Genomic DNA, 144,179 nt, shown 5'->3' on the forward strand with positions numbered 1-144,179 from the left:
GGAACATTCCCAGTTAACCGAGGTTTAACTGGAAGGTGGTGGTGCTGCACTGCGGACGGTATGGTTGTCTCCGAGCTGGTTGGTTGCGGCTGGAGGCCTAGTGGAATATGGTTGTCCGCAGGTGCATTTCGGATCGTTTTGGGGGCCTTCAAAGGCCAACGACAACTCTTTATGTTTTCTGTTATAAGGAATGGTTGATGTGTTTAAACTTGATTGGTTAATAAAAGGCCGTGTTGGCCATTGTACTCCACAATTGGTGTTGTGTTTTCTGTAAGTATAGTAAGTAAAGGGGATTGGTATGGAAGGGTAACGGTGGTGTAGTGGGGTCTGGATGAACCTATCTCGGGTGCACTAGTCATGTGCTGAATCCTGACAGCAGCGGATGTCTTTCTGAACCTACAATTGTACCTAATAGTAAGGAAACCGTTATATTCTCTGGCATTGGCACATAATATGCTCTTCAGTTTTCTTTTTTATATTTCTTACTCTTCCAGAGGCTCCAACATTCATTTTGAACAACATCCAGGGCCCAAAGACATGGTTCAGCGGAGAGAAGGTCGCTCTATACTGCACTGCCTCATACTATACGGAAGGCCCTCAAGTCCTTTGGATGGTGAAAGCAGCCGGTGTAACTATTTGTGAAATAGGCGAGGAAGGAGCAGACGTGAAAAGGGGCTCTCGGTCCTCTCATCGGTCCTCTCATCGGTCCTCTCATCGGTCCTCTCATCGGTCCTCTCATCGGTCCTCTGGCTATGAGGCTCACAGAGAAAGAACTGAAGTATCTGATAAAGAGGGTCTTCAGGATGTCACCTCCTCTCTAACGTTCACACCTTCCATCTCTGAACACCAAAACATATCCATCTCCTGTAGGATTCTCTGCGATGGAAACGTAAAGGAAAAGACTTTCCAACGCCGATGTCTTTACGGTGAGATTTCACTTTTCAAATTATTTTTTGTGTATTTACTTAACCACTTCCAGTCCAGACACTTCCCCCCCCCCTTCCGGTCCGGAAACTGTCCCCCCCCCCTTCCAGTCCGGACGCTTTCACCCCCTTCCAGTCCGGACGCTTTCCCCCCCTTCCAGTCCGGACGCTGTCCCCCCCCTTCTAGTCCGGACGCTTTCCCCCCCTTCCAGTCCGGACACTTTCACCCCCTTCCAGTCCGGACACTTTCACCCCCTTCCAGTCCGGACACTTTCACCCCCTTCCAGTCCGGACGCTTTCCCCCCCTTCCAGTCCGGACACTTTCACCCCCTTCCAGTCCGGACACTTTCCCCCCCTTCCGGTCCGGACACTTTCCCCCCCTTCCGGTCCAGACACTTCCCCTCCCCTTCCGGTCCGGACACTTCCCCCCCCCCCTTCCAGTCCGGACGCTTTCACCCCCTTCCAGTCCGGACGCTGTCCCCCCCCCTTCCAGTCCGGACGCTTTCCCCCCCTCCCAGTCCGGACGCTTTCCCCCCCTTCCAGTCCGGACGCTTTCCCCCCCTTCCAGTCCGGACGCTTTCCCCCCCTTCCAGTCCGGACACTTCCCCCCCTTCCAGTCCGGACACTTTCACCCCTTCCAGTCCGGACACTTTCCCCCCCCCCTTCCAGTCCGGACACTTTCTCCCCCCTTCCAGTCCGGACACTTTCCCCCCTTCCAGTCCGGACACTTTCCCCCCTTCCAGTCCGGACACTTTCCCCCCCTTCCAGTCCGGACGCTTTCCCCCCCTTCCAGTCCGGACGCTTTCCCCCCCTTCCAGTCCGGACACTTTCCCCCCCTTCCAGTCCGGACACTTTCCCCCCCTTCCAGTCCGGACACTTTCCCCCCCTTCCAGTCCAGACACTTTCCCCCCCTTCCAGTCCAGACACTTTCCCCCCCTTCCAGTCCAGACACTTTCCCCCCCTTCCAGTCCAGACACTTTCCCCCCCTTCCAGTCCAGACACTTTCCCCCCCTTCCAGTCCAGACACTTCCCCCCCCCTTCCAGTCCGGACGCTTTCACCCCCTTCCAGTCCGGACGCTGTCCCCCCCCTTCCAGTCCGGACACTTTCCCCCCCTTCCAGTCCGGACGCTTTCCCCCCCCTTCCAGTCCGGATGCTTTCCCCCCCTTCCAGTCCGGACACTTCCCCCCCCTTCCAGTCCGGACACTTTCACCCCTTCCAGTCCGGACACTTTCCCCCCCCCTTCCAGTCCGGACACTTTCTCCCCCCTTCCAGTCCGGACACTTTCCCCCCCCCTTCCAGTCCGGACACTTTCACCCCCTTCCGGTCCGGACACTTTCCCCCCCTTCCGGTCCGGACACTTTCCCCCCCTTCCGGTCCAGACACTTCCCCTCCCCTTCCGGTCCGGACACTTCCCCCCCCCCTTCCAGTCCGGACGCTTTCACCCCCTTCCAGTCCGGACGCTGTCCCCCCCCCCTTCCAGTCCGGACGCTTTCCCCCCCTCCCAGTCCGGACGCTTTCCCCCCCCTTCCAGTCCGGACGCTTTCCCCCCCTTCCAGTCCGGACGCTTTCCCCCCCTTCCAGTCCGGACACTTCCCCCCCTTCCAGTCCGGACACTTTCCCCCCCTTCCAGTCCGGACACTTTCCCCCCCTTCCAGTCCAGACACTTTCCCCCCCTTCCAGTCCAGACACTTTCCCCCCCTTCCAGTCCAGACACTTTCCCCCCCTTCCAGTCCAGACACTTTCCCCCCCTTCCAGTCCAGACACTTTCCCCCCCTTCCAGTCCAGACACTTTCCCCCCCTTCCAGTCCAGACACTTCCCCTCCCCTTCCGGTCCGGACGCTTTCACCCCCTTCCAGTCCGGACGCTGTCCCCCCCCTTCCAGTCCGGACGCTTTCCCCCCCTTCCAGTCCGGACGCTCTCCCCCCCTTCCAGTCCGGACACTTCCCCCCCCTTCCAGTCCGGACACTTTCACCCCTTCCAGTCCGGACACTTTCCCCCCCCCTTCCAGTCCGGACACTTTCTCCCCCCTTCCAGTCCGGACACTTTCCCCCCTTCCAGTCCGGACACTTTCCCCCCCCCTTCCAGTCCGGACACTTTCCCCCCTTCCAGTCCGGACACTTTCCCCCCCTTCCAGTCCGGACACTTCCCCCCCCCCTTCCGGTCCGGACGCTTCCCCCCCTTCCAGTCCGGACGCTGTCCCCCCCCCCTTCCAGTCCGGACGCTTTCCCCCCCCTTCCAGTCCGGACGCTTTCCCCCCCTTCCAGTCCGGACACTTCCCCCCCTTCCAGTCCGGACACTTTCACCCCTTCCACTCCGGACACTTTCCCCCCCCCTTCCAGTCCGGACACTTTCCCCCCCCCTTCCAGTCCGGACACTTTCCCTCTCTTCCAGTCCGGACAATTCCCCCCCCTTCCAGTCCGGACACTTTCACCCCTTCCAGTCCGGACACTTTCTCCCCCCTTCCAGTCCGGACACTTTCCCCCCTTCCAGTCCGGACACTTTCCCCCCCCCTTCCAGTCCGGACACTTTCCCCCCTTCCAGTCCGGACACTTTCCCCCCCTTCCAGTCCGGACACTTCCCCCCCTTCCAGTCCGGACACTTTCCCCCCTTCCAGTCCGGACACTTTCCCCCCCCCCCCCTTCCAGTCCGGACACTTTCCCCCCCCCCCCTTCCAGTCCGGACACTTTCCCCCCCTTCCAGTCCGGACACTTTCCCCCCCTTCCAGTCCGGACACTTCCCCCCCTTCCAGTCCGGACACTTTCACCCCTTCCAGTCCGGACACTTTCCCCCCCCCTTCCAGTCCGGATGCTTTCCCCCCCTTCCAGTCCGGACACTTTTCCCCCCTTCCAGTCCGGACACTTTCACCCCCCCCTTCCAGTCTGGACACTTTCCCCCCCTTCCAGTCCGGACACTTTTCCCCCCTTCCAGTCCGGACACTTTCCCCCCCTTCCAGTCCGGACACTTTCACCCCCCCCTTCCAGTCCGGACACTTTCCCCCCCTTCCGGTCCGGACACTTTTCCCCCCTTCCGGTCCGGACACTTTTCCCCCCTTCCGGTCCGGACACTTTCACCCCCTTCCGGTCCGGACACTTTCACCCCCTTCCGGTCCGGACACTTTCACCCCCTTCCGGTCCGGACACTTTCACCCCTTCCAGTCCGGACACTTTCCCCCCCCCTTCCAGTCCGGACACTTTCCCCCCCCTTCCAGTCCGGACACTTTCCCTCTCTTCCAGTCCGGACACTTCCCCCCCTTCCAGTCCGGACACTTTCACCCCTTCCAGTCCGGACACTTTTCCCCCTTTCCAGTCCGGACACTTTTCCCCCCTCCAGTCCGGACACTTTCACCCCCCCTTCCAGTCCGGACACTTTCACCCCCTTCCAGTCCGGACACTTTCCCCCCCTTCCAGTCCGGACACTTTCCCCCCCTTCCAGTCCGGACACTTTCCCCGCTTCCAGTCCGGACACTTTCACCCCCTTCCAGTCCGGACACTTTCCCCCCCTTCCAGTCCGGACACTTTCCCCCCTTCCAGTCCGGACACTTTCCCCCCCTTCCAGTCCGGACACTTTCCCCCCCTTCCAGTCCGGACACTTTCCCCCCCTTCCAGTCCGGACACTTTCCCCGCTTCCAGTCCGGACACTTTCACCCCCTTCCAGTCCGGACACTTTCCCCCCCTTCCAGTCCGGACACTTTCCCCCCTTCCAGTCCGGACACTTTCCCCCCCTTCCAGTCCGGACACTTTCCCCCCCTTCCAGTCCGGACACTTTCCCCCCTTCCAGTCCGGACACTTTCCCCCCCTTCCAGTCTGGACACCTTCCCCCCCCTTCCAGTCCGGACACTTTCCCCCCCCTTCCAGTCTGGACACCTTCCCCCCCCCCTTCCAGTCCGGACACTTTTCCCCCCCTTCCAGTCCGGACACTTTCCCCCCCTTCCCCCCCAGGCCAATTTTCAGCTTTCAGCACTATCACACTTTGAATGACAATTGCACAGTCATGCAACACTGTACACAGGTGAATTTTTTACCATTTTTTTTGAGACAGATAAAGCTTTATTTTGGTGGTATTTATTCACCGCTGGGATTTAAAATTTTTTTGCTATATAAATGAAAAAGTCCAAAAATTTTGAAAAAAAGTGTTTTTCTTAAAAAGTTTTGCAAAAAATAATATTTCTCCATAAATCTTGGCCAAAATTTATTCACTTATCTCTTTAGTAAAAAAAAAAATAACCCAAATTAGTTTATAACCAAAAATTATAATTTTTAAACTTTTTTTTACATTTTTATATTATTATGTTTTTTTTTTTTTTACATACTGTCACCCTAGCAGTGCAGTGTTACCATGGTGACACTGTACTACTTGTGGGGGGCGATGAAGATTTTTTTTTTTTTTTAACACCCATATAGGATGTAAAAGCAATCATTTCTCTTTCTCTGGCTGCATTCCTGCAGCCATTGAGAAATACTGTGTGATCTGTGATTGGTCACAGCTTGTCACATGGTACAAGGCTGTTGTGAATGGCCCTGTACCATGTGACCTCTGTGATCATTCACAGATTTCACACGTAGTAAGCAATGATGTCACACTACATGATCGGGACCTCACACAGAGGTGCTGTACGATGATCGGTGTTCCACTGTGTCTGGAGGACACAGTGGGCACCGGATCGCGGTGCTCTGTGGTCCCAGGGAGTGCGCACAAGCAGGGGGCGGGGAGGCCATTTAGAAACGTCCACCCGCCCCTGCACTGCCACCGTCTGGCCGTTTATATACAACAGCCAGACGGGAGGTGGTTAAGAAGGGCTAAAAGTATTTGATTGTTTCTTTATCCAAAAGACATACCTTCTGAGACTCAGTCTGTATCAAGAATAAGGCAACCTGCTGACTGGACAAAATCAACAGGCAGTTTAACTCGCCAAGAAGGCATAGAAGTTAGATTCAATGTGGTTTTATTGCTCCTTGGCACACACAGTACAGAAGATCTTAACCTGGCTGCATGGTGAGGCTGGGAACGGAATACAGTATATTGCACTACCGTAGCCCAAAACCAAGAAAGGAAATAGAATATACCACCAAAATGGCAGGTAATAAACAGGCTGCTTGTGGCGGCACACTGTATTGTCATGTTTGAGTTCAAGCTTTGTGCGAAGGATGCAGGAACTTTACAAATGGAGGTTTCCATGGTGTAGATACGCCAACAATGCACAAGAAGAATGAATACAGTCAGGTCCATAAATATTGGGACGTGGACACAATTCTAACATTTTTGGCTCTATACACCACAATGGATTTGAAATGAAACAAACAAGATGTGCTTTACCTGCAGACTGTCAGCTTTAATTTGAGGGTATTTACATCCAAATCAGGTGAACGGTGTAGGAATTACAACAGTTTGCATATGTGCCTCCCACTTGTTAAGGGACCAAAAGTAATGGGACAGAATAATAATCATAAATCAAACTTTCACTTTTTAATACTTGGTTGCAAATCCTTTGCAGTCAATGACAGCCTGAAGTGTGGAACGCATAGACATCACCAGACGCTGGGTGTCATCCCTGGTGATGCTCTGCCAGGCCTTTACTGCAACTGTCTTCAGTTCCTGCTTGTTCTTGGGGCATTTTCCCTTCAGTTTTGTCTTCAGCAAGTGAAATGCTCCATCGGATTCAGGTCAGGTGATTGGCCATTGCAGAACATTCCACTTCTTTGGTTGCTTTTGCAGTCTGCTTTGGGTCATTGTCCATCTGCACTGTGAAGCGTCCAATGAGTTGTGAAGCATTTGGCTGAATATGAGCCGATAATATTCCCGAAACACTTCACAATTCATCCGGCTGCTTCTGTCAGCAGTCACATCATCAATAAATACAAGAGAAGCAGTTCCATTGGCAGCCATACATGCCCCCGCCATGACACTACCACCACCATGATCACTGATGAGGTGGTATGCTGAGGATCATGAGCAGTTCCTTCTCCATACTCTTCTCTTCCCATCACTCTGGTACAAGTTGATGTCGGTCTCATCTGTCCATAGGATGTTGTTCCAGAACTGTGAAGGCTTTTTTACATGTCGTTTGGCAAACTCTAATCTGGCCTTCCTGTGTTTGAGGCTCACCAATGGTTTCCATCTTGTGGTGAACCCTCTGTATTCACTCTGGTGAAGTCTTCTCTTGATTGGTGACTTTGACACACATACACCTACCTCCTGGAGAGTGTTCTTGATCCGGCCAACTGTTGTGAAGGGTGTTTTCTTCACCAGGGAAAGAATTCTTCGCTCATCCACCACAGTTGTTTTCCGTGGTCTTCCGGGTCTTTTGGTGTTGCTGAGCTCACCGGTGCGTTCCTTCTTTTTAAGAATGTTCCAAACAGTTGTTTTGGCCACGCCTCATGTTTTTGCTATCTCTCTGATGGGTTTGTTTTGTTTTTTCAGCCTAATGATGGCTTCACTGATAGTGACAGCTCTTTGCATCTCATCTTGAGAGTTGACAGCAACAGATTCCAAATGCAAATAGCACACTTGAAATGAACTCTGGACCTTTTATCTGCTCATTGTAATTGGGATAATGAGGGAATAACACACACCTGGCCATGGAACAGCTGAGAAGCCAATTGTCCCATTACTTTTGGTCCCTTAACAAGTGGGAGGCACATATGCAAACTGTTGTCATTCCTACACCGTTCACCTGATTTGTATGTAAATACCCTCAAATTAAAGCTGACAGTCTGCAGTTAAAGCACATCTTGTTCCTTTCATTTCAAATCCATTGTGGTGTATAGAGCCAAAAATGTTAGAATTGTGTCCATGTCCCAATATTTATGGACCTGACTGTACATCTATTGTTGTGCACAAACCAATGGAGACCTCTGTTTGGATACACCGATTTCTGGGGGTTTGTTCTAGTGACCATTTCTCACTTTATTCCAGCAAAACCCAGAGCACCCGGTCCTATAAAACTGTCTGTGACTGACTGTGGAGAGGTGTTGTGCTCACTAGATATTGAGAGATTTTATCCCAGCGATATCCAGATGAAATGGAATGACAAGAAGACTTCACAACCAAACAGAACATCTCAGAACGCTGATGGCACCTATAGTGTCCATAGTGAATATAAATGTCCTGGGAGCTTCTTCCATCATCCAGGATCTGCTGTGAGGGTGTCCTGGAAACACGGCTGCATGGAGGACTGGGAGAGCAGAGAGACGTCTGTGCGTGATGCAGGTAAATGATCGCATCCAGAAGTTACCGAATAAACTTGTTGGTTTTTATTGCGTGAATCGCAATGCGACTATTTGACCGTTTTACAATAAAGGAATCTGCCGAAACAAAATCAGAATACAATGTAACAAATATTTTTAGTGCAATGAAGTAACAATTATTTTAGTGCAATGAAGTAACAATTATTTTAGTGTATATAATCATTGATTAGAGAAGCCTCTCATTCTGCTCACCCCAGAGGAACCCGTTCAGAGAACTATCGGGTGTCAGGGAATCCCTGCTACAATGAATTCATCTGAGGTCAGTGCGAAGGATTATTATTATTATTATACAGGACGTATATAACGCCGACAGTTTGCTCAGCGCTGTACATGATAATGGGAGACAGTACAGCACCAATACAAGAGGGATTAGAGGGCCTGATCCTGGGAGCTTACAATCTAGGAGGGAGGGGATGGTGGTACAGGAGGAGATAGCTGTGGGGGATGGAGTGGTGGGGGGAGTGGGGGATTTCAGTAGTTAGCCAGGGTCGGGGTAGGCTTCCCTGAAGAGATGAGTTTTCAGAGTGCGCCTAAAAGTGAGCAGGGTAGGCGATAGCCTGATAGCTTGAGGTAGGGAGTTCCAGAGGATTGGGGAAGCCCAGGAGAAATCCTGGAGACGAGCATGGGAGGAGGAGAAAAGGGAGCTAGAGAGTAGAAGGTCTTGCGAGGAGTGGAGAGGACAGTTTGGGTGGTATTTAGAGACAAGATTGGTGATGTAGTTTGGGGCTGTATTATGAATGGCTTTGTACGTCAGTGTTAGTGTTTTGAATTTTATCTGTTGGGCAATTGGAAGCCAGTGGAGGGATTGGCAGAGGGATGGAGGACACTGAATGGAGGCCAGTGAAGGGATTGGCAGAGGGGGGTGCAGGACACTGAATGGAGGCCAGTGGAGGGATTAGCAGAGAGGGGTGGAGGACACTGAGTGGAGGCCAGTGGAGGGATTGGCAGAGAGGGGTGAAGGACACTTGGAGGCCAGTGGAGGGATTGGCAGAGAGGGGTGGAGGACACTGAATGGAGGCCAGTGGAGGGATTAGCAGAGAGGAGTGGAGGACACTGAGTGGATGCCAGTGGAGGGTTTGGCAGAGAGGGGTGGAGGACACTGAGTTTAGGCCAGTGGAGGGATTGGCAGAGGGGGGTGGAGGACACTGAATGGAAGCCAGTGGATGGATTGGCAGAGAGGGGTGGAGGACACTGAGTGGAGGCCAGTGGAGGGATTGGCAGATGGGGGTGGAGGACACTGAGTGGAGGCCAGTGGAGGGATTGGCAGATGGGGGTGGAGGACACTGAGTGGAGGCCAGTGGAGGGATTGGCAGATGGGGGTGGAAGACACTGAGTGGAGGCCAGTGGAGGGATTGGCAGAGAGGGGTGGAGGACACTGAGTGGAGGCCAGTGGAGGGATTGGCAGAGAGGGGTGGAGGACACTGAGTGGAGGTCAGTGGAGGGATTGGCAGAGAGGGGTGGCGGATACAGAACGGTTAGTAAGGTGGATGAGTCTGGCAGCAGCATTCATGATAGACTGATGAGGGGATAGCCTGCGATGAGGGAGGCCGGTGAGGAGGGAGTTACAATAGTCCAGGCGTGATATAATGAGGGAGGGAATAAGTTGCTCAGTGGTTAGGAACGGTCGAATCTTGGCGATGTTGCGAAGGTGAAGTCTACAGGATGTTCTTTTCTTTGGTAGTCAATGGAAAGAATGACTGCCTTGCCCCCACCTCCCCACCTCCCCGTTTCTTTGGTCAGACAGCTGAACAGATTATTGCTGCCATGACACTTTCTGTGCGAAGTATCTTTGGACCTGGAACTCTGCAGGCTCTATCAGATGGGAGGTCAATGAACCCACTGCTTGATGAACCCCCAGCAACCTCTGAAAGAAGTCAACAGTTTCATAGAACCCGGAAATGAAGCCCAATCAGGGTGAAATGCGTCAGTGGGTGTGGCTATGATGCAAGGACTGTAGATGAAGCCTGTGTGTTTACCAGCGGATGGCGTTGATTCATGTGGAGTGCGGCCCGAGCTTACCGAGGAATAGAGAGTCTGCCTAAAATGACGTTGGGTAAGACAGAGAAGCACATTTTGTTTTTTTTCTGTCACGGTCTGGGTCAGGTTCAGGTTCAGAGACCAGTTGCTATAGCAGTGTAAGGTTTACCTGAAACCAGCAGGATAGGTACACCAGCGGGTCACCCTGGGAATGACGCAGGCTCACCTGAGGTGTGGGGTCTAAGCACCAACCATTCTTCACCAGACCTCCTAATGGTGGAGATGGATTTGGCTGCGTGTTGTTACCAGGTCACAGATCTCAGGATCACCCCACCAGGGAATGAGCAATCTGGAAACCAGTAGCAGATCGAACAGGTTAAGGATCAAGCAGAAGCGGAGTCAGTCAACAAGCCAAGGGTCAGTCAACAAGCCAAGGGTCAGTCACAAGCGTTAGTAGATGAGGCAGAATCGTAGTCCAGGAACAAGCCAAGGGTCAGTCAACAAGCGTTAGTAGATGAGGCAGAATCGTAGTCCAGGAACAAGCCAAGGGTCAGTCAACAAGCCAAGGGTCGGTCACAAGCGTTAGTAGATGAGGCAGAATCATAGCCCAGGAACAAGCCAAGGGTCGGTCACAAGCGTTAGTAGATGAGACAGAATCGTAGTCCAGGAACAAGCCAAGGGTCAGTCACAAGCAGTAGTAGATGAGACAGAATCGTAGTCCAGGAACAAGCCAAGGGTCAGTCACAAGCGGTAGTAGATGAGGCAGAATCATAGTCCAGGAACAAGCCAAAGGTCGGTAGTGAAGGTGTAGACGGCAGCAGGAGAGACAAGCAGGATATTGGCTGGGAAGGCACAATAATCTGGCAAAGAGGAAATGTAGAGACATGGCTTTTATCAGGAAGGTCATGGGAGGAGCAAGGGGTTCAAGGTTCAAGACACACAGGGCCAAGGTAGGATCATCCAAAGAATTGTCAAGGGAGCTGTCCAGCATTCCAGGTGGCTCAGCAAGAAGAAACATTACCTCTCACCGCAGAAGGCCCAGGTTCAAACCCAGGCTCTGACACTAACAGAATAAAAAGAACCGACACTATCAAAGTTGTCCACAGCAATCAGATTCCAGATTTAATAAAGTAGTCATTTTAAATGAATGTATCCTGCCTTATCTCCAGTGCATCCCCAGTTTACCATGAAGGGCCCACCAGTGCCCTTACTTTGTCCTCCCCGTACATCTGTAAAAGTACCATTGGACAATTCTATACTGCAGTCAATGCTGGTACCCTCCCCCTTCCTCTTCCCCCCCCCCCCCCTTTTAGGCTGGCCATACATTATACAATTTTCTGTCCAATTTCTTTTAGATTTACCTTCAACTATGTAGTGCAAGAACTTGCCTCATTGGATACAATTGAAAGTGTTGTTAGGTTTGACCTCCTATTATATGGTTTTTGGTCAATCTAAACCAAAAAACTCAATAAAATTGTATAATGTATGGGCAGCCTTAAGCCCTCTGCTGTATTCCTTTGGCTTTGTCTTTCTTTTATGCCCCCTTTGTACATTTGTAGGATGTATAGATGTTGATGTGAACCCCGATCTCCTCACTCCACCACACATTGGAAAGCAGAACATAGCAATGCTCTATGTACATCATCTGCAATGTCTATCTATCATTAATGTCATCTTGTCTCCCTGTTCACAACACCATGAAAATGACTTAACTGTTTTCTTTTTTTTTATTGACATAAAACCCAATAAATATTTCTTTAAAAAAAAAAAAATGCTGGTCGGTATTTTGCTCTTCCGGGAGCCAGCAAGTAATGCCGTCCTGCACGCATCAGACTACAAGGCCATGTAGATGCAGAGCGAGGAAGGCGGCCATTTACATTGTGGTAATGAGCTGCAGCATGAAAAGTAATAAAGTGTAAAACAAGTCCTTAGGTTCCTTTACATCAACCAGTGACACCATCAGCAGCTAATAGACAAACAATCTCCCCAAATGAATATTAAAACTGGCCTTGTATACAGTATATACCTTAGTGCTACAACCCAAAATGTGCAAATAAGTACAAATGTCTGTAGAAATGCCTGAATGGCGTGTCTGGAGGTTTAATTCCACAGTTTATAGGAAAACCACAAATTCATCAGGTGTGTAGAATATTTGGTATAATGAGTCTATGGTGTTCAAACTTCTTGCTGGTGATTGTAACTCAATATACTGCATATCCTTCTGCATACATTACACAGACATATAGTTAGTGGATAAAAAATATATATATTAAAAATGATAGAACCGATCCTATTATCCTCGGCAGAATCAGTGGAGGCAGCTGACTGGATAGTGTCAACTCTCTCACAATGTAAACCTATCCAGGTAGCCATCTATATCTATGACACCATCTCTGCTGTCTTCCCAAAGTGAGTCAAAGTGCTGAGAAATGAGATAACGTTGAAAATGTAATTCTTAACACTGTGTATAAGTCCGGCATTTATCCCAGCGCTCCTTCAGCGTTACCTAGAATGATACCACCTCCCCCTCACTCCCCCTCTCTGTTGGGGTCCCTCAAGGCTCCGTCCTCGGGCCCCTTCTCTTCTCCATCTACACCTCCTCCCTTGGCCAACTCATACACTCTCACGGCTTCAACTACCACCTCTATGCCGACGACACACAAATCTATCTCTCAACCCCCCACCTCACCCCCTCGGTCTCCGCCCGAATCACACACCTACTGAGCGACATATCAGACTGGATGTCACTCCACTTCCTTAAACTGAACCTCTCCAAAACCGAGCTCCTAGTTTTCCCCCCAGACCGCCCCCCCCCCACCCTCTCCATCACGACCAACAACGCCACCATCAGTCCCACCCCGCAAGCCAAAGTCCTAGGTGTCACCCTGGACTCAAACCTGTCCTTCCAACCCCATGTCCAATCGTTGGCAAACACATGCAGGCTCCACCTCCGCAACATCTCCAAAATACGTTCGTTCCTCACCCCAGACACCACTAAACAACTTGTTCACTCCCTTATTATCTCACGTCTGGACTACTGCAACTCCCTCCTCACCGGCCTCCCTCATCGCAGACTATCCCCGCTTCAGTCTATCCTGAACTCAGCGGCCAGACTCATCCACCTCACCAACCGCTCCGCTTCTGCCACCCCCCTCTGTCATTCCCTCCACTGGCCTCCACTCAGTGTCCTCCACCCCCCTCTGTCATTCCCTCCACTGGCCTCTATTCAGTGTCCTCCACCCCCCTCTGTCATTCCCTCAACTGGCTCCACCCCCCTCTGTCATTCCCTCTACTGGCCTCCACTTTTGCCACCCCCCTCTGTCATTCCCTCCACTGGCCTCCACTCAGTGTCCTCCACCCCCCTCTGTCATTCCCTCCACTGGCCTCCACTTAGTGTCCTCCACCCCTCTCTGCCAATCCCTCCACTGGTCTCCACTCAGTGTCGTCCACCCCCCTCTGTCATTCCCTCCACTGGCCTCCACTCAATGTCCTCCACCTCCCTCTGCCAATCCCTCCACTGGCCTCCGCTCAGTGTCCTCCACCCCCCTCTGTCATTCCCTCCACTGGCCTCCACTCAGTGTCCTCCACCCCCCTCTGCCAATCCCTCCACTGGCCTCCATTCAGTGTCCTCCACCCCTCTCTGCCAATCCCTCCACTGGCCCCCATTCAGTGTCCTCCACCCCTCTCTGCCAATCCCTCCACTGGCCTCCACTCAGTGTCCTCCACCCCCCTCTGCCAATCCCTCCACTGGCCTCCACTCAGTGTCCTCCACCCCCTCTGTCATTCCCTCCAGTGGCTTCCGATTGCCCAACGCATAAAATTCAAACTACTAACATTGACATACAAAGCCATTCATAACTCCGCCCCAAACTACATTACCGATATCCATCTACCACCCAAAACGCACTCTCCGCTCCTCACAAGACCTCCTTCTCTCTAGTTCCCTGGTCTCCTCCTCCCATGCCTGCCTCCAGGACTTCTCCAGGGTGTCACCCATCCTCTGGAACTCCCTGCCCCAACCCATCAGATTATCACCTACTCTCCTCTCCTTTAGGTGCACTCTGAAAACCCATCTCTTCAGGGAAGCCTACCCCACCCCCTGCTAACCTGCCGACCTCCTCCACTCTTCCTACCACTCCATCCCCCACAGCTATCTCCTCCTGTACCACCATCCCCTCCCTCCTAGATTGTAAGCTCCCAGGATCAGGGCCCTCGATCCCCTCATGTATCACATTGTATTGGTATTGTTCTGTCACATGTTCTGTCCCCCTTTGTAATGTACAGCGCTGAGCCAACTATTGGCGCTTTATAAATACTGTATAATAATAATAATAATAATAAATAATAATAAATAATAATAAATAATAAATAATAATAATAATTAATAATAATAATTAATAATAATAATAATAATAATAATAAAAATAATAATAATAATAATAATAATAATAATAAATAATAATAATTAATAAATAATAATAAATAATAATAATAATTAATAATAATAATTAATAATAATAATTAAAAATAATAATAATAATAATAATAAAAAATAATAATAATAATAATTAATAAATAATAATAAATAATAATAATAATAATAAACCATTTTTACGTAATTGCACCCCTTGGGTTATAGCGCTGTAGTGTATGCAGAGCAGTATTAGGGAGGCATGATGGCTCCCAGGACAGAGGATGGATCCTAGACAGTGGCACATACAGCACCAAGTCTGGGTTTGAGTACATTTATATGGCAGTTATTATAGGAGAAAAGGTAGGTGGATGAACAATTTCTCAGTTGAATCGGCACTAATCATTTTTTACAATATTACTTTATTTTTGTCGCTGACATTGATATGATTATCTTCTTCTGTATATCTCTGACATGTAGAGTTTCCCTGGAAGCCGGACATACAGGATATTGCAGTTCCCAATCTTCTGATTGGCAGAATGGCTACACTGAAGTGTAAGGTCTCCAATGTATTTCCTGATGCCCTGAGTGTGAAGTGGCTGAAGAAAGAGAAGGGTGGCCAGGACTTCTTCCCTGTGATCAGCAGCCAAACATACAAAACCTCAGATCTCCGACTGGAGAAGCAGAAGGATAACACATTCATCTACACAAACTCTTTAATGTTTGAACCATCCATCGACAGAGAAGAGGGGGTGGAGTTTATCTGCTGGGTGGAACATCCCACTCTAGCGGAACCGGCGGAGAAGAGCACAGGACCTCTTACTATAAAAGGTGACCATCCATTGCCTCGTCCTCCATTACCTCGTCCTCCATTACCTCGTCCTCCATTACCTCGTCCTCCATTACCTCGTCCTGTATAGCAAAGCAGACTAGATTCCCGAATATGTTGTCATTCCTCTCTGGAAGAACACAGGTTTTGGGTCTCCATACTGCTAGTCAAATCCTTTAAACCAGAGGTGACTTCAGCATTTCCCACAAACCGTGGAGAACCTTTGAATGGGTATGAAGACTTTTGATTAGGACCCGATGGCGTATTACAAAACATTGCGCTTCACCTCTAATCTAAGTTGTTGTAAGTTAACCCCTCCCTCTCCTGAGGATTTACCCCCCTTACTGACCACGCCTCTTTTTGCTACTCGGCGCTGCACTAATTCAACTGATAATTGCGCGGTCATGCAACGCTGCACCCAAACGAAATTTACGTCCTTTTTTTCACACAAATAGAGCTTTCTTTTGGTGTAATTTGATCACCTGTGCGCTTTTTATTTTTCACGCTATAAACAAAAAAAGGCCAAAAATTTTGAAGAAAAACAATATTTTTTACTTTCAGCTATAAAAAATATATAGTAAACTCAAAGTTGGTTATAAATTTAGGCCAAAATGTATTCTGCTCCATGTTTTTGGTAAAAAAATCCCAATAAGTGTATATTGATTGCTTTGTGTGAAGTTATAGCGTCTACAAACTATGGGATAGATACTGCAATTTACACCATTTTTCTGCTATACAGCACTGCACTAGTTTAACGGACAATTGCGCGGTCATGCAATACGGTACATAAATGACATTTACATCCTTTTTTTCCCACAAATTGAGCTTTCTTTCGGTGGTATTTGATCGCCTGTGCGGTTTTTATTTTTTGCGCTATAAAAAAAAAAGGCTGACAATTTTGAGGAAAAAAAAACAATATTTTGGACTTTTTGCTATAAAACATGTCCAGTAAAAAAAAATGTAAAAATCAAATTTAGTCATAAATTTCTGTCAAAATGTATTCTGCGACATGTCTTTGCTAAAAAAAACCCAATATGTGTAAATTAATTGGTTTATGTGAAAGTTATAGTGTTTACAAATGGCGGGAAAGATGCTGGGATTTTTAATTTTTATTTATACTAATAATGGCGGCGATCAGAGACTTATAGCGGGACTGCGGTGGGCATTCTGACACTGTGGGGAGGGGAACTGACTTGGGGTCACTGACATCCCCAGTGACACCAATACAGTGATCAGTGCAGAAAACCACTGAAACTGTACTAATGTCACTGGGGAGGAAGGGGTTAACATTTTTAGAATTTGCTGTGTAAGGGGAGTGTTTTACTAGGGGGCGGGGGGGGGGTGTGCTGGACGGGCGGGGGGGGGGGGGGTGTGCTGGACGGGGGGGGGGGGGGGGGGGGAGCTGATTGAGGGAGAGAAACTCTGCAGCTTCTCACAAGCTGTCAGAGAGCTGACACAGAACAGGGCTGTGTGTAAACAATGCAGCCCTGCTCTGTGTCAGCGATCACCGGCAATCGCGGGAAAACGGCCGGTAAAAACCGGCCGTGACCCGTCGGCTGACACCCGCTGCTGACACCCGCGGGACAGGTAAAGTGGGCGCGCGCCTCGCGCGTGCCCCCTACCTGTTTTAAAGGCAGCCGTTTTAAAACGTGCTTTTGCCTACGAGTGCCGCCCTGCCACCGTTTATATGCGGTGGCTGGGCGGCAAGTGGTTAACAACTCACAATAAAAAGACTTACAGGATATCTATTGTCATGTTTCACATGACTGTCATATTCACTGTCATATGCCTTTAAGTGTTTCTATATTTTGTTTCTGCTCTTCCCTTTCCTTTGGTTTAGTTAATGCTTTATAGATAGCCCCTCCCCCTTTTCCCAGTAATGCATTGCAGCAAGCCTCATGTCATGGAGCAGGAAACATTATGATCTTTTGACCTATCGAATGTTCATTGTTGTAAGATTCTCTCAGTTTATGGAATAAACTTCACAAGATCTACAAGATGTCTTATTGATGGAGTCACTGACTGTGGTATCCAACTGAGGTTGAAGTGATCGCTATCTCATCACAACTGTAAGTTACAGAGATCACACTATCAATGCTGAGATTGGAGACACAGAACAGTCAACAGATCTGTGGAATGCTTCATAGGAGCCTGGCTAGTCAAAAGATCAGTGAAATGCTTCACAGGAGCCTGGCTAGTCAAAAGATCAGTGAAATGCTTCACAGGAGCCTGGCTAGTCAAAAGATCAGTGAAATGCTTCACAGGAGCCTGGCTAGTCAAAAGATCAGTGGAATGTTTCACAGGAGCCTGGCTAGTCAAAAGATCAGTGGAATGTTTCACAGGAGCCTGGCTAGTCAAAAGATCAGTGGAATGCTTCACAAGAGCCTGGCTAGTCAAAAGATCAGTGAAATGCTTCACAGGAGCCTGGCTAGTCTAAAGATCAGTGGAATGCTTCACAGGAGCCTGGCTAGTCAAAAGATCAGTGAAATGCTTCACAGGAGCCTGGCTAGTCAAAAGATCAGTGGAATGCTTCACAGGAGCCTGGCTAGTCAAAAGATCAGTGGAATGCTTCACAGGAGCCTGGCTAGTCAAAAGATCAGTGGAATGCTTCACAGGAGCCTGGCTAGTCAAAAGATCAGTGGAATGCTTCACAGGAGCCTGGCTAGTCAAAAGATCAATGGAATGCTTCACAGGAGCCTGGCTAGTCAAAAGATCAGTGGAATGCTTCACAGGAGCCTGGCTAGTCAAAAGATCAGTGAAATGCTTCACAGGAGCCTGGCTAGTCAAAAGATCAGTGGAATGCTTCACAGGAGCCTGGCTAGTCAAAAGATCAGTGGAATGCTTCACAGGAGCCTGGCTAGTCAAAAGATCAGTGGAATGCTTCACAGGAGCCTGGCTAGTCAAAAGATCAGTGAAATGCTTCATAGGAGCCTGGCTAGTCTAAAGATCAGTGAAATGTCTTCATAGAATCCTTGCTAGCTAGAATACTCAGTGAGATGTTACATGGATACTGGATATAACAGCTATAGAGAGTGCAGCCACCTCTACACAAGTCTGTACATGTCCCCAAGTATATCCCAGCATAACACTCAGCAGTGTCAGGACAAATTATTGATGTGAATGTTTTACAACTGCAAGTTTATTCACTGCATCTGTCTGCATTACCACATGGCTTGTCTGTGAACTTATAAGAAAGAAAAAGAAAAGCTTCTGCAATCATTGCCTAAGAAACCTGAATTCAGCCACAGAAAAAGTGATACATTTCTCTGTAAACGTTCTATCAACCCCTCTCCTTGCTAACATGATGTTTCAGGAAAGTGATATACAGTCTGGGGAAACTAATACACAACCACAATCAGAGCTTCATCCAGAGCAGGACTTAGATAAAAGAGAAAAACGCTTAAGAAATCCAACCTGGAAAGTGCAAGAAAATCTTCATGCTGACAAGGAAGAATTGCTGTCGAATATTAATGACTTCTGGTCTAATACTGTTAAATGCCTGTCTGCCCTCCCCCAACAATCTCATGAGCCAATACAACTAGGGGGCGCTATCCAGCAATTGAATGTTGCTTCTGAGAATGATCCAAGACTGTGTGTTAAATATATTGCTCTGTTAAAGCCGTACAACACTCAAAGGTCATTGGAAGATTAATGAGGAGCTCAATCGTGAAAGAAACAATTTAGTGGTGTGAACAAAGACAAAGGCAGAAGTGAGAATAACATCTCCATGAATCCAGATCTTATCGCTCAGCATCTACTAGACGCTCCTCAAGCGCTCCAGCGCCTCAGGATATGCACAGCCAAAAGGGAAGCCAAGGGTACCAGGACAGCGAATACCAAAGGAAATGCTTCAGGGGTGCAGCCCTCCTCAGATGGGGAAATCAGCCACTGGATAAAGAAAAAACAGGTGGCGCACACACCTAGTGTATTATCCAAGGTTTATTGTAAGGAGTGAAAGAACAATAAAAACATACTCACAGATGAAGCATGTATCTAAAAAGCATAGAAAAATGACAATGGCCACAATGGCAGGCAAGGTGTTCTCACTGTCAGTGCGGTCAAATGGCTGACGCGTTTCGGGGACGAATCCCTTTCCTCAGAGCTGATGACCAGCCTCTGATGCAGATGTGTAATGAATGGAAAGTAGGAGCCTTGCTGTTGATGCCTCATCAGCTCTGAGGAAAAGGATTCATCCCCGAAACGCGTCAGACATTTGACCGCACTGACAGTGAGAACACCTTGCCTGCCATTGTGGCCATTGTCATTTTTCTATGCTTTTTAGATACATGCTTCGTCTGTGAGTATGTTTTTATTATTCTTTCACTCCTACAATAAACCTTGGATAATGCACTAGGTGTGTGCGCCGCCTGTTTTCTCTCTAACAACTAATAAAAGCCTGTGCTGATGCTGAAACTTCTAAAATTCAGGCAGCTTTCGCCTAAAAGAAAGCAGAAATGGAGGCTTAGGCCGCACATAAGAAAGCAGAAATAGAGGCTCAGCACGCATATATGAAAGCAGAAATGGAGGCTCAGGCCGCAGAAATGGAGGCACAGGCCGCACATAAGAAAGTAGAAGGAGGCTCAGGCTGCACAAATGGAGGTTCAGGCCGCATATAAAACAGAAATGGAGGCTCAGGCCACACATCAGAAAGCAGAGAAAGAAGCTGAAGCCACACGGCAAAGGGCAGAAATTGAAGTTTTGGAAAAACGATGTGAGCATGCCACAGCCATGGCAAGGTTAAGGGTCTTAGAACAAGCCGCTAGTGACAACGAAAGAGACAACAGTTCCAGACACTCAGTTGTATCTTATGTCTCAGATTCTTCACACATCTCTCCAGAAAGCCAACTCCCTGTCACAGCAGCCAAACTACTCCATCAAAGTCTCTTCTCTGCACCTACTGTACCTCAGGATGATTTGCCCTTATATCCTCCAATACATCAGACTGAAACATCTCAGCTAGCCGCAGACACTGGTGTGTATTTAACAGACCGTCCATCTTTGGCACCAACAGAGTACCTCCTAGCAAACGCACCACTCTACAAACCAACATGCCAATGGACTCTAAGCCAGTTCCGGCATTGAATGCCTTAGCAGCAACATATGTTCCCAAGTCACTCCACGAAAGTCCACCAACCGTCACAACCAACTCTGTTCCACCTGCAGTCATGCAAAGTCTGAAAACACGGACATGTCACAGTTTGCTAAATACATGCTCCACAGAGAGTTTGTTAAGACAGGCCTCACCAAGTTTGATGACAAGCCTGAAAATTACAGAGGCTGGAAATCCAACTTTAAGGCCACAATGAGTGACCTAGACATCAATGCCACAGAGGAATTAGATCTACTCATCAGATGACTAGGTCCCCAGTCTACTGAACGCATCAAGAGGCTCAAAGCAGTTCATATTGACAACCCTGCTGCAGGCCTTAATGCTGCTTGGGGCAGACTTGAACATACCTTTGGCAGCCCAGAGGCCATTGAAGATGCTTTATTCAAAAGGTTGCAAAGCTTCCCAAGGATTTCTGCTAGCGGCAATCTAAAGTTTCAAGAAATCAGCAATGTTCTATTAGAGCTTCAACCCGTTAAGGCTGACATCAACTTACCTGGTCTCAGTTACCTTGACACCTCTCATGGCATCAAATCTATTGTTCTCAACCATACCATATGGAATACAAGAAAGATGGGCAGCGCTTGGATCAAAGTATAAGGAAGAACATAGAGTCGCCTTTCCTCCTTTTTCTTACTTCTGTGAGTTCATCAAAAGAATTGCAGACACTGAGAATGACCCAAGTTTCCCATATGGGGGCTGTAACCTTCTTAGTACACTCTGTCCAAGACCTACGAAAACACGTATGTCACCCAGAGACCGTAGAGGTCCAGCGTTAGTGAAAAGGACTAATGTTCTACCTGCACCTGCTACAGTCCTTCAAAAGACTGATCAAAACACGAGAATTGAGGACCCAAATCGCCAATGTCCAATACATAACAAACCGCATCCACTTAAGAAATGTATCGGCTTCAGAAAGAAAACCCTCCAAGAACGTAAGGAACTTTTGAAGAAATTTGGGGTTTGCTACAAATGCTGTGCCTCCACGGAACACTTTGCAAAGGACTGTAAAGCGATCATCAAATGTATAGAGTGTGTATGACAGTGATGACCATGTGCAAGATCTTCATCAATATTCGCACAACTCTACTATGCTCACAATCTTCCTGAGGCAAGGCAAGGCGGCGAGCGCCCAGATCAAGCAGCACCTACCACCCCAGTGTTCTCTACATGTACAGAGGTCTGTGGTGAAGGATTCTGTGACAAATCCTGTGCAAAGATATGCTTGGTCCGTGTATACCCCAAAGGTCAACCTGAAAAGGCCATAAGACTGTATAGTATTCTGGATGATCAGAGTAACAGATCTCTTGCAAGAACACAGAACATAACTGGAGATGCTCTGCCTTATACTCTAAGCACTTGTTCCGGCACTACAGAAGTCTTAGATAGGAGAGCCAGTGGTCTTGCAGTTGCTCCTCTAAATGACAATGTGGAAATATCTTTGCCCACTATCACTGAGTGCAACCAGATTCCAAACACCAAAGAAGAGATCCCTACTCCTGAAGCTGCTTTTTACCATTCTCACTTAAAGCACATAGCCAACCGAATACCAGCCCTCGATGAAAGTGCCGATATCCGGCTGTTAGTTGGTCGAGACATCCTAAGGGTGCACAAAGTTCATCATCAAATCAACGGTCCACACAATGCACCATATGCTCAGCCTCTGGATCTAGGATGGGTCATCATAGGCAATGTCTGCCTAGACAAGGACAGGAGGTCTCTTCTTTTAAAACACATTTCCTATCAAATGGACGAACAACTTGTTCTGCACAACGACCACATAAATATATTGTGAAAGAAAGACTGTTCGAAAAAGGTGCACAACAGCCTATCATACAAGACAATAAGAAAGGTCTCAATCTCTGGGATGACAACATCGGCAACACAGTGTTTGAGGTAACCACTAAAGACAATGAGTTGGCAGCTACCATAGAAGACTAAGAATTCTTGAAAACCATGAGTAAAGAGTTCTACCAAGATGATTCCAACAGCTGGGTAGCACCTCTACCATTTCGTACCCAAAGAAAGAGACTACCAAACAACAGGTACATGCAGAATATCGGTTTGTTTCTTTAAATTGCAGTTTGAACCAGAAGCCTGAGATGAAAAAGCACTTTGTGGACTTTATGCAGAAGGTGTTTGAGAGAAATCATGCTGAGCCTGCACCTCCTCTTACGGAAGGAGAAGAATGTTGGTATCTACCATGCTTTGGCGTCTACCATCCTCGCAAGCCTGATCAGATTAGGGTGATCTTTGACTCAAGTGCTCATCATGAAGGTGTCTCCCTCAATGACAATCTTCTCACTGGGCCTAATCTGAACAACAATCTCATAGGAGTTTTACTTCGCTTCAGACAAGAGCCAATTGCTGTTATGGCTGACATTCAGCAGATGTTCCACTGTTTCATCGTCTGTGAAGACTACAGAAACTTCCTCAGGTTCCGATGGTACCGCAATAATGATGTCAACGATGAAGTCATAGACTATCGAATGAAGGTACATGTTTTCGGTAACAGTTCTTTTCCTGCAGTAGCAGGACTGAGGAAAACAGCTCAAGAGGGAGAGAAAGAATTTGGATCTGATGCAAGACAGTTCGTCGAAAGGAATTTCTATGTAGACGACGGACTCAAATCTATGCCCAATGAAGAAGAAGCTATTGACCTTCTTACTAGAACCCAGAACATGCTTGCCACTGCAAACCTCAGACTTCACAAAATCATCTCTAACAGCGACAAGGTCATGATAGCCTTTCCTTCTGATGACCATGCTGCCAGTGTAAAGAAATTCCAACTCAGATCTGACCTTTCTGTTACACAACACAGTCTTGTTGGATTGCTTTGGAATGGTAAACAAGACACATTCACATTTCAAGCAGCAGTCTGTGATAAGCCCTTCACAAAGTGAGGAGTATTGTCTACAGTGAACAGCATTTACGATCCCTTAGGTTTCATTACACTTCTCATCATTCAGGGTAAGATACTGCTGAGAGAATTTACTTCTGAAAGTTCAGACTGGGATACCCCCTTACCCAAGGAGAAACAACAAAGGTGGGAATCCTGGGAACAGTCTCTAAAAGCATTAGAACAGCTCCAGATACCACGCTCTTACACCCAAGCATCCTTAAAGATGGGCACCAGAAGAGAGATTCATGTCTTCTCTACCCCTGAAGAATGGCACTATGTTCCCACAAGCCTCAACCCTGCTGACTGTGGCGGTCTTGAAGTACCTACTACTGCAACTATAAGTTACAGAGATCACACTATCAATGCTTAGATTGGAGAGACAGAACATGTATCCTAATTATAGGAAGGATCCAGGTGGAATGTATTAGTACTTTGACATTTCATTGTCTGGTAGGAAAAGGACTGTAAGGGAAATGGCTGATTCAAAAGTATTTAAAGTTAATGCTTATTGAAGATCTAAGCATAGATACTATCCTTTTCAATTAGCATAGCTATCAAAAGATTTATAGTACTGTTTAATTAATACTTGCTGAAAACATAACATAGCTAATGAGGAAAGAAGGATCAGTATGAAAAGAGTGACCCTGTGATCTTTAATGTTACATACACTCGCCTGCCAATTTACTAGGTACACCTATCTAGTGCCACACCATGACACCACCACCAGCCTGAACCATTGATACAAGGCAGGATGGATCCCCCACACCATGACACCACCACCAGCCTGAACCATTGATACAAGGCTGGATGGATCCCCCACACCATGACACCACCACCAGCCTGAACCATTGATACAAGGCAGGATGGATCCCCCACACCATGACACCTCCACCAGCCTGAACCATTGATACAAGGCAGGATGGATCCCCCACACCATGACACCACCACCAGCCTGAACCATTGATACAAGGCAGGATGGATCCCCCACACCATGACACCACCACCAGCCTGAACCATTGATACAAGGCTGGATGGATCCCCCACACCATGACACCACCACCAGCCTGAACCATTGATACAAGGCAGGATGGATCCACCACACCATGACACCACCACCAGCATGAACCATTGATACAAGGCAGGATGGATCCACCACACCATGACACCACCACCACCAGCCTGAACCATTGATACAAGGCAGGATGGATCCACCACACCATGACACCACCCCAAGCCTGAACCATTGATACAAGGCTGGATGGATCCACCACACCATGACACCACCACCAGCAGCCTGAACCATTGATACAAGGCTGGATGGATCCACCACACCATGACACCACCACCACCAGCCTGAACCATTGACACAAGGCAGGATGGATCCACCACACCATGACACCACCACCAGCATGAACCATTGATACAAGGCAGGATGGATCCCCCACACCATGACACCACCACCACCAGCCTGAACCATTGATACAAGGCAGGATGGGTCCCCCACACCATGACACCACCACCACCAGCCTGAACCGTTGATACAAGGCAGGATGGATCCCCCACACCATGACACCACCACCACCAGCCTGAACCGTTGATACAAGGCAGGATGGATCCCCCACACCATGACACCACCACCACCAGCCTGAACCGTTGATACAAGGCAGGATGGATCCCCCACACCATGACACCACCACCACCAGCCTGAACCATTGATACAAGGCACAATGGATCCCCCACACCATGACACCACCACCACCAGCCTGAACCATTGATACAAGGCAGGATGGATCGCCCACACCATGACACCACCACCACCAGCCTGAACCATTGATACAAGGCAGGATGGATCCTCCACACCATGACACCACCCCAAGCCTGAACCATTGATACAAGGCAGGATGGATCCCCCACACCATGACACCACCAGCCTGAACCATGGATACAAGATAGGATGGATCCCCCACACCGTGACACCACCACCACTAGCCTGAACCGTTGATACAAGGCAGGATGGATCCCCCACACCATGACACCACCACCAGCCTGAACCATTGATACAAGGCAGGATGGATCCACCACACCATGACATCACCACCACCAGCCTGAACCATTGATACAAGGCAGAATGGATCCCCCACCACCAGCCTGAACCATTGATACAAGGCAGGATGGATCCACCACACCATGACATCACCACCACCAGCCTGAACCATTGATACAAGGCAGGATGGATCCACCACACCATGACACCACCACCACCAGCCTGAACCACTGATACAAGGCAGGATGGATCCACCACACCATGACACCACCACCACCAGCCTGAACCATTGATACAAGGCAGGATGAATCCCCCACACCATGACACCACCACCAGCCTGAACCATGGATACAAGGCAGGATGGATCCATGACACCATGACATCACCACCACCAGCCTGAGCCGTTGATACAAGGCGGGATGGATCCACCACACCATGACACCACCACCACCAGCCTGAGCCGTTGATACAAAGCAGGATGGATCCACCACACCATGACACCACCACCATCAGCCTGAACCATTGATACAAGGCAGGATGGATCCCCCACACCATGACACCACCACCACCAGCCTGAACCATTGATACAAGGCAGAATGGATCCCCCACACCATGACACCACCACCACCAGCCTGAACCGTTGATACAAAGCAGGATGGATCCCCCACACCATGACACCACCACCACCAGCCTGAACCGTTGATACAAGGCAGGATGGATCCACCACACCATGACACCACCACCATCAGCCTGAACCATTGATACAAGGCAGGATGGATTCCCACACCATGACACCACCACCAGCAGCCTGAACCATTGATACAAGGCAGGATGGATCCCCCACACCATGACACCACCACCACCAGCCTGAACCATGGATACAAGGCAGGATGGATCCACCACACCATGACACCACCAGCCTGAACCATTGATACAAGGCAGGATGGATCCACCACACTATGACACCACCACCAGCCTGAACCATTGATACAAGGCAGGATGGATCCACCACACCATGACACCATCACCAGCCTGAACTGTTGATACAAAGGAAGGATGGATCCATCACACCATGACACCACCACCACCAGCCTGACCCATTGATACAAGGCAGGATGGATCCATGCTTTCATGTTGTTTATGCCAAATTCTGACCCTACCATCAAAATGTTGCAGCTGAAACTGAGACGCATCAGACCAGGCAACATTTTTCAAATCTTCTATTATCCAATTTTGGCGAGCCTGTACGAATTGTAGCCTTCGTTTCCTCTTCTTAGCTGACAGGAGTGGCACCTGGTGTGGTCTTCTGCTGCTGTAGCCCATCTACTTCAAGGTTTGATGTGTTGCGTGTTCAAAGATGGTATTCTGCATAATGAGTGGTTGTAATGAGGGGTTATTGGAGTTACTGTTGCCTTTCTACCATCTTCAACCAGTCTGCCCATTCTTCTCTGTCCTCTAACATAGGCATTTTCCTCCACATAACTGTCGCTCACTGGGTATTCTCTTTTTTGGACCATTCTCTGTAAACCCTAGAGATGATTGTGTGTGAAAGTCTCAGTAGATCGGCAGTTATTTAAATACTCAGCACGAACAACCATGTCACGTTCAAAGTCACTTAAATCCTCTTTCTTCCCCATTCTGATGCTCGGTTCGACCTTCAGCAAATCTTCTTCACCACGTCTAAATGCCTAAATGCGTTGAGTTGCTGCCATGTGATTGGCTGATTAGCAATTTGTGTTACCGAGCAATTGAACAGGTGGAACCAATAAAGTGGCCGGTGAGGGTATCAATCAATGAAGATGTTGGTTACAAAGCTACAAGCACCTGTGACCTGAGGGAAACCAACAATAATCTGGATAAATGGACTGACCATAGTGGAGCACGAAAGGCTGGATAACCCATCTTTAGAGAAAAGGGTAATAATTTAAGTTAGGTTAGGAAATGTAGGTTCATCTGTAGGGCTCCGGAGCCAGGACTCAGGTTAGGATTTGCATTTTTCAGTGGTAGTTAGGAACATTTTAATTTTGTAATTTGATGAATGTAGATACTAGTTCTTACAAACACACTTTTTACAGTTTTTGTTAGAACTTCCCTCTTTTACTGACCCCATCGGATGTTCATAGTGTGGCGATATATTAAATATCTCTTATGTATACTCTGTATATGGTCTGTTTTACAGGCAAGAAGGTGGCAGCTTCAATATCTCAAGACAAACACCAAGATTCTTCCCCCCAGATCGCTGCAGAATTGTCTGTTGATGGCCCCTTTCCTCCAATTCCTCCAACAGGTCAGTGCGATGACATTTTACTATAGATTATCCATCTAGTTCTGTCCCTTCTACTGATATAGATACAGTCAGGTCCATAAATATTGGGACATGGACACAACTCTAACATTTTTGGCTCTATACACCACAATGGATTTGAAATGAAACAAACAAGATGTGCTTTAACTGCAGACTGTCAGCTTTAATTTGAGGGCATTTACATCCAAATCAGGTGAACGGTGTAGGAATGACAACAGTTTGCATAGGTGCCTCCCACTTGTTAAGGGACCAAAAGTAATGGGACAGAATAATAATCATAAATCAAACTTTCACTTTTTAATACTTGGTTACAAATCCTTTGCAGTCAATGACAGCCTGAAGTGTGGAACGCATAGACATCCCCAGACGCTGGGTGTCATCCCTGGTGAGGCTCTGCCAGGCCTCTACTGCAACTGTCTTCAGTTCCTGCTTGTTCTTGGGGCATTTTCCCTTCAGTTTTGTCTTCAGCAAGTGAAATGCTCCATCGGATTCAGGTCAGGTGATTGGCCATTGCAGAACAATTTACTTCTTTGGTTGCTTTTGCAGTCTGCTTTGGGTCATTGTCCATCTGCACTGTGAAGCGTCCAATGAGTTGTGAAGCATTTGGCTGAATATGAGCCGATAATATTCCTGAAACACTTCACAATTCATCCGGCTGCTTCTGTCAGCAGTCACATCATCAATAAATACAAGAGAAGCAGTTCCATTGGCAGCCATACATGCCCACGCCATGACACTACCACCACCATGATCACTGATGAGGTGGTATGCTGAGGACCATGAGCAGTTCCTTCTCCATCCTCTTCTCTTCCCATCACTCTGGTACAAGTTGATGTCGGTCTCATCTGTCCATAGGATGTTGTTCCAGAACTGTGAAGGCTTTTTTACATGTCGTTTGGCAAACTCTAATCTGGCCTTCCTGTGTTTGAGGCTCACCAATGGTTTCCATCTTGTGGTGAACCCTCTGTATTCACTCTGGTGAAGTCTTCTCTTGATTGGTGACTTTGACACACATACACCTACCTCCTGGAGGGTGTTCTTGATCTGGCCAACTGTTGTGAAGGGTGTTTTCTTCACCAGGGAAGGAATTCTTCACTCATCCACCACAGTTGTTTTCCGTGGTCTTCCGGGTCTTTTGGTGTTGCTGGGCTCACCGGTGCGTTCCTTCTTTTTAAGAATGTTCCAAACAGTTGTTTTGGCCACGCCTCATGTTTTTGCTATCTCTCTGATGGGTTTGTTTTGTTTTTTCAGCCTAATGATGGCTTCACTGATAGTGACAGCTCTTTGGGTCTCATCTTGAGAGTTGACAGCAACAGATTCCAAATGCAAATAGCACACTTGAAATGAACTCTGGACCTTTTATCTGCTCATTGTAATTGGGATAATGAGGGAATAACACACACCTGGCCATGGAACAGCTGAGAAGCCAATTGTCCCATTACTTTTGGTCCCTTAACAAGTGGGAGGCACATATGCAAACTGTTGTCATTCCTACACCGTTCACCTGATTTGGATGTAAATACCCTCAAATTAAAGCTGACCGTCTGCAGTTAAAGCACATCTTGTTCATTTCATTTCAAATCCATTGTGGTGTATAGAGCCAAAAATGTTAGAATTGTGTCCATGTCCCAATATTTATGGACCTGACTGTAAGTAATAGGAAACCGTCAGGACTTTTTTGGAACAGTTTTTGACATGCTACTTCACTACTTACAAGTAGGTATCTTTAAGTTTATGTAAAGTTTTTGGTTTCATACAATAAGATTTTAGTTTTGTAGAAAATCATTCCCAATAATGATAGTAGGCGCAGGTCAAGTGAGAACAATGCTGATTCACCAATGTACTCACTTGATATCAGAGCGCCATGAATGGATTTGTGTACAAAATTCTTTCATGAAACATTAAAAAGTTGATATAAAAAAGTAATATATCAACACAGAAATATAAAATAGAGTTTTCCATTTTTTTTAAATATGTTGGTGTATTTTACTAATATTTGAAGAATTTTATACAATAGGAAATAAATAAGGAGTCTAAACAGCAATTTTAGAAATTCAAAAAGACACCAACACAAGCAAGCATCTAGTATTACAAGTTCAAGCATTGCTATTTCCAACCCCTTTGTTTCTAATACAGTGAGGAACAGAAGTATTTGAACCCCCTGCGATTCTGCAAGTTCTCCCACTTCTCCATCATGGAGGGTCTGACATTCACATTGCAGGGGATTCCCACTCTGAGGACAGAATTCAGGAGATCACATTGCAGGGGATTCCCACTCTGAGGACAGAATTCAGGAGATCACATTGCAGGGGATTCCCACTCTGAGGACAGAATTCAGGAGATCACATTGCAGGGGATTCCCACTCTGAGGACAGAATTCAGGAGATCACATTGCAGGGGATTCCCACTCTGAGGACACAATTCAGGAGATCACATTGCAGGGGATTCCCACTCTGAGGACAGAATTCAGGAGATCACATTGCAGGGGATTCCCACTCTGAGGACAGAATTCAGGAGATCACATTGTATGATTTGTAAAGAATGTATTTGTCTCGCACGGCTGAACAGAAGTATTTGAACCCCTCAGAAACAGCAAGAATTCTGGCTCTCAAAGACCTGTTACTGCGCCTTTATAAAGTCCCCCTCTACTCCACTCATTCATCTCACTTAGTAGCACCTGTCTGAGCTCTTTACAGACACCTGTCCACCCCACAGTCAGTCACACGCCAACTACTACCATGGGCAAGACCAAAGAGCTGTCAAAAGACACCAGAGACAAAATGGTGGACCTCCACAAGGCTGGAAAGGGCTACGGGGCAATTGCCAAGCAGCTTGGTGAAAATAGATCAACTGTTGGAGCAATTGTTAGAGAATGGAAGAGGCTAAAGACGAGTGTCAGTCTCCCTCGGACTGGGGCTCCATGCAAGATGTCCCCTCGTGGGGGATCACTGATGAGAAGGTGAGGAATCAGCCCAGAACTACAAGGGAGGAGCTGCTCAATGACATGAAGAGAGCTGGGACCACAGTTTCACAGGTCACTGTCGGTAGAACACTACGCCGTCATGGATTCCAATCATGCATTGCACGGAAGGTTCCCCGGCTCCAGTCATCACATGTCCAGGCCCGTCTGAAGGTTCCCCTGCTCCAGTCATCACATGTCCAGGCCCGTCTGAAGGTTCCCCTGCTCCAGTCATCACATGTCCAGGCCCGTCTGAAGGTTCCCTGGCTCAAGTCATCACATGTCCAGGCCCGTCTGAAGGTTCCCCTGCTCAAATCATCACATGTCCAGGCCCGTCTGAAGGTTCCCCTGCTCAAGTCATCACATGTCCAGGCCCGTCTGAAGGTTCCCAATGACCATCTGGATGATGCAGAGGAGGCATGGGGGAAAGTCATGTGGTCAGAGGAGACCAAAGGAGAACGTTTTGGTCTAAACTTCACTCGTCGTGTTTGGAGGAAAAAGAAGGATGAGTTGCATCCCAAGAAAACCATCCCTACTGTGAAGCATGGGGGTGGTAACATCATGCTTTGGGGGGGGACAGGACGACTGCACTGTATTAAGGAGAGGATGAATGGGGCCATTTATTGTGAGATTTTCAGCAACAACCTCCTTCCCTCAGTCAGAGCATTGAAGACGGGTCGTGGCTGGGTCTTCCAACATGACGACGACATGAAGCACACAGCCAGGAGAACCAAGGAGTGGCCCCGTAAGAAGCATATCAAGGTTCTGGAGTGGCCTAGCCAGTCTCCACACCTAAATCCAATAGAACATCTTTGGAGGAGCTGAAACTCCGTGTTGCTCAGCGACAGCCCCGAAACCTGACAGATCTAGAGGAGATCGGTGTGGAGGAGTCGGCCAAAATCCCTGTTGCAGTGCAAACCTGGCCAAGGACTACAGGAACCGTCTGACCTCTGGAATTGCAGACAAAGGCTTCTGTACCAAATATTAACACGGATCTTCTCAGGGGTTCAAATACTTCTGTTCAGCCGTGCGAGACAAATACATTCTTTACAAATCATACAATGTGATCTCCTGAATTCTGTCCTCAGAGTGGGAATCCCCTGCAATGTGATCTCCTGAATTCTGTCCTCAGAGTGGGAATCCCCTGCAATGTGATCTCCTGAATTCTGTCCTCAGAGTGGGAATCCCCTGCAATATGATCTCCTGAATTCTGTCCTCAGAGTGGGAATCCCCTGCAATGTGATCTCCTGAATTCTGTCCTCAGAGTGGGAATCCCCTGCAATGTGATCTCCTGAATTCTGTCCTCAGAGTGGGAATCCCCTGCAATGTGATCTCCTGAATTCTGTCCTCAGAGTGGGAATCCCCTGCAATGTGATCTCCTGAATTCTGTCCTCAGAGTGGGAATCCCCTGCAATGTGATCTCCTGAATTCTGTCCTCAGAGTGGGAATCCCCTGCAATGTGATCTCCTGAATTCTGTCCTCAGAGTGGGAATCCCCTGCAATGTGAATGTCAGACCCTCCATGATGGAGAAGTGGGAGAACGTGCAGAATCGCAGGGGGTTCAAATCCTTCTGTTCCTCACTGTATACAGACATGAAGAGCTTTCAGCATGACAGTATCAGACTAGTCTACACAACTACAGAGTCTTCCATCACACAGGTGATAACATTACTTTTCTTGCAGGATTTGTAAAGAGAGGTCCTCATTCCGAATAACGAATGTCCCAAAGGTAACAAGCCTTTACTGAGTTAAAAATCTTCAAGACAAACAGGGATGTGCATCCTTACACAAACAAATAGTGCTCCAGCGCAGAATTCCTCAAACAATAAGCTATGCTTCCATAGAGAAAACTGGTGGAAGATAATTGTTGTCTTCAGAAAGGAATTCCATACTTGGGGAAACTCTGCGCTCTCAGCCAGACTCACCCCAGTCAGGGCAGTGCTGCTCATCCAGGGGAGGAGCAAAATTCCCAAAAGAACCAACATGGTTGCTGTCTTTTCTTCTCCCAGAGTGAAAAAGTGTTCCTCCTCACGAATCCCCTCACACACACTACCCCCTTTCTGTTCTGCCCAAATCTCATTGGAGTTCACTGTCCAAATGTGACACAAAACTCTTCAAGATGGCACCCGGAACCCACAGCAACAGATGCTAAAAAACAGTTCTACACTAAGGACAAATGGAGATATCTAGTGGCAGAAGTAAGGCCTACTCCAAAATCTCACAGTGGGATACAGGGGCGGACTGACAACTCATGGGCCCCCCGGATAATAGGGGATCGTGGGGCCCCTGTGTCCTTGCCCACACTCAAACCACACCCAAAAAAGCCTATGAAAGGTACCAGGGGCATCTCATGGGGCCCCCTACTGACCCCGGGCCCAACGGGCAGTGTCCGAGTGTTTGAATGGTCAGTCCGCCCCTGGAGGGATACTAATACCATGTTACACGCTGCTCAATTCAGGGGGCAGATGTCTGACTGCTTAGGCATTGTGATCACTGTGGATTGTAGCGCCGGCCATCGGGGTGTCAGATATCTAGAGACTTGGATCACCGGTGGTCCAGCTGTCTAGCCTGACACTAGCATAGGTTATGTTAGTCCTTGCTGCAACAAATGGTTTTTAAAAAAAGGAAACCCACAATTAAAATTGTATATTCAGTCTGACTGCTGCTCTCCGTTCTCCAAAAGACTCCACCCACCCTACTACATAACTCAGCCGTGTGCCTGTCTGTTTGATGGGCGCCATGGCAGGGAAGGGAAGGTGTGCGCTGAGGAAGGAGTGCGTAATATGTACACTAGTCTGACCGCAGTGCCAGCCTCCAACAGATTTGTGTGCTTGTTTCTGACAGGTACATCAATCTAGAGCAAACACCAGCCATTTCGGTGTGGAGACCCAACGAAATTCTAAAGAGTCCCTAAGATACAGTGGGGCGAAAAAGTATTTAGTCCCCACCAATGGTGCAAGTTCTCCCACTTACAGAGATGAGAGAGGCCTGTAATTGGCATCATAGGGAGACCTCAACTATGAGAGACAAACTGAGAAAACAAATCCAGACAATCTCATTGGCTGATCTGGAAAGAATTTATTTGCAAATTATGGTGGAAAATAAGTATTTGGTCCCCTACAAACAAGCAAGATTTCTGGCTCTCACAGACCTGGACCTTCTTCTTTAAGAGGCTCCTCTGTCCTGCACTCATTACCTGTATCAATGGCACCTGTTTGAACTTGTTATCAGTATAAAAGACACCTGTCCACAACCTCAAACAGTCACACTCCAAACTCCACTATGGTGAAGACTAAAGAGCTGTCGAAGGACACCAGAAACAGAATTGTAGACCTGCACCAGGCTGGGAAGACTGAATCTGCAATAGGCAAGCAGCTTGGTGTGAACAAATCAACTGTGGGAGCAATAATTAGAAAATGGAAGACATACAAGACCACTGATAATCTCCCTCCATCTGGGGCTCCACGCAAGATCTCACCCCGTGGGGTCAAAATGATCACAAGAACGGTGAGCAAGAATCCCAGGACCACACGGGGGGACCTAGTGAATGACCTGCAGAGAGCTGGGACCAACGTAACAAAGGCTACCATCAGTAACACACTACGCCGCCAGGGACTCAGATCCTGCAGTGCCAGACGTGTCCCCCTGCTTAAGCCAGTACATGTCGGGGCCCATCTGAAGTTTGCTAGAGAGCATTTGGATGATCCAGAAGAGGATTGGGAGAACGTCATATGGTCAGATGAAACCAAAATAGAACTGTTTGGTAGAAACAGAACTCGTCGTGTTTGGAGGAGAGAGAATGCTGAGTTGCATCCAAAGAACACCATACCTACTGTGAAGCATGGGGGTGGCAACATCATGCTTTGGGGCTGTTTCTCCGCAAAGGGACCAGGACGACTGATCCATGTACAGGACAGAATGAATGGGGCCATGTATCGGGAGATTTTGTGCGCAAACCTCCTTCCATCAGCAAGGGGATTGAGGATGAAACGTGGCTGGGTCTTCCAACATGACAATGATCCCAAACATACCGCCCGGGCAACGAAGGAGGGGCTTCGTAAGAAGCATTTCAAGGTCCTGGAGTGGCCTAGCCAGTCTCCAGATCTCAACCCCATAGAAAACCTTTGGAGGGAGTTGAAAGTCCGTGTTGCCCAGCGACAGCCCCAAAACATCACGGCTCCAGAGGAGATCTGCATGGAGGAGGAGATCTGCATGGAGGATGGGCCAACATACCAGCAACAGTGTGTGCCAACCTTGTGAAGACTTCCAGGAAACGTCTGACCTCTGTCATTGCCAACAAAGGATATATAACAAAGTATTGACATGAACTATTCATATTCACCAAATACTTATTTTCCACCATAATTTGCAAATAAATTCTTTCCAGATCAGCCAATGAGATTGTCTGGATTTGTTTTCTCATTTTGTCTCTCATAGTTGAGGTCTCCCTATGATGCCAATTACAGGCCTCTCTCATCTCTGTAAGTGGGAGAACTTGTACAATTGGTGGTGACTGAATACTTTTTTGCCCCACTGTACCCTTTATAGATTCCCTTTATGGATTCCACTTCAAATGTCTGTGCTTAGAATATACATGACTAATGCACCATAGATGCTTGTCCACTCCTACTTCCACCATTGCCTATCCATACCACTCCCCACCCCCTTTAACCAAATAAACTTTACAAAAACATGACACCATTTTTGGAGTAAATGGCCAACACGGCCTTTTATTAACAACTTCACATTTTAACATACATCAACCGTTCCTTAACGAAACCAAAGAATTGTTGTTGGTCTTCAAAGGCACCCACAAACGATCCAAAATGCACCTGCGGACAACCATATACACTAGGCCTCCAGCCGCAACCAACCAGCTCGGAGACAACCATACCGTCCGCAGTGCAGCACCACCACCTTCCAGTTAAACCTTGGTTAACTGGGAATATCCACTGGGCCCCCCATACCACGGATGGGGTCCCACACCATTGTTTTCCTTCCAAGATGAGAACCGCCTCCAAAGACCAACAACCGCCCACGAACCAACATAAAACCTACCTCACCAACCAGTGTTTGTTTTTTTTTTTTCTTCCTTTTCTTCGAGTTTCCTGCGCACCTGCCCCCGGACAAGACCCTATACCCAACCTAACAGGGAGGGCGGGAGGGAAGCTCTGGTCCTTGCCACATCCAGCTCCACTGACGCCCCTTCCGCAGCAACCCCCACCCTACGGTGCCACAGACACCTCCTACACTCCACATCTGCCAATCCCGTAATTCCCAATCCACTCCCCACCCCTTGGAGCTAAATTTTTAACCCTTTCCGTTCCCTACACCACTCTGGGCCTAGTCATGTATGCCCTGCGCTATTTCCATTCTTCCCTATTCGCTACGGGCATTTCTGCTTTGCCAGTATTCCCCTATTCAGCTCACAGCCGAGGACTGACCGTACAGGACTGTCATACCTTTTTGCTTATCTCTTTTTTATCTTCTAAAGTGTAAATGATGGATTAGTGTCCAGATTTATGTAATATAGTCAATTGTAGCTCAAATATTGGTTTGTACTTTTTTAATTGGCATTCTGTGATTTCTGTTTTTGTCTATCAGATGAGGAGACATTCTTGGTTGGGGAAATTCAGGGACCTTGTCAGTGGATTCATGGGGAGAAGCTCATGCTGCATTGTGCAGTGTCTGATTGTTCTAAGGACACCCGGGTGATATGGATGGTGGAACAGATAGATGGAAGAGTAGAGGAAATATCCAACACTGGAGGCAATCCTCTGATAGACTCCGGATACATGGTATCTAAGGAGACAGAAAAGTCTGATAGAGATGGACTGTTTGATTTAATGTCATCACTGACATTAGTACCATCGGCATCCAAACACGTGGGAATAATTATTGCCTGCAATATTTCCTCTGATGGACAATCCAAGACCAAGAAATTCCAACCTAAGTCAATATACGGTAAAATAACTGCCTGTATTTGTGTACATGTCTCTGTCAATATTGTTTGTTGGAATGCCTCATTTATTTAAGTGAATTTGTGGTCGGGCTATAGCCATAGTTTTACATATTCTTAATCATCAGTGAGTGAGCTTTAAAACACACCTTTACTTCTGTAGCCTCGGGCACTGTGGAATAATTAATCCTCAAAGCTCATAATAGAGATACTGAAGTTGGTTTTAGTGATTTACTTGCAGTTCAGCTTTCTCTGCTTTTACATTGACTAAAGTTAGAAGATTATCAATATCATGGCCATGGTTGTCCATATAGGAGTTTTTTTGAGTCTTCTTTGAAAAATTCAAATTGCCTGGCTATGTACAGTGAGGAACAGAAGTATTTGAACCCCCTGCAATTCTGCAAGTTCACATTGCAGAGGATTCCCACTCTGAGGACAGAATTAAGGACATTCACATTGCAGGGGATTCCCACTCTGAGGAAAGAATTCAGGAGATCACATTGCAGGGGATTCCCACTCTGAGGACAGAATTCAGGAGATCACATTGCAGGGGATTCCCACTCTGAGGACAGAATTCAGGAGATCACATTGTATGATTTGTAAAGAATGTATTTGTCTCGCACGGCTGAACAGAAGTATTTGAACCCCTGAGAAGATCCGTGTTAATATTTGGTACAGAAGTCTTTGTCTGCAATTACAGAGGTCAGACGTTTCCTGTAGTCCTTGGCCAGGTTTGCACTGCAACAGGGATTTTGGCCGACTCCTCCACACCGATCTCCTCTAGATCTGTCAGGTTTCGGGGCTGTCGCTGAGCAACACGGAGTTTCAGCTCCCTCCAAAGATGTTCTATTGGATTTAGGTGTGGAGACTGGCTAGGCCACTCCAGAACCTTGATATGCTTCTTACGGGGCCACTCCTTGGTTCTCCTGGCTGTGTGCTTCGGGTCGTTGTCATGTTGGAAGACCCAGCCACGACCCGTCTTCAATGCTCTGACTGAGGGAAGGAGGTTGTTGCTGAAAATCTCACAATAAATGGCCCCATTCATCCTCTCCTTAATACAGTGCAGTCGTCCTGTCCCCTTCGCAGAAAAGCACCCCCAAAGCATGATGTTACCACCCCCATGCTTCACAGTAGGGATGGTGTTCTTGGGATGCAACTCATCCTTCTTTTTCCTCCAAACATGACAAGTGAAGTTTAGACCAAAAAGTTCTCCTTTGGTCTCCTCTGACCACATGACTTTCTCCCGTCTCCTCTGGATCATCCAGATGGTCATTGGCAACCTTCAGATGTGCCTGGACATGTGATGACTTGAGCAGGAAAAACCTTCAGACGGGCCTGGACATGTGATGACTTGAGCAGGGGAACCTTCAGACGGGCCTGGACATGTGATGACTTGAGCAGGGGCACCTTCAGACGGGCCTGGACATGTGATGACTGGAGCAGGAGAACCTTCAGACGGGCCTGGACATGTGATGACTGGAGCAGGGGAACCTTCAGACGGGCCTGGACATGTGATGACTGGAGCAGTGGAACCTTCAGACGGGCCTGGACATGTGATGACTGGAGCAGGGGAACCTTCAGACGGGCCTGGACATGTGATGACTTGAGCAGGGGAACCTTCCGTGCAATGCATGATTGGAAACCATGACAGCGTAGTGTTCTACCGACAGTGACCTGTGAAACTGTGGTCCCAGCTCTCTTCATGTCATTGACCAGCTCCTCCCTTGTAGTTCTGGGCTGATTCCTCACCTTTCTTCTCATCAGTGATACCCCACGAGGTGACATCTTGCATGGAGCCCCAGTCCGAGGGAGACTGACACTCGTCTTTAGCCTCTTCCATTTTCTAACAATTGCTCCAACAGTTGAGCTACTTTCACCAAGCTGCTTGGCAATTGCCCCGTAGCCCTTTCCAACCTTGTGGAGGTCAACCATTTTGTCTCTGGTGTCTTTTGACAGCTCTTTGGTCTTGCCCATGGTAGTAGTTGGCGTCTGACTGACTGTGGGGTGGACAGGTGTCTTTAAAGAGCTCAGACAGGTGCTACTAAGTGAGATGAATGAGTGGAGTAGAGGGGGACTTTATAAAGGTGCAGTAACAGGTCTTTGAGAGCCAGAATTCTTGCTGTTTATTAGGGGTTCAAATCCTTCTGTTCAGCCGTGCGAGATAAATACATTCTTTACAAATCATACAATGTGATTTCCTGAATTGTCAGAACGGTACAGATACCCCCCCCCCTCAAATGTCAGGACAGTACAGATACCCCCCCAAATGTCAGGACAGTACAGATACCCCCCCAAATGTCAGGACAGTACAGATATCCCCCCAAATGTCAGGACGGTACAGATATCCCCCCAAATGTCAGGACGGTACAGATATCCCCCAAATGTCAGGACAGTACAGATATCCCCCCAAATGTCAGGACAGTACAGATATCCCCCAAATGTCAGGACGGTACAGATATCCCCCAAATGTCAGGACGGTACAGATATCCCCAAATGTCAGGACAGTACAGATATCCCCAAATGTCAGGACGGTACAGATATCCCCAAATGTCAGGACGGTACAGATATCCCCCCAATTGTCAGGACAGTACAGATATCCCCCAAATGTCAGGACAGTACAGATATCCCCCAAATGTCAGGACAGTATAGATATCCCCCCAAATGTCAGGACGGTACAGATATCCCCCAAATGTCAGGACAGTACAGATATCCCCCCAAATGTCAGGACAGTACAGATATCCCCCAAATGTCAGGACAGTACAGATATCCCCCAAATGTCAGGACGGTACAGATATCCCCCAAATGTCAGGACAGTACAGATATCCCCCAAATGTCAGGACGGTACAGATATCCCCCCAATGTCAGGACGGTACAGATATCCCCCAAATGTCAGGACGGTACAGATATCCCCCAAATGTCAGGACAGGACAGATATCCCCCCAAATGTCAGGACGGTACAGATATCCCCCAAATGTCAGGACGGTACAGATATCCCCCAAATGTCAGGAAGGTACAGATATCCCCCAAATGTCAGGACGGTACAGATATCCCCCAAATGTCAGGACAGGACAGATATCCCCCAAATGTCAGGACAGTACAGATATCCCCCAAATGTCAGGACGGTACAGATATCCCCCAAATGTCAGGACGGTACAGATATCCCCCCAAATGTCAGGACAGTACAGATATCCCCCCAAATGTCAGGACGGTACAGATATCCCCAAATGACCCCTTTTTGCAGAGTAGACAGTCCGACGTACTTCATAAGAGGAATGGCGAGTTTTTTGAAGTTGTATTCTACAGGAAGGGGGTAGAAATGCCCTGTAGGCAAGAAGGGGGTAGAAGTGCCCGGTGGGCAGGAAGGGGGTAGAAGTGTCCTGTAGGCAGGAAGGGGGTAGAAGTGCCCGGTAGGCAGGAAGGGGGTAGAAGTGCCCTGTAGGCAGGAAGGGGGTAGAAGTGCCCGGTGGGCAGGAAGGGGGTAGAAGTGCCCGGTGGGCAGGAAGGGGGTAGAAGTGTCCTGTAGGCAGGAAGGGGGTAGAAGTGCCCGGCAGGCAGGAAGGGGGTAGAAGTGCCCTGTAGGCAGGAAGGGGGTAGAAGTGTCCGGTGGGCAGGAAGGGGGTAGAAGTGCCCTGTAGGCAGGAAGGGGGTAGAAGTGTCCGGTGGGCAGGAAGGGGGTAGAAGTGCCCGGTAGGCAGGAAGGGGGTAGAAGCGCCCTGTAGGCAGGAAGGGGGTAGAAGCGCCCGGTAGGCAGGAAGGGGTCAGAAGTGCCCTGTAGGCAGGAAGGGGGTAGAAGTGTCTGGTGGGCAGGAAGGGGGTAGAAGTGCCCGGTAGGCAGGAAGGGGGTAGAAGCGCCCGGTAGGCAGGAAGGGGGTAGAAGTGTCCGGTAGGCAGGAAGGGGGTAGAAGTGTCTGGTAGGCAGGAAGGGGGTAGAAGTGCCCTGTAGGCAGGAAGGGGGTAGAAGTGCCTGGTAGGCAGGAAGGGGGTAGAAGTGCCGGTAGGCAGGAAGGGGGTAGAAGTGCCCGGTAGGCAGGAAGGGGGTAGAAGTGCCCGGGAGGCAGGATGGGGGTAGAAGTGCCTGGTAGGCAGGAAGGGGGTAGAAGCACCCGGTAGGCAGGAAGGGGGTAGAAGTGTCCTGTAGGCAGGAAGGGGGTAGAAGTGCCCTGTAGGCAGGAAGGGGGTAGAAGTGTCCTGTAGGCAGGAAGGGGGTAGAAGTGTCCTGTAGGCAGGAAGGGGGTAGAAGTGTCCTGTAGGCAGGAAGGGGGTAGAAGTGCCCGGTAGGCAGGAAGGGGGTAGAAGTGCCCTGTAGGCAGGAAGGGGGTAGAAGCGCCCTGTAGGCAGGAAGGGGGTAGAAGCGCCCGGTAGGCAGGAAGGGGGTAGAAGTGCCGGTAGGCAGGAAGGGGGTAGAAGTGCCCGGGAGGCAGGATGGGGGTAGAAGTGCCCGGTAGGCAGGAAGGGGGTAGAAGTGCCCTGTAGGCAGGAAGGGGGTAGAAGTGTCCGGTAGGCAGGAAGGGGGTAGAAGTGCCCAGTAGGTAGGAAGGGGGTAGAAGTGTCCTGTAGGCAGGAAGGGGGTAGAAGTGTCCTGTAGGCCGGAAGGGGGTAGAAGTGTCCTGTAGGCGGGAAGGGGGTAGAAGTGTCTGGTAGGCAGGAAGGGGGTAGAAGTGCCCGGTAGGCAGGAAGGGGGTAGAAGTGCCCGGTAGGCAGGAAGGGGGTAGAAGTGCCCTGTAGGCAGGATGGGGGTAGAAGTGCCTGGTAGGCAGGAAGGGGGTAGAAGCACCCGGTAAGCAGGAAGGGGGTAGAAGTGTCCTGTAGGCAGGAAGGGGGTAGAAGTGCCCTGTAGGCAGGAAGGGGGTAGAAGTGTCCGGTAGGCAGGAAGGGGGTAGAAGTGTCCTGTAGGCAGGAAGGGGGTAGAAGTGTCCTGTAGGCAGGAAGGGGGTAGAAGTGTCCTGTAGGCAGGAAGGGGGTAGAAGTGCCCTGTAGGCAGGAAGGGGGTAGAAGTGTCCTGTAGGCAGGAAGGGGGTAGAAGTGCCCGGTAGGCAGGAAGGGGGTAGAAGTGTCCTGTAGGCAGGAAGGGGGTAGAAGTGCCCTGTAGGCAGGAAGGGGGTAGAAGTGCCCTGTAGGCAGGAAGGGGGTAGAAGTGCCCGGTAGGCAGGAAGGGGGTAGAAGTGTCCTGTAGGCAGGAAGGGGGTAGAAGTGTCCTGTAGGCAGGAAGGGGGTAGAAGTGCCCTGTAGGCAGGAAGGGGGTAGAAGTGTCCTGTAGGCAGGAAGGGGGTAGAAGTGTCCTGTAGGCAGGAAGGGGGTAGAAGTGCCCTGTAGGCAGGAAGGGGGTAGAAGTGTCCTGTAGGCAGGAAGGGGGTAGAAGTGCCCGGTAGGCAGGAAGGGGGTAGAAGTGTCCTGTAGGCAGGAAGGGGGTAGAAGTGTCCTGTAGGCAGGAAGGGGGTAGAAGTGTCCTGTAGGCAGGAAGGGGGTAGAAGTGCCCTGTAGGCAGGAAGTGGGTAGAAGTGCCCTGTAGGCAGGAAGGGGGTAGAAGTGCCCTGTAGGCAGGAAGGGGGTAGAAGTGTCCTGTAGGCAGGAAGGGGGTAGAAGTGTCCTGTAGGCAGGAAGGGGGTAGAAGTGCCCTGTAGGCAGGAAGGGGGTAGAAGTGTCCTGTAGGCAGGAAGGGGGTAGAAGTGCCCTGTAGGCAGGAAGGGGGTAGAAGTGTCCTGTAGGCAGGAAGGGGGTAGAAGTGCCCTGTAGGCAGGAAGGGGGTAGAAGTGTCCTGTAGGCAGGAAGGGGGTAGAAGTGCCCTGTAGGCAGGAAGGGGGTAGAAGTGTCCTGTAGGCAGGAAGGGGGTAGAAGTGCCCGGTAGGCAGGATGGGGGTAGAAGTGTCCTGTAGGCAGGAAGGGGGTAGAAGTGTCCTGTAGGCAGGAAGGGGGTAGAAGTGCCCGGTAGGCAGGAAGGGGGTAGAAGTGTCCTGTAGGCAGGAAGGGGGTAGAAGTGCCCTGTAGGCAGGAAGGGGGTAGAAGTGTCCTGTAGGCAGGAAGGGGGTAGAAGTGTCCTGTAGGCAGGAAGGGGGTAGAAGTGCCCGGTAGGCAGGAAGGGGGTAGAAGTGCCCTGTAGGCAGGAAGGGGGTAGAAGCGCCCTGTAGGCAGGAAGGGGGTAGAAGCGCCCGGTAGGCAGGAAGGGGGTAGAAGTGCCGGTAGGCAGGAAGGGGGTAGAAGTGCCCGGGAGGCAGGATGGGGGTAGAAGTGCCCGGTAGGCAGGAAGGGGGTAGAAGTGCCCTGTAGGCAGGAAGGGGGTAGAAGTGTCCGGTAGGCAGGAAGGGGGTAGAAGTGCCCAGTAGGTAGGAAGGGGGTAGAAGTGTCCTGTAGGCAGGAAGGGGGTAGAAGTGTCCTGTAGGCCGGAAGGGGGTAGAAGTGTCCTGTAGGCGGGAAGGGGGTAGAAGTGTCTGGTAGGCAGGAAGGGGGTAGAAGTGCCCGGTAGGCAGGAAGGGGGTAGAAGTGCCCGGTAGGCAGGAAGGGGGTAGAAGTGCCCTGTAGGCAGGATGGGGGTAGAAGTGCCTGGTAGGCAGGAAGGGGGTAGAAGCACCCGGTAAGCAGGAAGGGGGTAGAAGTGTCCTGTAGGCAGGAAGGGGGTAGAAGTGCCCTGTAGGCAGGAAGGGGGTAGAAGTGTCCGGTAGGCAGGAAGGGGGTAGAAGTGTCCTGTAGGCAGGAAGGGGGTAGAAGTGTCCTGTAGGCAGGAAGGGGGTAGAAGTGTCCTGTAGGCAGGAAGGGGGTAGAAGTGCCCTGTAGGCAGGAAGGGGGTAGAAGTGTCCTGTAGGCAGGAAGGGGGTAGAAGTGCCCGGTAGGCAGGAAGGGGGTAGAAGTGTCCTGTAGGCAGGAAGGGGGTAGAAGTGCCCTGTAGGCAGGAAGGGGGTAGAAGTGCCCTGTAGGCAGGAAGGGGGTAGAAGTGCCCGGTAGGCAGGAAGGGGGTAGAAGTGTCCTGTAGGCAGGAAGGGGGTAGAAGTGTCCTGTAGGCAGGAAGGGGGTAGAAGTGCCCTGTAGGCAGGAAGGGGGTAGAAGTGTCCTGTAGGCAGGAAGGGGGTAGAAGTGTCCTGTAGGCAGGAAGGGGGTAGAAGTGCCCTGTAGGCAGGAAGGGGGTAGAAGTGTCCTGTAGGCAGGAAGGGGGTAGAAGTGCCCGGTAGGCAGGAAGGGGGTAGAAGTGTCCTGTAGGCAGGAAGGGGGTAGAAGTGTCCTGTAGGCAGGAAGGGGGTAGAAGTGTCCTGTAGGCAGGAAGGGGGTAGAAGTGCCCTGTAGGCAGGAAGTGGGTAGAAGTGCCCTGTAGGCAGGAAGGGGGTAGAAGTGCCCTGTAGGCAGGAAGGGGGTAGAAGTGTCCTGTAGGCAGGAAGGGGGTAGAAGTGTCCTGTAGGCAGGAAGGGGGTAGAAGTGCCCTGTAGGCAGGAAGGGGGTAGAAGTGTCCTGTAGGCAGGAAGGGGGTAGAAGTGCCCTGTAGGCAGGAAGGGGGTAGAAGTGTCCTGTAGGCAGGAAGGGGGTAGAAGTGCCCTGTAGGCAGGAAGGGGGTAGAAGTGTCCTGTAGGCAGGAAGGGGGTAGAAGTGCCCTGTAGGCAGGAAGGGGGTAGAAGTGTCCTGTAGGCAGGAAGGGGGTAGAAGTGCCCGGTAGGCAGGATGGGGGTAGAAGTGTCCTGTAGGCAGGAAGGGGGTAGAAGTGTCCTGTAGGCAGGAAGGGGGTAGAAGTGCCCGGTAGGCAGGAAGGGGGTAGAAGTGCCCTGTAGGCAGGAAGGGGGTAGAAGTGTCCTGTAGGCAGGAAGGGGGTAGAAGTGCCCTGTAGGCGGGAAGGGGGTAGAAGTGCCTTGTAGGCAGGAAGGGGTTAGAAGTGCCCGGTAGGCAGGAAGGGGGTAGAAGTGTCCGGTGGGCAGGAAGGGGGTAGAAGTGCCCTGTAGGCAGGAAGGGGTAGAAGTGTCCGGTAGGCAAGTGGTTAAAAAAGAGCCTTTTATTACTGCACTTAGTTGGTTTTTTATTGACCCTTATAGAAAGGTAAAATCAATTTACAAAGAGACTGTCACCCCTAAAAGTGCAGCAGCTTCCGGATGGTGATAACTGGAACCGTTAATAAGGAGGGGGAGTAAAAGGAGCCATTTGATGTGAGATAAACTAATGAGAAAATGGGGCTTTCAGCCGATCATTTCACTGGAGAAGTAAAGATTACAGATCGGGGTGTCTCTATGTTATGTGGATGGAACATTTTTAGGGAAAGATTATTATGAGGACAAAGTATTGGTGTTCTGGAACCTCATCCAAGTTAATGATTCGAGTTTTGAATGTTTTTATTGTCTACTATTAGCAAAGCCGCAAATCATGGAACCTGTGAAGACAAGTCTATGTGACGGTGGGGACCTCCTCTGCTCTCTGAACCTCCAGAATTTTTACCCCAAACATATAGAGCTGAGCTGGAGATCGGGGGAAGAAAAACTGAAGTCTGAAGAGAAGTCTGAAGAGAATAACGATCATACATGTAATGTGAACAGTCATTGTACTGTCCCAGGAAATCTCTTATTAAATCCCAACTTCAGCCTCCATGTGACCTGGGAGCACAAATCCCTGGAGGGACAACAATCCCGAGTCCTGTCCTGGAGAGATCCGGGTAAGAGTCGTCTTCTGCCTCAGAGCTTGATGTTCATTCTTGTCTAATGTGCATCCAATGAAAATGAATCATTTAACGTGATAACCCGAGATGTGCGCTTCTCCAGCCGCTGAATAATCACTAAGTATGCAGCTTCCTGATCTTTAATCACGGCTTCAACTACCATCTCTACCCCTCACCTCACCCCCTCAGTCTCCAATCACCTCACCCCCTCAGTCTCCAATCGCCTCACCCCCTCAGTCTTCAATCACCTCACCCCCTCAGTCTCCAATCGCATCACCCCTTCAGTCTCCAATCGCCTCACCCCTTCAGTCTCCAATCGCCTCACCCCTTCAGTCTCCAATCGCCTCACCCCTTCAGTCTCCAATCGCCTCACCCCTTCAGTCTCCAATCGCCTCACCCCCTCAGTCTCCAATCGCATCACCCCTTCAGTCTCCAATCGCCTCACCCCCTCAGTCTCCAATCGCATCACCCCTTCAGTCTCCAATCGCCTCACCCCCTCAGTCTCCAATCGCCTCACCCCTTCAGTCTCCAATCGCATCACCCCTTCAGTCTCCAATCGCCTCACCCCTTCAGTCTCCAATCGCATCACCCCTTCAGTCTCCAATCGCCTCACCCCTTCAGTCTCCAATCGCATCACCCCTTCAGTCTCCAATCGCCTCACCCCTTCAGTCTCCAATCGCCTCACCCCCTCAGTCTCCAATCGCCTCACCCCTTCAGTCTCCAATCGCCTCACCCCCTCAGTCTCCAATCGCCTCACCCCTTCAGTCTCCAATCGCCTCACCCCTTCAGTCTCCAATCGCCTCACCCCTTCAGTCTCCAATCGCATCACCCCTTCAGTCTCCAATCGCCTCACCCCTTCAGTCTCCAATCGCCTCACCCCTTCAGTCTCCAATCGCATCACCCCCTCAGTCTCCAATCGCATCACCCCCTCAGTCTCCAATCACCTCACCACTTCAGTCTCCAATCGCATCACCCCCTCAGTCTCCAATCGCATCACCCCTTCAGTCTCCAATCACCTCACCCCTTCAGTCTCCAATCGCATCACCCTTTCAGTCTCCAATCGCCTCACCCCCTCAGTCTCCAATCGCCTCACCCCTTCAGTCTCCAATCGCATCACTAGCCTACTAAGCGACATATCAGATTGGATGTCACTCCACTTCCTCAAACTGAACCTCTCCAAAATTGAGCTTCTAGTTTTCCCCCCCACCCCGTGCCCCCCCTGACTTCTCCATCATGACCAACAATGCCACCATCAGTCCCACCCCACAAGCCAAAGTCCTAGGTGTCACTCTAGACTCAAACCTGTCTTTCCAACCTCATGTCCAATCACTGACAAAATCATGCAGACTCCGCCTCTGCAACATCTCCAACCTCCGCAACACCACCAACCTCCACAACACCACCAACCTCCGCAACATCTCCAACCTCCGCAACATCTCCAACCTCCGCAACACCACCAACCTCCACAACATCTCCAACCTCCACAACATCTCCAACCTCCACAACATCTCCAACCTCCGCAACATCTCCAACCTCCACAACACCACCAACCTCCGCAACATCTCCAACCTCCGCAACACTACCAACCTCCACAACATCTCCAACCTCCACAACATCTCCAACCTCCACAACACCACCAACCTCCGCAACATCTCCAACCTCTGCAACACTACCAACCTCCACAACATCTCCAACCTCCACAACATCTCCAACCTCCACAACACCACCAACCTCCGCAACATCTCCAACCTCCGCAACATCTCCAACCTCCGCAACACCACCAACCTCCACAACATCTCCAACCTCCACAACATCTCCAACCTCCGCAACACCACCAACCTCCACAACATCTCCAACCTCTGCAACATCTCCAACCTCCGCAACACCACCAACCTCCGCAACACCACCAACCTCCACAACATCTCCAACCTCCGCAACATCTCCAACCTCCGCAACACCACCAACCTCCACAACATCTCCAACCTCTGCAACATCTCCAACCTCCGCAACACCACCAACCTCCACAACATCTCCAACCTCCGCAACATCTCCAACCGCTGCAACATTTCCAACCTCCGCAACATCTCCAAGATACGTCCGTTCCTAACCCCGGAAACCACTAAACAACTCATCCACTCCCTCATCATATCACGACTCGACTACTGCAACTCCCTCCTCACTGGCCTGCCTCGCCGCTGGCTATCCCCTCTTCAGTCCATCCTGAATATGGCTGCCAGACTCATTCACCTTTCCAACCGCTCCATCTCCACCACCCCCCTCTGCCAATCCCTCCACTGGCCTCCACTCAGTGTCCTCCACCCCCCTTTGCCAATCCCTCCACTGGCCTCCACTCAGTGTCCTCCACCCCCCTCTGCCAATCCCTCCACTGGCCTCCATTCAGTGTCCTCCACCCCCCTCTGCCAATCCCTCCACTGACCTCCACCCCCCCTCTGCCAATCCCTCCACTGGCCTCCACTCAGTGTCCTCCACCCCCCTCTGCCAATCCCTCCACTGGCCTCCATTCAGTGTCCTCCACCCCCCTCTGCCAATCCCTCCACTGGCCTCCACTCAGTGTCCTCCACCCCCCTCTGTCAATCTCTCCACTGGCTTCCGATTGCCCAACACATTAAATTCAAACTACTAACACTGACATACAAAGCCATTCATAACTCCACCCCAAACTACCTCACCGACCTGATACCCAAATACCATCCAAAATGTACTCTCCGCTCCTCACAAGACCTCCTTCTCTCTAGTTCCCTGGTCTTCTCCTCCCATGCCCACCTCCAGGACTTCTCCAGGGCTTCCTCCATCCTCTGGAACTCACTACCCCAATCCATCAGATTATCACCTACTCTACTCTTCTTTAGGCGCACCCTGAAAACCCATCTCTTCAGGGAAGCCTACCCCACCCCCTGCTAACTTGCCGACCTCCTCCACTCTTCCTACCACTCCATCCCCCACAGCTATCTCCTCCTGTGCTCCCATCCCCTCCCTCCTAGATTGTAAGCTCCCAGGATCAGGGCCCTCCCCCCCCCTCGTGTATTGTATTGTTCCTGTATTGTCTCATGTTCTGTCCCCCCTATAATGTACAGCGCTGAGAAAACCTTCTGCCGCCATATAAATCCTGTATAATAATAATAATCCTTGCCTATGTTCCTGTTTAATCTGGTGCCATGACTGCTGCCCCAGGTTTTCTATTTCAGGGTGGCTCCTTTCTCTTGCAGCATCCTATGGAGATCCTTATAGGCAGGGACTAGACTTGTTGTGAGCATCAATAGAAACACACAGCCCTGTAGCTTAGGAAGGCAAGGCATTCCCCGGCTCTTCCCTCATCCTCCCTTCTCCAAGCTGACTGGAAACTGCACTGTCCACTGCTGTCTCTCCCTTGAAGACTAGAAGTTCAGGGAAGCAGCCCTGAAGGAGCAGGAGCCAACAATATTGAACGATATAAACTGAAAATGTTAGGATGAGAATCTTAAACAGTTTATTGGGGGATGTTTATGTTATTGAACTCAATGTGTTACGCTTACAAATGCTGGGGGTTGTTTAATAAACTCTGTATAACGGTTATCACTTCTTGTAGCGGGGGGGGGGGGGGCATCCTGCTCACCAATTTACCCATTTCTCATTATACTAACCCTAAGCTGAAATAACGCGTGTTCATGTCATGACAGGGAGGGGGAGGGGCACCGTCATACAGTCAGAGAATACAACATACGTGTTTATGTTTTGCCGATTGTGTGGTTTTACAAACTAGGCAATAGCATTGGTGCCGCGTATTGTACATGGACTGCTGGAGAATATTTGGGGTCTATTATTATTATTATACAGGATTTATGGCGCCGACAGTTTGCTCAGCACCTTACATTATGGAGGAAGACAATACAGATCAATACATGAGGGATAGGAGGGCCCTGATCCTTGGAGCTTACAATCTAGGAGGGAGGGGCTAGTGGTACAAGAGGTAATTAACTGTGGGGGATGGAGTGGTAGGAAGAGTAGAGGATTCCAGTATTAGCTGGGGGTGGGGTAGGCTTCCCTGAAGAGATTGGTTTTCAGAGTGCACCTAAAAGTGAGGAGGGTAGGCGATAGCCTGATAGATTGGGGCAGGGAGTTCCAGAGGATGGGGGAAGCCCTTGAGAAATTCTGGAGACGGGCGTGGGAGGAGGAGACAAGAGAGCTAGAGAGAAGGAGGTCCTGCGAGGAGCGGAGAGTATGGGATTGGCAGAGGGGGGTGGGGGATACTGAGTGGAGGTCAGTGGAGGGATTGGCAGAGAGGGGTGGAGGACACTGAGTGGAGGCCAGTGGAGGGATTGGCAGAGAGGGGTGGAGGACACTGAATGGAGGCCAGTGGAGGGATTGGCAGAGGGGGGTGGGGGATACTGAGTAGAGGCCAGTGGAGAGATTGGCAGAGGGGGGTGGAGGACACTGAATGGAGGCCAGTGGAGGGATTGGCAGAGAGGGGTGGAGGACACTGAATGGAGGCCAGTGGAGGGATTGGCAGAGGGGGGTGGGGGATACTGAGTAGAGGCCAGTGTAGGGATTGGCAGAGAGGGGTGGCAGATACAGAATGGTTAGTAAGGTGGATGAGTCTGGCAGCAGCAATCATGAGACTGAAGAGGGGATAGCCTGCAATGAGGTCGGCCAATGAGGAGGGAGTTACAATAGTCAAGGCGATATATAAGAAGGGAGTGAATGAGTTGCTTAGTGGTTTCTGGGGTTAGGAACGGGCCTATCTTGGAGATGTTGTGGAGGTTGGAGATGTTGTGGAGGTTGGAGATGTTTCGGAGGTTGGAGGTGTTGTGGGGGTTGGAGATGTTGCGGAGGTCGGAGATGTTGCGGAGGTCGGAGATGTTGCGGAGGTCGGAGATGTTGCGGAGGTCGGAGGTGTTGCGGAGGTTGGAGATGTTGCGGAGGTCGGAGATGTTGGAGATGTTGCGGAGGTTGGAGGTGTTGCGGAGGTTGGAGATGTTGCGGAGGTTGGAGATGTTGGAGGTTGGAGATGTTGCGGAGGTTGGAGGTGTTGCGGAGGTTGTAGATGTTGCGGAGGTTGGAGGTGTTGCGGAGGTTGGAGATGTTGCGGGGGTTGGAGATGTTGCGGAGGTTGGAGGTGTTGCGGAGGTTGGAGATGTTGCGAAGGTTGGAGATGTTGCGGAGGTTGGAGATGTTGTGGAGGTTGGAGATGTTGCGGAGGTTGGAGATGTTGCGGAGATTGGAGATGTTGCGGAGGTTGGAGATGTGGCGGAGGTGAAGTCTACACGAGTTTGTCAGCGATTGGACTTGAGCCTGAAAGGACAGATGGCAGTCTAGGATTACACCGAGTACTCTGGCATGAGGGGAGGTTCTGATGGTGGCGTTGTTGATCTTGATGGAGAAGTCGGGGGAGGGGGGCACGGGCTGGAGGGAATACAAGAGCTCAGTTTTGGAAAGGTTGAGTTTGAGGAAGTGGAGTGACATCCAGTCTGGTCTATGAGGTTTCTAATCCACATGTTGTTCTATGAAGGTCTGTCCTGGTGCCCAGTGATTGAGGAGGTCCCCATACCCCATGTATTAATAGAGCGACAGAACACTCTGCAGTACAACATCTCCGGATACTTCCCCGATGCTCTGACGGTGAGCTGGTACAGGAAGGAGAAAGGATCCCAGGAATATGTTCCTCTATCACACAATGAGAAGTCCCGGATCCCAGACATCCAGTCCCAGAGACAGTCCGATCACACCTATTCCTGTACAGCCAGACTGCTCTTCACACCGTCCGTGACAGATGGAGAATCGGAGATCACGTGTAGAGTGTCCCATCCCAGCCTGGAGAGACCACTAGAGAGAAGATCAGGACCTCTACAGGTGCAGGGTGAGTGATCCACGGTCTGTGGCAATCAATATCCATACACACTCAGCACATGAAAATATAGACAGCGGTCTATGGATACGAAATGTGCTGTGAAGGTGTCTTCAGAGAGTACGGGGATGTAAAAATATAAACAATCATACTTCCCTAGATGGCTGCAGCACCGATCCCAGCTCCAGCTGTCCCCCACCACCTCTATGACCTGAGCGACCAAACACCACTGATCCCTCAGCTCTCGGTTTTTAGCCTGCAGAGAGCTGATGACTGTCAGTCACCAACTCTCTGCTCTGCCCCTCTAACGCTCACTGGAGTGCTGGGCTGTGGAGGAGATAGGAATGGCTGGTCTAGGCTTCTGGGTGGATCCCAAAAGTATAGCCAAAATGGAGAAGTATAGCCAAAGTAGCTGTTACTGTACTTCTCCTTTAAAGAAGAACTCTTGGATAGGCCAAGAAAAAACACCCATTATTACATTACACACAAAACATTAAACAGTTTAACATGTTATAAAACCTTCTCATTGAGGAGAAACATCTAATGGAATTCTCCTGACCTCACCTCTGTAATTCCAAAGATGACATCATCTTCTCTGCCAAGGAGGAGCTATAACAGGCGGGATGACGTACAGTTGTGTTCAGAATAATATCCGTGTGATGATAAAAGTGAGTAAAGCTGAAAATCCTTCTAATCCTTTTATTTCCATCCACACAAATGCATTGGGAACACGACACATTCTATTCCAAATCACAACATGAAGAAAAATACATCAAATTTGTGTTGTTCCTCTAAAAAAATGGAAGAAAAGTGAATATTAGACGGTTCAAAAAAATGGCCGTGTTTGTATTCTTCTTTACAAACTCCAACATTCACTATATAAACTGAGAAATGTTTGAAGATTTTGCTTTCCTTTGAATGACTTCATGAATATTTGGTTGTAGTCGCACTGTTTCTGAGAACTGCTGTACATCTGTGTTGCATGGAGTCCCCCAACTTCTGGCCCCTGTGATCAGGTATTCCAGCCCAGGATGATTGGACCACATTCCACAGTTCTTCTCTATTTCTTGGTTTGGCCTCAGAAACGGCATTTTTGGTGTCACCCCACAAGTTTTCTATTGGATGAAGATCCGGGGATTGGGCTGGCCACTCCATAACGTCCATCTTGTTGGTCTGGAACCAAGATGTTGCCCGTTTATTGGTGTGTTTGGGGTCGTTGTCTTGGTGGAACCCCCATTTCAAGGGCATTTCCTCTTCAGCATAAGGCAGCATGACCTCTTCAAGTATTCTGATGGATTCAAACTGATCCATGATCCCTGGTATGCGATAAATAGGCCCAACACCGTAGTATGAGAAACATCCCCATATCATGATGCTTGCACCACCATGCTTCACGGTCTTCACAGTGTACTGTGGCTTGAATTCAGTGTTTGGGGGACGTCTGACAAACTGTCTCCGCCCACTAGACCCAAAAAGAACAATCTTACTTCCATCAGTCCACAAAATGTTGCCCCATTTCTCTTTAGGCCGGTCAATGTGCTCTTTGGCAGATTGTAACCTCTTCAGCACACGTCTTTTTCCCAACAGTGGGACTTTGCGGGGACTTCTTGCAGATAGCTTGGCTTCACATCGGCGTCTTCTAATTGTAACAGTCCTCACAGGGAACGTCACACCTTCTTTCATCTTCCTGGAGCTGATTGTTGGCTGAGTCCTCACAGGGAACATCACACCTTCTTTCATCTTCCTGGAGCTGATTGTTGGCTGAGTCCACCCCATTTTGGCTATTCTTCTATCCATTCCAATGGAGGTTTTTCGCTTTCTTCCACGTCTTTCAGGTTTTGGTTGCCATTTTAAAGCATTTGCCATCATTTTAGCTGAGCAGCCGATCATTTTCTGCACTTTTTTATATGTTTTCCTCTCCAATCAACTTTTTAATCAAGGTACGCTGTTCTTCTGAACAATGTCTGGAACGACCCATTTTCCTCAGAATTTCAGAGAGAAATGCACTGTAACCAGCATGTCCAACATTTGCTGCCTTCCTTCCTTAAATAAGGGCAATAATTGCCACCTGTTTGTCAAAGAATGAATGACCTCACTAATAGAACTCCACACGGCTATTATTTTGAACACGCCCCTTTCAATGAGTGATTCAATGACACAGAATCAGCAGCATGCATGTCATGACTGTCGGGTCTGTTGGATTTCTATGACTCTACTACACCTGCTAGGAAATTATCTGCCATGTAGAAATATCATTTCCACCAAAAACAGTGATTGATCCGGTTAGTGATGTCTGACGGCTAGTATTTTCAACACAACTGTATGTTTCAGAGCAACTACTGAGTGAACCGGAAGATGGATGACATCTTCATTGAAGGTAGAGAATCAGCAACAAGGACATGCAAAGAGGTTTTTGCTCGGAGTTTTGCTTTAAGAATTCTCACAGACACAATGAATGGTTGTTGTATTGTTTGTAATAGGATTGTCCTCTATGATTGTCCTCTGATTGTCCTCTGATTGTCCTCTATGATTGTCCTCTATGATTGTCCTCTATGATTGTCCTCTATGATTGTCCTCTATGATTGTCCTCTTTGATTGTCCTCTATGATTGTCCTCTATGATTGTCCTCTATGATTGTCCTCTGATTGTCCTCTATGATTGTTCTCTATGATTGTCCTCTATGATTGTCCTCTATGATTGTCCTCTGATTGTCCTCTATGATTGTCCTCTGATTGTCCTCTATGATTGTCCTCTATGATTGTCCTCTATGATTGTCCTCTATGATTGTCCTCTGATTGTCCTCTATGATTGTCCTCTGATTGTCCTCTATGATTGTCCTCCATGATTGTCCTCTATGATTGTCCTCTATGATTGTCCTCTATGATTGTCCTCTATGATTGTCCTCTGATTGTCCTCTTTGATTGTCCTCTATGATTGTCCTCTATGATTGTCCTCTATGATTGTCCTCTGATTGTCTTCTATGATTGTCCTCTATGATTGTCCTCTATGATTGTCCTCTATGATTGTCCTCTATGATTGTCCTCTGATTGTCCTCTATGATTGTCCTCTATGATTGTCCTCTATGATTGTCCTCTGATTGTCCTCTATGATTGTCCTCTATGATTGTCCTCTGATTGTCCTCTATGGTTGTCCTCTATGGTTGTCCTCTTTGATTGTCCTCTGATTGTCCTCTATGATTGTCCTCTATGATTGTCCTCTATGATTGTCCTCTGATTGTCCTCTATGATTGTCCTCTATGATTGTCCTCTGATTGTCCTCTATGATTGTCCTCTATGATTGTCCTCTTTGATTGTCCTCTATGATTGTCCTCTATGATTGTCCTCTATGATTGTCCTCTATGATTGTCCTCTTTGATTGTCCTCTATGATTGTCCTCTGATTGTCCTCTATGATTGTCCTCTATGATTGTCCTCTATGATTGTCCTCTGATTGTCCTCTATGATTGTCATCTATGATTGTCCTCTATGATTGTCCTCTATGATTGTCCTCTGATTGTCCTCTATGATTGTCCTCTGATTGTCCTCTATGATTGTCCTCTATGATTGTCCTCTATGATTGTCCTCTATGATTGTCCTCTGATTGTCCTCTATGATTGTCCTCTATGATTGTCCTCTATGATTGTCCTCTGATTGTCCTCTATGATTGTCCTCTATGATTGTCCTCTATGATTGTCCTCTGATTGTCCTCTATGATTGTCCTCTATGATTGTCCTCTATGATTGTCCTCTGATTGTCCTCTATGATTGTCCTCTATGATTGTCCTCTGATTGTCCTCTATGATTGTCCTCTATGATTGTCCTCTGATTGTCCTCTATGATTGTCCTCTATGATTGTCCTCTATGATTGTCCTCTATGATTGTCCTCTGATTGTCCTCTATGATTGTCCTTTATGATTGTCCTCTATGATTGTCCTCTATGATTGTCCTCTATGATTGTCAGCCTCATCTAGTGGCCAGAATACGATATTGTTTTTATTGAGGTATTTTGTAAAAATACCACATTACGGCCATTAGATGAAGCTGGTGATCATAGGAGATGAATATATTACAAACAATACGGGGACCAGGGGCGGACTGACCATTTAGAAACTCAGGCACTGCCCGAGGGCCCGGGGTCAGTAGGGGGCCCCATAAGATGCCCCTGGTACCTTTTTCATAGGCTTTTTTGAGTTTGGGCAAGGATACAGGGGCCCCATGATCCCCTATTGCCCGGGGGGCCCCATGAATTGTCAGTCCGCCCCTGTCGGGGACCATTGATTGTGCCTGTACAAATGCATCTGCACAACAAATTCTTTATAAATAGACCCGAAGAGTCCGGTAATACTTTGAAATTGTGCGACTTCCAGTGAAGTCAGATGTCAGGTGCGACTTTGAAGACATCTGCAACTTGCAAGACACAGACATCTATGCAAGCCACACCTGAATTGGTGCATGCACTACTTTCAAAATCAATGCGACTCTGACCAATGTTGGAATGGCACCGATATGACCGCTTTAATTGTGGACAATAGGGTGCAGCTGGCCGTGGGATTTGAAACTCACCTGGCATGGCAAATCGCATGGCAAGTCACACCCGGTATGATTGGGCTTTCAGCGTTGATTGCGAATTTAACACACTTTTGTTTTACTATTTTTATTAAAAACTTTCATTTTTTTTTTCCAGCTAAACCAAATGGGAGGAGGCCGATAAAAGCCTCTCTGGGCAGTGGGGAGGTAATATTGTCTTCTGTATTGGAGAACGTCTATCCCAAACACATCCAGATCCAGTGGTGTTACTGGTCAGGAGGGAAGCCGGAACACTGCCCATCTAAGCAGCCATATACACGTAATGTAAATAAAACCTTCAGTGTTACCAGTGAATGTACCATCCCTGAGGATCTCCTCCACCATCCAGACTTCAGAGTAAGAGTGACCTGGAGACACGAGTCCATGGAGGACGAGGAATACAAGGAATTCTCTATGAGAGACAAAGGTAACAGAAACAAACTTACAGTATATTAAGGAACTCAATATTTTCCTCAGTAAAACAAGAAAGAAATGGGAGGTAGCTGAGTATACGGCTCATACCAGAGGATACAAAGTTACAAATCTGAATTATTTTATATATAACGGGTGGAAACATTGTTAAAACAAACCTTAACGATCGGTTCACACCTACAGTCATGGCCAAAAACTGCGGCACCCCTGCATTGCCGTCAGATAATGCACCGCATTGTCCATAAAAATGTCGCAATGACAAATGTTTCGGCATTCTCATGTTTATTTCTTTTGTTTGTATTGGTGACACAAAAAAGTGGAGAAACAAAAGGCTAAATTATTATTATTATACAGTATTTATGAAGCGCCGATAGTTGGCTCAGCGCTGTACATTACAAAGGGGGACAGAACATGTGACAGAACAATACCAATACAATGCAATACACGAGGGGATTGAGGGCCCTGATCCTTGGAGCTTACAATCTAGGAGGGAGGGGATGGGAGCACAGGAGGAGATAGCTGTGGGGGATGGAGTGGTAGAAAGAGTGGAGGAGATTGGCTGTTAGATGAGGGTGGGGTAGGCTTCCCTGAAGAGATGGGTTTTCAGGGAGTGCCTAAAGGAGAGGAGAGTAGGTATTAGTTTCATGGATTGGGGTAGGGAGTTCCAGAGGATGGGGGAAGCCCTGGAGAAGTCCTGGAGATGGGCATGGGAGGAGGAGACCAGGGAACTGGAGTGTAGGAGGTCTTGTGAGGAGCAGAGAGTATGGGTTGGGTGGTATTTGGATATTAGGTCAGTGATGTAATTTGGGGCAGTATGGTGGACGGCATTGTACGTCAGTGTTAGCATTTTGAATTTTATCTGTTGGGCAATCGGAGGCCAGTGGAGGGATTGGCAGAGAGGGGTGGAGGACACTGAGTGGAGGCCAGTGGAGGGATTGGCAGAGAGGGGTGGAGGACACTAAGTGGAGGTCAGTAGAGGGATTGGCAGAGGGGGGTGGAGGACACTGAGTGGAGGCCAGTGGAGGGATTGGCAGAGAGGGATGGAGAACGCTGAGTGGAGGCCAGTGGAGGGATTGGCAGAGAGGGATGGAGGACACTGAGTGGAAGCCAGTGGAGGGATTGGCAGAGGGGGTGGAGGACACTGAGTGGAGGCCAGTGGAGGGATTGGCAGAGAGGCGTGGAGGACACTGAGTGGAGGCCAGTGGAGGGATTAGCAGAGGGGGGTGGAGGACACTGAGTGGAGGCCAGTGGAGGGATTGGCAGAGAGGGGTGGAGGGCACTGAGTGGAGGCCAGTGGAGGGATTGGCAGAGGGGGGTGGCAGAAGCGGAGCGGTTGGTGAGGTGGATGAGTCTGGCCGCTGAGTTCAGGATAGACTGAAGTGGGGATAGTCTGTGATGAGGGAGGCCGGTGAGGAGGGAGTTGCAGTAGTCCAGATGTGAGATAATAAGGGAGTAGATGAGTTGTTTAGTGGTGTCTGGGGTTAGGAATGAACGTATCTTGGAGATGTTGCGGAGGTCAGAGATGTTGCGGAGGCGGAGTCTGCATGAATTTGCCAGCGATTGGACCTGGGGCTGGAAGGATAGGTTGGAGTCTAGGATGACACCAAGTACTCTGGCCTGCGGGGTGGGACTGATGGTGGCATTGTTGGTCATGATGGAGAAGTCGGGGGGGGGGGGGGGGAACTAGGAGCTCAGTTTTTGAAAGGTTTAGTTTGATGAAGTGGAGTGACATCCAGTCTGATATGTCGCTCAGTAGGTGGGTGATACGGGCGGAGACCGAGGGGGTGAGGTGGGGGGCGGAGACCGAGGGGGTGAGGTGGGGGATGGAGAGGTAGATTTGTGTGTCGTCGGCATAGAGGTGGTAGTTGAAGCCGTGAGAGTGTATGAGTTGGCCAAGGGAGGAGGTGTAGATGGAGAAAAGAAGGGGCCCGAGGACAGAGCCTTGAGGGACCCCAACAGAGAGGGGGAGGGAAGGGGAGTTGATAGCGTTATAGGTAACACTGAAGGAGTGTGGGGATAGGAGGAGAGCCAGGAGAGAGCAGAGTCTCTGAGGCCAAGGGAGTGTAGTTTTTTGAGGAGGAGGGGGTGTTTGACCGTGTCGAAAGCCGAGGAGAGGTCGAGGAGGTCTGACAGATTCCACGCAAAACCCCAAAAATGGACCGGAGAAAATGGCACCTTCTCAAAATTGCATTCCAAGTTTGTGACGCTCCTGTAATTTGTAATTAAACTCACCTGTATCAATTAACAGGTGCTGACAATGTGGAAATCACACCGACAACCAGGTAAAATGGTGAAAAATTGACTCAACTTTTCTGTGGCGTGTCTATGTGTGCCAAATGGAGCATGGAGAAGAGAAAGAGCAGCAAAGAATTGTCGGAGGATTTGAAAACAAAAATTGTAGAAAAGCAAGTCCATCTCCGGGGATGCTAATGTTCCTGTGTCTACTGTGCGCAGCATTGTCAAGAATTTACAGCCCGTGGCACAGTAGCTAATGTCCCTGGACATGGACAAAAGAGAAAAATTGGTCAAAAATTTTAAACAAGGATTGCTCAAATGGTGCCTAAAGAACCACCAGACAAATCCAAGCTGACCTTCAGGCACCGGGTACAACTGTGTTCGCTCGCACTATACATCGCCATCTGAATGAAAAGGGACACTATGGGAGGAGACCCAGGAGGACCCCACCGCTGACACAGAAATATGAGAGGAGACCCAGGAGGACCCCACCGCTGACACAGAAATATGGTAGGAGACCCAGGAGGACCCCACCGCTGACACAGAAATATGGGGGGAGACCCAGGAGGACCCCACCGCTGACACAGAAATATGGGAGGAGACCCAGGAGGACCCCACCGCTGACACAGAAATATGGGAGGAGACCCAGGAGGACACCACCGCTGACACAAAAATATGGAAGGAGACCCAGGAGGACCCCACCGCTGACACAGAAATATGGGAGGAGACCCAGGAGGACCCCACCGCTGACACAGAAATATGGGAGGAGACCCAGGAGGACCCCACCGCTGACACAAAAATATGGGAGGAGACCCAGGAGGACACCACTGCTGACACAGAAATATGGAGGGAGACCCAGGAGGACCCCACCGCTGACACAGAAATATGGGAGGAGACCCAGGAAGACCCCACCGCTGACACAGAAATATGGAAGGAGACCCAGGAGGACCCCACCGCTGACACAGAAATATGGGAGGAGACCCAGGAGGACCCCAACGCTGACACAGAAATATGGGAGGAGACCCAGGAGGACACCACCGCTGACACAAAAATATGGGAGGAGACCCAGGAGGACCCCACCGCTGACACAGAAATATGGGAGGAGACCCAGGAGGACCCCACCGCTGACACAAAAATATGGGAGGAGACCCAGGAGGACACCACCGCTGACACAGAAATATGGAGGGAGACCCAGGAGGACCCCACCGCTGACACAGAAATATGGGAGGAGACCCAGGAAGACCCCACCGCTGACACAGAAATATGGGAGGAGACCCAGGAGGACCCCAACGCTGACACAGAAATATGGGAGGAGACCCAGGAGGACACCACCGCTGACACAAAAATATGGGAGGAGACCCAGGAGGACCCCACCGCTGACACAGAAATATGAAGGGAGACCCAGGAGGACCCCACCGCTGACACAGAAATATGGGAGGAGACCCAGGAGGACCCCACCGCTGACACAGAAATATGAAGGGAGACCCAGGAGGACCCCACCGCTGACACAGAAATATGAAGGGAGACCCAGGAGGACCCCACCGCTGACACAGAAATATGGGAGGAGACCCAGGAGGACCCCACCGCTGACACAGAAATATGGAGGGACACCCAGGAGGACCCCACCGCTGACATAGAAATATGGGGGGAGACCCAGGAGGACCCCACCGCTGACATAGAAATATGGGGGGAGACCCAGGAGGACCCCACCGCTGACACAGAAATATGGGAGGAGACCCAGGAGGACCCCACCGCTGACACAGATATATGGGAGGAGACCCAGGAGGACCCCACCGCTGACACAGAAATATGGAGGGAGACCCAGGAGGACCCCACCGCTGACACAGAAATATGGGAGGAGACCCAGGAGGACCCCACCGCTGACACAGAAATATGGGAGGAGACCCAGGAGGACCCCACCGCTGACACAGAAATATGGGAGGAGACCCAGGAGGACCCCACCGCTGACACAGAAATATGGGGGGAGACCCAGGAGGACCCCACCGCTGACACAGAAATATGGGAGGAGACCCAGGAGGACACCACCGCTGACACAGAAATATGGGAGGAGACCCAGGAGGACACCACCGCTGACACAGAAAGATGGAGGGAGACCCAGGAGGACCCCACCGCTGACACAGAAATATGGGAGGAGACCCAGGAAGACCCCACCGCTGACACAGAAATATGGGAGGAGACCCAGGAGGACCCCAACGCTGACACAGAAATATGGGAGGAGACCCAGGAGGACACCACCGCTGACACAAAAATATGGGAGGAGACCCAGGAGGACCCCACCGCTGACACAGAAATATGAAGGGAGACCCAGGAGGACCCCACCGCTGACACAGAAATATGGGAGGAGACCCAGGAGGACCCCACCGCTGACACAGAAATATGGAGGGAGACCCAGGAGGACCCCACCGCTGACATAGAAATATGGGGGGAGACCCAGGAGGACCCCACCGCTGACATAGAAATATGGGGGGAGACCCAGGAGGACCCCACCGCTGACACAGAAATATGGGAGGAGACCCAGGAGGACCCCACCGCTGACACAGATATATGGGAGGAGACCCAGGAGGACCCCACCGCTGACACAGAAATATGGAGGGAGACCCAGGAGGACACCACCGCTGACACAGAAATATGGAGGGAGACCCAAGAGGACCCCACTGCTGACAAAGAAACGTAAAAAAGCCAGATTGGAATTTGCCAAAACTTACCTGAGGAAGCCAAAATCCTTCTGGGAGAATGTGCTGTGGCCAGACAAAACAAAATGACAGCTTTTTGGTAAAGCCCATTGTGACGGAAGGTAGGCAGGACAGAACACACAGAGTAGATGGCAAACGCACAAAGCTTTATTGAGGCAGATGACAGTCACTGAATAGGGGAGTTCGCAGGGAGGGTGAATACGCCACCCCAGGGCGACAAGGAGGGGCAAACACACTTAAAGTCCAACACCGAGAGCCAAGGGAGAGTCTCTGTAGCAATTGTAATCCAACAGGGGGGTGGGGTGAGTCTCTGTAGCAATTGTAACCCAACAGGGGGGGGTGGGGGGTCAGCACAGGAACAGTTCAAGTGAAGCAGGGAGAGAGCATGTACTCACGGATCTGACAGGGTGCCTGGTCTCCCACTGGGGGTCTCTGGTGGCTAGCAGGCAGTCTTCCCCTGCTCTGGGAGTCTCTGGATCCGTGGTGGCTAGCAGGCAGTCTTCCCTTGCTCTGGGGTTCTCTGGACCCCTGGTGGCTATCAGGCAGTCTTCCCCTTGCTCTGGGGGTCTCTGGATCCCTGGTGGCTAGCAGGCAGTCTTCTCCTTGCTCTGGGGGTCTCTGGATCCCTGGTGGCTAGCAGGCAGTCTTCTCCTGCTCTGGGGGTCTCTGGATCCCTGGTACCTAGCAGGCAGTCTTAGGCAGGCTTGGGTCTCTGCAGAGTCTGTCCACAAAGGTCCCCACCGCACCTGGGGCTCCTTCAGTGGCTGCACAGCGGTGAATACCCCGGGAGCGCCCGGCATCAGCTTCTTAAGCTGATGTCGGACGCCCCCTAGTCGCTTTGTCCAGAGACATCCGCAAGCGTGGGAACTTCCTGTACACGCGCTGCGGATGTCAGGGCTCACGCGGCTCCAGCCTGTCGCAGGGAGAGGGGCCGCACCTCTCGTCCTGAGGTTCGGCTTCAAAGAGCCGCTCCAGGAGAGCAGTGGGGGGGCCTGAGGGGAAGGACAAGGGACGACAGGGACAGCAGGGACAGAGCAGGGGGGCTGAGAGGGGGAAGCAGCTGTGACACCCATCATTCTACTATTTTCAGAAAAAGCAATGAGGCCTTTAAACCACTTGTCTACCGAGCACTTTCACCCCTCCCTGCCCAGGACAATTTCCAGCTTTCAGCGCTATCACACTTTGAATGACAATTGCGCGGTCATGCAACACTGTACCCAGATGAATTTTTTAGCATTTTTTTTGAGACAGATAAAGCTTTCTTTTGGTGGTATTTAATCACCGCTGGGATTTTTTTTTTTTGCTAAACAAACCAAAAACAAAAAATTTAGTAAATAAGTAAATTTTCTCCTTCACTGATGTGCACTGAGGAGGCACTGGTAGGTGGCACTGATGGGCATTGACAGGCACTCATATATGGCACTGATAGGCGGCACTGACTGGAACTGTTAGGTGGCACTGACGGGCACTGATAGGCGGCACTGATGGTCACTGTAAGGAAATATGTCTTATTAACTGGCATCCATGCTGTGTAATGCCTCCATTTCTAGACGTGTGAACAGTTAGTTTCGATTTTGTGACTTCTCTCTCGTTTTCTTAGACTAGTTTCATTTCTGTAAAGAGAACCACCTTATATGGAATCCCTCAACTATTTGCAGTTTCTGTTCTTCACGTAACTATATTGATAAGAATGGAATGTTTCATTGGTCATCCTGAGATTAAGCCACGCCCACTGAGTTCTGTATAACCGTTCTTGTCAGGCATTAAACTTTCAGAGATGTAGCGTGCACACTTCGGTGTCGGAGATTTATTTCTCCCAGGCCTGAAGGTGAAAATAACGAGGACAAGGGGGCTACAGACATAGGTTAAATCCTTACAGGCACTGATAGTTGACACTGACTGGCACTGATAGTTGGCACTGAAAGGCAGCTCAGATGGGCACTGATATGTGGCATTGATGTGCACTGGTAGGCACTGATATGTGGCATATATGTGGCACAGATGGGCACTGGCAGGTGGCATTGATGCGCACTGACTGGCGGCATTGATGGATACTGACAGGCAGGGGCGGACTGACCATTTGGAAGCTCGGGCACTGCCCGAGGGCCCGGGATCAGTAGGGGGCCCCATGAAATGTCCCTGGTACCTTTTTCATTGGCTTTTTTGAGTTTGGGCAAGGACACAGGGGCCCCATGATCCCCTATTGCCCGGGGGCCCTATGAGTTGTCAGTCCGCCCCTGGCCAGCAGCATAATAATTCAAAATAGTTCATGCTGATTGAGGGACTTAGGCTCCACTCCAGGTACTGGGCATTAGATGCATATGCAGACTAACTGGGAAATGGTGGATTTTTTGGTGATTGAGCAGATAGATCCGATGGAATACTAAAGATCTCATGAGACCACCAAAGGTTTAACTATTCCCAAACATAAAGGTCATACTCCACTTTACAGCTGAACTCCAGGAAAACGGAAAGTCTTCCCTTGCGGAGGGGCCGACCCCACACTGCAAGGGTGAAATACTCATGTGGGAGGACAGTAAGAGTCCCTTTACCTAGCCGATCCTTTGCTCTCCTGGCAGACGGAACTCCCCTATGCTAAGGAGGTGGACTGTCTCATGGCCGTTGCATTGATCTTGATGACATCAGAAAACTAAACTGCTGGATGTAGAGGAGAAGAGGCTGCGGAGGGTGGGGGGGCTGATCTAGCAGTGCAGATGAGCCATCAGGAGTGCAGGATGGGGTAAGTTGCTGTACCCACCCTCCAGACATACACGAGCAGTTAACTCTTGTTAGGGAAGATCTCTGTTTTCTAGAGTTCATCTTCAAACTAGTTTATTGTCTTTTACTAAAAGCCATCATAAAATCACACAAGGGTGATTGTTCCAAAAATATACAAGAGATCCCTGAGCTCAAATCCCAACAGCTAGTGCATGCATTTACCCATCAGGTGCTAAGGGGTGTAACCACATATTACCACCAGAAATTCTGAAGGACCCTCTGCACACTGGTATATACCCTTCCCAGCAGACTATGCATCACCAACAATGGACACAACTCACCCCCAAGGGACACAGCTCACCACCGAGGGACAAAGCTCACCACCAAGGGAAACAGCTCACCACCGAGGGACGCAGCTCACCACCGAGGGAAACAGCTCACCACCGAGGGAAACAGCTCACCACCGAGGGACACAGCTCACCACCGAGGGACACAGCTCACCACCGAGGGACACAGCTCACCACCGAGGGACACAGCTCACCACCGAGGGACACAGCTCACCACCGAGGGACACAGCTCACCACCGAGGGAAACAGCTCACCACCGAGGGACACAGCTCACCACCGAGGGACACAGCTCACCACCGAGGGACACAGGTCACCTCTGAGGGACACAACTCACTACCGAGGGACACAGCTCACCACCGAGGGAAACAGCTCACCACCGAGGGACACAGCTCACCACCGAGGGACACAGCTCACCACCGAGGGACACAGCTCACCACCGAGGGACACAGGTCACCTCTGAGGGACACAACTCACTACCGAGGGACACAGCTCACCACCGAGGGAAACAGCTCACCTCTGAGGGACACAGCTCACCACCGAGGGACACAGCTCACCACCGAGGGACACAGGTCACCTCTGAGGGACACAACTCACTACCGAGGGACACAGCTCACCACCGAGGGACACAGCTCACCACCGAGGGACACAGGTCACCTCTGAGGGACACAACTCACTACCAAGGGACACAACTCACCAACAAGAAATTCTGAAGGCTTAGGGGACCCCTCACTGACACCAACATCTTCCACTCGACTCCCTCGTCAGCGCGACTGTGAGGGATTTCCGGTACGAAGAATCGCGATCGGGAATGCGCATGTGCAAAGGAGATTCCACAGAAGAATTGCCGATTGTACACAGGTGCGCAGGAATGCGCGATCGCGCACATGCATGCACACGTGCACACGCACGGCAAAGATTGGCACCAGACGGCCTATTTAAGGAGTGCCTCTGCTCAGATTCAGTGCTGACTGGTCTTCAGCTCCCCCCCCCCCGTGTCCTGCACAAATCCTTTGTTGCTGACCTGGCTTGTTCCTGACCCGACTCCGATTGCTCTCCTGCTCCTGGTTCCTGACTTTGGCTTCTCCTTCTGATTCTGTACCGCGCTGCCCGACTGTTTATGACCCTGGCTATTCCCATGACTCTGCTCCAGTCCTGTGTCCTTGCTACCTACCTTGCTCTGCTGCACATCTGGCAATCCACTGAACCTGCCTGGTCTATTTCTACGGTGCCCAAATCAGAGGATACTCTGCCTACCAAGGTCATCATCTGCAAGAGCCGCAAGCAACAACCACTGGCGCTCTTGTCCTCCTGGTCCCTAGACTCCCTCTGTTCCAACCTCAGTGGGGTCAGGGCTAGTGACACAAGTGAGGCCGACCTCGTCAATTCAGTCTTCCATCAGGTACGTGACATTGACTCTCCCATATGTATGGACCAGTCCTACTACTCTACCAGGGCCTCCAACTTGGAATTGGCCAAACTCCTATAAACATGCAAATTAGATCTCCACCCCTTCCTGCTCACTGACTTCTGGAAGGTTCAATGTTCTCCAGGGCCTGGAGGAGGCGATTGAGTCCCAGCCTGTTAAGTCGTCCAGCTGACTTGCAATAACCCGACCTTGATCACAGACTCACACAGTGACCACGAGTCGTACGCAGTACATTTCCCTGCAATACACTACACCAGTGATGGCGAACCCGTGGCACGCCGAGCCTTATCTGTGGGCACGCCAGGAGAATCCAGCGGCGCGCTGTCTTCCCGGCTGTAGTGTGCGTGACAGCCGGGTCCCAAGTGCGCATGCACAAGAAGCAGTGCTCTTTGTGAATGGTAAGGCGGTACCTGGGACACATGACAGATCCCAGAAGCCGCCGGACCAATCACAAAGCGCAGCGCTTCTCGCGCATGCGCACTGGGCATCCGGCTGTCCGACGAGCGCCATTACAGAAGCCGGGAAGACAGCGCGCCGCTGGATAAAGGAACAGGTAGGATAAAAAAAAAACTCTGCGGAAGTAAGAGCGGGTACCCCCCCCCCCTCCCCAAAGGTCAGCAGTCATCTCTGTACTGTCCGCAGTCTCTGGTCATCTCCTGTACTGTCCGCAGTCTCTGGTCATCTCCTGTGCTGTCCGCAGTCTCTGGTCATCTCCTGTACTGTGTCCGCAGTCTCTGGTCATCCCTGTGCTGTCCGCAGTCTCTGGTCCTCTCCTGTACTATGTCTGCAGTCTCTGGTCATCTCCTGTACTGTGTCCGCAGTCTCTGGTCATCTCCTGTACTATGTCCGCAGTCTCTGGTCATCTCCTGTACTGTGTCCGCAGTCTCTGGTCATCCCTGTGCTGTCCACAGTCTCTGGTCATCTCCTGTACTGTGTCCGCAGTCTCTGGTCATCTCCTGTACTATGTCCGCAGTCTCTGGTCATCTCCTGTACTGTGTCCACAGTCTCTGGTCATCTCCTGTACTGTCCGCAGTCTCTGGTCATCCCTGTACTGTCCGCAGTCTCTGGTCATCTCCTGTACTGTCCGCAGTCTCTGGTCATCCCTGTACTGTCCGCAGTCTCTGGTCATCCCTGTACTGTCCGCAGTCTCTGGTCATCTCCTGTACTTTCCGCAGTCTCTGGTCATCCCTGTACTGTGTCCGCAGTCTCTGGTCATCTCCTGTACTGTTCGCAGTCTCTGGTCATCTCCTGTACTGTGTCCGCAGTCTCTGGTCATCTCCTGTACTGTCCGCAGTCTCTGGTCATCTCCTGTACTGTGTCCGCAGTCTCTGGTCATCTCCTGTACTATGTCTGCAGTCTCTGGTCATCTCCTGTACTGTGTCCGCAGTCTCTGGTCATCTCCTGTACTGTGTCCGCAGTCTCTGGTCATCTCTTGTACTGTGTCTGCAGTCTCTGGTCATCCCTGTACTGTGTCCGCAGTCTCTGGTCATCTCCTGTACTGTGTCCGCAGTCTCTGGTCATCTCCTGTACTGTGTCCGCAGTCTCTGGTCATCTCCTGTACTGTCCGCAGTCTCTGGTCATCCCTGTACTGTCCGCAGTCTCTGGTCATCCCTGTACTGTGTCCGCAGTCTCTGGTCATCTCCTGTACTGTGTCCGCAGTCTCTGGTCATCCCTGTACTGTCCGCAGTCTCTGGTCATCTCCTGTACTGTGTCCGCAGTCTCTGGTCATCTCCTGTACAATGTCCGCAGTCTCTGGTCATCTCCTGTACTATGTCCGCAGTCTCTGGTCATCTCCTGTACTGTGTCTGCAGTCTCTGGTCATCTCCTGTACTATGTCCGCAGTCTCTGGTCATCCCTGTACTGTCCGCAGTCTCTGGTCATCTCCTGTACTGTGTCCGCAGTCTCTGGTCATCTCCTGTACTGTGTCCGCAGTCTCTGGTCATCTCCTGTACTGTGTCTGCAGTCTCTGGTCATCTCCTGTACTATGTCTGCAGTCTCTGGTCATCCCTGTACTGTCTGCAGTCTCTGGTCATCTCCTGTACTGTCCGCAGTCTCTGGTCATCTCCTGTACTGTGTCCGCAGTCTCTGGTCATCTCCTGTACTGTCCGCAGTCTCTGGTCATCTCCTGTACTGTCCGCAGTCTCTGGTCATCTCCTGTACTGTGTCCGCAGTCTCTGGTCATCTCCTGTACTATGTCCGCAGTCTCTGATCATCCCCTGTACTATGTCCGCAGTCTCCGGTCATCCCTGTGCTGTCCGCAGTCTCTGGTCATCTCCTGTACTGTGTCCGCAGTCTCTGGTCATCTCCTGTACTATGTCCGCAGTCTCTGGTCATCCCCTGTACTGTGTCCGCAGTCTCTGGTCATCTCCTGTACTATGTCCGCAGTCTCTGGTCATCTCCTGTACTGTGTCCGCAGTCTCTGGTCATCTCCTGTACTGTGTCCGCAGTCTCTGGTCATCTCCTGTACTATGTCCGCAGTCTCTGACCGTCTCCTGTACTATGTCCGCAGTCTCTGGTCATCTCCTGTACTGTGTCCGCAGTCTCTGGTCATCTCCTGTACTGTGTCCGCAGTCTCTGGTCATCTCCTGTACTGTGTCCGCAGTCTCTGGTCATCTCCTGTACTATGTCCGCAGTCTCTGACCGTCTCCTGTACTATGTCTGCAGTCTCTGGTCATCCCCTGTACTATGTCTGCAGTCTCTGGTCATCTCCTGTACCGTCCGCAGTCTCTGGTCATCCCCTGTCCTGTGTCCGCAGTCTCTGGTCATCTCCTGTACTATGTCCGCAGTCTCTGGTCATCTCCTGTACTATGTCCGCAGTCTCTGGTCATCTCCTGTACTGTGTCCGCAGTCTCTGGTCATCCCCTGTACTGTGTCCGCAGTCTCTGGTCATCTCCTGTACTATGTCCGCAGTCTCTGGTCATCTCCTGTACTATGTCTGCAGTCTCTGGTCATCTCCTGTACTGTGTCTGCAGTCTCTGGTCATCTCCTGTACTGTGTCCGCAGTCTCTGGTCATCCCTGTACTGTTAATTAGTTTGCACTTCTGTACGAGTTGTTTTTTTCTAAACCAAAAGCTCGATATTCAGGTTTCATTGCAGTGTTGGCACTTTGAAAGAAATAAGTTGGTTTTGGGTTGCAGTTTGGGCACTCGGGGCTCACAAAGGTTCGCCATCACTGCAATACACTATTCTAGTAGCACACTGGAGGGTGCTACATGTAGGTTCTCTCATGTTAATCCAGTGAATGCAGAACACAATGTACAAATGGGCTTTACTTTTACTTTTTGATTTGTGTAGACTTTCCCTGGAGGCCACATGTGGAGATGTCAGTCCCACCCCCGAGGAGCAGTGAAGAAGCCACCATACAGTGCACAGTAACAAAATACTTCCCGAATGCTGTGAATGTGAAGTGGTTGAGAAAAGACAAGCAATCCAGAGAAATGTATCCCGTGTCTTCAGATGGGATGTACAGAATTACGAATACTCTACTAGGGAGACAGAATGACAAGACGTATGGGTATACATCGTGTGTGACCTTCTCCCCGTCTCTGGAGAGAGATCAGGATGTGGAATATATCTGCAAGGTGGAACATCCCAGCCTGGAACAACCAATAGAGAGGAGTACAGGAGCTCTGCATGTCACCGGTGAGTACCACATTGACTACAGTATGATATTCAGAGTGGGCTGTTTATTACTGCTGTAGACAAGCCGTTTCCTTCATTTTGCTGCATTGCAACCATGTAGGTACCGTAGATGTCCTCTGTAGTACCTTGGGAAGGGAAGAAAAGGTTTTTACTGCCATATTATTGGGTATCCTGTGTTGCATTATTGTTTACACACCAGTAATGAACAATCCATACAACCTGTGTACTGTGTATTAGTTTTACTGGATTGTCCAACAACCTACCTACATTGTAAATGAAGAGATGGTGGCGTCTGGTAACAAACATGAAAATACAGTATGATACATGAAGGTGTTTGTGTAGGGCTAGCAACTTGTCATGTGACAGTACTTGGATTTGGCAATAGATGACCATGTCCCAAACAATGGCAATAGATGACCATGTCCCAAACAATGGCGATAGGTGACCATGTACCAAGTACTGGTGATAGGTGACCATGTACCAAGTACTGGTGATAGGTGACCATGTACCAAGTACTGGCGATAGGTGACCATGTACCAAACAATGGCGATAGGTGACCATGTACCAAACAATGGAGATAGGTAACCATGTACCAAACAATGGAGATAGGTGACCATGTACCAAACAATGGCGATAGGTGACCATGTACCAAACAATGGCGATAGGTGACCATGTACCAAACAATGGTGATAAGTGATCATGTACCAAACAATGGAGATAGGTGACCATGTACCAAACAATGGAGATAGGTAACCATGTACCAAACAATGGAGATAGGTGATCATGTACCAAGTACTGGTGATAGGTGACCATGTACCAAACAATGGCGATAGGTGACCATGTACCAAGTACTGGCGATAGGTGACCATGTACCAAGTACTGGCGATAGGTGACCATGTACCAAGTACTGGCGATAGGTGACCATGTACCAAGTACTGGCGATAGGTGACCATGTACCAAACAATGGCGGTAGGTGACCATGTACCAAACAATGGCGGTAGGTGACCATGTACCAAACAATGGTGGTAGGTGACCATGTACCAAACAATGGCGATAGGTGACCATGTACCAAGTACTGGCGATAGGTGACCATGTACCAAACAATGGCGATAGGTGACCATGTACCAAACAATGGCGATAGGTGACCATGTACCAAACAATGGCGATAGGTGACCATGTCCCAAACAATGGCGATAGGTGACCATGTACCAAGTACTGGCGATAGGTGACCATGTACCAAACAATGGCGATAGGTGACCATGTGCCAAACAATGGCGATAGGTGACCATGTGCCAAACAATGGCGATAGGTGACCATGTACCAAACAATGGAGATAGGTGACCATGTACCAAACAATGGCGATAGGTGACCATGTACCAAACAATGGCGATAGGTGACCATGTACCAAACAATGGAGATAGGTGACCATGTACCAAACAATGGCGATAGGTGACCATGTACCAAACAATGGAGATAGGTGACCATGTACCAAACAATGGAGATAGGTGACCATGTACCAAGTACTGGAGATAGGTGACCATGTACCAAACAATGGCGATAGGTGACCATGTACCAAGTACTGGAGATAGGTGACCATGTACCAAACAATGGCGATAGGTGACCATGTACCAAACAATGGCGATAGGTGACCATGTACCAAACAATGGCGATAGGTGACCATGTACCAAACAATGGAGATAGGTGACCATGTACCAAGTACTGGAGATAGGTGACCATGTACCAAACAATGGAGATAGGTGACCATGTACCAAACAATGGAGATAGGTGACCATGTACCAAACAATGGTGATAGGTGACCATGTACCAAACAATGGAGATAGGTGACCATGTACCAAACAATGGTGATAGGTGACCATGTATCAAACAATGGTGATAGGTGACCATGTATCAAACAATGGTGATAGGTGACCATGTATCAAACAATGGAGATAGGTGACCATGTACCAAACTACTGAAAAGAGGAGACACTGTACCAAGTACTATTGTGAGAGGATACTGTGCACACTATACCTAGAAATTCAGGTCTATCAGAGAGCTGTAGCAAAGTAATGGGGAGACGGTTGGCAAAATAGGGGCTCTTTCACATGGGCAGCCAGGGGATGGTGAAAACAAGCAGTTAAACTGCGGTTTTACCACCCCTGACTACCTATTTAAAAGCTAACATAAAGCGAGACTATACACATGCCATGGCTTTGATGTTTTAAATTACCACCGCTACCAATTTATCATAGCTTGTTGACTTGACAGGCGGCAGTGATCTGTTAAACTCACCATTTCAAGTCAATGGGGCCATGCCCATGGTTGAGAGATTTTAGTTCCATCTTAACCACTTGCCTACTGAGCACTTCTACCCCCTTCCTGCCTACCGGGCACTTCTACCCCCTTCCTGTCCACCGGGCACTTCTACCCCCTTCCTGCCTACAGGACACTTCTACCCCCTTCCTGCCTACAGGACACTTCTACCCCCTTCCTGCCTACAGGACACTTCTATCCCCTTCCTGCCCACCGGGCACTTCTACCCCCTTCCTGCCTACAGGGCACTTCTACCCCCTTCCTGCCTCCCGGACACTTCTACCCCCTTCCTGCCCACCGGGCACTTCTACCCCCTTCCTGCCCACCGGGCACTTCTACCCCCTTCCTGCCTACAGGGCACTTCTACCCCCTTCCTGCCTACAGGGCACTTCTACCACCTTCCTGCCTACAGGACACTTCTACCCCCTTCCTGCCTACTGGACACTTCTACCCCCTTCCTGCCTACAGGGCACTTCTACCCCCTTCCTGCCTACCGGGCACTTCTACCCCCTTCCTGCCTACAGGGCACTTCTACCCCCTTCCTGCCTACAGGACACTTCTACCCCCTTCCTGCCTACCGGGCACTTCTACCCCCTTCCTGCCTACAGGACACTTCTACCCCCTTCCTGTCTACAGGACACTTCTACCCCCTTCCTGCCTACTGGACACTTCTACCCCCTTCCTGCCCACCGGGCACTTCTACCCCCTTCCTGCCTACAGGACACTTCTACCCCCTTCCTGCCTACAGGGCACTTCTACCCCCTTCCTGCCTACAGGGCACTTCTACCCCCTTCCTGCCTACAGGACACTTCTACCCCCTTCCTGCCTACCGGGCACTTCTACCCCCTTCCTGCCTACAGGACACTTCTACCCCCTTCCTGTCCCCTGGGCACTTCTGCCCCCTTCCTGCCTACCGGACACTTCTACCCCCTTCCTGCCTACAGGACACTTCTACCCCCTTCCTGCCTACCGGGCACTTCTACCCCCTTCCTGCCTACAGGACACTTCTACCCCCTTCCTGTCTACCGGACACTTCTACCCCCTTCCTGTCCCCTGGGCACTTCTGCCCCCTTCCTGCCTACCGGACACTTCTACCCCCTTCCTGCCTACAGGACACTTCTACCCCCTTCCTGCCTACAGGACACTTCTACCCCCTTCCTGCCTACAGGACACTTCTACCCCCTTCCTGCCTACTGGACACTTCTACCCCCTTCCTGCCCACCGGGCACTTCTACCCCCTTCCTGCCTACAGGACACTTCTACCCCCTTCCTGCCTACAGGGCACTTCTACCCCCTTCCTGCCTACAGGGCACTTCTACCCCCTTCCTGCCTCCCGGACACTTCTACCCCCTTCCTGCCCACCGGGCACTTCTACCCCCTTCCTGCCCACCGGGCACTTCTACCCCCTTCCTGCCTACAGGGCACTTCTACCCCCTTCCTGCCTACAGGGCACTTCTACCCCCTTCCTGCCTACAGGACACTTCTACCCCCTTCCTGCCTACCGGACACTTCTACCCCCTTCCTGCCTACAGGGCACTTCTACCCCCTTCCTGCCTACCGGGCACTTCTACCCCCTTCCTGCCTACAGGACACTTCTACCCCCTTCCTGCCTACCGGGCACTTCTACCCCCTTCCTGCCTACAGGACACTTCTACCCCCTTCCTGTCTACTGGACACTTCTACCCCCTTCCTGTCCCCTGGGCACTTCTGCCCCCTTCCTGCCTACCGGACACTTCTACCCCCTTCCTGCCTACAGGACACTTCTACCCCCTTCCTGCCTACCGGGCACTTCTACCCCCTTCCTGCCTACAGGACACTTCTACCCCCTTCCTGTCTACCGGACACTTCTACCCCCTTCCTGTCCCCTGGGCACTTCTGCCCCCTTCCTGCCTACCAGACACTTCTACCCCCTTCCTGCCTACAGGACACTTCTACCCCCTTCCTGCCTACAGGACACTTCTACCCCCTTCCTGCCTACAGGACACTTCTACCCCCTTCCTGCCTACTGGACACTTCTACCCCCTTCCTGCCCACCGGGCACTTCTACCCCCTTCCTGCCTACAGGACACTTCTACCCCCTTCCTGCCTACAGGGCACTTCTACCCCCTTCCTGCCTACAGGGCACTTCTACCCCCTTCCTGCCTACAGGACACTTCTACCCCCTTCCTGCCTACTGGACACTTCTACCCCCTTCCTGCCTACAGGGCACTTCTACCCCCTTCCTGCCTACAGGACACTTCTACCCCCTTCCTGCCTACCGGGCACTTCTACCCCCTTCCTGCCTACAGGACACTTCTACCCCCTTCCTGTCTACCGGACACTTCTACCCCCTTCCTGTCCCCTGGGCACTTCTGCCCCCTTCCTGCCTACCGGACACTTCTACCCCCTTCCTGCCTACAGGACACTTCTACCCCCTTCCTGCCTACAGGACACTTCTACCCCCTTCCTGCCTACTGGACACTTCTACCCCCTTCCTGCCTACAGGGCACTTCTGCCCCCTTCCTGCCTACCGGACACTTCTACCCCCTTCCTGCCTACAGGACACTTCTACCCCCTTCCTGCCTACAGGGCACTTCTACCCCCTTCCTGCCTACAGGGCACTTCTACCCCCTTCCTGCCCACCGGGCACTTCTACCCCCTTCCTGCCTACAGGACACTTCTACCCCCTTCCTGCCTACAGGACACTTCTACCCCCTTCCTGCCTACCGGACACTTCTACCCCCTTCCTGCCTACAGGGCACTTCTACCCCCTTCCTGCCTACAGGACACTTCTACCCCCTTCCTGCCTACAGGACACTTCTACCCCCTTCCTGCCTACAGGGCACTTCTACCCCCTTCCTGCCTACAGGACACTTCTACCCCCTTCCTGCCTACAGGGCACTTCTACCCCCTTCCTGCCTACAGGGCACTTCTACCCCCTGCAAATTTGAAAAAAAAACTTTCTTTGTTTCTATTATAACATTTTTCAAACAGGTCACTTTTCTCCTTCACTGATGTGCGTTGATGAGGCAGCACTGATGGGCACTGATGGGAGCTGATAGGCGGCACTAATGAGGTGTCACGGATAGGCGGCACTGATAGGTGACACTGATGATGGGTACTGATAGAAAGCACTGATAGGTGGCATTGACTGGTACAACCGCTGGGCACTGACTGGCAGCACTGCTGGGCTGCACTGATGGGCACTGGTGGGTGGCACTTCTGGGCACAGGTGGGTGCACTACTGTCACTGGTGGGTGGCACTGGTGGGCACAGGTGGGCACAGGTGGGTGCACTACTGTCACTGGTGGGGGCACTTCTGGGAACAGGTGTGTGGCACTGCTGGGTGGCACTGGTGGGTGGCACTGCTGGGAACAGGTGTGTGGCACTGCTGGGTGGCACTGGTGGGTACCAATCATCGGTGCCGATCCCCGCTCTGACAACTGCCGGTTCTCTGCAGTACTTTCCCCACGATCTGACAGCGCAAGGAAAGTGCAGCCGAGAACCGGCAATTGCATTTCCCGGTGATCAGCGTGTCATTGGACACAGCTAATCATGTGGTAATAGACCGCTGTCATTGGCCTTTTACCACATCACGTGATCAGCTGTGTCAGTAGGAGATCGCCGGGGGCGCGATGGAGAGTGCGTTCTGGGAGGACGTCATATGACCCCCACCCAGGACTGGCCGGCCGCAGTGTAGCCGTCATTTGGATATCTGCGGTTGGCAAGTAGTTGAGTTACAGATGAAGCCTAGGAAGCTGGGAAGGTCAGGTGATAGAAGAAAGAGACAGGAGACGGAACGTCTGCCAAGATCTCAATGATTGGTCCTTGGTGGACTGATCCTTTAGCGATCCACTGGCTGAAGTATAGGCAGATGGACATATGGTTGTGTTGCAAAGGTCCAATGGGCTCTTTAATTTCAAACATGTAGATTTTCTGATCTCTGTTTAGATTCCCTAATAGAACGATGGAGAGTAGTGAGAAGATACATCTGGACTTTACTGAAGAGGTTAAAGTAATGCAGAAAACAAAGTGACTTAGGATTTCCTTAAGCTAAAGAACCCAAAATTCAAATGGAGCTGATAATTAATGTTGTACCTCCTTACCCCTGGGAAGATGAGGAGGACTCCCCCGTATGTGGGCTAGTATTTCACCTCTTAGGGTGGAAGCTTTGACACCCTGACCTCATTGACAAGGAGTTGGGCCTCTGTCACTTCAGACTCTTTCAGAGAGTTTATTAAAGTGCAATAGGCTCAGGAGAGAGGGTTAGGGTACAGGATACCCCAAAATAGGCAAATATTGGTGCCAGACCTGTCTAGTAGCTACAGTCAATGCAGGCTATGGACCTCTAAGCTGGGCCTTGCAACCTGTATTAGTAGGCAACCAGGCTGCTCAAGTACCTCCTGGAAATTCTTACACTGTCCACCAGCAGCCTATACTCTCCAGGACACCATTCAGCAGGGAAGTCCTTCCTTAGAATGCTCCACACAGGCAGCCATGTTCCTGCTTCACACCTTCTTAATGTACCCTCCATAAAGCAGCTTGAATTCTGTAGGCCCTAGGCTCATGCCTCTCTTTTAGTATGGACCCTCCCCGGGAAGCAGGCTTGTGGGGCAAAGACCTCCCACACCATCTCCTCTCCTGGCAACAGCCCAGGAGGCAAGGATCTCCTCTCCTGACAGGAGCCCAGGAGGCAAGGATCTCCTCTCCTGGCAACAGCCCAGGAGGCAAGGATCTCCTCTCCTGACAGGAGCCCAGGAGGCAAGGATCTCCTCTCCTGACAGGAGCCCAGGAGGCAAGGATCTCCTCTCCTGACAGGAGCCCAGGAGGCAAGGATCTCCTCTCCTGACAGGAGCCCAGGAGGCAAGGATCTCCTCTCCTGACAGGAGCCCAGGAGGCAAGGATCTCCTCTCCTGACAGGAGCCCAGGAGGCAAGGATCTCCTCTCCTGACAGGAGCCCAGGAGGCAAGGATCTCCTCTCCTGACAGGAGCCCAAGGACAAAGACCCTTCTGGAAGGTCATCCCATATCATTCCCCACTGGCAGTAAACCTCTTAGTGATTGGTCAGGGGGACATACATTTTCATAACTCACCAATATTGTTTCTTATTGCACTATCTGCTGAGGAACACTCCCCTGCAATAGGCAAACAGTACCCAGGTGCACGGTTCAGCCCCAGTGCCGGCGGCCAGTCAAACTCTATGAGAGGGTGGCAGCTGATGCTGCTGGACAGTGCACCTAGTAGATGACCTCTCTCAGGAGGCCAATGAGTTCCAAGCTTTCCACCTTTCCATCTCGATGCTCACAGGCAGCCCCATCCCACTAGGCCTCCTGGCAGACTCCTTCCTCAGTCTCACATCTTCCTCTCTCTTTCTTTCACCCGACTCTTTTCCCGCACTCCACTCTCCTGCTACTGAGCAGGCTCCAACACTTTTAAAGGGTGTCCAGCCCCTTGACAACCTCTTGTTGGGGATTGGCTAGGACCCCTCAAGAGTGCAGCCAGCCACTCCTTAGATCTAACCACTGCCTCTAAGGCCTTTCTCCAAAAGCCCTAGAGCAGAGTGAAATTCCACAGGGGCTGGCCTGCAGAGCCTCTCAGCCTTGACCACATTTTGCCCCACTCTGCCTATTATATCTGAGCTGCTGCTCAGCCCCTGTCTAACCATTGAAGTCTAGCTCCCCCTAGCTAAACTAGGAGGGTGCTACATCTGTCTATTGCTCTAGATTTAGTGAGTCTTCAGTTTGTCTTTCCAGTCTTGGTTGTGTCACTTCTCCAGGACACCCTGGACTTTCGAGCACACGCTTGCAGCAATGGGGTTTGCTAAGTAGTAAGTCCTGGGGGTAACTAGGCACCTTAAAAGGCTGATAGGGGGTTGCTATAGGTGGAAAAGCTCACCCAGACTCAGAATTTGTCTTTTAGATATGTGGCCACAACTTGCCCAATTCTCTGGTATCGGAGTATACCTTCCAGTTATTCTGGTTCTGATGTTAGTTTGGTTGACTGTCCCCTCCAGCCCCCAACATTTATCTATTCCTCTGTTAGTGCTGTTGGTTACTGGCCACTATCCTATCCATTCAGTTTCTGCCACCCCCCTCTGCCAATCCCTCCACTGGCCTCCACTCAGTGTTCTCCACCCCCCTCTGCCAATCCCTCCACTGGCCTCCACTCAGTGTTCTCCACCCCCCTCTGCCAATCCCTCCACTGGCCTCCACTCAGTGTCCTCCACCCCTCTCTGCCAATTCCTCCACTGGCCTCCACTCAGTGTCCTCCACCCCTCTCTGCCAATCCCTCCACTGGCCTCCACTCAGTGTCCTCCACCCCCCTCTGCCAATCCCTCCACTGGCCTCCACTCAGTGTCCTCCACCCCTCTCTGCCAATCCCTCCACTGGCCTCCACTCAGTGTCCTCCACCCCTCTCTGCCAATCCCTCCACTGGCCTCCACTCAGTGTCCTCCACCCCTCTCTGCCAATCCCTCCACTGGCCTCCACTCAGTGTCCTCCACCCCTCTCTGCCAATCCCTCCACTGGCCTCCACTCAGTGTCCTCCACCCCTCTCTGCCAATCCCTCCACTGGCCTCCACTCAGTGTCCGCCACCCCTCTCTGCCAATCCCTCCACTGGCCTCCACTCAGTTTCCACCACCCCCCTCTGCCAATCCCTCCACTGGCCTCCACTCAGTGTCCTCCACCACCCTCTGCCAATCCCTCCACTCAGTGTCCTCCACCGCCCTCTGCCAATCCCTCCACTGGCCTCCACTCAGTGTCCTCCACCCCCCTCTGCCAATCCCTCCACTGGCCTCCACTCAGTGTCCTCCACCCCTCTCTGCCAATCCCTCCACTGGCCTCCACTCAGTGTCCTCCACCCTCCTCTGCCAATCCCTCCACTGGCCTCCACTCAGTGTCCTCCACCCCTCTCTGCCAATCCCTCCACTGGCCTCCACTCAGTGTCCTCCACCCCCCTCTGCCAATCCCTCCACTGGCCTCCACTCAGTGTCCTCCACCCCCCTCTGCCAATCCCTCCACTGGCTTCTGATTGCCCAACAGAACAAATTCAAAATCCTAACACTGACATACAAAGCCGTCCACCAAACTGCCCCGAACTACATCACTGACCTAATATCCAAGTGCCACCCAACACGCAGTCTCCGCTCCTCACAAGACCTCCTTCTCTCTAGTTCCCTGGTCTCCTCCTCCCATGCCCGCCTCCAGGACTTCTCCAGGGCATCACCAATCCTCTGGAACTCCCTACCCCAACCCATCAGACTATCACCTACCCTCCTCTCCTTTAGGCGCACCCTGAAAACCCATCTCTTCAGGGAAGCCTACCTCATCCCCTGCTAATTGCAAGTCTCCTCCACTCTTCCTACCACTCCACCCCCACAGCTATCCCCTCCTGTACCACCACCCCCTCCCTCCTAGATTGTAAGCTCCAAGGATCAGTGCCCTCGATCCCCTCATGTATCACATTGTATTGGTATTGTTCTGTCACATGTTCTGTCCCCCTCTGTAATGTACAGCGCTGAGCCAACTATTGGTGCTTTATAAATACTGTATAGTAATAATAATTCAGTTCCGGACCCCAGCACTATGAGTAATTAGGTCCTCTCACCTTGGCCAGCAGTCTGCTCCTGCTCATGGCATACACATTTGTTTGTTATTAGCAGTCCATATGCTGTATATCAGCTAATATTAATCTCTACCTTTTATAATTGTATGCAATATATTCACAAGGTTATTACAATGCCTTATCAACACCATCTTTGTTTTCCAGCACAAGAGATTCACCGTCCACCTCTGTAAAATGTGTCTCATGTAATGAGTAACCAACGTCATCCTGCTGTACCGGCACCAGAGTCTCTCCATCCACCTTCACAAACATAATGGATTTCTAACATTGCTTTGGTGTTCCTGTACCAGAGCCTCACCGTCCACCTCTGTAAAATGTGTCTCATGTAATGAGTAACCAACGTCATCCTGCTGTACCGGCACCAGAGTCTCTCCATCCACCTTCACAAACATAATGGATTTCTAACATTGCTTTGGTGTTCCTGTACCAGAGATTCACCGTCCACCTCTGTAAAATGTGTCTCATGTAATGAGTAACCAACGTCATCCTGCTGTACCGGCACCAGAGTCTCTCCATCCACCTTCACAAACATAATGGAGTTCTAACATTGCTTTGGTGTTCCTGTACCAGAGATTCACCGTCCACCTCTGTAAAATGTGTCTCATGTAATGAGTAACCAACGTCATCCTGCTGTACCGGCACCAGAGTCTCTCCATCCACCTTCACAAACATAATGGAGTTCTAACATTGCTTTGGTGTTCCTGTACCAGAGCCTCACCGTCCACCTCTGCAAGATGTGACTTCTATGATGAGTTGCCGAAACCATCCCGGTGTTCCCACACTACAGGCTCACTATATACCTCCACAAGATGAGCCAGATATGATGGATTTCTAATATCAAAATAAAATGAATTCCAGTAATTCCCCAAATCTAGTACAGCGTTGTGTAACAATATCTAATATCGGTTTAGTGTTCCCACCCTAGAGTCCCACCGTCCACCTCCACAAGATGTGTACATGACGCAAACATGGACACACAAGAACGAGACACACAAATGGAGTCATGAAAGTCTGTCAGAAGGAGAAGGCACCAAAGGAACAACAAAGAGATACAAGATGGAAATATCAATATAATGGGAAACAAGTCATTTATTATTATACAGTATTTATAAAGCACCAATAGTTGGCTCAGCGCTGTACATTACAATGGGGGCAATACATGAGACAGAACAATACCAATACAATGTGATACACGAGGGGTTCGAGGGCCCTGATCCTTGGAGCTTACAATCTAGGAGGCAGGGGATGGTGGCACAGGAGGAGATAGCTGTGGGGGATGGAGTGGTAGGAAGAGTGGAGGAGGTTGGCAAGTTAGCAGGGGGTGGGGTAGGCTTCCCTGAAGAGATGGGTTTTCAGGGTGCGCCTAAAGGAGAGGAGAGTAGGTGACAGTCTGATGGATTGGGGAAGTGAGTTCCATAGGATGGGTGACACCCTGGAGAAGTCCTGGAGATGGGCATGGGAGGAGGAGACCAGGGAACTAGAGAGAAGGAGGTCTTGTGAGGTGCGGAGTGTGCGTTTTGGGTGGTAGATGGATATCAGGTCGGTGATGTAGTTTGGGGCAGTATAATGAACAGCTTTGTACGTCAGTGTAAATATTTTGAATTTTATGCGTTGGGCAATCGGAAGCCAGTGGAGGGATTGGCAGAGAGGGGTGGAGGACACTGAGTGGAGGTCAGTGGAGGGATTGGCAGAGAGGGGTGGAGGACACTGAGTGGAGGGCAGTGGAGGGATTGGCAGAGGGGGGTGGAGGACACTGAGTGGAGGGCAGTGGAGGGATTGGCAGAGAGGGGTGGAGGACATTGAGTGGAGGGATTGGCAGAGGGGGGTGGAGGACACTGAGTGGAGGGATTGGCAGAGAGGGGTGGAGGACACTGAGTGGAGGGATTGGCAGAGAGGGGTGGAGGACACTGAGTGGAGGCCAGTGGAGGGATTGGCAGAGAGGGGCGGAGGACACTGAGTGGAGGCCAGTGGAGGGATTGGCAGGGAGGGGTGGAGGACACTGAATAGGGGCCAGTGGAAGGATTGGCAGAGGGGGGTGGAGGACACTGAGTGGAGGGCAGTGGAGGGATTGGCAGAGAGGGGTGGAGGACACTGAGTGGAGGGCAGTGGAGGGATTGGCAGAGGGGGGTGGAGGACACTGAGTGGAGGACAGTGGAGGGATTGGCAGAGAGGGGTGGAGGACACTGAGTGGAGGGATTGGCAGAGGGGGGTGGAGGACACTGAGTGGAGGCCAGTGGAGGGATTGGCAGAGGAGGGGTAGAGGACACTGAATGGAAGCCAGTGGAGGGATTGGCAGAGAGGGGTGGAGGACACTGAGTGGAGGCCAGTGGAGGGATTGGCAGAGAGGGGTGCAGGACACTGAGTGGAGGGCAGTGGACAGAATTGGCAGAGAGGGGTGGAGGACACTGAGTGGAGGCCAGTGGAGGGATTGGCAGAGGGGGGTGGAGGACACTGAATGGAGGCCAGTGGAGGGATTGGCAGAGGGGGGTGGAGGACACTGAGTGGAGGCCAGTGGAGAGATTGGCAGAGAGGGGTGGAGGACACTGAATGTAGCGCGGGCTTGGGGGAAGACTAGGCGCTCGGTTTTGAAAAGGTTTAATTTGAGGAAATGGAGTGACATCCAGTCTGATATGTCGCTCAGTAGGTGTGTGATTCGGGCGGAAAGTGAGCGGGTGAGGTGGGGGGTTGAGAGATAGATTTGCATGTCGTCAGCGTAGAGGTGGTAGTTGAAGCCATGAGAGTGTATGAGTTGGCCAAGGGAGGAGGTGTAGATGGAGAAGAGAAGGGGCCCGAGGACAGAGCCTTGAGGGACCCCAACAGAGAGGGGGAGACATATAACATATACATGACCTTGGTAAATAGGCCAGACTAGAACATTCAATGGGACGTAAAAAGAGATGGTGGAGTGTGGGAGACTTTTGGCCATCATATTTTCCTGACCATGTCACTGCCAGTGAAGAATTTGTTTCTACATACATAAAGGAGTATAAATATAACACAATATAGAAATGTTAATGTTCTAAAGATATAATATAACATTCTCACAGTGCTGATCAGCTTTATTTTAGATATACTTTCTTAGAAAGATTTACATCAGCAAAATATCTCCCGGTGTTACAAAGTTTGTATGTTCCTTTGTTACTAATAGCACCTGAATAAAAAAGTACATTTACAGTATGTGAGCGTATGATGTGTGTGTACAGTTGTGTTCAAAATAATATCTGTGTGATGATAAAAGTGACTAAAGCTGCAAATCCTTCTAATCCTTTTATTTCCATCCACACAAATGCATTGGGAACACGACACATTCTATTCCAAATCACAACAGGAAGAAAAATACATCAAATTTGTGTTGTTCCTCTAAAAAAATGGAAGAAAAGTGAATATTAGACGGTTCAAAAAAATGGCCATGTTTGTATTCTTCTTTACAAACTCCAACATTCACTATATAAACTGAGAAATGTTTGAAGATTTTGCTTTCCTTTGAATGACTTCATGAATATTTGGTTGTAGTCGCACTGTTTCTGAGAACTGCTGTACATCTGTGTTGCATGGAGTCCCCCAACTTCTGGCCCCTGTGATCAGGTATTCCAGCCCAGGATGATTGGACCACATTCCACAGTTCTTCTCGATTTCTTGGTTTGGCCTCAGAAACGGCATTTTTGATGTCACCCCACAAGTTTTCTATTGGATGAAGATCCGGGGATTGGGCTGGCCACTCCATAACATCCATCTTGTTGGGCTGGAACCAAGATGTTGCCCGTTTACTGGTGTGTTTGGGGTCGTTGTCTTGTTGGAACCCCCATTTCAAGGGCATTTCCTCTTCAGCATAAGGCAGCATGACCTCTTCAAGTATTCTGATGGATTCAAACTGATCCATGATCCCTGGTATGCGATAAATAGGCCCAACACCGTAGTATGAGAAACATCCCCATATCATGATGCTTGCACCACCATGCTTCACGGTCTTCACAGTGTACTGTGGCTTGAATTCAGTGTTTGAGGGTCGTCTGACAAACTGTCTCCGCCCACTAGACCCAAAAAGAACAATCTTACTTCCATCAGTCCACAAAATGTTGCGCCATTTCTCTTTAGGCCAGTCAATGTGCTCTTTGGCAGATTGTAACCTCTTCAGCACGTCTTTTTCCCAACAGTGGGACTTTGCGGGGACTTCTTGCAGATAGCTTGGCTTCACATCGGCGTCTTCTAATTGTAACAGTCCTCACAGGGAACGCCACACCTTCTTTCATCTTCCTGGAGCTGATTGTTGGCTGAGTCCTCACAGGGAACGTCACACCTTCTTTCATCTTCCTGGAGCTGATTGTTGGCTGAGTCCTCACAGGGAACGCCACACCTTCTTTCATCTTCCTGGAGCTGATTGTTGGCTGAGTCCGCCCCATGTTGGCTATTCTTCTATCCATTCCAATGGTAGTTTTTCGCTTTCTTCCGCGTCTTTCAGGTTTTGGTTGCCATTTTAAAGCATTTGCCATCATTTTAGCTGAGCAGCCGATCATTTTCTGCACTTCTTTATATGTTTTCCCCTCCAATCAACTTTTTAATCAAGGTACGCTGTTCTTCTGAACAATGTCTGGAAAGACCCATTTTCCTCAGAATTTCAGAGAGAAATGCACTGTAACCAGCATGTCCAACTTTTGCTGCCTTCCTTCCTTAAATAAGGGCAATAATTGCCACCTGTTTATCAAAGAATGAATGACCTCACTAATAGAACTCCACACGGCTATTATTGTGAACACGCCCCTTTCAATGAGTGATTCAATGACACAGAATCAGCAGCATGCATGTCATGACTGTCGGGTCTGTTGGATTTCTATGACTCTACTACACCTGCTAGGAAATTATCTGCCATGTAGGAATATCATTTCCACCAAAAACAGTGATTGATCCGGTTAGTGATGTCTGACTGCTAGTATTTTCAACACAACTGTAAATATATATATTCATACACAGTATCCCCCAGAAGTGAGTCCCCCCCTAAGTGACAAGGTCCAAATTGGGCCCAAAGTGTCAATATTCTGTGTGGCCGCCATTATTTTCCAACACTGCCTTCACCCTCTTCAGCATGGAGGTCACCAGAGCTTCACAGGTTGCCACTGGAGTCCTCTTCCACTCCTCCATGACGACATCACGGAGCTGGTGGATGTTAGAGACCTTGCGCTCCTCCACCTTCCCTCTTCCACTCCTCCATGATGACATCACAGACCTGGTGGATGTTAGAGGCCTTGCGCTCCTCCACCTTCTGTTTGAGGACACCCCACAGATATTCAATAGGGTTCAGGTCTGGAGACATGCTTGGCCAGTCCATCATCTTCACCCTCAGCTTTTTTAGCAAGGCAGTGGTGGTCTTGGGGGTGTGTTTGGAGTCGTTATCATGACGTGGTGAAGACGACTTGCTGAACCTCAAACCGGGGAAGAAAGGGGATTTGAGTGACTTTGAATATGGCATGGCTGTTGGCACCAGACGGGCCGGTCTGAGGATTTCAAAAACTGCTGATCTCCTGGGATTTTCATGCACAACCATCTCTAGGGAGATCCAGACTCATCAGACCAGGCAACAGTTTTACAACCTTCTATTATCCAATGTTGGTGACCTGTGTGAATTGTCGCCTACATTTCCTGTTCTTAGCTGACAGGAATGGCACCCGGTGTGGTCTCAGCTGACAGGAGTGGCACCCGGTGTGGTCTCAGCTGACAGGAGTGGTATGGTTGTTGATGCCAAACGGCTAGTTTGAGGATTTTAAAAACTGCTGATCTACTGGGATTTTCCCACACAATCATCTCTAGGGGGTTACAGAGAATGGTCCGAAAAGGAGAAAATATCCAGTGAGTGGCAGTTGTGTGGAGGGAAATGCCTTGTTGAGGAGAATGGGCAGACTGGTTCCAGATGATAGAAAGACAACAGTAACTCCAATAACCCCTCGTTACATCCAAGGTATGCAGAATACCATCTCTGAATGCACAACACGTCCAACCTTGAAGCAGATGGGCTACAACAGCAGAAGACCACACCGGGTGCCACTCCTGTCAGCTAAGACCACATCGGGTGCCACTCCTGTCAGCCGAGACCACACCGGGTGCCACTCCTGTCAGCCGAGACCACACCGGTTGCCACACCTGTCAGCTGAGACCATACCCGGTGCCACTCCTGTCAGTTGAGACCACACCGGGTTCAACTCCTGTCAGCTAAGAACAGGAAACGGAGGCTGCAATTCGCACAGGTTCACCAAAATTGGACAACAGAAGATCTGAGAAACGTGGCCTGGTCTGATGAGTCTGGATTTTCCTAGAGATGGTTGTGCGGGTACATCCCAGGAGGAGATCAGCAGTTTTTGAAATCCTCAGACCGGCCCATCTGACACCAACAACCATGCCACATTCAAAAAGTCACTCAAATCCCCTTTCTTCCCCATTCTGATGCTCGGTTTGAACATCAGCAAGTCGCCTTCACCACGTCTAGATGCCTAAATGCATTGAGTTGCTGCCGTGCGATTGGCTGGTTAGTAATTCGTGTTCCCGAGCTGTTGAACAGGCGGACCCCATAAAGTGGCCGGTGTTTCGGAGTACGTTTATGGTGTCACAATTGATACATTGTACGTTTCCACAGTTGTTGTCCGATGCTTTCTGCCGGCTCTATACATTGTACATCACGGAGATCAGACATCTCTTTTCTCCTCTAGAACGTTCTGTGAAGCCTCTACCCTCCCAAGGAAGCCGTAATAACAACCGTGAAACATGTTGAGGAAATGACGTTCGACTGGACCTCCTCCCAGCTGGCTTGTTGTGGGGTCTCTGAGTTGTTTATAATGGGGGGGTGATAAAAAAAAAAAAGAAGAGGCAGAATGCACGAACTCTGTATTTTAACCATTTTATTTTTGTTTCATAAATAAATTAGATTTTTTTTATTTATATACACACTACATTGCCCCAAAGTATCAGGCAGCCGGCCTTTCCACACAAAAACATTTCCCGCACTTAGAACAGGACTACAGCTTCTCCCCCATGTAAGATCTCTGATGTCTGGAAAGATTGGACTTGTGTGAAAAAACATTTCCCGCACTTAGAACAGGACTACAGCTTCTCCCCCGTGTGAGATCTCTGATGTGTGGAAAGATCAAACTTTTATGAAAAACATTTCCCGCACTTAGAACAGGACTACGACTTCTTCCCTATGTGAGATCTCTGCATATGTCTGCTAACGTCAGACTTCTGTGAAAAACATTTCCCGCACTCAGGGCAGGGATACGGCTTCTCCCCCGTGTGCAACCTCTGATGTCTGTAAAGATCGGACTTCTGCGAAAAACATTTCCCACACTCAGGACAGGTAAGCGGCTTCACCCCCGTGTGAGATCTCTGATGCGTGTAAAGGCTGGACCTCTGTGCAAAACATTTCCCGCACTCGGGACAAGGATACGGCTTCTCCCCCGTGTGCGATCTCTGATGTCTGTAAAGATCGGACTTCTGCAAAAAACATTTCCCGCACTCAGGACAGGAAAATGGCTTCTCCCCCGTGTGAGACCTCAGATGTTTATAAAGATTGGACTTCTGTGAAAAACATTTTCCGCACTCGGGACAGGAATACGGCTTCTCCCCCATATGCACTCGCTGATGACTGGTAAGATTGTTCTTCCTTGAAAAACATTTACCGCACTCAGGACAGGAATACGCCTTTTTCCCTGTGTGAGACCTGTGATGTTTGACAAGGTCTGATTTTTTTACAAAACATTTCCCGCACACAGAACAGGAATGTGACATTTCTCCAGCATGAAACCTTTGATGATTGACAAGGGTTGATCTTTTTACAAAACATTTCCCGCACTCAGAACAGGAATACGGCTTCTCGCCCGTGTGCACTCTCTGATGTGTGTGCAGACAGGACTTCTGTGCAAAACATTTCCCGCACTCAGGACAGGCATACGGCTTCTCTCCCGTGTGCACTCTCTGATGAGCGTAAAGATTGTACTTCAATGAAAAACATTTCCCGCACTCGGGACAGGAATACGGCTTCTCCCCCCTGTGCAATCTCTGATGGCTGTAAAGATTAGACTTCTGTGAAAAACATTTCCCGCACTCGGGACAGGAATACGGCTTCTCTCTTGTGTGAGATCTCTGGTGTGTGACAAGCTCTGATTTTTTTATACAACATTTCCCGCACTCAGAACAGGAACAAGGCTGCTCCCCCGTTTGACACCTCTGATGTCTGTTAAGACTGGACTTGTCTGAAAAACATTTCCCGCACTCAGGACAGGAAAACGGCTTTTCCCCCGTGTGCGATCTCCGATGTCTGTAAAGATGTGACTGATCTGAAAAACATTTCCCGCACTCGGGGCAGAAATACGGCTTCTCACCCGTGTGAGTTCTTTCATGTACTTTAAGGCCAGATTTAAAAAGGAAACTTTTCCCGCACTCAGTACAGGAATACGGCTTCTCCCCCGTGTGAGTTCTTTTATGTGCTATGAGGCCGGAGTTAAATAGGAACCATCTCCCGCACTCGGTGCAGGAGAACCTCTTCTCTTGTGGAAGGACGGCCCCGTCCCTCACAGTCTGAGGTTCTTCAGGATAGGAGGAACATGATGGTCCATCTACACTGTTGGGCACTGGATGGACATCTGTTGGAAAGACAACACCGTCCCTCACAGTCTGAGGTTCTTCAGGATAGGAGGAACATGATGGTCCATCCACACTGTTGGGCACTGGATGGACCTCTGTTGGAAGGGCAACACCGTCCCTCAGAGTCTGAGGTTCTTCAGGATAGGAGGAACATGATGGTCCATCTACACTGTTGGGCACTGGATGGACATCTGTTGGGAGGACAACACCGTCCCTCACAGTCTGAGGTTCCTCAGGATAGCAGGAACATGATGGTCCATCTACACTGGGTGGTGCCGGATGGACATTGGAGGGAGCCGGGTTTTCTCCTGGACTATACTGTGTGATGTCCTCATCTTCTACTTTTCAGTCTGGAGACAAAGTGAGACAATCCTCGGAGGTTTTCCTCATCTCCCAGCCATGGACTAAAATACAAAGACAAAGAGGATTACTAGACAGGAGCTGATTGGTTCCCCCCAAACCAGGACTCCGCCCACATCAGGCAGCTTGGTCTCTGAGGAGCTTACAATTCCACCCTCAAGGGAACTAGGAAATGGCTCATCTGCTCTCCTACCAGGTCATGGACCTTAGTCAGAGAGTGAGGAAACAACCAGAACTGTCTTTTATGAAATGTACAAAGTATTAAGCGCAGGGCTTAGGCCTACATAACATTCAATATAAATTGCACCGTGTAGGAGTCAGGACTCATAATATCGGTATTCAGCCACCAGTGGTTGAGTGACACCTTTGCCATAAATCCACATTTTGCTGCCGGCTGAACCCCAGAACCTCCATAAATCCAGTCTAGAGACATAAATTGTGTCTGCAGCACAGAGAAGGAAGATTATCCGAGAGAAATCCAGGAATACAGGACGGGGAACACAGCTCAGGAAAGTGACCAGGGGATTACAGGCTGATATCACCCAGTCCCCGCCCTACTCTGGACCAATCAGTGAGCAGTATGGGTGGAGGAATGGATTTAGTGTTCATGACCCACCTGTGCTGATCTCTGTAGGAGTGTCCTCCTCTATAAATGTCCCCGTTATTCCATCCTCCTCCATAGACTGCTGATCATCCCTCACATACGCCTCTTCTTCTTCTGTGTTACCTTCAACGTTCATATCCATCAGATCTTCACCCTAAACCAAGAGGAGGATCAACAAGAACATCTAAGATATACGCTCACATAACAAATCCATGCTCTAGATGATCCGACCCACCTACCTGATGATGGTGAGGGATGGGGTGACCTTCCTGTGTGGAATCCCGGGAATACAGAGGACGGGAACATCTCTCTGGTGGGTTCCCATGACTGGATCCATCTACCTGATGATGGTGAGGGATGGTGTGACCTTCCTGTGTGGAATCCCGAGAATACAGAGGACGGGGACATCTCTCTGGTGGGTTCCCATGACTGGATCCATCTACCTGATGATGGTGAGGGATGGTGTGACCTTCCTGTGTGGAATCCCGAGAATACAGAGGACGGGGACATCTCTCTGGTGGGTTCCCATGACTGGATCCATCTGTAGGAAACACACACACTGACTGAATCCATTGTTTCTATGTGTTTATCAGATGATGGGGGATCTAGGTGGATCCTCCGTACTGTTCTCTCCTTTACAATAAAGTCTCCTCTTACCCGGTGATGTGAGGGGCGGCTGATTGTCCATCATGACATCCTTGTAGAGATCCTTGTGTCCTTCTAAATACTCCCACTCCTCCATGGAGAAATAGACAGTGACACCCTGACACCTTATAGGAACCTGACACACACAATGATACAGTCACCATCCAGACACATCCCTTGTCTGTTACTGGAGAATGTCCCAGAATTCCCGGCACCGCTCACCTCTCCTGTCAGCAGATGGACCATCATAGAGGTCAGTTCCAGGATCTTCTGCTCTTTGTTCCTCTCAGGTATCGGAGAACGAGGGGGAGGCACCATGGTGGGGCTCTGGGTCCTGCTCCATCCTCCTGAGATTGGCTCCCCACTAGACTTCTTCACTACAACATAATCCTACAGATCAGGAGAAAGAGAAACCGATATCAATCATCTGACATCATCTACATGTTGTGGCAGCGCGGCATCCTGCAATATTTCTTCTTGCTGAGCCACCTGGAATGCTGGACAGCTCCCTTAACAATTATTTAGATGATCCTACCTTGACCTTGTTTATCATGAACCTTGAACCCCTTGCTCCTCCCATGACCTTCCTGATAAAAGCCATGTCTCTGCACTTCCTGTTTGCCAGATTATTGTGCCTTCACCAGCCAATATCCTGCTTGTCTCTCCTGCTGCCGTCTATACCTTCGTTACCGACCTTTGGCTTGTTCCTGGACTACGATTCTGCCTCATCCTCATCTACTACCATTTGTGACCGACCCTTGGCTTGTTCCTGGACTATGATTCTGCCTCATCTACTACCGCTTGTGACCAACCTTTGGCTTGTTCCTGGACTACGATTCTGCCTCATCTACTAACGCTTGTGAATGACCCTTGGCTTGTTCCTGGACTACGATTCTGCCTCATCTACTACCGCTTGTGACCGACCCTTGGCTTGTTCCTGGACTACGATTCTGCCTCATCTACTAACGCTTGTGACTGACCCTTGGCTTGTTCCTGGACTACGATTCTGCCTCATCTACTAACACTTGTGACTGACCCTTGGCTTGTTCCTGGACTACGATTCTGCCTCATCTACTAACACTTGTGAATGACCCTTGGCTTGTTCCTGGACTACGATTCTGTCTCATCTACTACCGTTTGTGACCGACCCTTGGCTTGTTCCTGGACTACGATTCTGCCTCATCTACCACCGCTTGTGACCGACCCTTGGCTTGTTCCTGGACTACGATTCTGCCTCATCTACTACCGCTTGTGACTGACCCTTGGCTTGTTCCTGGACTACGATTCTGCCTCATCTACTACCGCTTGTGACTGACCCTTGGCTTGTTCCTGGACTACGATTCTGCCTCATCTACTACCGCTTGTGACCGACCCTTGGCTTGTTCCTGGACTACGATTCTGCCTCATCTACTACCGCTTGTGACCGACCCTTGGCTTGTTCCTGGACTACGATTCTGCCTCATCCACCGATTGTGACCGACCCTTGGCTTGTTCCTGGACTACGATTCTGCCTCATCTACTAACGCTTGTGAATGACCCTTGGCTTGTTGACTGACCCTTGGCTTGTGACCGACCCTTGGCTTGTGACCGACCCTTGGCTTGTTCCTGGACTACGATTCTGCCTCATCTACCGATTGTGACTGACCCTTGGCTTGTTCCTGGACTACGATTCTGCCTCATCTACTAACGCTTGTGAATGACCCTTGGCTTGTGACCGACCCTTGGCTTGTTCCTGGACTATGATTCTGCCTCATCTACTAACGCTTGTGAATGACCCTTGGCTTGTTCCTGGACTACGATTCTGCCTCATCTACTACCGCTTGTGACTGACCCTTGGCTTGTTCCTGGACTACGATTCTGCCTCATCTACTACCGCTTGTGACTGACCCTTGGCTTGTTCCTGGACTACGATTCTGCCTCATCTACTACCGCTTGTGACCGACCCTTGGCTTGTTGACTGACCCTTGGCTTGTTCCTGGACTACGATTCTGCCTCATCTACTACCGCTTGTGACCGACCCTTGGCTTGTTGACTGACCCTTGGCTTGTTCCTGGACTACGATTCTGCCTCATCTACTACCGCTTGTGACTGACCCTTGGCTTGTTCCTGAACTACGATTCTGCCTCATCCTCATCTACTACCGCTTGTGACTGACCCTTGGCTTGTTCCTGGACTACGATTCTGCCTCATCTACTACCGCTTGTGACTGACCCTTGGCTTGTTCCTGGACTACGATTCTGCCTCATCTACTACCGCTTGTGACTGACCCTTGGCTTGTTCCTGGACTACGATTCTGCCTCATCTACTAACGCTTGTGACCGACCCTTGGCTTGTTCCTGGACTACGATTCTGCCTCATCTACCGATTGTGACTGACCCTTGGCTTGTTCCTGGACTACGATTCTGCCTCATCTACTAACGCTTGTGAATGACCCTTGGCTTGTTCCTGGACTACGATTCTGCCTCATCTACTACCGCTTGTGACCGACCCTTGGCTTGTTCCTGGACTACGATTCTGCCTCATCTACCGATTGTGACTGACCCTTGGCTTGTTCCTGGACTACGATTCTGCCTCATCTACCGATTGTGACTGACCCTTGGCTTGTTCCTGGACTACGATTCTGCCTCATCTACCGATTGTGACTGAGCCTTGGCTTGTTCCTGGACTACGATTCTGCCTCATCTACTAACGCTTGTGAATGACCCTTGGCTTGTGACCGACCCTTGGCTTGTTCCTGGACTATGATTCTGCCTCATCTACTAACGCTTGTGAATGACCCTTGGCTTGTTCCTGGACTACGATTCTGCCTCATCTACCGATTGTGACTGACCCTTGGCTTGTTCCTGGACTACGATTCTGCCTCATCTACTAACGCTTGTGACCGACCCTTGGCTTGTTCCTGGACTACGATTCTGCCTCATCTACCGATTGTGACTGACCCTTGGCTTGTTCCTGGACTACGATTCTGCCTCATCTACTACCGTTTGTGACCGACCCTTGGCTTGTTCCTGGACTACGATTCTGCCTCATCTACTACCACTTGTGACCGACCCTTGGCTTGTTGACTGACTCCGCTTCTGCTTGATCCTTAACCTGTTCGATCTGCTACTGGTTTCCAGATTGCTCATTCCCTGGTGGGGTGATCCTGAGATCTGTGACCTGGTACCAACACGCAGCCAAATCCATCTCCACCATTAGGAGGTCTGGTGAAGACCGGTTGGTGCTTAGACCCCGCACCTCAGGTGAGCCTGCGTCATTCCCAGGGTGACCCGCTGGTGGACCAATCCTGCTGGTTTCAGGTAAGCCTTACACTGCTATAGCAACTGGTCTCTGAACCTGAACCTGACCCAGACCGTGACACTAGTATAGTCTCAAGGAAATTAGGAAGACCACGCTATTGGAAGCGCACTCGTAAAAAGGCGCGGGGGTGTCGTAGAGCCCAAGTAAGGGGAGACAGGGGAAGTCACCTCTCGGGGTAGGGAGTAGCGTCTCCCTTTGATGAAAATGAAGTCAGACAGGATTGGACCTTTACAGGTGATACCCGGCACAGAAGGGCTAAAGGAGGAGTTTAGATTTGTGTTCCGCCCCCTACGGGGTCAAAACAAAGGGGGGATATGTGGCAGCGCGGGATCCTGCCACGGTCTGAATCAAGCTTATAACCCGGGATTCTCACCCAGGCAGGTTGAGGGGCTCCAGGCGGGTTGCTTATTTCAGAGGGAACTGGTTTGTCAGTTTCCTCGTTGGTTCTCAAAGCCTGTTTTGGGACCCGGAGCCGGGAGATTTCGGAGTGATCTGGGAGGGATGAAATCTCCAATCCTGGGTCCAGGTTTTGTGAACATCCAGCACACTGAGTGCACAGGTGTGTGCAGGCCAAACCATGATTCTGGGCTCCACCTCGGCAGACAGGAGATCATTGCCTAGGAGTCAGGAGGGCTCCACCCCGGCAGACAGGAGGTCAGTGCCCAGGAGTCAGGAGAGCTCCACCCCAGCAGACAGGAGGTCATTGCCCAGGAGTCAGGAGGGCTCCACCCCGGCAGACAGGAGATCATTGCCCAGGAGTCAGGAGGGCTCCACCCCAGCAGACAGGAGGTCAGTGCCCAGGAGTCAGGAGGGTTCCACCCCGGCAGACAGGAGATCATTGCCCAGGAGTCAGGAGGGCTCCACCCCAGCAGACAGGAGGTCAGTGCCCAGGAGTCAGGAGGGCTCCACCCCGGCAGACAGGAGATCATTGCCCAGGAGTCAGGAGGGCTCCACCCCGGCAGACAGGAGGTCAGTGCCCAGGAGTCAGGAGGGCTCCACCCCGGCAGACAGGAGATCATTGCCCAGGAGTCAGGAGGGCTCCACCCCGGCAGACAGGAGATCATTGCCTAGGAGTCAGGAGGGCTCCACCCCGGCAGACAGGAGGTCAGTGCCCAGGAGTCAGGAGGGCTCCACCCCGGCAGACAGGAGGTCATTGCCCAGGAGTCAGGAGGGCTCCACCCCGGCAGACAGGAGATCATTGCCCAGGAGTCAGGAGGGCTCCACCCCGGCAGACAGGAGGTCAGTGCCCAGGAGTCAGGAGGGCTCCACCCCGGCAGACAGGAGATCATTGCCTAGGAGTCAGGAGGGCTCCACCCCGGCAGACAGGAGGTCAGTGCCCAGGAGTCAGGAGGGCTCCACCCCGGCAGACAGGAGATCATTGCCCAGGAGTCAGGAGGGCTCCACCCTGGCAGACAGGAGGTCAGTGCCCAGGAGTAAGGAGGGCTCCACCCCGGCAGACAGGAGATCATTGCCCAGGAGTCAGGAGGGCTCCACCTATGAGAGGAGGGAGCCAGAGCAGCAAGGGGCTGCCAGCTGTGTGCAAAGGGGCTGCCAGCTGTGTGTGTGCAAAGGGGCTGCTAGCTGTGTGTGTGCAAAGGGGCTGCCAGCTGTGTGTTTGCAAAGGGGCTGCCAGCTGTGTGTTTGCAAAGGGGCTGCCAGCTGTGTGCAAAAAGCCATTTTGGGAAGGAGTCCGCTGTGAGCCGGAAGTGGAAGGCCAGAAATGTGTGTACAATCCAGGAGGCTGAATATCTGAGGTTTTCTTGTGAAGAGTGAAATGCTGAAACCTGTGAGGGAAATTTATGGAACTTTCTCTTAAATAAAATTGGGCTAAAATGGCCGTTAAAGAAGAAGAGAGCGAGTGGCCGCGTGCTGTAGATGAGAGTTCCCACAATGTCTACAAGAAGAACATGGTCTATTGGCCAGACTAGACCAGAGTGATGTCATGTGACCTCCCAGAAACCCCCTCACCTCTCCGGTCAGGTCTGTGTGATGTCATGTGACCTCCCAGAATCCCCCTCACCTCTCCGGTCAGGTCTGTGTGATGTCATGTGACCTTCCAGAATCCCCCTCACCTCTCCGGTCAGGTCTGTGTGATGTCATGTGACCTTCCAGAATCCCCCTCACCTCTCCGGTCAGGTCTGTGTGATGTCATGTGACCTTCCAGAATCCCCTCACCTCTCCGGTCAGGTCTGTGTGATGTCATGTGACCTCCCAGAATCCCCCTCACCTCTCCGGTCAGGTCTGTGTGATGTCATGTGACCTCCCAGAATCCCCCTCACCTCTCCGGTCAGGTCTGTGTGATGTCATGTGACCTCCCAGAATCCCCCTCACCTCTCCGGTCAGGTCTGTGTGATGTCATGTGACCTTCCAGAATCCCCCTCACCTCTCCGGTCAGGTCTGTTATGTCATGTGACCTCCCAGAATCCTCCTCACCTCTCCGGTCAGGTCTGTGTGATGTCATGTGACCTCCCAGAATCCTCCTCACCTCTCCGGTCAGGTCTGTGTGATGTCATGTGACCTCCCAGAATCCTCCTCACCTCTCCGGTCAGGTCTGTGTGATGTCATGTGACCTCCCAGAATCCCCCTCACCTCTCCGGTCAGGTCTGTGTGATGTCATGTGACCTCCCAGAACCCCCCTCACCTCTCCGGTCAGGTCTGTGTGATGTCATGTGACCTCCCAGAACCCTCCTCACCTCTCCGGTCAGGTCTGTGTGATGCCATGTGACCTCCAAGAATCCCCCTCACCTCTCCGGTCAGGTCTGTGTGATGTCATGTGACCTTCCAGAATCCCCTCACCTCTCCGGTCAGGTCTGTGTGATGTCATGTGACCTCCCAGAATCCCCCTCACCTCTCCGGTCAGGTCTGTGTGATGTCATGTGACCTCCCAGAATTCCCCTCACCTCTCCGGTCAGGTCTGTGTGATGTCATGTGATCTCCCAGAATCCCCCTCACCTCTCCGATCAGGTCTGTGTGATGTCATGTGACCTCCCAGAATCCCCTCACCTCTCCGGTCAGGTCTGTGTGATGTCATGTGACCTTCCAGAATCCCCCTCACCTCTCCGGTCAGGTCTGTTATGTCATGTGACCTCCCAGAATCCTCCTCACCTCTCCGGTCAGGTCTGTGTGATGTCATGTGACCTCCCAGAATCCTCCTCACCTCTCCGGTCAGGTCTGTGTGATGTCATGTGACCTCCCAGAATCCCCCTCACCTCTCCGGTCAGGTCTGTGTGATGTCATGTGACCTTCCAGAATCCCCCTCACCTCTCCGGTCAGGTCTGTGTGATGTCATGTGACCTCCCAGAATCCCCCTCACCTCTCCGGTCAGGTCTGTGTGATGTCATGTGACCTCCCAGAATCCCCCTCACCTCTCCGGTCAGGTCTGTGTGATGTCATGTGACCTTCCAGAATCCCCCTCACCTCTCCGGTCAGGTCTGTTATGTCATGTGACCTCCCAGAATCCTCCTCACCTCTCCGGTCAGGTCTGTGTGATGTCATGTGACCTCCCAGAATCCTCCTCACCTCTCCGGTCAGGTCTGTGTGATGTCATGTGACCTCCCAGAATCCTCCTCACCTCTCCGGTCAGGTCTGTGTGATGTCATGTGACCTCCCAGAATCCCCCTCACCTCTCCGGTCAGGTCTGTGTGATGTCATGTGACCTCCCAGAACCCTCCTCACCTCTCCGGTCAGGTCTGTGTGATGTCATGTGACCTCCCAGAACCCTCCTCACCTCTCCGGTCAGGTCTGTGTGATGCCATGTGACCTCCAAGAATCCCCCTCACCTCTCCGGTCAGGTCTGTGTGATGTCATGTGACCTCCCAGAATCCCCTCACCTCTCCGGTCAGGTCTGTGTGATGTCATGTGACCTCCCAGAATCCCCCTCACCTCTCCGGTCAGGTCTGTGTGATGTCATGTGACCTTCCAGAATCCCCCTCACCTCTCCGGTCAGGTCTGTGTGATGTTATGTGACCTCCCAGAATCCCCCTCACCTCTCCGGTCAGGTCTGTGTGATGTCATGTGACCTCCCAGAACCCTTCTCACCTCTCCGGTCAGGTCTGTGTGATGCCATGTGACCTCCAAGAATCCCCCTCACCTCTCCGGTCAGGTCTGTGTGATGTCATGTGACCTTCCAGAATCCCCTCACCTCTCCGGTCAGGTCTGTGTGATGTCATGTGACCTTCCAGAATCCCCTCACCTCTCCGGTCAGGTCTGTGTGATGTCATGTGACCTCCCAGAATCCCCCTCACCTCTCCGGTCAGGTCTGTGTGATGTCATGTGACCTCCCAGAATTCCCCTCACCTCTCCGGTCAGGTCTGTGTGATGTCATGTGATCTCCCAGAATCCCCCTCACCTCTCCGATCAGGTCTGTGTGATGTCATGTGACCTCCCAGAATCCCCTCACCTCTCCGGTCAGGTCTGTGTGATGTCATGTGACCTTCCAGAATCCCCCTCACCTCTCCGGTCAGGTCTGTTATGTCATGTGACCTCCCAGAATCCTCCTCACCTCTCCGGTCAGGTCTGTGTGATGTCATGTGACCTCCCAGAATCCTCCTCACCTCTCCGGTCAGGTCTGTGTGATGTCATGTGACCTCCCAGAATCCCCCTCACCTCTCCGGTCAGGTCTGTGTGATGTCATGTGACCTTCCAGAATCCCCCTCACCTCTCCGGTCAGGTCTGTGTGATGTCATGTGACCTCCCAGAATCCCCTCACCTCTCCGGTCAGGTCTGTGTGATGCCATGTGACCTCCCAGAATCCCCCTCACCTCTCCGGTCAGGTCTGTGTGATGTCATGTGACCTCCCAGAACCCTCCTCACCTCTCCGGTCAGGTCTGTGTGATGCCATGTGACCTCCAAGAATCCCCCTCACCTCTCCGGTCAGGTCTGTGTGATGTCATGTGACCTCCCAGAATCCCCTCACCTCTCCGGTCAGGTCTGTGTGATGTCATGTGACCTCCCAGAATCCCCCTCACCTCTCCGGTCAGGTCTGTGTGATGTCATGTGACCTTCCAGAATCCCCCTCACCTCTCCGGTCAGGTCTGTGTGATGTTATGTGACCTCCCAGAATCCCCCTCACCTCTCCGGTCAGGTCTGTGTGATGTCATGTGACCTCCCAGAACCCTCCTCACCTCTCCGGTCAGGTCTGTGTGATGCCATGTGACCTTCCAGAATCCCCTCACCTCTCCGGTCAGGTCTGTGTGATGTCATGTGACCTCCCAGAATCCCCCTCACCTCTCCGGTCAGGTCTGTGTGATGTCATGTGACCTCCCAGAACCCTCCTCACCTCTCCGGTCAGGTCTGTGTGATGCCATGTGACCTCCAAGAATCCCCTCACCTCTCCGGTCAGGTCTGTGTGATGTCATGTGACCTCCCAGAATCCCCCTCACCTCTCCGGTCAGGTCTGTGTGATGTCATGTGACCTTCCAGAATCCCCCTCACCTCTCCGGTCAGGTCTGTGTGATGTCATGTGACCTCCCAGAATCCCCCTCACCTCTCCGGTCAGGTCTGTGTGATGTCATGTGACCTCCCAGAATCCCCCTCACCTCTCCGGTCAGGTCTGTGTGATGTCATGTGACCTTCCAGAATCCCCCTCACCTCTCCGGTCAGGTCTGTTATGTCATGTGACCTCCCAGAATCCTCCTCACCTCTCCGGTCAGGTCTGTGTGATGTCATGTGACCTCCCAGAATCCTCCTCACCTCTCCGGTCAGGTCTGTGTGATGTCATGTGACCTCCCAGAATCCTCCTCACCTCTCCGGTCAGGTCTGTGTGATGTCATGTGACCTCCCAGAATCCCCCTCACCTCTCCGGTCAGGTCTGTGTGATGTCATGTGACCTCCCAGAACCCTCCTCACCTCTCCGGTCAGGTCTGTGTGATGTCATGTGACCTCCCAGAACCCTCCTCACCTCTCCGGTCAGGTCTGTGTGATGCCATGTGACCTCCAAGAATCCCCCTCACCTCTCCGGTCAGGTCTGTGTGATGTCATGTGACCTCCCAGAATCCCCTCACCTCTCCGGTCAGGTCTGTGTGATGTCATGTGACCTCCCAGAATCCCCCTCACCTCTCCGGTCAGGTCTGTGTGATGTCATGTGACCTTCCAGAATCCCCCTCACCTCTCCGGTCAGGTCTGTGTGATGTTATGTGACCTCCCAGAATCCCCCTCACCTCTCCGGTCAGGTCTGTGTGATGTCATGTGACCTCCCAGAACCCTTCTCACCTCTCCGGTCAGGTCTGTGTGATGCCATGTGACCTCCAAGAATCCCCCTCACCTCTCCGGTCAGGTCTGTGTGATGTCATGTGACCTTCCAGAATCCCCTCACCTCTCCGGTCAGGTCTGTGTGATGTCATGTGACCTTCCAGAATCCCCTCACCTCTCCGGTCAGGTCTGTGTGATGTCATGTGACCTCCCAGAATCCCCCTCACCTCTCCGGTCAGGTCTGTGTGATGTCATGTGACCTCCCAGAATTCCCCTCACCTCTCCGGTCAGGTCTGTGTGATGTCATGTGATCTCCCAGAATCCCCCTCACCTCTCCGATCAGGTCTGTGTGATGTCATGTGACCTCCCAGAATCCCCTCACCTCTCCGGTCAGGTCTGTGTGATGTCATGTGACCTTCCAGAATCCCCCTCACCTCTCCGGTCAGGTCTGTTATGTCATGTGACCTCCCAGAATCCTCCTCACCTCTCCGGTCAGGTCTGTGTGATGTCATGTGACCTCCCAGAATCCTCCTCACCTCTCCGGTCAGGTCTGTGTGATGTCATGTGACCTCCCAGAATCCCCCTCACCTCTCCGGTCAGGTCTGTGTGATGTCATGTGACCTTCCAGAATCCCCCTCACCTCTCCGGTCAGGTCTGTGTGATGTCATGTGACCTCCCAGAATCCCCTCACCTCTTCGGTCAGGTCTGTGTGATGCCATGTGACCTCCCAGAATCCCCCTCACCTCTCCGGTCAGGTCTGTGTGATGTCATGTGACCTCCCAGAACCCTCCTCACCTCTCCGGTCAGGTCTGTGTGATGCCATGTGACCTCCAAGAATCCCCCTCACCTCTCCGGTCAGGTCTGTGTGATGTCATGTGACCTCCCAGAATCCCCTCACCTCTCCGGTCAGGTCTGTGTGATGTCATGTGACCTCCCAGAATCCCCCTCACCTCTCCGGTCAGGTCTGTGTGATGTCATGTGACCTTCCAGAATCCCCCTCACCTCTCCGGTCAGGTCTGTGTGATGTTATGTGACCTCCCAGAATCCCCCTCACCTCTCCGGTCAGGTCTGTGTGATGTCATGTGACCTCCCAGAATCCCCCTCACCTCTCCGGTCAGGTCTGTGTGATGTCATGTGACCTTCCAGAATCCCCTCACCTCTCCGGTCAGGTCTGTGTGATGTCATGTGACCTCCCAGAATCCCCCTCACCTCTCCGGTCAGGTCTGTGTGATGTCATGTGACCTCCCAGAATTCCCCTCACCTCTCCGGTCAGGTCTGTGTGATGTCATGTGATCTCCCAGAATCCCCCTCACCTCTCCGGTCAGGTCTGTGTGATGTCATGTGACTTCCCAGAATCCCCTCACCTCTCCGGTCAGGTCTGTGTGATGTCATGTGACCTCCCAGAATCCCCTCACCTCTCCGGTCAGGTCTGTGTGATGTCATGTGATCTCCCAGAATCCCCCTCACCTCTCCGGTCAGGTCTGTGTGATGTCATGTGACCTCCCAGAATCCCCCTCACCTCTCCGGTCAGGTCTGTGTTTTAATAATAGAGATAAGAGTGATGTCATGTGACCTCCCAGAATCCTCCTCACCTCTCCAATCAGCAGGTAGATGATCTCCAGGGTGAGATTTAGTATCCTCTCAGTCATGTGACTCCGGTCCTTCTCCATCCTCATTGGTCATGTGATCTATGCCGGTCTCTCTGTAGACGGATAGCAGAGAATTATCTGGACGGTATTGGTTGTACAATATCATGACGGGGATGTGAGGGGCTAACAAGCTCTTTGCTCTCATTTTCTGTCCCCTCTCCATATTATTGGGGGGGTCTATTGTTTCCGCTCAATGAGGTGATCCTCACCTGTACAGCTCCGGCCTCCATTGCTCTCTCGTAGTGTGTGGGCGGCTCCTTCGCAATCACTGGAGCAGCTATCGATTTCTTTGGGCTGTTCTAGATTTCACGGGTTTCCGTTTCGTTGCTTCCCCCTACCTTCTGGAGGCTTCCAGAACACAGAGGGGCCGGGAGAGTCAAATGGGCAGCTTGAATATTTATGGCCAAGCCCTGGGGAGGTGTGCCTAGTAGGTGGCTGGGGGGGGGGGGAGCATAAATAGGCTGAGGTTTGGAGCAGCCAGGTATTTGTCCTGCTGGAGAAGTTCCCAGCCTCGGGGGCTGCTGCCCCTCTGATGAAGTCCTGCTTGAACCTACTGATGTTCACTGAGGTCCCAGCTATAGCAGAGCTGGGGGGGGGGGGAGCATAAATAGGTTGGGGTTTGGAGCAGCCAGGTATTTGTCCTGCTGGAGAAGTTCCCAGCCTCGGGGGGCTGCTGCCCCTCTGATGAAGTCCTGCTTGAACCTACTGATGTTTATTGAGGTCCCATTTATAGCAGAGCTGGGGGGGGGGGGGGGGGAGAGCATAAATAGGTTGGGGTTTGGAGCAGCCAGGTATTTGTCCTGCTGGAGAAGTTCTCAGTCTCAGGGGCCCCTCTGATGAAGTCCTGCTGGAACCTACTGATGTTTATTGAGGTCCCAGCTATAGCAGAGCTGGGGGGGGGGGAGCATAAATAGGTTGGGGTTTGGAGCAGCCAAGTATTTGTCCTGCTGGAGAAGTTCTCAGTCTCAGGGGCCCCTCTGATGAAGTCCTGCTGGAACCTACTGATGTTTATTGAGGTCCCAGCTATAGCAGAGCTGGGGGGGGGGGGGAGCATAAATAGGTTGGGGTTTGGAGCAGCCAGGTATTTGTCCTGCTGGAGAAGTTCTCAGTCTCCGGGGCCCCTCTGATGAAGTCCTGCTGGAACCTACTGATGTTCACTGAGGTCCCAGCTATAGCAGGGACCTCAATTACTATTAGAGCGAAGGATCCAGTCCGGAGAAATCAGTGAAGGGTTCCCGGTGGAAGTTGTGTAGCCACCATTGGACATTGTGAGTACTGACCCAAGCTCAGAATTCTAGTGGCTGGGCACCGTTCTACATTGGGGGTGCTCTCTCTGAGACGGTACCCACAGAGTCTCGGTTCTGGCCTTCCTATTGGCTTCTGGATTAGAGACCGTTGAAAGAGATTTTGCCAAGTGAAGGGCGTTCTCCTGTTTACAAGTCAGCCCCACCCCCAAACTCCTCCCCTCTTGAAAGCAATAAGCCCCGGTTGCTGTTCATTTTTTTTTTTTTTTTTTTAATTTTTAGGGCTCATTCAGATGGCAGATTGATGTTAATCTCGGTTTCCACATTATATGTGTCATCGTACCTCACAGTGACTATGGAGGAAGAGGAGGAGCATGAAGAGGAGGAGCATGAAGAGGAGGAGCACGAAGAGGAGGGGCATGAAGAGGAGGGGCACGAAGAGGACGAGCATGAAGAGGAGGAGCACGAAGAGGAGGAGCACGAAGAGGAGGAGCATGAAGAGGAGGAGCATGAAGAGGAGGGGCATGAAGAGGAGGGGCACGAAGAGGACGAGCATGAAGAGGAGGAGCATGAAGAGGAGGAGCACGAAGAGGACGAGCATGAAGAGGAGGAGCATGAAGAGGAGGAGCACGAAGAGGACACTCCGTCCCATTGTGTTCCCTGTATAAAAGACACCTGTCCACAGGAGCCATCAAACCATCAGATTCCAAACTCTCCACCATGGCAAAGACCAAAGAGCTGTCCAAGGATGTCAGGGACAAGATGGTAGACCTACACAAGGCTGGACTGGGCTACCAAACTATGGCCAAGCAGCTTGGTGAGAAGGTGACAACAGTTGGTGCAATCATTCACAAATGGAAGAAACACAAAACAAGTGTCAGTCTCCCTAGGTCTGGTGCACCATGCAAGATCTCACCTCGTGGAGTGTCAATGATCATGAGAACAGTGAGGAATCATCCCAGAACTACACGTGAGGATCTTGTCAATGATCTCCAGGCAGCTGGGACCACAGTCACCAAGAAAACAATTGGTAACACACTACGCCGACAAGGACTGAAATCCTGCAGTGCCCCCGCACGGTCCCTCTGCTCAAGAAAGCCCATGTCCAGGCCCGTCTGAAGTCTGCCACTGAACATCTGAATGATGCCGAGGAGGACTGGTGGGAAGTGTTGTGGTCAGAGGAGACCAAAATCCAGCTCTTTGGCATCAACTCAACTCGCCGTGTTTGGAGGAGGAGGAATGCTGCCTATGACCCCAAGAACACCATCCCAACTGTGAAACATGGTGGTGGAAACATTCTGCTTTGGGGGGGGGTTTCTGCTAAGGGGACAGGACAACTGCACCGCATCAAAGGGACGATGGACGGGGCAATGTACCCTCAAATCTTGGGTGAGAACCTTCTTCCCTCAGCCAGGGCATTGAAAATGGGTGGTGGATGGGTGTTCCAGCATGACAATGACCCAAAACACACGGCCAAGGCAACAAAGGAGCGGCTCAAGAAGAAGCACATTAAGGTCCTGGAGTGGCCTAGCCAGTCTCCACACCTTCATCCGATGGAAAATCTGTGGAGGAGCTGAAAGATCGAGTTGCCAAACGTCAGCCACCAAACCTTAATGACTTGGAGAGGATCTGCCAAGAGGAGTGGGCCAAAATCCCTCCTGGGATGTGTGCGAACCTGGGGGCCAACTCCAGGAAACGTCTGACCTCTGTGATTGCCAACAAGGGATTGGCCACCAAGTACTAAGTCATGTTTTGTGAAGGGGATCAAATCCTTCTTTCCCTCATGAACATGCAGATCCGTCATCATTTGTTAGACGCATTTCTGCTGAATTTGTTGTTGTATTCTGTCTCTCAGTGTTACACCGAACATTCCATTGTTAGACCGATCGTTTCTGTGTGAGGGGCGAACATTCCATTGTTAGACCGATCATTTCTGTGTGAGGGGGGAACATTCCATTGTTAGACCGATCATTTCTGTGTGAGGGGCGAACATTCCATTGTTAGACCGATCATTTCTGTGTGAGGGGTGAACATTCCATTGTTAGACCGATCATTTCTGTGTGAGGGGTGAACATTTCATTGTTAGACCGATCGTTTCTGTGTGAGGGGCGAACATTCCATTGTTAGACCGATTGTTTCTGTGTGAGGGGGGGACATTCCATTGTTAGACCGATCATTTCTGTGTGAGGGGCGAACATTCCATTGTTAGACCGATCATTTCTGTGTGAGGGGTGAACATTCCATTGTTAGACCGATCATTTCTGTGTGAGGGGGGGGACATTCCATTGTTAGACCGATCATTTCTGTGTGAGGGGCGAACATTCCATTGTTAGACCGATCATTTCTGTGTGAGGGGGGGGACATTCCATTGTTAGACCGATCATTTCTGTGTGAGGGGTGAACATTCCATTGTTAGACCGATCATTTCTGTGTGAGGGGCGAACATTCCATTGTTAGACCGATCATTTCTGTGTGAGGAGCGAACATTCCATTGTTAGACCGATCATTTCTGTGTGAGGGGCGAACATTCCATTGTTAGACCGATCGTTTCTGTGTGAGGGGCGAACATTCCATTGTTAGACCGATCGTTTCTGTGTGAGGGGCGAACATTCCATTGTTAGACCGATCGTTTCTGTGTGAGGGGCGAACATTCCATTGTTAGACCGATCATTTCTGTGTGAGGGGCGAACATTCCATTGTTAGACCGATCATTTCTGTGTGAGGGGCGAACATTCCATTGTTAGACCGATCATTTCTGTGTGAGGGGCGAACATTCCATTGTTAGACCGATCATTTCTGTGTGAGGGGCGAACATTCCATTGTTAGACCGATCGTTTCTGTGTGAGGGGCGAACATTCCATTGTTAGACCGATCATTTCTGTGTGAGGGGCGAACATTCAGCATCAGGGGGAGCAAATACACATTTCCTGCACTGAATATATATATATCTGTATAAATGATAATATAACATCGGATCTTCTCACCTCCTCAGCTGCCACTTCCAGCAATGTCTTCTCTAGACTTCTTCCCTCATAGAACTTCCTGTCTGTATATAGGATCACTTCCGGTCTGTTTCCCCTCTTCCCACATGGACTCGCCGTGTTATATCGCCACCTTGTGCGCCTCAGAGGAACTGCAGCCCCGAGAAATGTCTCCGGTGACTGTAGAACAAAGGCGGCCTCTCCGCGATCCTGTCCGCAATTCGGATCACGGGAGGAGGCGAGACGCGCGTTTGGGCGCCGTTATTCCTAAATGGATCCCGGAACGCAGAGCAATCCCGCCGCTGTGGGGTCCCCCCCCCAAGTCCATACCGGACACCCAGCCTATTGCCCTACATAGTGACATCAGTTACATGAAGGTTTGAACCCTCAACCCCCCCAATACCGGGCACTCCCCCCTCCCCAATACTGGGCACTCCCCCCGTCCCCCCAATACCGGGCACTCCCCCCTCCCCATCCCCCCAATACCGGGCACTCCCCCCGTCCCCCCAATACTGGGCACTCCCCCCCCCCCAATACCGGGCACTCCCCCCTCCCCATCCCCCCAATACCGGGCACTCCCCCCTCCCCATCCCCCCAATACCGGGCACTCCCCCCGTCCCCCCAATACCGGGCACTCCCATCCCCTCCCCTGCACCCCCCAGTCCCCCCAATACCGGGCACTCCCATCCCCTTCCCCGCACTCCCCACCTCGTCCCTCCAATACCAGGCACTCCCCTCCCCTGCACCCCCCCTAATACCGGACACTCCCCTCCCCCGCACCCCCCGTCCCCCCAATACTGGGCACTCCCCTCCCCCGCATTCTCCCCCCAATACCGGGCGCTCCTCTACCCCCGTCCCCTCCCCCGCACTCCCCCCAATACCGTACACTCCCCGTCCCCCCCCAGCCCAATCTTCACCTCGAATGAATATTGCGCGGGGGGGCGCCCAACTGAAAATTCTGGTACCGCCACCGAAAATTCAGGACGCACTTCGGCCGAAAACTGGAATGGACAGTTTTTTTAAAAATATTTTTCAAACGCAATTTTTAAAAAATAATAAATACACTTAAACGATTTAAAAAAAAAATACACAATACACGCAATACACGCAGTACACGCAATACACGCAGTACACGCAGTACACGCAGTACACGCAGTACGCACAGTACACGCAGTACACGCAATACACACAATACACGCAGTACACACAGTACACGCAATACGCACAATACACGTAATACACGCAGTACGCACAGTACACGCAATACACGCAGTACACGCAATACACGTAATACACGTAATACACACAGTACACGCAATACGCACAGTACACTCAATACACGTAATACACACAGTACACGCAATACGCACAGTACACGCAATACACGTAATACACACAGTACACGCAATACACGTAATACACACAGTACACGCAATACACGCAGTACACGTAATACACACAGTACACGCAATACGCACAGTACACGCAATACACGTAATACACACAGTACACGCAATACGCACAGTACGCACAATACACACAGTACACGCAATACGCACAGTACACGCAATACACGTAATACACACAGTACACGCAATACGCACAGTACGCACAATACACGCAGTACACACAGTACACGCAATACACGCAGTACACGCAATACACGTAATACACGTAATACACACAGTACACGCAATACGCACAGTACACGCAATACACGTAATACACACAGTACACGCAATACGCACAGTACACGCAATACACGTAATACACACAGTACACGCAATACACGTAATACACACAGTACACGCAATACACGCAGTACACGTAATACACACAGTACACGCAATACGCACAGTACACGCAATACACGTAATACACACAGTACACGCAATACGCACAGTACGCACAATACACACAGTACACGCAATACGCACAGTACACGCAATACACGTAATACACACAGTACACGCAATACGCACAGTACGCACAATACACACAGTACACGCAATACACACAGTACACGCAATACGCACAGTACGCACAATACACGCAATACGCACGGTACGCACAATACACACAGTACACGCAATACGCACAGTACGCACAATACACGCAGTACACACAGTACACGCAATACACACAGTACACGCAATACGCACAGTACGCACAATACACGCAATACGCACGGTACGCACAATACACGCAATACACACAATACACGCAATACACACGGTACGCACAATACACGCAGTACACGCAATACACACAGTACACACAATACACGCAATACACGCAGTACGCACAATACACGCAATACACACAGTACACGCAATAAACGCAGTACACGCAATACACACAGTACACGCAATACACACAGTACACACAGTACGCACAATACACGCAATACACACAGTACACGCAATACACACAGTACACACAATACACGCAGTACACGCAATACACACAGTACACACAATACACGCAATACACACGGTACGCACAATACACGCAGTACACGCAATACACACAGTACACGCAATACACACAGTACGCGCAATACACACAGTATGGACAATACACACAGTATGGACAATACACACAGTACGCACAATACACGCAATACACACAGTACACGCAATACACACAGTACGCACAATACACGCAATACACACAGTACACGCAATACACACAGTATGGACAATACACACAGTACGCACAATACACGCAATACACACAGTACACGCAATACACACAGTACACACAATACACGCAGTACACACAGTACACACAATACACACAGTACACGCAGTACACACAATACACACAGTACGCACAATACACGCAATACACACAGTACACGCAGTACACGCAATACACACAGTACACGCAATACACACAATACACGCAATACACACAGTACACACAATACACGCAATACACACAGTACACACAATACACGCAATACACACAGTACACACAATACACGCAATACACACAGTACACACAATACACACAGTACACACAATACACGCAATACACACAGTAGACACAATACACGCAGTACACATAATACACGCAATACACACAATACACGCAGTACACACAATACACGCAGTACACACAATACACACAGTACACGCAGTACACACAATACACGCAGTACACACAGTACACGCAGTACACACAGTACACGCAGTACACGCAATACACACAGTACACGCAATACACACAATACACGCAATACACACAGTACACGCAGTACACACAATACACGCAGTACACACAATACACGCAGTACACAGTACACGCAATACACACAGTACACGCAATACACACAGTACACGCAGTACACACAATACACACAGTACACACAATACACGCAGTACACACAATACACGCAGTACACACAATACACACAATACACGCAGTACACACAATACACGCAGTACACACAATACACGCAGTACACACAATACACGCAGTACACACAATACACACAATACACGCAGTACACACAATACACGCAGTACACACAATACACGCAGTACACACAATACACGCAGTACACACAGTACACGCAGTACACGCAATACACGCAGTACACACAATACACGCAGTACACACAATACACGCAGTACACACAATACACGCAGTACACACAGTACACGCAGTACACACAGTACACGCAGTACACACAATACACGCAGTACACACAATACACACAATACACGCAGTACACACAATACACACAGTACACGCAATACACGCAGTACACGCAATACACGCAGTACACGCAATACACGCAGTACACACAATACACGCAGTACACGCAATACACGCAATACACGCAGTACACGCAATACACGCAGTACACGCAATACACGCAGTACACACAGTACACGCAGTACACACAGTACACGCAGTACACACAATACACGCAGTACACGCAATACACGCAATACACGCAATACACGCAGTACACGCAATACACGCAGTACACGCAATACACGCAATACACGCAGTACACGCAATACACGCAGTACACGCAATACACGCAGTACACGCAATACACGCAGTACACACAATACACGCAATACACGCAGTACACGCAGTACACGCCCCACTTTTTTTTTGTTAGTAAAAACGGGCAGTTTTTACAAATCAATATCTATTTTTTTTTTAAAAAAATGATATAAACCGCAATTTTTTTTAATAAAATATGAAGGAGGAAGTTCCGGCGAATAAATAGATACCCAACATGTCACGCTTTACAACGGCGTCCAATGACGGCACTTCTCCGTGGGCGACGCTTTAAAAACATCTTCAGGTTGGCGCTGTGATGTCACAGAGGAGGTCTGGCGCTGGAACGATCGATCTCCGACCGTTGCGGCGATACCTCACGTAGCTGGTCTGAACGCCGTTTACATATGTGGGCGTGGCCTACATACGCGGTCACCCCTGGGGGGGCGGGGCACTTTAAACTTTTATTTATTAATATTTAAACTATCCCTTTAAAAAAAAAATCCCTTTTTCACAAGCATGCGTCCAGTGTGATAGAAATAATCAGTGACAGGTCCTCTTTACAGAGAGATCGGGGGTCAATAAGTCCCTCCCACAGCCCCTCCCCCCTACACCCCACCCCCCATCCCTCCTCTACAATATAAAGCATTAGTTTAAAAAAAAATGTCCTTTATGTGACGCGATGACGTCGCTCCGGTCCTCCAAGGGCATAGAGATGAGTGGCGGCCATCTTTCCTTCGCTGATCTCTATGCCCAGCGCCAGGATTGTTCGATGGTTGCTCGGGTAAGGCTGAGAACCCACCAATCGGCAGTGGATGGCGGCGAGGGGGCGGGGTTATTTTCTGCACCTGTATCGGTGCTTATTTCCGTATCGGCCGACGGCAGAGGGGTGCGTTGAGACGTTTCGGCCACCGAAATTTCACTGCGTCTCTACAATTGCGCGGTCGTGCACCGCTCTACGCAGACTACATTCCCAGCATTTGCTGACACAATTAGAGCGTTCTTTGGGGGGAATTTCATCAAAACTTGCTAAATTAACAAAAAAAGACCAAAATTTTAGAAAAAAATCCATCTTTTTGTTTCATTCTTTATTACATTTTACAAATAAATAATTCAGTTTAAACCAAAATGTATTCGGCTCCATTTCTTGGGTACAAATCCCCCCCAAATATCAGGACGGTACAAATCCCCCCCAAATGTCAGGACGATACAAATCCCCCCAAATGTCAGGACGGTACAAATCCCCCCCAAATGTCAGGACGGTACAAATCCCCCCCAAATGTCAGGACGGTACAAATCCCCCCCAAATGTCAGGACGGTACAAATCCCCCCCAAATGTCAGGACGGTACAAATCCCCCCCAAATGTCGGGACGGTACAAATCCCCCCCAAATGTCAGGACGGTACAAATCCCCCCCAAATGTCAGGACGGTACAAATCCCCCCCAAATGTCGGGACGGTACAAATCCTCCCAAATGTCGGGACGGTACAAATCCCCCCAAATGTCGGGACGGTACAAATCCCCCCAAATGTCAGGACGGTACAAATCCCCCCAAATGTCAGGACGGTACAAATCCCCCCAAATGTCAGGAGGGTACAGATATCCCCCAAATGTCGGGACGGTACAAATCCCCCCCAAATGTCGGGACGGTACAAATCCTCCCAAATGTCAGGACGGTACAAATCCCCCCAAATGTCGGGACGGTACAAATCCCCCCAAATGTCAGGACGGTACAAATCCCCCCAAATGTCAGGAGGGTACAAATCCCCCCAAATGTCAGGAGGGTACAGATATCCCCCAAATGTCGGGACGGTACAAATCCCCCCCAAATGTCGGGACGGTACAAATCCCCCCCAAATGTCGGGACGGTACAAATCCCCCCAAATGTCGGGACGGTACAAATCCCCCCCCAAATGTCGGGACGGTACAAATCCCCCCCAAATGTCGGGACGGTACAAATCCCCCCAAATGTCGGGACGGTACAAATCCCCCCCAAATGTCGGGACGGTACAAATCCCCCCAAATGTCGGGACGGTACAAATCCCCCCCAAATGTCGGGACGGTACAAATCCCCCCCAAATGTCGGGACGGTACAAATCCTCCCAAATGTCGGGACGGTACAAATCCCCCCAAATGTCGGGACGGTACAAATCCCCCCCAAATGTCGGGACGGTACAAATCCCCCCCAAATGTCGGGACGGTACAAATCCCCCCAAATGTCGGGACGGTACAAATCCTCCCAAATGTCGGGACGGTACAAATCCCCCCAAATGTCGGGACGGTACAAATCCCCCCAAATGTCGGGACGGTACAAATCCCCCCAAATGTCAGGACGGTACAAATCCCCCCAAATGTCAGGACGGTACAAATCCCCCCAAATGTCAGGAGGGTACAGATATCCCCCAAATGTCGGGACGGTACAAATCCCCCCCAAATGTCGGGACGGTACAAATCCCCCCCAAATGTCGGGACAGTACAAATCCCCCCAAATGTCGGGACGGTACAAATCCCCCCCAAATGTCGGGACGGTACAAATCCCCCCCAAATGTCGGGACGGTACAAATCCTCCCAAATGTCGGAACGGTACAGATATCCCCCAAATGTCGGGACGGTACAAATCCCCCCCAAATGTCAGGACGGTACAAATCCCCCCCAAATGTCGGGACGGTACAAATCCCCCCCAAATGTCGGGACGGTACAAATCCCCCCAAATGTCGGGACGGTACAAATCCTCCCAAATGTCAGGACGGTACAAATCCCCCCAAATGTCGGGACGGTACAAATCCTCCCAAATGTCGGGACGGTACAAATCCCCCCAAATGTCGGGACGGTACAAATCCCCCCAAATGTCGGGACGGTACAAATCCCCCCAAATGTCAGGACGGTACAAATCCCCCCAAATGTCAGGACGGTACAAATCCCCCCAAATGTCAGGAGGGTACAGATATCCCCCAAATGTCGGGACGGTACAAATCCCCCCCAAATGTCGGGACGGTACAAATCCCCCCCAAATGTCGGGACGGTACAAATCCCCCCAAATGTCGGGACGGTACAAATCCCCCCCAAATGTCGGGACGGTACAAATCCCCCCCAAATGTCGGGACGGTACAAATCCTCCCAAATGTCGGGACGGTACAAATCCCCCCAAATGTCGGGACGGTACAAATCCCCCCCAAATGTCGGGACGGTACAAATCCCCCCCAAATGTCGGGACGGTACAAATCCCCCCAAATGTCGGGACGGTACAAATCCCCCCCAAATGTCGGGACGGTACAAATCCCCCCCAAATGTCGGGACGGTACAAATCCCCCCAAATGTCGGGACGGTACAAATCCTCCCAAATGTCGGGACGGTACAAATCCCCCCCAAATGTCGGGACGGTACAAATCCCCCCCAAATGTCGGGACGGTACAAATCCCCCCAAATGTCGGGACGGTACAAATCCCCCCCAAATGTTGGGACGGTACAAATCCCCCCCAAATGTCGGGACGGTACAAATCCCCCCCAAATGTCAGGATGGTACAAATCCCCCCAAATGTCAGGACGGTACAAATCCCCCAAATGTCGGAACGGTACAAATCCCCCCAAATGTCAGGACGGTAGAGATCCCCCCAAATGTCGGAACGGTACAAATCCCCCCAAATGTCAGGACGGTACAGAGATCCCCCCAAATGTCGGGACGGTACAAATCCCCCCCAAATGTCGGGACGGTACAAATCCCCCCCAAATGTCGGGACGGTACAAATCCTCACAAATGTCAGGACAGTACAAATCCCCCCCAAATGTCAGGACGGTACAAATCCCCCCCAAATGTCGGGACGGTACAAATCCCCCCAAATGTCGGGACGGTACAAATCCTCACAAATGTCAGGACAGTACAAATCCCCCCCAAATGTCAGGACGGTACAAATCCCCCCAAATGTCGGGACGGTACAAATCCTCCCAAATGTCGGGACGGTACAAATCCCCCCAAATGTCGGGACGGTACAAATCCCCCCAAATGTCGGGACGGTACAAATCCCCCAAATGTCAGGACGGTACAAATCCCCCCAAATGTCAGGACGGTACAAATCCCCCCAAATGTCAGGAGGGTACAGATATCCCCCAAATGTCGGGACGGTACAAATCCCCCCCAAATGTCGGGACGGTACAAATCCCCCCCAAATGTCGGGACAGTACAAATCCCCCCAAATGTCGGGACGGTACAAATCCCCCCCAAATGTCGGGACGGTACAAATCCCCCCCAAATGTCGGGACGGTACAAATCCTCCCAAATGTCGGAATGGTACAAATCCCCCCAAATGTCAGGACGGTACAAATCCCCCCAAATGTCAGGAGGGTACAGATATCCCAAAATATGTCGGGACGGTACAAATCCCCCCCAAATGTCGGGACGGTACAAATCCCCCCCAAATGTCGGGACGGTACAAATCCCCCCCAAATGTCGGGACGGTACAAATCCTCCCAAATGTCGGGACGGTACAAATCCCCCCAAATGTCGGGACGGTACAAATCCCCCCCAAATGTCGGGACGGTACAAATCCCCCCCAAATGTCGGGACGGTACAAATCCTCCCAAATGTCGGGACGGTACAAATCCTCACAAATGTCAGGACGGTACAAATCCCCCCCAAATGTCGGGACGGTACAAATCCCCCCCAAATGTCGGGACAGTACAAATCCCCCCAAATGTCGGGACGGTACAAATCCTCCCAAATGTCAGGACGGTACAAATCCCCCCAAATGTCGGGACGGTACAAATCCCCCCAAATGTCGGGACGGTACAAATCCCCCCAAATGTCAGGACGGTACAAATCCCCCCAAATGTCAGGACGGTACAAATCCCCCCAAATGTCAGGAGGGTACAGATATCCCCCAAATGTCGGGACGGTACAAATCCCCCCCAAATGTCGGGACGGTACAAATCCCCCCCAAATGTCGGGACGGTACAAATCCCCCCAAATGTCGGGACGGTACAAATCCCCCCCAAATGTCGGGACGGTACAAATCCCCCCCAAATGTCGGGACGGTACAAATCCTCCCAAATGTCGGGACGGTACAAATCCCCCCAAATGTCGGGACGGTACAAATCCCCCCAAAATGTCGGGACGGTACAAATCCCCCCCAAATGTCGGGACGGTACAAATCCCCCCAAATGTCGGGACGGTACAAATCCCCCCCAAATGTCGGGACGGTACAAATCCCCCCCAAATGTCGGGACAGTACAAATCCCCCCAAATGTCGGGACGGTACAAATCCTCCCAAATGTCGGGACGGTACAAATCCCCCCAAATGTCGGGACGGTACAAATCCCCCCCAAATGTCGGGACGGTACAAATCCCCCCAAATGTCGGGACGGTACAAATCCTCCCAAATGTCGGGACGGTACAAATCCCCCCAAATGTCGGGACGGTACAAATCCCCCCAAATGTCGGGACGGTACAAATCCCCCCAAATGTCAGGACGGTACAAATCCCCCCAAATGTCAGGAGGGTACAGATATCCCCCAAATGTCGGGACGGTACAAATCCCCCCCAAATGTCGGGACGGTACAAATCCCCCCCAAATGTCGGGACGGTACAAATCCCCCCAAATGTCGGGACGGTACAAATCCCCCCCAAATGTCGGGACGGTACAAATCCCCCCAAATGTCGGGACGGTACAAATCCCCCCCAAATGTCGGGACGGTACAAATCCCCCCCAAATGTCGGGACGGTACAAATCCCCCCAAATGTCGGGACGGTACAAATCCTCCCAAATGTCGGGACGGTACAAATCCCCCCCAAATGTCGGGACGGTACAAATCCCCCCCAAATGTCGGGACGGTACAAATCCCCCCAAATGTCGGGACGGTACAAATCCCCCCCAAATGTCGGGACGGTACAAATCCCCCCCAAATGTCGGGACGGTACAAATCCCCCCCAAATGTCAGGATGGTACAAATCCCCCCAAATGTCAGGACGGTACAAATCCCCCAAATGTCGGAACGGTACAAATCCCCCCAAATGTCAGGACGGTAGAGATCCCCCCAAATGTCGGAACGGTACAAATCCCCCCAAATGTCAGGACGGTACAGAGATCCCCCCAAATGTCGGGACGGTACAAATCCTCCCAAATGTCGGAACGGTACAGATATCCCCCAAATGTCGGGACGGTACAAATCCCCCCCAAATGTCGGGACGGTACAAATCCCCCCCAAATGTCGGGACGGTACAAATCCTCACAAATGTCAGGACAGTACAAATCCCCCCCAAATGTCAGGACGGTACAAATCCCCCCCAAATGTCGGGACGGTACAAATCCCCCCAAATGTCGGGACGGTACAAATCCTCACAAATGTCAGGACAGTACAAATCCCCCCCAAATGTCAGGACGGTACAAATCCCCCCCAAATGTCGGGACGGTACAAATCCTCCCAAATGTCGGGACGGTACAAATCCCCCCAAATGTCGGGACGGTACAAATCCCCCCAAATGTCGGGACGGTACAAATCCCCCCAAATGTCAGGACGGTACAAATCCCCCCAAATGTCAGGACGGTACAAATCCCCCCAAATGTCAGGAGGGTACAGATATCCCCCAAATGTCGGGACGGTACAAATCCCCCCCAAATGTCGGGACGGTACAAATCCCCCCCAAATGTCGGGACAGTACAAATCCCCCCAAATGTCGGGACGGTACAAATCCCCCCCAAATGTCGGGACGGTACAAATCCCCCCCAAATGTCGGGACGGTACAAATCCTCCCAAATGTCGGAATGGTACAGATATCCCCCAAATGTCGGGACGGTACAAATCCTCACAAATGTCAGGACGGTACAAATCCCCCCCAAATGTCGGGACGGTACAAATCCCCCCCAAATGTCGGGACGGTACAAATCCCCCCAAATGTCGGGACGGTACAAATCCTCCCAAATGTCAGGACGGTACAAATCCCCCCAAATGTCGGGACGGTACAAATCCCCCCAAATGTCGGGACGGTACAAATCCCCCCAAATGTCAGGACGGTACAAATCCCCCCAAATGTCAGGACGGTACAAATCCCCCCAAATGTCAGGAGGGTACAGATATCCCCCAAATGTCGGGACGGTACAAATCCCCCCCAAATGTCGGGACGGTACAAATCCCCCCCAAATGTCGGGACGGTACAAATCCCCCCAAATGTCGGGACGGTACAAATCCCCCCCAAATGTCGGGACGGTACAAATCCCCCCCAAATGTCGGGACGGTACAAATCCTCCCAAATGTCGGGACGGTACAAATCCCCCCAAATGTCGGGACGGTACAAATCCCCCCCAAATGTCGGGACGGTACAAATCCCCCCCAAATGTCGGGACGGTACAAATCCCCCCAAATGTCGGGACGGTACAAATCCCCCCCAAATGTCGGGACGGTACAAATCCCCCCCAAATGTCGGGACGGTACAAATCCCCCCAAATGTCGGGACGGTACAAATCCTCCCAAATGTCGGGACGGTACAAATCCCCCCAAATGTCGGGACGGTACAAATCCCCCCCAAATGTCGGGACGGTACAAATCCCCCCAAATGTCGGGACGGTACAAATCCTCCCAAATGTCGGGACGGTACAAATCCCCCCAAATGTCGGGACGGTACAAATCCCCCCAAATGTCGGGACGGTACAAATCCCCCCAAATGTCAGGACGGTACAAATCCCCCCAAATGTCAGGAGGGTACAGATATCCCCCAAATGTCGGGACGGTACAAATCCCCCCCAAATGTCGGGACGGTACAAATCCCCCCCAAATGTCGGGACGGTACAAATCCCCCCAAATGTCGGGACGGTACAAATCCCCCCCAAATGTCGGGACGGTACAAATCCCCCCCAAATGTCGGGACGGTACAAATCCTCCCAAATGTCGGGACGGTACAAATCCCCCCAAATGTCGGGACGGTACAAATCCCCCCCAAATGTCGGGACGGTACAAATCCCCCCCAAATGTCGGGACGGTACAAATCCCCCCAAATGTCGGGACGGTACAAATCCCCCCCAAATGTCGGGACGGTACAAATCCCCCCCAAATGTCGGGACGGTACAAATCCCCCCAAATGTCGGGACGGTACAAATCCTCCCAAATGTCGGGACGGTACAAATCCCCCCCAAATGTCGGGACGGTACAAATCCCCCCCAAATGTCGGGACGGTACAAATCCCCCCAAATGTCGGGACGGTACAAATCCCCCCCAAATGTTGGGACGGTACAAATCCCCCCCAAATGTCGGGACGGTACAAATCCCCCCCAAATGTCAGGATGGTACAAATCCCCCCAAATGTCAGGACGGTACAAATCCCCCAAATGTCGGAACGGTACAAATCCCCCCAAATGTCAGGACGGTAGAGATCCCCCCAAATGTCGGAACGGTACAAATCCCCCCAAATGTCAGGACGGTACAGAGATCCCCCCAAATGTCGGGACGGTACAAATCCTCCCAAATGTCGGAACGGTACAGATATCCCCCAAATGTCGGGACGGTACAAATCCCCCCCAAATGTCGGGACGGTACAAATCCCCCCCAAATGTCGGGACGGTACAAATCCTCACAAATGTCAGGACAGTACAAATCCCCCCCAAATGTCAGGACGGTACAAATCCCCCCCAAATGTCAGGACGGTACAAATCCCCCCAAATGTCGGGACGGTACAAATCCCCCCAAATGTCGGGACGGTACAAATCCCCCCAAATGTCAGGACGGTACAAATCCCCCCAAATGTCAGGACGGTACAAATCCCCCCAAATGTCAGGAGGGTACAGATATCCCCCAAATGTCGGGACGGTACAAATCCCCCCCAAATGTCGGGACGGTACAAATCCCCCCCAAATGTCGGGACAGTACAAATCCCCCCAAATGTCGGGACGGTACAAATCCCCCCCAAATGTCGGGACGGTACAAATCCCCCCAAATGTCGGGACGGTACAAATCCCCCCAAATGTCGGGACGGTACAAATCCCCCCAAATGTCGGGACGGTACAAATCCCCCCAAATGTCGGGACGGTACAAATCCCCCCAAATGTCAGGACGGTACAAATCCCCCCAAATGTCAGGACGGTACAAATCCCCCCAAATGTCAGGAGGGTACAGATATCCCCCAAATGTCGGGACGGTACAAATCCCCCCCAAATGTCGGGACGGTACAAATCCCCCCCAAATGTCGGGACGGTACAAATCCCCCCAAATGTCGGGACGGTACAAATCCCCCCCAAATGTCGGGACGGTACAAATCCCCCCCAAATGTCGGGACGGTACAAATCCTCCCAAATGTCGGGACGGTACAAATCCCCCCAAATGTCGGGACGGTACAAATCCCCCCCAAATGTCGGGACGGTACAAATCCCCCCCAAATGTCGGGACGGTACAAATCCCCCCAAATGTCGGGACGGTACAAATCCCCCCCAAATGTCGGGACGGTACAAATCCCCCCCAAATGTCGGGACGGTACAAATCCCCCCAAATGTCGGGACGGTACAAATCCTCCCAAATGTCGGGACGGTACAAATCCCCCCAAATGTCGGGACGGTACAAATCCCCCCCAAATGTCGGGACGGTACAAATCCCCCCCAAATGTCGGGACGGTACAAATCCCCCCAAATGTCGGGACGGTACAAATCCTCCCAAATGTCAGGACGGTACAAATCCCCCCAAATGTCGGGACGGTACAAATCCCCCCAAATGTCAGGACGGTACAAATCCCCCCAAATGTCAGGACGGTACAAATCCCCCCAAATGTCAGGAGGGTACAGATATCCCCCAAATGTCGGGACGGTACAAATCCCCCCCAAATGTCGGGACGGTACAAATCCCCCCCAAATGTCGGGACAGTACAAATCCCCCCAAATGTCGGGACGGTACAAATCCCCCCCAAATGTCGGGACGGTACAAATCCCCCCCAAATGTTGGGACGGTACAAATCCTCCCAAATGTCGGAACGGTACAGATATCCCCCAAATGTCGGGACGGTACAAATCCCCCCCAAATGTCAGGACGGTACAAATCCCCCCAAATGTCGGGACGGTACAAATCCCCCCAAATGTCGGGACGGTACAAATCCCCCCAAATGTCGGGACGGTACAAATCCTCCCAAATGTCAGGATGGTACAAATCCCCCCAAATGTCGGGACGGTACAAATCCCCCCAAATGTCGGGACGGTACAAATCCCCCCAAATGTCAGGACGGTACAAATCCCCCCAAATGTCAGGACGGTACAAATCCCCCCAAATGTCAGGAGGGTACAGATATCCCCCAAATGTCGGGACGGTACAAATCCCCCCCAAATGTCGGGACGGTACAAATCCCCCCCAAATGTCGGGACGGTACAAATCCCCCCAAATGTCGGGACGGTACAAATCCCCCCCAAATGTCGGGACGGTACAAATCCCCCCCAAATGTCGGGACGGTACAAATCCTCCCAAATGTCGGGACGGTACAAATCCCCCCAAATGTCGGGACGGTACAAATCCCCCCCAAATGTCGGGACGGTACAAATCCCCCCCAAATGTCGGGACGGTACAAATCCCCCCAAATGTCGGGACGGTACAAATCCCCCCCAAATGTCGGGACGGTACAAATCCCCCCCAAATGTCGGGACGGTACAAATCCCCCCAAATGTCGGGACGGTACAAATCCTCCCAAATGTCGGGACGGTACAAATCCCCCCAAATGTCGGGACGGTACAAATCCCCCCCAAATGTCGGGACGGTACAAATCCCCCCCAAATGTCGGGACGGTACAAATCCCCCCAAATGTCGGGACGGTACAAATCATCCCCAAATGTCGGGACGGTACAAATCCCCCCCAAATGTCGGGACGGTACAAATCCCCCCCAAATGTCGGGACGGTACAAATCCCCCCCAAATGTCGGGACAGTACAAATCCTCCCAAATGTCGGAACGGTACAGATATCCCCCAAATGTCAGGACGGTACAAATCCCCCCCAAATGTCAGGACAGTACAAATCCTCACAAATGTCAGGACAGTACAAATCCCCCCCAAATGTCAGGACGGTACAAATCCCCCCCAAATGTCGGGACGGTACAAATCCCCCCAAATGTCGGGACGGTACAAATCCTCCCAAATGTCAGGACGGTACAAATCCCCCCAAATGTCGGGACGGTACAAATCCCCCCAAATGTCGGGACGGTACAAATCCCCCCAAATGTCAGGACGGTACAAATCCCCCCAAATGTCAGGACGGTACAAATCCCCCCAAATGTCAGGAGGGTACAGATATCCCCCAAATGTCGGGACGGTACAAATCCCCCCCAAATGTCGGGACGGTACAAATCCCCCCCAAATGTCGGGACGGTACAAATCCCCCCAAATGTCGGGACGGTACAAATCCCCCCCAAATGTCGGGACGGTACAAATCCCCCCCAAATGTCGGGACGGTACAAATCCTCCCAAATGTCGGGACGGTACAAATCCCCCCAAATGTCGGGACGGTACAAATCCCCCCCAAATGTCGGGACGGTACAAATCCCCCCCAAATGTCGGGACGGTACAAATCCCCCCAAATGTCGGGACGGTACAAATCCCCCCCAAATGTCGGGACGGTACAAATCCCCCCCAAATGTCGGGACGGTACAAATCCCCCCAAATGTCGGGACGGTACAAATCCCCCCAAATGTCGGGACGGTACAAATCCCCCCAAATGTCGGGACGGTACAAATCCCCCCAAATGTCGGCACGGTACAAATCCCCCCAAATGTCAGGACGGTACAAATCCCCCCAAATGTCAGGACGGTACAAATCCCCCCAAATGTCAGGAGGGTACAAATCCCCCCAAATGTCAGGACGGTACAAATCCCCCCAAATGCCAGGACTGTACAAATCCCCCCAAATGTCAGGACAATACAATTCCCCCAAATGTCAGGACGGTACAAATCCCCCCCAAATGTCAGGATGGTACAAATCCCCCCAAATGTCAGGACGGTACAATTCCCCCCCAAATGTCAGGACGGTACAAATCCCCCCAAATGTCAAGAGAGTACAAATCCCCCCAAATGTCAGGACGGTACAAATACCCCCAAATGTCAGGACGGTACAAATCCCCCCCAAATGTCAAGAGAGTACAAATCCCCCCAAATGTCAAGAGAGTACAAATCCCCCCAAATGTCAGGACGGTACAAATACCCCCAAATGTCAGGACGGTACAAATCCCCCCCAAATGTCAGGACGGTACAAATCCCCCCAAATGTCAGGACAGGACAAATCCCCCCAAATGTCAGGACGGTACAAATCCCCCCAAATGTCAGGACGGTTTAAATGCCCCTCAAATGGTAGATGTGGAGATGGTGGTGGGATCATGATGGGGCCCAGTTGGTAGATGTGGAGATGGTGGTGGGACGATTCTGGCCATGATGGGGCCCAGTTGGTAGATGTGGAGATGGTGGTGGGATCATGATGGTGCCCAGTTGGTAGTTCATGGTGAGATGATTCTGGCCATGATGGCGCCCAGTTGGTAGATGTGGAGATGGTGGTGGGATGATTCTGGCCATGATGGGGCAGTTGGTAGATGTGGAGATGGTGGTGGGATCATAATGGCGCCCAGTTGGTAGATGTGGAGATGGTGGTGGGACAATTCTGGCCATGATGGGGCCCAGTTGGTAGATGTGGAGATGGTGGTGGGATCATGATGGCGCCCAGTTGGTAGATGTGGAGATGGTGGTGGGACAATTCTGGCCATGATGGGGCCCAGTTGGTAGATGTGGAGATGGTGGTGGGATCATGATGACGCCACGTTGGTAGATGTGGAGATGGCGGTGGGACGATTCTGGCCATGATGGGGCCCAGTTGGTAGATGTGGAGATGGTGGTGGGACGATTCTGGCCATGATGGGGCCCAGTTGGTAGATGTGGAGATGGTGGTGGGATCATGATGGTGCCCAGTTGGTAGTTCATGGTGAGATGATTCTGGCCATGATGGGGCCCAGTTGGTTGTTCATGGTGAGATGATTCTGGCCATGATGGGGCCCAGTTGGTAGATGTGGAGATGGTGGTGGGACGATTCTGGCCATGATGGCGCCCAGTTGGTAGATGTGGAGATGGTGGTGGGATCATGATAACGCCACGTTGGTAGATGTGGAGATGGTGGTGGGATCATGATGACGCCACGTTGGTAGATGTGGAGATGGTGGTGGGACGATTCTGGCCATGATGACGCCATCTTGGTAGATGTGGAGATGGTGGTGGGACAATTCTGGCCATGATGGGGCCATGTTGGTAGATGTGGAGATGGTGGTGGGACGATTCTGGCCATGATGGGGCCATGTTGGTAGATGTGGAGATGGTGGTGGGACGATTCTGGCCATGATGGGGCCCAGTTGGTAGATGTGGAGATGGTGGTGGGACGATTCTGGCCATGATGGGGCCCAGTTGGTAGATGTGGAGATGGTGGTGGGACGATTCTGGCCATGATGGTGCCCAGTTGGTAGATGTGGAGATGGTGGTGGGACGATTCTGGCCATGATGACGCACGTTGGTAGATGTGGAGATGGTGGTGGGATCATGATGGTGCCCAGTTGGTAGATGTGGAGATGGTGGTGGGATCATGATGACGCCACGTTGGTAGATGTGGAGATGGTGGTGGGATCATGATGACGCCACGTTGGTAGATGTGGAGATGGTGGTGGGACAATTCTGGCCATGATGGGGCCATGTTGGTAGATGTGGAGATGGTGGTGGGACGATTCTGGCCATGATGGGGCCATGTTGGTAGATGTGGAGATGGTGGTGGGACGATTCTGGCCATGATGGGGCCCAGTTGGTAGATGTGGAGATGGTGGTGGGACGATTCTGGCCATGATGGGGCCCAGTTGGTAGATGTGGAGATGGTGGTGGGACGATTCTGGCCATGATGGTGCCCAGTTGGTAGATGTGGAGATGGTGGTGGGACGATTCTGGCCATGATGACGCACGTTGGTAGATGTGGAGATGGTGGTGGGATCATGATGGTGCCCAGTTGGTAGATGTGGAGATGGTGGTGGGATCATGATGACGCCACGTTGGTAGATGTGGAGATGGTGGTGGGATCATAATGACGCCACGTTGGTAGATGTGGAGATGGTGGTGGGACAATTCTGGCCATGATGGGGCCATGTTGGTAGATGTGGAGATGGTGGTGGGACGATTCTGGCCATGATGGGGCCATGTTGGTAGATGTGGAGATGGTGGTGGGACGATTCTGGCCATGATGGGGCCCAGTTGGTAGATGTGGAGATGGTGTGGGACGATTCTGGCCATGATGACGCCACGTTGGTAGATGTAGAGATGGTGGTGGGATCATGATGGCGCCCAGTTGGTAGATGTGGAGATGGTGGTGGGACTATTCTGGCCATGATGGCGCCCAGTTGGTAAATGTGGAGATGGTGGTGGGACGATTCTGGCCATGATGACGCCATGTTGGTAGATGTGGAGATGGTGGTGGGACGATTCTGGCCATGATGGGGCCCAGTTGGTAGATGTGGAGATGGTGGTGGGATCATGACGCCACGTTGGTAGATGTGGAGATGGTGGTGGGATCATGATGATGCCACGTTGGTAGATGTGGAGATGGTGGTGGGACAATTCTGGCCATGATGACCCCATGTTGGTAGATGTGGAGATGGTGGTGGGACGATTCTGGCCATGATGGGGCCCAGTTGGTAGATGTGGAGATGGTGGTGGGATCATGATGACGCCACGTTGGTAGATGTGGAGATGGTGGTGGGATCATGATGACGCCACGTTGGTAGATGTGGAGATGGTGGTGGGACAATTCTGGCCATGATGACGCCATGTTGGTAGATGTGGAGATGGTGGTGGGACAATTCTGGCCATGATGGCGCCCAGTTGGTAGATGTGGAGATGGTGGTGGGACGATTCTGGCCATGATGGGGCCCAGTTGGTAGATGTGGAGATGGTGGTGGGATCATGATGACGCCACGTTGGTAGATGTGTAGATGGTGTTGGGATCATGATGACGCCACGTTGGTAGATGTGGGGATGGTGGTGGGACGATTCTGGCCATGATGGGGCCATGTTGGTAGATGTGGAGATGGTGGTGGGACGATTCTGGCCATGATGGTGCCCAGTTGGTAGATGTGGAGATGGTGGTGGGACGATTCTGGCCATGATGACGCCACGTTGGTAGATGTGGAGATGGTGGTGGGATCATGATGGTGCCCAGTTGGTAGATGTGGAGATGGTGGTGGGATCATGATGACGCCACGTTGGTAGATGTGGAGATGGTGGTGGGATCATGATGACGCCACGTTGGTAGATGTGGAGATGGTGGTGGGACAATTCTGGCCATGATGACGCCATGTTGGTAGATGTGGAGATGGTGGTGGGACAATTCTGGCCATGATGGCGCCCAGTTGGTAGATGTGGAGATGGTGGTGGGACGATTCTGGCCATGATGGGGCCCAGTTGGTAGATGTGGAGATGGTGGTGGGATCATGATGACGCCACGTTGGTAGATGTGTAGATGGTGTTGGGATCATGATGACGCCACGTTGGTAGATGTGGGGATGGTGGTGGGACGATTCTGGCCATGATGGGGCCATGTTGGTAGATGTGGAGATGGTGGTGGGACGATTCTGGCCATGATGGTGCCCAGTTGGTAGATGTGGAGATGGTGGTGGGACGATTCTGGCCATGATGACGCCACGTTGGTAGATGTGGAGATGGTGGTGGGATCATGATGGTGCCCAGTTGGTAGATGTGGAGATGGTGGTGGGATCATGATGACGCCACGTTGGTAGATGTGGAGATGGTGGTGGGATCATGATGACGCCACGTTGGTAGATGTGGAGATGGTGGTGGGACGATTCTGGCCATGATGGCGCCCAGTTGGTAGATGTGGAGATGGTGGTGGGACGATTCTGGCCATGATGGCGCCCAGTTGGTAGATGTGGAGATGGTGGTGGGACGATTCTGGTCATGATGACGCCACGTTGGTAGATGTGGAGATGGTGGTGGGATCATGATGGGGCCATGTTGATACATGTGGAGATGGTGGTGGGACGATTCTGGCCATGATGGCGGGCAGTTGGTAGATGTGGAGATGGTGGTGGGACGATTCTGGTCATGATGACGCCACGTTGGTAGATGTGGAGATGGTGGTGGGATCATGATGGGGCCATGTTGGTAGATGTGGAGATGGCGGTGGGACGATTCTGGCCATGATGGCGCCAGTTGGTAGATGTGGAGATGGTGGTGGGACGATTCTGGTCATGATGACGCCACGTTGGTAGTTGTGGAGATGGTGGTGGATCATGATGGCGCCCAGTTGGTAGATGTGGAGATGGCGGTGGGACGATTCTGGCCATGATGGCGCCCAGTTGGTAGATGTGGAGATGGTGGTGGGACGATTCTGGCCATGATGACGCCACGTTGGTAGATGTGGAGATGGTGGTGGGATCATGATGGTGCCCAGTTGGTAGATGTGGAGATGGTGGTGGGATCATGATGACGCCACGTTGGTAGATGTGGAGATGGTGGTGGGATCATGATGACGCCACGTTGGTAGATGTGGAGATGGTGGTGGGACAATTCTGGCCATGATGACGCCATGTTGGTAGATGTGGAGATGGTGGTGGGACAATTCTGGCCATGATGGCGCCCAGTTGGTAGATGTGGAGATGGTGGTGGGACGATTCTGGCCATGATGGGGCCCAGTTGGTAGATGTGGAGATGGTGGTGGGATCATGATGACGCCACGTTGGTAGATGTGTAGATGGTGTTGGGATCATGATGACGCCACGTTGGTAGATGTGGGGATGGTGGTGGGACGATTCTGGCCATGATGGGGCCATGTTGGTAGATGTGGAGATGGTGGTGGGACGATTCTGGCCATGATGGTGCCCAGTTGGTAGATGTGGAGATGGTGGTGGGACGATTCTGGCCATGATGACGCCACGTTGGTAGATGTGGAGATGGTGGTGGGATCATGATGGTGCCCAGTTGGTAGATGTGGAGATGGTGGTGGGATCATGATGACGCCACGTTGGTAGATGTGGAGATGGTGGTGGGATCATGATGACGCCACGTTGGTAGATGTGGAGATGGTGGTGGGACGATTCTGGCCATGATGGCGCCCAGTTGGTAGATGTGGAGATGGTGGTGGGACGATTCTGGCCATGATGGCGCCCAGTTGGTAGATGTGGAGATGGTGGTGGGACGATTCTGGTCATGATGACGCCACGTTGGTAGATGTGGAGATGGTGGTGGGATCATGATGGGGCCATGTTGATACATGTGGAGATGGTGGTGGGACGATTCTGGCCATGATGGCGGGCAGTTGGTAGATGTGGAGATGGTGGTGGGACGATTCTGGTCATGATGACGCCACGTTGGTAGATGTGGAGATGGTGGTGGGATCATGATGGGGCCATGTTGGTAGATGTGGAGATGGCGGTGGGACGATTCTGGCCATGATGGCGCCAGTTGGTAGATGTGGAGATGGTGGTGGGACGATTCTGGTCATGATGACGCCACGTTGGTAGTTGTGGAGATGGTGGTGGATCATGATGGCGCCCAGTTGGTAGATGTGGAGATGGCGGTGGGACGATTCTGGCCATGATGGCGCCCAGTTGGTAGATGTGGAGATGGTGGTGGGACGATTCTGGCCATGATGGCGGGCAGTAGTTGGGATCGCTGTCTCTGATCTTTCTATGAGTGAGGCGTGTAGGAGGCACACCTGGCCGTGTCATGCGATGCGTGTCACCTGTCCCCTCCGTGTACACTGAGCTCTCCATACCGGTCGGGGTGGAAATTCGAGCTGATTAACCCTTCCCCGGCAGACAGGACTGACCGGTTCCTTCATAGTTACTGAACTGTTTGTAGCAATGGGACGGCGGCACACCAGGAGGGAGAGGAGCCCAGAAGAGGGACATCCAGTGACACCGCGTGACACCAAGTGATCCCAACATGGCACACGTGACACCAGACACCAGGTGAGTGCCAAGGGTGATGTCACCTATACTGCCTGCAGACCATCTCTCCGGAATGTCATCCTGACATTGGGTCCTGCTCAGCGCAGGTGACAGGTCTGTGAGATCCAATATAGGACCCACAAATGTGTCATGTGACTGGACAGAATTCTGCAGACTATCGCTCCATGGGAGAGTACAATGTACGTCCCCAGAGATCCCACACACTGCTCTGCAGACTATCGCTCCATGGGACAGAGCACAATGTACGTCCCCAGAGATCCCACACACTCCTCTGCAGACTATCGCTCCATGGGACAGAGCACAATGTACGTCCCCAGAGATCCCACACACTCCTCTGCAGACTATCGCTCCACGGACAGAGCACAATGTAAGTCCCCAAAGATCCCACACACTCCGCTGCAGACTATCGCTCCACGGACAGTACAATGTACGTCCCCTGAGATCTCACACACTTCTCTGCAGACTATCACTCCATGGGACAGAGTACAATGTACGTCCCCAGAGATCTCACACACTGCTCTGCAGACTATCGCTCCATGGGACAGAGCACAATGTACGTCCCCAGAGATCCCACACACTCCTCTGCAGACTATCGCTCCATGGGACAGAGCACAATGTACGTCCCCAGAGATCCCACACACTGCTCTGCAGACTATCGCTCCACGGGACAGAGCACAATGTCCACAGGGATCCACACTGCCACTCTGTGTACCCCCCACTATCAACTGCCACTGTGTGTACCCCCCACTATCTACTGTCACTCTGTGTGTATTCTGGCCAATTACTGTCATTCTGTGTACCCCTCACTATCAACTGCCACAGTGTGTACACCCCACTATCAACTGTGGCCAATAACTGCCACTCTGTGTGTACCCGCACTATCAACTGTCACTGTTTTTCCCATCCAATAACTGCCACTCTGTGTGTACTCCCACTATCAATTGTCACTCTGTGTGTACACCCCACTGTCAACTGCCACTCTGTGTACCCCTCTATCAACTGTCACTTTGTGTGTGCCCCCTATCAACTGCCACTTTGCGTATATACCCACTGTCAGCTGATGCTGTCTATGTAGCCTACACTATCAACTGCCAGTTTGTGTGTACCCCCAGCATCAACTGCCACTCTGTGCCCCTCCAGCATCAACTGCCACTCTGTGTGTACCCCCCTTTCAGCTGCCCCCATAATCATGTACATTTTGTGTCCCCCTGTAGTGAGACTCCGCAGGACTGGAGGGAGAAGCCGGAGACCCTCCCGGTAAGAGTCGGGTAGGAAGGAGAGGAGGATGATGGGGGATGTAGTAGTGTGTATCTGTGTGCTGAACTCTTCTCTCTTCCAGGAGGGGGAGGAGCTCCATGTGTCCCTAATGAGGCCAACATTCAATGTGTGGAAAGTGCAGCACGAGGAGGTGAGACTCCTGGGAATAAAGGAGACATACTTTCAGTTTATTTTGATTCATGGGTGATGGAGGAGTATGGGAGGGTTGGAATCCCTGGCTGGTTCTTATTACCCCATTGGGTGTCACCGGGAGAGGAAGTGATGAGGAATCCCTCATTGGACAGTTGTCACCATAACAGGAAGTGAAGGGAAACCTCTTCGAACAGAACAGAAGGGGGTTGTCACCGTTACACTGTCCATCCTGAACTAATAAAGTTTTGCCTTCAGATCCTCGGGGGAATAGCGGGAATGGCGCAGTACACCGACCGCCATGTTGTGTCTTCTATAAAAGAGTCCCGGATTGGGGAATAGCGGGAATGGCGTTGTACGCCAACCGCCATGTTGTGTCATCGGTAGAAGAGTCCCGGATTGGGGAATGGCGTTGTACACTGACTGGGAATGGTGTGCCCTGACCGCCATGTTGTGTCTTCTGTAGAAGAGTCCCAGATTGGGGAATAGTGGGAATGGCGTTGTACGCTGACCGCCATGTTGTGTCATTGGTAGAAGAGTCCCGGATTGGGGAATAGCGGGAATGGCGTTGTAGAGTGACCGCCATGTTGTGTCTTCTGTAGAAGAGTCCCGGATTGGGGAATAGCGGGAATGGCGTTGTACACCGACCGCCATGTTGTGTCATCGGTAGAAGAGTCCCGGATTGGGGAATAGCGGGTATGGCGTTGTACACCGACCGCCATGTTGTGTCATCGGTAGAAGAGTCCCGGATTGGGGAATAGCGGGTATGGCGTTGTACACCGACCGCCATGTTGTGTCTTCGGTAGAAGAGTCCCGGATTGGGGAATAGCGGGTATGGCGTTGTACACTGACTGGGAATGGTGTGCCCTGACCGCCATGTTGTGTCATCGGTAGAAGAGTCCCGGATTGGGGAATAGCGGGTATGGCGTGGTACACCGACCGCCATGTTGTGTCATCGGTAGAAGAGTCCCGGATTGGGGAATAGCGGGTATGGCGTGGTACACCGACCGCCATGTTGTGTCATCGGTAGAAGAGTCCCGGATTGGGGAATAGCGCTGTACGCCGACCGCCATGTTGTGTCTTCTGTAGAAAAGTCCCGGATTGGGGAATAGCGGGAATGGCGTTGTAGAGTGACCGCCATGTTGTGTCTTCGGTAGAAGAGTCCCGGATTGGGGAATAGCGGGTATGGCGTTGTACACCGACCGCCATGTTGTGTCATCGGTAGAAGAGTCCCGGATTGGGGAATAGCGGGAATGGCGTTGTACACCGACCGCCATGTTGTGTCATCGGTAGAAGAGTCCCGGATTGGGGAATAGCGGGAATGGCGCAGTACATGGACCGCCATGTTGTGTCTTCGGTAGAAGAGTCCCGGATTGGGGAATAGCGGGAATGGCGTTGTACACCGACCGCCATGTTGTGTCTTCGGTAGAAGAGTCCCGGATTGGGGAATAGCGGGATGGGCGTTGTACACTGACTGGGAATGGTGTGCCCTGACCGCCATGTTGTGTCATCGGTAGAAGAGTCCCGGATTGGGGAATAGCGGGAATGGCGTTGTACACCGACCGCCATGTTGTGTCTTCGGTAGAAGAGTCCCGGATTGGGGAATAGCGGGAATGGCGTTGTACACTGACTGGGAATGGTGTGCCCTGACCGCCATGTTGTGTCTTTTATTGGCAGATGCTCTCTCTCCTGGAATTCATGTTCGCTGATCTGCATCTGCCGACATATTTCAAGATGGAGGATGAGAAGCTTCGAAATTTCTTGGTGAGTCTGATTGATAATATCCGTATATCAGAAGCAAAGATGAACGTTTATTGGAGATATGTCCGGGTTCCCTTACACTCCGCCATCATGGCGGTCATTCATATGACATGGAAGGTGCGCTGAGCCGAACAATGAACTGTTTTGCCTTTTTTCCCGCAGAAAAGTGTCCAAAGTCATTACCGGGCCAATCCGTTCCACAACTTCCGACACGCCTTCTGCGTCACACAGATGATGTACAGCATGATACACCTGTGCCGCCTTCAGGTAACTCTCCATCCCTGCCCCCAATCTGTGCCTACTGCAGGTCACCCGCCATTACTTTCCCTCAATCTGTGCCTCCTGCAGGTCACCCGCCATCACTGCCCCCAATCTGTGTCTCCTGCAGGTCACCCATCATCACTACCCCCAATCTGGGTCTCTTGCAGGTCACCCGTCATCACTGCCCTCCAATCTGTGCCATCTACAAGTCACCTGTCATTGCCCCCAATCTGTGCCACCTGCAGGTCACCTGCCATTGCCTCCAATCTGTGCCACCTGCAGGTCACCTGCCATTGCCTCCAATCTGTGCCACCTGCAGGTCACCTGCCATTGCCTCCAATCTGTGCTTCCTGCAGGTCACCCGCCATCACTGCCCCCAATCTGTGCCTCCTGCAGGTAACCCACCATCACTGCCCCCAATCTATGCCTTCTGCAGGTCACCTGCCATCACTGCCCCCAATCTGTGCCTCCTGCAGGTCACCCCCCAACACTGCCCCAATGTGAGCCACCTTCAGGTAACCCACCATCACTGCCCCCAGTCTATGCCACCTTCAGGTCACCCGCCATCACTATCCCCAGTCTATGCCTCCTGCAGGTAATCTGCCACCCTACCATCAGTTCTCTGAAATGTGCTGCTACTAAGGGGAACCTTCCACAAAACGGAATGCCGGCCTATTGACCAACAACAAAGATAAAAAGAATGAAGTTGCTTAGTAACAATAAACAATATGTGGCTAATTGTATATAATTCCCTCATCCTGGCTGTTGTTTCAGGAAGGTGTATCCCCAGAGGACCTCGCTGTCCTGATGGTGGCCGCTCTCTGCCATGACCTGGACCATCCCGGCCTTAACAATGTGTGAGTCTAACCTGTACACACAATTGGGGGGGTCAGAGGGAGAACAGAGGGAATCTACAGGAGCTGATGGGGAGATTAGGATCCTTCTGTGCTGAAGGAGATGGAGGTGAAAGGAAAGAAATAAATATGGAAGGGTGATGTCTATCTCCTGGTTGACTGACTACACTTGGTAAAATACTCTATTCCGAGGTTAGTTTTGAACCTTCTTTAGTCTTGCCCCCGTGTTCTGGTTTGAGGTCTTGCCCCCGTGTTCTGGTTTGAGGTCATGCCCCCGTGTTCTGGTTTGAGGTCATGCCCCCGTGTTCTGGTTTGAGGTCTTGCCCCCGTGTTCTGGTTTGAGGTCATGCCCCCGTGTTCTGGTTTGAGGTCATGCCCCCGTGTTCTGGTTTGAGGTCTTGCCCCCGTGTTCTGGTTTGAGGTCATGCCCCCGTGTTCTGGTTTGAGGTCATGCCCCCGTGTTCTGGTTTGAGGTCTTGCCCCCGTGTTCTGGTTTGAGGCCATGCCCCCGTGTTCTGGTTTGAGGCCTTGCCCCCGTGTTCTGGTTTGAGGCCATGCCCCCGTGTTCTGGTTTGAGGCCATGCCCCCGTGTTCTGGTTTGAGGCCATGCCCCCGTGTTCTGGTTTGAGGTCTTGCCCCCGTGTTCTGGTTTGAGGCCATGCCCCCGTGTTCTGGTTTGAGGTCATGCCCCCGTGTTCTGGTTTGAGGTCATGCCCCCGTGTTCTGGTTTGAGGTCATGCCCCCGTGTTCTGGTTTGAGGTCTTGCCCCCGTGTTCTGGTTTGAGGTCATGCCCCCGTGTTCTGGTTTGAGGTCATGCCCCCGTGTTCTGGTTTGAGGTCATGCCCCCGTGTTCTGGTTTGAGGTCATGCCCCCGTGTTCTGGTTTGAGGCCTTGCCCCCGTGTTCTGGTTTGAGGCCATGCCCCCGTGTTCTGGTTTGAGGCCATGCCCCCGTGTTCTGGTTTGAGGCCATGCCCCCGTGTTCTGGTTTGAGGCCATGCCCCCGTGTTCTGGTTTGAGGCCATGCCCCCGTGTTCTGGTTTGAGGCCTTGCCCCCGTGTTCTGGTTTGAGGCCATGCCCCCGTGTTCTGGTTTGAGGCCATGCCCCCGTGTTCTGGTTTGAGGCCTTGCCCCCGTGTTCTGGTTTGAGGCCTTGCCCCCGTGTTCTGGTTTGAGGCCTTGCCCCCGTGTTCTGGTTTGAGGCCATGCCCCCGTGTTCTGGTTTGAGGTCATGCCCCCGTGTTCTGGTTTGAGGTCTTGCCCCCGTGTTCTGGTTTGAGGCCATGCCCCCGTGTTCTGGTTTGAGGTCTTGCCCCCGTGTTCTGGTTTGAGGTCATGCCCCCGTGTTCTGGTTTGAGGCCATGCCCCCGTGTTCTGGTTTGAGGCCTTGCCCCCGTGTTCTGGTTTGAGGCCTTGCCCCCGTGTTCTGGTTTGAGGCCTTGCCCCCGTGTTCTGGTTTGAGGCCATGCCCCCGTGTTCTGGTTTGAGGCCATGCCCCCGTGTTCTGGTTTGAGGTCTTGCCCCCGTGTTCTGGTTTGAGGTCATGCCCCCGTGTTCTGATTTGAGGTCATGCCCCCGTGTCCTGGTTTGAGGTCATGCCCCCGTGTCCTGGTTTGAGGTCTTGCCCCCATGTTCTGGTTTAAGGTCTTATCCCGTGTCCTTCATCTTGATTTCATACTGAAAATCCTGACCACCTGAGATTTCTTCACCCCCTTGAGGAACATAAAGGTTTCAGTCATGTCTATCCTTTCCCTTCTTTCCTCTGGACTGTACATAGTAACTTCCTCTAGTGTCTCCTGACATTCTATCCCTCAGAACTTTCACCATTTTTGTTACCCGTCTCTGGACTTGTTCTGTCTTACCAATATCGTTTTTGTATGTAAGGTCTACAGGCGGGACACATTAAGGCTGGAGGTATCAAACTGGCGGCCCTCCAGCTGTTGCCAAACTACAAGTCCCATCATTTCTCTGCCTTTGGGTGTCGTGCTTGTAACGGTCAATCTTGCAATGTCTCGTGGGACTTGTAGTTTGACAACAGCTGGAGGGCCCCAGTTTGACACCCGTGCATTTAGGGAAAAAGAAGGGGAGTATGTGACCTCCCCCTAGCCTTGGGTTTCCTCAGACAGTCAATTATCTTCGACCCTAAAATGACCATAACCCTGGACACAATAGTCATCATAATCATGTACTATCATTACTGTGACCGTGTGCTCAGATATCAGGTGAACGCCCAAACCGAACTCGCCATACGATACCAAAACAAATCGCCACTCGAGAATCACCACTGCGCCATCGCCCTGCAAATACTCGGCCAATCACAGAGCAACATCTTCTGCAATACAGAACCTGATAAAGCCCAGCACATACTGGAGGTGAGTGGAATGAACCCCTTGCCCAAGGAGACATCATACAAGACCTACTGGTCACAAATTCATAACAAGGGTCATATGTGAAATGTCATAAAAGACCTAAAAGGGCACCAAACGTGGGACAAGGGATGTGACACATTATATAAGACCCTTTGGTCAAAAATGTGTGAAGAGGGACATATGTGGAACATCATGTAAGAACTATAGGTCACCAAACGTGGGACAAGGGATACGAAAATTATACAAGACACTTTGGTCAAAAATTTGTGAAGAGGTATATTGGTGACCTATAAGTCTCATACGACATTTCACACATGTCCCTCTTCACAAATTGTTAGCCAAAGGGTCTTGTATAACTTGTCACATTCCTTGCCCCAAATTTGGTGACCTATAGGTCTTATATGACATTTCACATATGTTCCTCTTCCCAAATTTGTGACCAAAAGGTCTTGTATAATTTGTCACATCCCTTGTTCCATGTTCGGTGGCCTATAGGTCTCATATGATGTTTCACATACCTTGGTACAAATGATATGACAAATTATACAAGACCCTTTGGTCAAAAATTTGAAGAGGGACATATGTGAAACGTCATATAAGACCTATAGGCCACTGAACTTGGAATGAGGGAGCCATGTGAAATGTCATAAGAAAGCTGTAGGTCACCACACTTAAGCCAAGGGGCATACGTGATGCGTCATACTGGACCTATAGGTCACCAAACTTGGGACAAGGGATGTGGCACATTATAGAAGACCCTTTGGTCACCATTTTGTGAAGAGGGACATGTGTGAAACATCATGTAAGACCTACAGGTCACCAAACTTGGGACAAGGGATGTGACACATTATACAAGACCCTTCGATCAAACATTTGTGAAGAGGGACATTGGTGACCTATAGGTCTTATATGACATTTCACACTTGTCCCTCTTCACAAATTTGTGACCAATATGTCTTGTATAATTTGTCACATCCCTTGTTCCAAGTTTGGTGGCCTATAGGTCTCATATGACGTTTCACATAACTTGGTACAAAGGATGTGACAAATTATACAAGACCCTTTGATGTGAAGAGGGACATACAGTTGTGTTGAAAATACTAGCTGTCAGACATCACTAACCGGATCAATCGCTGTTTTTGGTGGAAATTATATTTCTACATGGCAAATAATTTCCTAGCAGGTGTAGTAGAGTCATAGAAATCCAACAGACCCGACAGTCATGACATGCATGCTGCTGATTCTGTGTCATTGAATCACTCATTGAAAGGGGCGTGTTCACAATAATAGCAGTGTGGAGTTCTATTAGTGAGGTCATTCATTCTTTGATAAACAGGTGGCAATTATTGCTCTTATTTAAGGAAGGAAGGCAGCAAATGTTGGACATGCTGGTTACAGTGCATTTCTCTCTGAAATTCTGAGGAAAATGGGTCATTCCAGACATTGTTCAGAAGAACAGCGTACCTTGATTACAAAGTTGATTGGAGGGGAAAACATATAAAGAAGTGCAGAAAATGATCAACTGCTCAGCTAAAATGATGGCAAATGCTTTAAAATGGCAACCAAAACCTGAAAGACGCGGAAGAAAGCGAAAAACTACCATTGGAATGGATAGAAGAATAGCCAACATGGCGCGGACTCAGCCAACAATCAGCTCCAGGAAGATGAAAGAAGGTGTGACGTTCCCTGTGAGGACTCAGCCAACAATCAGCTCCAGGAAGATGAAAGAAGGTGTGACGTTCCCTGTGAGGACTCAGCCAACAATCGGCCCCAGGAAGATGAAAGAAGGTGTGACGTTCCCTGTGAGGACTCAGCCAACAATCAGCTCCAGGAAGATGAAAGAAGGTGTGACGTTGTCTTGGAAATTCGCTTTAACGAATTTCTCCTTACCGTGAGTACTCGCAGTTGGATGCGCAGAAATCCCCCATAAAGCTGTGTGAATCTCGCTTACCACGACTGCAGCTAAATTACACGATTCCTGCCCATCCAAATACTTTGGTTCTGTTGAAATGTGGGGGTGGAGCTCCGTTACCCTAGAATGATCAAACGACACTCAGGATGCTGTTGCAACTCACATAAGGGCTGATTTTAGACCCAGCTCTCTGTTTTATTAAAAATACACACATGCCCCCCACATGAATAAAGTCAATCCCCTCCCACCGAACAATGCAATGGGGATTGCCTATACAGAGGATGTACATTCCAATTGGAGCATAGCCTTTGCTATTATCTATCACTGGTCCTCCCCCATGAGTCTTCTGAGGTCAGCAGACTCCTCCCCTTCCCCCCTATGAGCCATCTGAGGTCATATTTCCTGTCCTACTAGCTTCTATTGGTATGTAAAATTCTCTGCACAAGCATCTCCTAAAAATATCAGTCTGTACCTGGATGGGCCCGATACGATCTTTATTAAAACACATCCATCCGAGATACAGTTCAGATTAGTAATGGGTTGTAAGATATGCACAAGCCTACACGTGGAGTTCACACCGCTTGCGCATTGCGTTATGAAGCCCACGCGGTACCATGCTGCTGATATGCGGATACAGGCCCACGGTCTACTGACAGCAGCATTCGCATGGAATGCCGTGGTGGTATACACGCCGGTCTATAAGCGCAGATCTGCCATCTCATCCATTACCAAGCCGAGTACTGTAATACATACATTGTACATGCGCATGGCCCAATTGCAGCCTTCAGAGCTTTAATTAAGCCACACGAGAGACATATGAATAACACGAATATATGACACATTTAAAGTTCGACCAACAATACAAAATTTCCATGACAACGTTCCCTGTGAGGACTCAGCCAACAATCAGCTCCAGGAAGATGAAAGAAGGTGTGACGTTCCCTGTGAGGACTGTTACAATTAGAAGACGCCGATGTGAAGCCAAGCTATCTGCAAGAAGTCCCTGCAAAGTCCCACTGTTGGAGGAAAGACGTGCTGAAGAGGTTACAATCTGCCAAAGAGCACATTGACCGGCCTAAAGAGAAATGGTGCAACATTTTGTGGACTGATGAAAGTAAGATTGTTCTTTTTGGGTCTAGTGGGCGGAGACAGTTTGTCAGACGACCCCCAAACACTGAATTCAAGCCACAGTACACTGTGAAGACCGTGAAGCATGGTGGTGCAAGCATCATGATATGGGGATGTTTCTCATACTACGGTGTTGGGCCTATTTATCGCATGCCAGGGATCAGGGATCAGTTTGAATACATCAGAATACTTGAAGAGGTCATGCTGCCTTATGCTGAGGAGGAAATGCCCTTGAAATGGGTGTTCCAACAAGACAACGACCCCAAACACACCAGTAAACGTGCAACATCTTGGTTCCAGACCAACAAGATGGACGTTATGGAGTGGCCAGCCCAATCCCCGGATCTTCATCCAATAGAAAACTTGTGGGGTGACATCAAAAATGCAGTTTCTGAGGCCAAACCAAGAAATAGAGAAGAACTGTGGAATGTGGTCCAATCATCCTGGGCTGGAATACCTGATCACAGGGGCCAGAAGTTGGGGGACTCCATGCAACACAGATGTACAGCAGTTCTCAGAAACAGTGCGACTACAACCAAATATTCATGAAGTCATTCAAAGGAAAGCAAAATCTTCAAACATTTCTCAGTTTATATAGTGAATGTTGGAGTTTGTAAAGAAGAATACAAACACGGCCATTTTTTTGAACCGTCTAATATTCACTTTTCTTCCATTTTTTTAGAGGAACAACACAAATTTGATGTATTTTTCTTCATGTTGTGATTTGGAATAGAATGTGTCGTGTTCCCAATGCATTTGTGTGGATGGAAATAAAAGGATTAGAGGGATTTGCAGCTTTACTCACTTTTATCATCACACGGATATTATTCTGAACACAACTGTATGTGAAACGTCATATAGGTCACCACACTTGGATTGAGGGACCCATGTTAAATGTCATAAGAAACCTATAGGTCACCACCGTTAAGCCTAGGGCCATATGTGATGCGTGATACTAGACCTATCAGTCACCAGACTTGGGACAAGGGATGTGACAAAATTATACAAGACATTTTGGTCATAAATTGGTGACCTATAGGTCTCATATGACGTTTCACATATGTCCCTCCTTCACACATTTTTGACCAAAGGGTCTTATATAATGTGTCACATCCCGTGTCCCAAGTTTGGTGACCTATAGGTCTTATATGATGTTTCACATATGTCCCACTTCACAAAACTTGGGACAAGGGATGTGACACATTATATAAGACCCTTTGGTCAAAAATTTGTGAAGTGAAACATCATATAGGTCACCAAACTTGGAATGAGGGACCCATGTGAAAGCTATAGGACACCACAGTTGGAATGAGGGGCCCATGTGAAAGCTATAGGTCACCACAGTTGGAATGAGGGGCCCATGTGAAAGCTATAGGTCACCACAGTTGGAATGAGGGGCCCATGTGAAAGCTATAGGTCACCACAGTTGGAATGAGGGACCCATGTGAAAGCTATAGGTCACCACAGTTGGAATGAGGGGCCCATGTGAAAGCTATAGGTCACCACAGTTGGAATGAGGGGCCCATGTGAAAGCTATAGGTCACCACAGTTGGAATGAGGGACCCATGTGAAAGCTATAGGTCACCACAGTTGGAATGAGGGGCCCATGTGAAAGCTATAGGTCACCACAGTTGGAATGAGGGACCCATGTGAAAGCTACAGGTCACCACAGTTAAGCCAAGGGGGCGTATGTGATGCGTCATACCAGACCTATCAGTCACCAGACTTGGAATGGTGGATGTACGTGGATCATCATGGTGGACACATCACTATATTTCAGATAAAAGATTCCTATAACACGTCATACAAGACCCGTGTATAGAACGCCATACTTCGGCCAAGAGAGATATGTCACTCTATATGAGGCAAAGGACATATACAGCACGTCATACACATGCATGTGACAGCATTAGGACACAGAGACCCATAACACGTGATAATGGAGATACACGTCAGTAGGTGTGCATGGAATAATTTGTCTTTATGTTTCTTTCTCAGGGAATTGTGGAATTAATTTTAGCCACGGATATGACCCATCATGGCGGCATCCTACAGGCACTACAGGAGCTCCAGAACTTCAGCTTTTCCAACGCAGACCATGTGACCGTGGTAAGAACAAGGAGCTTCTCCAACCAATAACCCCGAAACTCTCTAGAGTGTTCCGTATTCCGGCCTCTGGAGGGGAAGGCAATGCAAGAGGGCCCAATGACCACACAGGAGTTGTATGAACCGTGGGATGCCAGGTCTGGTTAGGGCACAGAGGGACGGAAAGTAGAGGAGACCAAGGAGAAGAAAGGAGGCAGAAACCGATGATCAGATCCAGTAGCCATCTACAATCAGGGCAGGCAGCAGATGATCAGATCCAGTAGCCGTCTACAATCAGGGCAGGCAGCACATAATCAGATCCAGTAGCCGTCTACAATCAGGGCAGGCAGCAGATGATCAGATCCAGCAGCCGTCTACAATCAGGGCAGGCAGCAGCTGATGAGATCCAGTAGCCATCTACAATCAGGGCAGGCAGCATATGATCAAATCCAGTAGCCATCTAAAATCAGGGCAGGCAGCAGCTGATCAGATCCAGTAGCCGTCTACAATCAGGGCAGGCAGCAGCTGATCAGGTCCAGCAGCCGTCTACAATCAGGGCAGGCAGCAGCTGATCAGATCCAGTAGCTGTCTACTATCAGGGCAGGCAGCAGCTGATCAGATCCAGTAGCTGTCTACTATCAGGACAGGCAGCAGCTGATCAGATCCAGTAGCTGTCTACTATCAGGGCAGGCAGCAGCTGATCAGGTTCAGTAGCCATCTATATTTAGGGCAGGCAGCAGATGATCAGATCCAGTAGCCATCTATAATTAGGGCAGGCAGCAGCTGATCAGGTCCAGCAGCCGTCTACAATCAGGGCAGGCAGCAGATGATCAGATTCAGCAGCCGTCTACAATCAGGGCAGGCAGCAGATGATCAGATCCAGTAGTCATCTATAATCAGAACAGGCAGCAGATGATCAGATCCAGCAGCCGTCTACAATCAGGGCAGGCAGCAGATGATCAGATCCAGTAGCCGTCTACTATCAGGGCAGGCAGCAGCTGATCAGATCCAGTAGCTGTCTACTATCAGGACAGGCAGCAGCTGATCAGATCCAGTAGCTGTCTACTATCAGGACAGGCAGCAGCTGATCAGATCCAGTAGCTGTCTACTATCAGGGCAGGCAGCAGCTGATCAGATCCAGTAGTCATCTATGATCAGAACAGGCAGCAATGATCAGATCCAGCAGCCGTCTATAATCAGGGCAGGCAGCAGATGATCAGATCCAGCAGCCGCCTACAATCAGGGTAGGCAGCAGATGATCAGATCCAGTAGCCGTCTACAATCAGGGCAGGCAGCAGATGATCAGATCCAGCAGCCGTCTACAATCAGGGCAGGCAGCAGATGATCAGATCCAGCAGCCGCCTACAATCAGGGCAGGCAGCAGATGATCAGATCCAGTAGCCGTCTACAATCAGGGCAGGCAGCAGATGATCAGACATATCGGAATCAGTTTTCCTTTGGAATTGTGATCTCCATCCTCAGTTTTCCAGGATTCCCAGTGGCTCCAGTTTTGACATCATTGGTCTAGTGGACATTAGGAGGTCCTATGATGAGTAGGACTCTGGGTGGTAAGGGACAGCGGGTGGTATCTTCGGATAATTCAAACTTTGACCTTAACACTTTCTTCTCTTGCGTGCTGTAACCTCCGACCCCGGCACCATCCTGCGTCACCTCGCTGCCATTTTTTGATGCGCATTTCTTGCAGCTGAAGAAAGGCCTCATTAAATTCTGTGACATCTCGAATGAAGCTCGTCCAGCAGAACAAGCCGAGATCTGGGCGGACGTATTAATGGAGGAATATTTCCTGCAGGTTGGTCATAGATGAATACAATAGGAATCATACTGGGATGGGGAGACCAATGTTCTCTTCTGAGATTCTGCCACCTCCTCCAGTCTCGGGCCCAGTTGGGTTGCCCTGGAATGGGGTGGAATACTCTGCTTGGACTATATGGTGGCCTCAACCTTCTCCTCCTCTTCCAGAGTGACCAGGAGAAGACAATGGGACTTCCTGTGACGCCGTACATGGACCGTGACACCGTCACCAAAGCCGAATCTCAGAAATCCTTCATCCAGTTTCTGCTGCTTCCTCTATGTCAGGCCTTGTGTAAGGTAAGTACACATCTACATTTGTGTGTCAATATCTCTATCCATCAGGGCTGGACTCTCTGTGAGGAAAGTTCATGTCTATAAAAAAATGGGGCCGGGCTCTTTGTGAAGGAAGTATGCATCACAAATGTGAGGTAAGTACACATCTATACTTTACCAGGACTGGACCCTAGGCGAGCCAAGTACACATCTAAAGCTAACCAGGCCTGTTCCTACATGAGGTAAGTACATATCTAAAAGCTAACCAGGCCTGTTCCTACATGAGGTAAGTACACATCTAAAAGCTAACCAGGCCTGTTCCTACATGAGGTAAGTACACATCTAAAAGCTAACCAGGCCTGTTCCTACATGAGGTAAGTACACATCTAAAAGCTAACCAGGCCTGTTCCTACATGAGGTAAGTACATATCTAAAAGCTAACCAGGCCTGTTCCTACATGAGGTAAGTACATATCTAAAAGCTAACCAGGCCTGTTCCTACATGAGGTAAGTACATATCTAAAAGCTAACCAGGCCTGTTCCTACATGAGGTAAGTACATATCTAAAGCTAACCAGGCCTGTTCCTACATGAGGTAAGTACATATCTAAAAGCTAACCAGGCCTGTTCCTACATGAGGTAAGTACATATCTAAAGCTAACCAGGCCTGTTCCTACATGAGGTAAGTACATATCCAAAAGCTAACCAGGCCTGTTCCTACATGAGGTAAGTACATATCTAAAAGCTAACCAGGCCTGTTCCTACATGAGGTAAGTACATATCTAAAAGCTAACCAGGCCTGTTCCTACATGAGGTAAGTACATATCTAAAAGCTAACCAGGCCTGTTCCTACATGAGGTAAGTACACATCTATACTTTACCAGGACTGGACCCTGGGCGAGCCAAGTACACATCTAAAGCTAACCAGGCCTGTTCCTACATGAGGTAAGTACTTGTTACCAACAGTATCAGGTTCTACATGAGGTAAGTAGACATCTAAAGCTAACCAGGTCTGTTCCTACATGAGGTAAGTACACATCTAAAAGCTAACCGGGCCTGTTCCTACATGAGGTAAGTACTTGTTACCAACAGTGTTGAGTTCTACAAGGTAAGTAGACATCTAAAGCAAGCCAGGCCTGTCCCTACATGAGGTAAGTACTTGTGTACTTACCTCATGTAGAACCTGACACGGTTAGTAACAAGTACTTACCTCATGTAGGAACAGGCCTGGTTAGCTTTAGATGTGTACTTACCTCATGTAGGAACAGACCTGGTTAGCTTTAGATGTTACAAGCAGTGTCAGGTTCTACATGAGGTAAGTACACATCTAAAGCTAACCAGGCCTGTTCCTACATGAGGTAAGTACTTGTCGCCAACATGGTCGGGTCCTACATGAAGTACACATCTATATCTAAGGGCTTTATGCAAGGGGAGTACAGGTTTATACCTAACATGGCCAGGCCTAGGTGAGGTAAGTACACTTCTATGACAGAACCTGGCTCTGTGAGGTAAGCATTCATCTAAATCTTAGAGGGCCCCACATGAGGTAAGTATACATCCAAATCTAGCAGGATCAGGGACTATAAATACACATCCATACTTAATAGTACTGGGCCCCATGGGAGAAGAAAACATCTTTGAGAACGATGGACCCTGTATGGTGTACACATCTATATCATATAGGACTGGGGCCCCTGTGCAGGGGGGCTAGGACCCATCACTACTCCAGAGTTGGGGGGGGGGGGGGGGGAAGGACCCATCACTACTCCAGAATGGGGGGGTGGGAAGGACCCATCACTACTCCAGAGTGGGAGGGGGGGTGTGGAAAGGATCCATCACTACTACAGAGTGAGAGGGGGGGTGTGGAAAGGACCCATCACTACTCCAGAGTGGGAAGGGGGGGTGTGGAAAGGACCCATCACTACTCCAGAGTGGGAAGGGGGTGTGTGGAAAGGACCCATCACTACTCCAGAGTGGGAAGGGGGTGTGTGGAAAGGACCCATCACTACTCCAGAGTGGGAAGGGGGTGTGTGGAAAGGACCCATCACTACTCCAGAGTGGGAAGGGGGGGTGTGGAAAGGACCCATCACTACTCCAGAGTGGGAAGGGGGGGGTGTGGAAAGGACCCATCACTACTCCAGAGTGGGAAGGGGGTGTGTGGAAAGGACCCATCACTACTCCAGAGTGGGAACGACCCATCACTACTCGAGTGGGAAGGGGGGTGTGGAAAAAACCCATCACTACTCCAGAGTGGGAAGGGGGTGTGGAAAGGACCCATCACTACTCCAGAGTGGGGGGGGGTGGAAAGGACCCATCACTACTCCAGAGTGGGGGGGGTGTGGAAAGGACCCATCACTACTCCAGAGTGGGAAGGGGGGGTGTGGAAGGGACCCATCACTACTCCAGAGTGGGAGGGGGGTGTGTGGAAAGGACCCATCACTACTCCAGAGTGGGAGGGGGGTGTGGAAAGGACCCATCACTACTCCAGAGTGGGAGGGGGGGGTGTGGAAAGGACCCATCACTACTCCAGAGTGGGAGGGGGGGTGTGGAAAGGACCCATCACTACTCCAGAATGGGAGGGGGTGTGTGGAAAGGACCCATTACTACTCCAGAGTGGGAGAGGGGTGTTTGGAAAGGACCCATCACTACTCCAGAGTGGGAGGGGGTGTGGGATAGACCCATCACTACTCCAGAGTGGGGGAAGGACCCATCACTACTCCAGAGTGCGGGGGTGGGAAGGACCCATCACTACTCCAGAGTGGGGGTGTGTAAGAAGGACCCATCACTACTCCAGAGTGGGGGTGTGTAAGAAGGACCCATCACTATTCCAGAGTGGGGGGGGGTGGAAAGGACCCATCACTATTCCAGAGTGGGGGGGGGGGTGGAAAGGACCCATCACTATTCCAGAGTGGGGGGTGTGGGAAGGACCCATCACTACTCCTCGGTGGGAAAGGACCCACTGCTGCTCCATGGTGAGGAAGGGGTGGGAGGGAAGGACCCATTTCTGCTCCAATGTGGGAGAATGACCCAAGTATGTACATGGATGGAGTGGTAAACTCAGGTCATGATGTAATCACACCATAGATGGTGTCACAGAGCTACTCCCCCCTCTGGCCGAGCGCCAGCAAGTCTGCCTTCCCGCATGTGGATTGACCACATGTAGGCTCCACTCCTGTAGCCCCCCCTCCCTGTCTCCACCAATGCCAAGTCTCAGGTTACCACGGCAACGAGAACGCTCCCGGCTCCGCATATAATCCTGGAGCGGGCCACGGTCTCTGTTGTGTGGCTCCCTCCTGCTGAGCAAGGTCTGTGCTTGGTCCCCCCCTCCTCCTTCAATGGCAGACTGCAAGCCTGCTCCACCTCCCAGCCCTCTCCGCCCCCAGGCTCTCCACTGCTAGCTGGTGAGAGGATTAACCCCATTGTACCCGGACCTCTGCCCTGCCTTGGCCCTCTGTGCCCTGACCCGCATCCGATGTATTGGACTAACCCCGTTGTGCCCAGACTTCTGCTCTGTGGTGGACTTAGCCCGATTCTGCCCGAAACCCTTGCCTGTGGACTCCAACCCCTACGGTGCACCGCCGCTCTGTCCTATTGAACCCTGTGGAGCATCGGCCCCCCGTTTTCCCACATTGCCAT

General features: G+C 50.9%; 2 protein-coding genes and 1 pseudogene across 3 annotated transcripts in view; 2 read left to right on the forward strand and 1 right to left on the reverse strand.

Moving 5' to 3' along the window:
* Positions 1 to 494: 494 nt before the first annotated feature.
* Positions 495 to 69,259, forward strand: LOC149428518 (uncharacterized; the record flags this gene model as incomplete). Its single annotated transcript, XM_089667311.1, has 10 exons — positions 495 to 926; positions 7,837 to 8,130; positions 15,037 to 15,470; positions 23,849 to 23,858; positions 27,618 to 27,725; positions 36,307 to 36,666; positions 44,979 to 45,278; positions 50,788 to 51,135; positions 55,805 to 56,113; positions 68,853 to 69,259. Coding segments are annotated over 10 exons (3,002 nt in total), but the record flags the coding sequence as incomplete, so codon positions are not given.
* A 16,724-nt stretch (positions 69,260 to 85,983) lies between these two features.
* On the reverse strand, positions 85,984 to 101,202 carry LOC149428519 (uncharacterized; annotated as a pseudogene). The gene is made up of 7 exons (XR_016310720.1): positions 100,698 to 101,202; positions 100,432 to 100,541; positions 89,573 to 89,740; positions 89,363 to 89,486; positions 88,945 to 89,246; positions 88,722 to 88,859; positions 85,984 to 88,083 (listed from the first exon to the last, which is right to left on the reverse strand). The product of XR_016310720.1 is annotated as an uncharacterized LOC149428519 (transcript).
* Positions 101,203 to 126,546: 25,344 nt separating this feature from the next.
* LOC149428520 (high affinity cGMP-specific 3',5'-cyclic phosphodiesterase 9A-like) overlaps positions 126,547 to 144,179 on the forward strand; it is a 23,353-nt gene continuing 5,720 nt past the window's right edge. The window contains exons 1-10 of the mRNA XM_089667312.1: positions 126,547 to 126,684; positions 127,899 to 127,941; positions 128,024 to 128,092; positions 129,769 to 129,855; positions 130,015 to 130,119; positions 130,888 to 130,970; positions 133,182 to 133,338; positions 138,374 to 138,484; positions 140,166 to 140,270; positions 140,441 to 140,569. Of these exons, the coding sequence (XP_089523438.1) occupies positions 126,659 to 126,684; positions 127,899 to 127,941; positions 128,024 to 128,092; positions 129,769 to 129,855; positions 130,015 to 130,119; positions 130,888 to 130,970; positions 133,182 to 133,338; positions 138,374 to 138,484; positions 140,166 to 140,270; positions 140,441 to 140,569 (915 nt within the window). The 5' untranslated portion in view covers positions 126,547 to 126,658. The remainder of the gene's footprint in view (positions 126,685 to 127,898; positions 127,942 to 128,023; positions 128,093 to 129,768; positions 129,856 to 130,014; positions 130,120 to 130,887; positions 130,971 to 133,181; positions 133,339 to 138,373; positions 138,485 to 140,165; positions 140,271 to 140,440; positions 140,570 to 144,179) is intronic.

The sequence above is a fragment of the Staurois parvus genome, unplaced genomic scaffold (genome assembly GCF_062004578.1).
Source record: "Staurois parvus isolate SC_StPar_1 unplaced genomic scaffold, SC_StPar_1.0 ptg003168l, whole genome shotgun sequence".
NCBI lineage: Eukaryota > Metazoa > Chordata > Amphibia > Anura > Ranidae > Staurois > Staurois parvus.